The sequence below is a fragment of the Moschus berezovskii genome, chromosome 9, assembly GCF_049115385.1.
Source record: "Moschus berezovskii isolate FMDL1 chromosome 9, NW_MosBer_1.0, whole genome shotgun sequence".
NCBI classification, from domain to species: domain Eukaryota; kingdom Metazoa; phylum Chordata; class Mammalia; order Artiodactyla; family Moschidae; genus Moschus; species Moschus berezovskii.
Window position 1 is genome coordinate 101,947,831 of NC_142468.1, and position 121,896 is coordinate 102,069,726.

Sequence of the window (121,896 nt, forward strand, 5' to 3'; positions counted from 1 at the left end):
AAAAGTTACATGACTATATTCTAATCCACTTGAATTAATTTATGACCAAAGACCATTTGATTATTACATGATCCATTAAACTCAGGGGTCACAAATTCATGAACTCATGGTAAAAACAACAAATAAATGTGAAGAGAAAAGCTATCCCCACAAACTATATTTACAAAATTTTACAATAAATTTCCCTTTTGTGCCTTTTTGTTTGATAATAAATGCAGTAATGTGAAAGTGTAATGTGCTTGCATTAGTCAATTAAACTATATTTTTCAGAAATATCTACCTTTTCTTTTTCTGTAGGAATCAAATACTACTTTCTATATGCCCATACCTTCAAAACTGTCACAGATTAAATCATCACTTTTTCTGGATTACCTTCATTTTAAAGACTTTCTGAAAACACGTACACAAACTTGATGAAAACGATGAATAGCTCAATGATATCTGAGTTTGTTTTGTTAGGACTCACCAACACTTGGGAATTTGAGCTTTTCTTTTTTTTCATATTTGTATTGGCCTATGCAGCAATTATGGCAGGAAACCTTCTCATTGTGGTCACCATAACTTTGGACTCTCATCTGCACTCCACACCAATGTACTTCCTCCTTGGAAACCTCTCCTTTCTTGATATGTCTCCTTCTACAATCACAACCTCCAAGATGGCTGCAGATTTTGTCAGGGAAAATAAAACTATTTCTCTATGAGGCTGTATGGCTCAGATGTTCTTCCTTCACTTTTTAGGGGGTACTGAGATGACACTTCTCATAGTTATGGCGGTTGATCGGTACTTTGCAATATGTAAACCTCTTCACTACACAGCCATCATGAACCACCGGGTACTCAGAGGCTCTGTGCTGCTGTCATGGGCTGTTGGCTTTGTGCATACAATGAGCCAGATGGTTTTTACCATCACCTTGCCCTTCTGTGGTCCCAATATAGTAGACAATACTTTCTGTGACCTCCCACTGGTTATAAAGCTCGCCTGCACCGAGACCTATGTTCTGGAGTTGCTAGTAATTGCTGACAGTGGACTGTTGTCTTTCATCTCCTTCGTACTCTTGCTCATTTCCTACACTGTCATTCTGGTAACCATTCCACATCGACCCTCTGGTGGTCTCTCCAAAGCTCTGTCCACACTATCTGCTCACATTACAGTGGTCACTCTGTTCTTTGGGCCGTGTATCTTCATTTATGCTTGGCCATTTAGTAGTTTTTCAGTGGATAAATTTCTTTCTGTGTTTTATTCAGTTATCACACCTTTACTGAACCCCATTATTTACACTCTGAGAAATCAGGAGATGAAAGCAGCCATGAATAGACTGAGGACCCAGCATGTGAGCTCCAGAAAGACCTTCTAGGCAACAACCATGATGACAAAGATTTATGGACCATAATCCATATATAGTACCTCTTGGAATAAGTTGGTATTAATTTGTCTTTTGTGGTTTTTTCAATATTCATAATGTATTTTAAACCTACCAAATGCTCCATCATCATAGCTCTATAATTTGTTTTATTGAAAGAATAATTTTTAATTGAATTCAATTCAGCTGAGATTAAATTTCTTAAATAAAGAAATAAGGAGGAAAAAAAAAAACTGGCTCACTAACTATAGTGGGAAACCCAGAAATGTTCAAGACTGAACTTCATTAAATAAAGAGAAATCGAATATGAACTGGTCCACTTTTAAATTCAAAATGAGGGATCTTTCAGCTAAATTCTCCAGTTGCCCAAATGTGCATACAAAAGTATTAACTCAACTCACAAGCACATACGCACATGAACTTACAATTTTGCGTATAATACGTGTAAGAATTATTGCTTTTTTGACAAGGAAAATTTTCTATAAGTAGATAGATCAAAATAATAGCTGTCATCTGCTGGCAAGAAGCACATATTTAATTCTTAAGGAAAACAGAAATTCTACCCTAACATAAAAGTTACATACAGTTCATTTTACCTTATTCCATCATTCATGTTAGTATTCACAGGTGTTCTCATGTATCTATCAAGAGTCAAGTGAGAGCATTAGTACTGTTTCAATCCACATGGAAAAGGAAAAATAAAGAAACTCTCTATATTCAGTTATTTACTTCACAATAAAACAGAAAGTATTCAAGCCACTTGCATTGCATGAAGTGTGCCAATTTACAAGTTTGATAAACAGCTCGTGGGTATTAGAACACAAACACATTCTATGATCTCTTTGGCATCAAATTCAAATGCTCTGCTTTCCCCAGACATTCAGTGATCCTATTGTGGGCATCTGTCCAATACTTTTCTTCATTGCCTCGAAACAACTTGTTGTTGTTCAGTCATTTAAGTAGTATCTGACTCTCTGCAAGCCAAGGGACGGCAGCACCCCAAACTCCTTTCCTCCACTATCTCCCAGAGTTTGCTCACATTCATGCCCATTGAGCTGGTGATGCTATCTAACCATCTCATTCTCTGGTGCCCTCTTTTCCTTTAGTCTTCAGTCTTTTCCAACATCAAAGTCTTTTCCAATGAGTCAGCTCTTCACATCAGGTGGCCAAAGCTTCAGCCTCAGCATCAGGATTGATTTCTTTTAGGACTGATTGGTTTGATCTCCTTTCTGTCCATACTAATTATAGGCTAAAGTGTGCTTTTAAAATGCTTCTCTACCCATATGTGCTTGATATATTTCACACTAAACTTTTATTTTAAAAAATGCTTTGAGGAAGGTTGGAAAGGTTCTTGGAGATCACTGGACATATCTGTATCTTTCCTATAATCTATTTCAATTGTAGAGTTTAATCTAGACACTGATATGGCATGTGGTTTTGTCAAATTTTTAACATTTTACCTTATTTATTTCAGATTCCTCTTTAGTATAAAAGTGGATTATTAGAAATAATAAAAACCTCCAAGCAATCCTCTATAGTCAGTTATTTTATCATAGCAAAGATAATAACTATCATCAACTCCATGAGTATCACTCCCCTGTATATTTTTTAAACATATTTTCATTTTGGATACATAGAGAAAAAGTACATTTTGCACAGTTTTAACTTGATACAGATGGTACCTATATATTATTGCCGTTATTCTAAAATTTATTTTTTCACTCACTGTTTTGTTGTAGAGATTCATCTACTTAAATATATCCTGCTCTAGTTCATTCTTTTTAAAAATGTGGTTAAAATATAACATCTTAATTTTCAATTGTACAATAATGTTAAATATATGCACCTTGTGAAATAGATCTCTAGAAAATTTTCATCTTTCAAAACTGAAACTCCATAGCCATTATGTGTGCTCTTATCACCTCACCTCACCCTGGCAACCACCAGTCTCCATTCTATTTCTAAGGATTTGAGTACTTGAGTCAATCAAGAAGTATTTTTATCTTCTTGAAATGGACTTATTTCACTTAGCATACTGTTCTCAAAGTTCACCCATGCTGTAGCATATGATAGGATTTCCTTCTTTTTAATGCTAAATACCATTCCACTGTATGTACATGCCACATTTTCTTTATCCAATCATTCATCACTGGACATTTAGTTTGCTTCCACCCCTTGCCTATTGTAAATATTGCTGCAATGAACATAGGTGTGCAAATGATACTGCTTTCAATTTTTTATAAATGTGTATATACATATATACACTTAGAATTCAAATGTGTGTTTTGAGTGGGAACTCTATTTTTATTCTGTTTTTAATTTTTGAAGAAACTCCATAATTTTTTCCTGAATGGTTGTAACATTTTATATTCCCACTAACAATGTATGGATGTGAGAGTTGGACTGTGAAGAAAGCTGATCACCAAAGAATTGATACTTTTGAACTGTGGTGCTGGAGAAGACTCTTGAGAGCCCCTTGGACTGCAACCAGTCCATTCTAAAGGAAATCAGCCCTGGGTGTTCATTGGAAGGACTGATGCTAAAGCTGAAACTCCAGTACTTTGGCCACCTCATGCGAAGAGTTGACTCACTGGAAAAGATTCTGATGCTGGGAGGGATTGGGGGCAGGAGGAGAAGGGGACACAGAGGATGAGATGGCTGGATGGCATCACTGACTCGATGGATATGAGGTTGAGTGAACTCCAGGAGTTGGTGATGGACAGGGAGGCCTGGCGTGCTGCAATTCATGGGGTCACAAACAGTTGGATACAACTGAGCGACTGAACTGAAGTGAACAATGCAAAGGCTTTCCATTTCTCTGAATGTCCACATCCTCATCAGCACTTGTTATTTATTGGTTTTTGTCTTGATAGAAGCCATCCTAACAGTTGTGAGGTAATATCTCAGTGTGGTTTTGATTTACATTTTCCTGATGATTAATGATGAACATCTTTTTCACATGCTTACTGACTATTGTATATTTTCTTTGAATAAATGTCTATTCAAGTCCTTTGACTATTTTTCAATGGGTTATTTGGTTTCAAATTGTTAAGTTGTACAAGATCTTGATATATTCTATATATTAACTCTTTATATATATTATTTGCAAATATTTTCTTCCATTTTGTAGTTTGCCTTTTCACTCTCTTGATTGGAGAAGTTTTTAACTTTGATATAACTTTGTGTGATTTTTGCTTTTGCTATGTTTTGCTGTCCTATCCAACAAAATTCAAATTTTAATGCCAAATTCAACATCTTTAAAATCTCCTATATTTTCTTCTTCAAGTTCAGTAGTTTCAGGTATTATATTTAGGTATTTAATTCATTTGGATTTAATTTTGGTATATGGTGAAAGGTTAAAAATCCAACATCATTTTTACATGTGTATATCTAGCTTTCTCACCGCCCTTGTTGAATTTAGTTTATTCATTTTAATGGCTACAGTCTTCTTCTTGTGGGTATTCTAAAATGTATTTCCCTTTCCCCTTGGAAAAAGTTTAGAATTATCTAATTATTTACTATTATAAATAGTGTCTCAACTGAATATATATATATATACAGGTATACATGCTCATATATATATATATATATATATATATGCTTCTTTGTGCACATGTGGTAATTTTTGTAGGATATTTACCTAGAACTGGAAGTGTTGAATTGTAAGGTATAAACCTTCTAACTTTACTAGAAATTACAAAATTTCTTCCTAAGATGTAGATGTTTATACTCTACCAAGGGTCCTGATTTCTCCATGATTTATCAATATCAAATTTTGCAAATTGCTGTGTTTTCTTTCCATTTAGGTGGATAAAAAAAAAAAAATAAAATGTTAAATTTTAATTTTAAAACACTTATTGCATTTTCTTGGCTAATAGTGAATTTGGGCAATAATTTGAATATTTACTGTACATGCTCTTTCATCTTTTTAGTTCATACTTCACCTAAATCTTTGGAGATGCTATCTATTTATACAAAAAATAAACATAAACTGAAAATGCCTTCACTCCTATAGATGATATGAAAAGTTTGTGATGTTTATACATACACAAAATTTAATTGTTACCTTTATCAATTTATTTTCTTTATTTAAAGCTTTTGTCTCCTCTATAGTACATGTTTCATAATTAATCTCCAAAAATATTTTATTGTCTTTACACTTTTTTATAATTTTAAACATTTATTTTTCACAGTTATTTAAGCCAACAAGAAATTAAATTTTGTATTGCTGTATTAAAGGAATATAATTTATTTTATATGAATATAAGTGATCATCTAAATATGATTTATTGAATCGATTTTCCTTACTGATTTTAATGTCATCTTCGCTATATATCAAACATTCATCTATGCTTGGCTCTGTTCCTGGACTCTATCATTCTGTCCATTAGTCATTTAATTTCTCAGATACAACAAAACAAATTCTTAAATATGGTTGGTACTTAGCACAATTATCTATACTCTCCAGGTATGCTACTTTAAGAATATCTAAGTTCTTCTTGTCACTTAACTCTTACAGATGATTTTAGGATAAGTTGTCAAATTAGACAATAACAATCTTAGGATATCAATTGAAGCTGGATAGAATTTATAGATTAATTTGGAAAGAATAGATAATTTTATGATTTTGATTATTTTAATCCATAAACCTAGTTACATTTTATTCTTTTCTTTACCTAGTTACTAGCTTTACCTAGTTACATTTTATTCTTTTCTTTTTAGTGATTTTGATTTGTTTGATTTGTTATCAGGTATTATATTTTCAAGCTATTAAATAGAAATATCTTTTGCTCTATATTTTAGTAGGTCATTACTCATGTAGAAAAACAGCAAATTTTCATATATTCATTGTATATTCATTAAATTTGTTGAAATTTTCTACCATTCATTTGTATTTTGTGCATAGATTCCTCTTAAAGTCCCAAGCCTCTAGTGGACCCCATTTTGTCAGAGCTCTTCACTGTGACCATCATCTTGAGTGGTCCTGCACAGCATGGCTCATTGCTTCACTAAGTTATGCAAGTCCCTTCACCATGACAAGGCTATGATCCATGAAGGGGTACATAGAAAACAAATAGCAAGCTTTTCCTGATCTTTTCCAGACCAAGTTATTGTTTTCTGGATTCTTTCATATTGAATGGGTTGGAACCACCAGTACAGTGCTGAAGAGAAGCATTTTTTCCTCCTAAATATACAACGCTTGTTTCTAAAATACCATCATGGATGATACTTTTTTGAAATTAAGATATATCTCTTATATTAATAGATTTGTAATATTTTAATAATAAATGAATATTTAATTCATAAAACTTCTCTGCACAGTTTGAGATAATTATCCTCACTCATTTAATCTATTATAATAATGGACTTAATTAACATTTTCAATGCTTTTTCTATCTTATTTTTCTCTTTTTCTAAGTGAAGTATAGTTGATATAGAATATTATGTTAATTTAAGGTGTACAAAATAGTGATTTTTTACATTTATGCAGATTAAATATTGACCACCACAATAAGTCTAGCAAACATGTCAGCATGCAAAGTTGTTACAATATTTTTGGATATATTTCCCAAGTTTTAATCAAATTCTCCTGACTTCTCTATTTTATAATTGAAAGTTTGTACCACTTAATCTTCTTCACTTATTTTTCCACATCCCACACCAAACTCTTGTCTGGATATGTGTGTGTTAGTCGCTCAGTCGTATCTGATTCTTTGTGACCTATCGACAGTAGCCCACCAGGCTGCTACATCCATGGAATTCTCCAGGCAAGAATACTGGAGTGGGTTGCCATTCCCTTCTCCAGGGCATCATCTCAGCCCAGGGATCAACTCAGGTCTCCTGCATCACAGGCAAATTCTTGACCATCTTAGCAACCAGGAAAGCCTGAGTCTGGATAAAGTAGTCGTTAATTCTTAATGTTGCTGAAGCTGCAATACTTTGGCCATCTGATATAAAGAATTGTCTCATTGGAAAAGACCCTGATCCTGGGAAAGATTGAAAGCAAAAGGAGTAGGGATGGAAAAGGATGAGATGCTTAGATAGCATCACCAACTCAATGGACATGAATTTGAGCAAACTCTGGGAGATAGTGGAGGACAGAGGTACCTGGCACACTATAGTCCATGGGGTTGCAAAGAGTTGGACATGACATAATGACTGAAAAACAACAAGTATCTTATACCAGATGAACTTAATAGATATATATATATCCCGAAAGTTCCACCCCAATACAACAGAATATAGTTTTTTCAAGTGCACATGAAACATTCTTCAGAATAAGTCACATGTTAGGCAAAAAAGCAATCTCAGTAAATTTAAGAAGATTGAAATCATATCAAGCATATTTTCTGAACACCATATCATGTAACTTGAAATCAATTACAAGAAAAAACAGGAAGAAACACAAACATGTGGTAGCTAAATAGATGCTTGTTGCTGTTGTTCAGTCGCTGTCATGTCCAACTCTTTGCAACCCCATGAACTGCAGCGTGCTAGGCTTCCTTGTCCTTCACAATCTCCTGGAGTTTGCTCAAACTCATGTCCATTGAGTCAGTGATGCCACCCAACCATCTCATACTCTGCTGCCCCTTTCTCCTTCTGCCCTCAATCTTTCCCAGAATTAGAGTCTTTTCCAATGAATTGGATCTTCTTATCAGGTGGCTGAGTATCAGAATTTCAGCCTCAGCATCAATCCTTCCAACGGATATTCAGAGTTGATTTCCTTTAGGATCGACTGGTTTGATCCCCTTGCTATCTAAAGGACTTGCAAAAGTCTTCTAGAAGAACCACAATTCAAAAGCATCAATTCTTTGGTACTCAGCCTTCTTTATGATCCAAAAATCATATTCATACATGACTACTGGATAGGTTTGAATATATGAATATTTGTTGGCAAAGTAAAGTCTCTGCAGAGGTGGCAAGAATACACAGAAGAACTGTACAAAAAAGATCCTCATGACCCAGATAATGACAATGGTGTGATCACTCACCAAGAGCAAGACATCCTGGAATGTGAAGTCAAGTTGGCCTTAGGAAGCATCACTATGAACAAAGCTAGTGGAGGTGATGGAATTCCAGTTGAGCTATTTCATTTTTTTTTTAACTGATTAACATAAGGTATGTTTAATATCTTATTTTCCATCACATTTCACAATCAAAGCCTCCCCAGGTTAAACAGGCTCTATATTTTCTTTTTGACATTTTCCAATGAGTCTACTTGGGAGAAGGCAATGGCAACCCACTCCAGTACTCTTGCCTGGAAAATCCCATGGGTGGAAGAGCCTGGTAGGCTGTAGTCCATGGGGTCGCGAAGAGTCGGACACGACTGAGCGACTTCACTTTCACTTTTCACTTTCATGCATTGGAGAAGGAAATGGCAGCCCACTCCAGTGTTCTTGCCTGGAGAATCCCAGAGACGGCGGAACCTGGTGGGCTACCATCTATGGGGTCGCACAGAGTCGGACACGACTGAAGTGACTTAGCAGCAGCAGCAGCAATGAGTCTACTTTCATTTTCTGATTGCAACATAATACAGTTTCATAAAGCTGCTGATACTGTAAACAAAGGTGCACAAAGCAATAAATGCATCCAGAGCGTTTATAATTTAAATGACAAAGAAAATAAAATGAATACCTGAATTTATTAGACATTATTCTAAAGATTAGGAAAGTTTCTGTCCTCTTTTAACCAAAACCAACCTAAGACCCATGTCGATTATTCACAACTTGTAAATATAAGTGTAATTTTCTCACATTCCCACTTAGTCCATGGATTGTGGAAGTGTCAACTAAAAACCTCAGATTTCATTAAATTTTTGGAGTCTCACATTTTCATGTCTTCCTTAGCATCTAAAACATTAATGACTAAAGAAATCCAGCCACTCATAGAACATTGTAGGTGCTATAGGTAGATTTGGCAACTGTGATAAAGTGTACATTGAATGACCATATCCTTGTTTCCCTGGTGGGTAAAACACTCTTCTCAAAGGGAAAGGGAACATAAGAAATATTTTGAAGTGATTCTTTAATTTTTTTTAAACAATTTTAGGAATCTTTACTTAAAAACCACCTTATCTTAAAATGGAGTAACTTTGGTTTTATGAACAGCAAGCAAAGTACAGAAGCAAAAATGCATTACAGGAGCATTAAGTTCTACCTTAGGTCACAGCGTCTAATCTGAAAGCTTTGGCTATTAAAAAAAAATTTTTTTTTAACAACTAAAAGTCAAAATAGAGTAGCTATGGTTCAGACATCCTGGGAAATAACTATTTCCCAGATATCCTGAAAAATGATATTATGGGTGTGATTTCAGTTGAGCTATTTCAAATCCTGAAAGATGATGCTGTGAAAGTGCTGCACTCAATATACCAGAAAATTTGGAAAACTCAGCAGTGGACACAGGACTGGAAAAGGTCAGTTTTCATTCCAATCCCAAAGAAAGGCAATGCCGAAGAATGCTCAAACTACCGCACAATTGCACTCATCTCACACACTAGTAAATTTATGCTCAAAATTCTCCAGGCCAGGCTTCAGCAATACATGAACCATGAACTTCCAAATGTTCAAGCTGGTTTTAAAAAAGGCAGAGGAACCAGAGATCAAATTTCCAACATCTGTTGGATCATCATAAAAGCAAGACAGTTCCGGAAAAACATCTATTTCTGCTTTAATGACTATGCCAGAGCCTTTGACTGTGTGGATCACAATAAACTGTGGAAAATTCTTCAAGAGATGGGAATATCAGACCACCTGACCTGCCTCTTAAGAAACCTGTATGCAGATCAGGAAGAACTGGACATGGAACAACAGACTGGTTCCAAATAGGAAAAGGAGTATGACAATTCTGTATATTGTCACCCTGCTTATTTAACTTACATGCAGAGTACATCATGAGAAATGCTGGGTTAGAGGAAACACAAGCTGGAATCAAGATTGCCAGGAGAAATATCAATAACCTCAGATATGCAGATGATACCACCCTTATGGCAGAAGGAGAAGAGAAACTAAAGAACCTCTTGATGAAAGTGAAAGAGGAGAGTGAAAAAATTGGCTTAAAGCTCAACATTCAGAAAACTAAGATCATGGCATCCGGTCTCATCACTTCATAGGAAATAGGGAAACAGTGGAAACAGTGCCTGACTTTATTTTTCTGGGCTCCAAAATCACTGCAGATGCTGATTGCAGCCATGAAATTAAAAGATGCTTACTCCTTCTAAGGAAAGTTATGACCAACCTAGACAGCATATTAAAAAGCAGAGACATTACTTTGCCAACAGATGTCCGTCTAGTCAAGGCTATGGTTTTTGTAGTGGTCTTGTATGGATGTGAGAGTTGGACTATAAAGAAAGCTGAATGCCAAAGAATTGATGCTTTTGAACTGTGGTGTTGGAGAAGACTCTTGAGAGTCCCTTGGACTGCAAGGAGATCCAAGCAGTCTATCCTAAAGGAGATCAGTCCTGAGTGTTTATTGGAAGGACTGATGTTGAAGCTGAAACTCCAATACTTTGGCCACCTGATGCAAAGAGCTGACTCATTTGAAAAGACCCTGATGCTGGGAGAGATTGAAGGCAGTTGGAGAAGGGGACGACACAGGATGAGATGGTTGGATGGCATCACCAACTCAATGGAGATGAGTTTGAATAAACTCTGGGAGTTGGTGATGGACAGGGAAGCCTGGAGTGCTGTAGTCCACAGGGTTGCGAAGAGTCAGACACAACTGAGGACTGAACTGAACTGATAGTACGTTAATCACGTGTGTTATTTTATAGAGAATTAATGTAATGCCATTTGGATACCATCACATCACTACTAATTCCCAATAATAAAACACAGCTCAATGTAGCTTCTCTAGCTGTACATTCGAATAGATTTATTGACAGCTTTAATTGAGTCCTTTCTGTTAGTATATAGCACTGCTACACTAGAGGAAAAATAGCAGCTATAGCAAGTGGTATTTTTATACTATACCAAGTGTGTTTTTTGGCAGGGTGAAGTCCTGGTGATAAAAGATCAATACATGTTTGGGTAGGTCATTTTTATATATCACTTGGCCATAATAAAAAAAACTAGAATTTTATAATTATAGAAGACCTTGCAATTTTAAGGAAGACATTTCAGTCATTGGTAGCAACTCTGGTTACAGAGACAAAAAGAAGTAGGAAAACAATCCTGTGTATTCACTCAGTGAAAACAAATAACCTGAAAAACACAACAATGGACAAATATTTTGTTTAAAAATGGCAAAAGTTGAGAACTAAACAACTATTACAATGGATAAGTCTTCATACTATGATCAGTCTACCTCAGAATGCATTTCTTATAAATTCTAAATTCTTTAGAGATTGTTTCCTCTTGTTCCACTGAAAAAATAAAGAAATATTCCCACCTTAGAGAGCAAATCAAAAGTTTGTGAATGATAACTGAAACAGAAGCAGTATGACATAAAAGAACTATTTATTTTATCATAAATGCACACACTTCAATGTCTCCACTACTTTTCTCCCAGTCCAAAGATAAATATGCAAAAAGCAGGTAGAGATATATGAAAGATTTTCTTGGTCACTCACAACTATCTGAAAGTAGGAAAGAAGCCATGGCATTTAGAGAACTCACTGTATCCTACGAGGATCAGATCTGTATTTGACAAGTCCACAAAAGATGGTCTTACCCATCTTCAGAGAGGAAGCATAGGGACAGCTTTATACACAGTCCACACACAAGTATACATACATTTGGTAAAGTTCATTAGTGCCTGGAAGAGTATTTTCCCCAAAATGTTCACTTATTATTACTTGCCACACATCCTAAAATTCCACTATTTTTGTCATTCTTTTAGTGATAAAACTATTTCTTTAAAAAAAGTACTTAAGTATACAAAATTACAAACAGTAACATATTTGTTTGGTTTTAGTCATGCAAATCATATCATGAGTTGGTTTATCTCATTTATTCCACGACAACCTGCTGAGACCAAAGCCATATGGAATTAGTGTCCAGTGGGTGTGGAGACTAGGAAAAGATAGAAGAAAAGGTAGAGAAGAACTGGAAAAAAAGACCTAGAAGCTCAATTTGTGTAACTGAAAAGCAGGTCTAACTGTAAGAAACTGCACCTGGAGATTTGGGGTTCTAGTTGGAGTTCCAGAATCTGCAGGAACTGCTATCCATTGTTATTACATTCTGAAAGGAATCAATTATTTTCTCTTGTTCCACACAATGGCTTTGCAAATGTTTATAGCATTCAGTTCATAATATCAATACTTGAAATAACTCAAATTAATAAGCAAATTGTGATCTATCCATATGCTGAGGAATTAAAAAGAATACTATTGAAAACAATATGCCAATAAATTAGATATTTTACATGGAATGAGCAAATACCTAAAAAAGACACAAGAAGAAATAGAGAATTGAAGACATAATGAAAAAAGAACAGAATTAGGAATTATAAAACTTACTAAAATGAAAAATCCAGGCCCTAACGGCTTCATTTGTGCATTCTGCTGCTAAGCCACTTTAGTAGTGTCCGACTCTGTGCGACCCCATAGACGGCAGCCAACCAGGCTCCCCCGTCCCTGGGATTCTCTAGGCAAGAACACCAGAGTAGACTGCCATTTCCTTCTCCAATACAAGAAAGTGAAAAGTGAAAGTGAAGTCGCTCAGTCGTGTCCGACTCTTCGCGACCCCATGGATTGCAGCCTACCAGGCTCCTCCGTCCATGGGATTTTCCAGGCAAGAGTACTGGAGTGGGGTGCCATTGCCTTGGTGCATTCTACCAAATATTTAAATAATAAATAATTTCAATTCTCAACAAACTTTTCCAGAAAAATAGAGGAGTAGGGAATAATTTTACTCTGGTACAAAAGCAACACAAAAATAACACAAAATAAACTACAGACCAATATCTCTAATGAATATTGATGTAACCATATATTACATGTCAAACACACTTTAAATATAAAGATATGGATTAAAAATGAAAGGATGAAGAAGAAAAACAAGGTCAGAGGACTGACATTACTAGACTTTAATATAAAGCTACGGCAATCAAGGCAGTGTGATATTGGCTAAAGAATGGAAATATATGTCATGGTATAAAAGGCCAAGAAATAGACATACGTAGGCAAGTTTGTCAATCAGTTGACAAAGAAACAAGCACAATATAATACACCAAAGATCTCGTTAGTGCAGGAACAACTAGATATCCACATGCAAATATCCCAAGAATCCAAACATAGACCTTACATCTTTCACAAACACTAACTCATTATGGATCATAGATGTTTTGTAAAATGTAAGCTATAAGTATCCTATAAAATAATATAGGATAAATCATGCTTGGTGTAAAATTTTTTATATAATGGCATTAAAACTTTTTTTACACAATGAATGCAATTATTTTAATGATGAACTTAAATCAGTGTTAAAACACTCAGTAATATATTGAACTGTGTGCTGGAGAAGACTCTTGAGAGTCCTTTGGACTGCAAGGAGATCCAACCAGTCCATTCTAAAGGAGATCAATCCTGGGTGTTCATTGGAAGGACTGATGCTAAAACTGAAACTCCAGTACTTTGTCCACCTCATGTGATGAGTTGAATCACTGGAAAAGACTCTGATGCTGGGAGGGTTGGGGGTTGGAGGAGAAGGGGACGACAGAGAATGAGATGGCTGGATGGCATCACCGACTTGGTGGACATGAGTTTGAGTGAACTCCGGGAGTTGGTGATGGACAGGGAGGCCTGGTGTGCTGTGATTCATGGGGTTGCAAAGAGTCAGAGACGACAGAGTGACTGAACTGAACTAAACTGAACTGAATATTGCATATTTTATTTTTCTAAGGATTTCATTGGTGGCTCAGACGGTAAAGCGTCTACCTACAATGCAGGACACCCGGGTTCAATCCCTGGGTCAGGAAGATCCCTGGAGAAGGAAATGACAACTCACTCCAGTACTCTTGCCTCGAAAATTCCATGGACGGAAGATCCTGGTAGGCTACAGTTCATGGGGATGCAAAGAGCTGGACACGACTGAGCTACTTCACTTATTTTTCTAAATTTATTGATGTATAGTTGACTTACAATATTATTAATATATTAATTTCAAGTGTATATTACATTTTAAATGGCCCAGTAAATTTAGTGTTTTTCAGGTTACTTCTATTTATTTTTTATGTATTTATTTACTTATTATATAAATTTCAGGTGTATAGGACTATAATTTGACATCTGTAAACCCTACAAAGTAATCAACACCTAGTCGAAGTATACTTACCATTCATCATCAGTCAGCTGACACTCTTAACCCCTTTCACCTACTGTTCAACCCCTTTCCCCTTTGGAAGTCACTGGTCTGGTCTCTGTACCTATGAGTTTGTGTTTGCTTTGTTGTCCCAGATCTCACATTACTGAAATCATGCAGTATTTGTCATCTTCATCTGATTCATTTCATTTGGCATAAAACCTTCAAGGTCCATCCATGTTGTCACAAATGACAGAACTCACTCTCTTTTAGAGCCGGGTAATACTCCATTGTGTACATACACCACGTGTCCTTCATCCATTCATCCACTGATGGACACTCGTTTCTGTGTCTTGGATATTGTAAATAAGGGGACAGGGAATATAGGGGTGCATATACCATTGTTGTTTCATATGTTAGCTCTATTCTTAATTTTTAGAGGAGTCTAATTTACAGTCCTACCAATAATGTACAAGGACTCCATTTTTGTCACACCCACTCCAACTTTTGTTATTTCTTTCTTTTCAAAAATAGTCATTCTAACATGTGTGAAGCAATATCTCATTATGGTTTTGATTTGCATTTCCTCAAGAATTAGTGGTATTGAACATTTTTTCATGTATTTGCTGTCTTCTTTGGAAAAATGTCTATTCAGACCCTCTACTCATTTTTAAATCAGTTTGCTTGTTAAGTTGTATGACTTTATATATTTTATAACCACCTGTCAGATATGTGATTTAGAAACATCCTCTCCCACTTCTTCAGTTCAGTTCAGTTCAGTTCATTTCAGTCGCTCAGTCGTGTCCGACTCTTTGCGACCCCATGAAGCACAGCACGCCAGGCCTCCCTGTCCATCACCAACTCCTGGAGTTCACCCAAACTCATGTCCATCAAGTCAGGGATGTCATCCATCCATCTCATTCTCTGTCGTCCCCGTCTCCTCCTGCCCCCAACTCCTCCCACCATCAGAGTCTTTTCCAGTGAGTCAACTCGTTGCATGAGGTGGCCAAAGTATTGGAGTTTCTTAGATTCTCTTTTAAATTTGTTTATAGTTTTCCTTGCTGTGCAGAAGCATTCTAGCTATTGTAGTTTCATTTGTTTGTTTTTGCTTTTGCAGCTCTTGCATCAGAAGTCACATGCACAAAACATCAATAAAACTGATGTCAGTGTTCTTATGGCCTATGCTTTCTTCTAGGAATGTTATGGTTTCAGGTCTTACACTCATGTCTTTAATCCATTTTGTGTTAATTTTTGTGACTGGTGAAAAATAATGATCTAGTTTTATTTTATCACATGTGCCTGTCCAATTTTCCCAACACCATGTATTGAAGTCTATTTTTCCTCAGTGTAAGACCATTCCTCTTGCAAAAAATTGTTTATATTCATGTGGGTTTATTTCTGGACTCACCTCTGTTTTATTAATCTTGTGTGTACGTTTTTATGCCAGTACCAAAATATTTTGATTACTATAGCTTGATAGTTAAAATCAGACAGTATGATACCTCCAGCTTTATTCTTCTTTCTCAGGGTTGTTTTGGCTATTGAGGATTGTTTTTGATTTATACAAATTTTATCGTTATTTGTTGTAGTTCTGTGAAATATACCTTTAGAATTTTGATAGGGATTGCACTGAATCTGTAGATTCCTTGGGTAGCAAGAACATTTTAACAATATTAATTCTTCCAATCCATGAACACAAAACATCTTTTTAATTTGTATCTTCTAATTGTTTTCATCAGTGTCTTATAGTTTTCACTACATAGAAATTTAACCTCTGTGATTATATTTATTCTTAGGTTTTTAAATTCTTTTTGATGAATTTTTAATGGGTTTGCTTTCTTAATTTACCTTCCTGACAGTTTGATATTAGTGTGTACAACTGCAACAGACTTCTGAAAATTAATTTTGTACTCTGATTTTACTAAATTAATTTATTAGTTTTTACAGTTTTTTGGTCAAGTCTTTAGAGCTCTTTATATATAATACCATGTGATCTTCAAATAGTGACATTTTTACATCTTCTCTTTGGATTTTGGTTGGTTGGTTTAGTCACTAAGTCGTGTCTGACTCTTGTGACCCCACGGACTGTAGCCTGCCAGGCTCCTCCGTCCATGGGATTCTCCAGGTAAGAATACTGGAGTGGGTTGCTTTCTTTCTCCAGAGGATCTTCCCTACCCAGGAATTGAACTTGGGTCTCCCGCATTGCAGGCAGATTCTTTATCAGTGAGCCACAAGGGAAGCCCAAAAAGACTGGAGTGGGTAGCCTATCCCTTCTCCAGCAGATATTCCCAACCCAGGAATCAACCCGGGGTCTCCTGCATTGCAGGCAGATTCTTTACCAACTGAGTTATCAGGGAAGCCCTCTTCAGATTTTCATGACTTTCTTTTATTGCCTAACTGCTACGGCTAGAACTTCCAATATTATATAAACAAAAGTGGTGAGACTGGTCATCCTTGTTCTGTTCCTGATCTTAGAGGAAAATATTTCAAATTATGTTCAGAGTTTTTATGGTTAATGGATGGTGGATTTTGTCAAATGCATTTCTGCTTCAGTTCAGATAATCATCTGATTTTTATCCCTCTTTTTGTTTTTGTGATAAATCACATTGATAGATTTGTGAATACTGAAACATCTTTACATTTCTGGAATAAATAATACTAGATTGTGATATATGATTAAATTAATTAATTATTGGATTCAGTTGCTAAAATTTTGTTCAGGAATTTTGCATCTATGTACATCAATGTTATTGGCCTATAATTTGTGTGTGTGTGATGTCCTTGTCTGGTTTTGGTATCAAAGTAATGCTGGTTTCATTAACGTGCTTGGAGAATTTTCCCTCTCCAAGTTTTTAGATAGTTTGAAAAAGGTAGGTATCAAATCTTCTTTGAATATTTTCTAAATAGATAAGTAATCTTGCCATTCACATGAGGATTTTCTATTGGTGGTCATATATCACACACTAGTCAGGATACGGTTTCTTAAAACTGGAATTAAATTTTAATTGCATCTGATTATTTAGATCTAGTTAGAGATTAAGACTGCAGAACACATCTTAGTACTTGCAGGTTAAATAAAAAGCAATTTTAAAACTTCACTATTCTTGGCTGCTTTATGTGTGATTTTTCTTGACTCCCAGTTCCGATTTCCAGAATATGCAAAAGTTACTGCTCTTAACAAAATTGTCCCTAAGAGATGTAAATTATTAATAATAACAATAATGTAAATTATTTTCATGATTCTTGTTTTGTCCAGAACAGGTAATAGGAAAAATTCACCCAAGGGATTCCTTCCAGTGGTGAATATATGTCAGGCTGAGGGAAATTTCTCCCACAGATACTGTTTCCACTCCACAGTGGATGTTATCTCAAGCATATATCAGAAGAGAAGAGTAAAAAGTAATCTGGTCTTAGAGAAATCTGGTCTTAGTAAGTTATCTCACATTCTTTAGAACTTTCTTCTTTAAAATAATTTAAAAAATATTTCTGTGTATCTGTTTCATGCATGTCCATTATGCTTAGAGTTAAGTATGACTTGTTTAGCTTCTGACCTTTAAAGAGATAATCAGTTATCCTACTGGAATTTCCATGGTCTCTTTAATAACAGTGTACATACCATCATAATGCCATGCCTCAGAGGTGCTCTCAAGTCTGCTTCGAGAGATCACAGTTATTTGAATATTATAACAACTACTTGATTATGAGCAACTTCCAGCTATCCTGGCTAAGTGGTCCTTCCCATTTAAAAGATAAGAGTTTTATATCAGAGAGAGTACTACATACTAAGGTAATTTTCAGTATAAAGATAGAAGAAAAAATAATGCTATATCCAGTGAGAAGTGATGCAATACTAAGTTACTGTAGGGTTAATAGGATTCAACAGGATTAAAACTCATAACCTTAGGAAGAAAAGAGGGCAGCTTTAGGTAGAGAAAGGAACTTGGACAATTTCCCTGTGTACTTTCCCTAGTGTATACCTCAGACTATTGGTTAAATTCTCTGTGTCCAAGTTTCTCTTTGTAAAACTAAAACTGTTGATAATCACAGTTTTAGAATTGCTATTATAAAAAATATAATAGGAGGACCTTGTGTCTAGATGGGGATGAAACATGCTTGGCTTTATTTTAATACTCTAAAAAAGTAACTCAATTTGTCTCCTTCCCCTATTTTTTTCATTTTCACTAATCCCAAAGTTTTAGCTACCTCTTCCTGTGAAAACTGACCCTAAGTTACAGGATTCAAAGGTACTCTAAAAAAAAATGTACTATTCTCTTGAAGGCTTTCTTAAAATATGAATCACTTCCTAGACAGAAAGTGAAAAGTGAAGTGAAGTCGCTCAGTCGTGTCCGACTCTTTGCGACCCCGTGGACGGTAGCCCACCAGGCTCATCCATCGATGAGATTCTCCAGGCAAGAATACTGGAGTGGGTTGCCATTTCCTTCTCCAGGGAATCTTCCCGACCCAGGAATCAAACCCAGGTCTCCCGCATTGCAGGCAGACGCTTTAACCTATAGAAGCAGATGTCAAAAGTGAAAAACTTCTTAAGCTCATGGAAAGCAAGAAGCAATTCTTGCTTCTTGATATTTCCTTTGCATCCATATCTTATAATGTTGCTTAATGTAATTTAAAGAAAATGTAATCAGTTATTATTTTAAATAAAATTTACTTTATATATTTTGGTTACAAAAGGTGGTTGGCAGTTAACTAAGATTGTTTTTTGAAATCTTTGGAAACTGCAGAGTTTTAAGTTACATTTTAATCAATAAGGAGGGGAAATAACTAGTATTTATTAAACATATGCTGAATACCAGATAACTTTAAGTAATTTCTGTATGTTTTCTGATTTGAAGACAAGTCTATTAGATTGGGGGGCTTCCCTGGTGGCTCAGAGGGTAAAGCGTCTGCCTGAAATGCAGGAGACCTGAGTTTGATACCTGGGTCAGGAAGATCCCCTGGAAAAGGAAATGGCAACCCACTCCAGTACTCTTGCCTGGAAAATCCCATGGACAGAAAAGCCTGGTAGACTACAGTCCATGGGATCGCAAGAGTCAGACACAACTGAGCAACTTCACTTTCTTTCTATTAGATTGAGTGTTCTCTTTTCACAGATGGGGAAATGGAAATAGAAATAAATTTATCTCAAGATCAGAAGGTTAGCAAGTGATTAAGCTGGAGTTTAGACAAGATCTGACTAATCTAAAAGGCCATGGTTATTTTACTAATTATCTCAAATGTTAGATTGATATTAATTGATATAATCAGTCTACTAATAATATGAAATAGTAACAATTTCAAAACTGATTTTAAAAACACTGTCATTTCTTTTTGGTAAATGGTTCCTCAGCAATGTACATATTAATCTTTTAAGAAATTCCTCTCTCAAACCCAGTTGAAATTCTTCTTTTGCTACTAGCTATCTTTCACATCCCTTATCCCAAGAGGTATTAAAATATATATATAGAAAACTAATCCTGGTCTGTTATCTTGACAGGTTTATCTTGACAAAAATTAAGTTTCCAAGTAAAGGTCAAATCGTTTAATTTCTCAGCAGACATGGGTCTATTGTGTGTAATATAGGATATTTTCTTTAGAAATTAAACATATCTCTATCATGGAGGATATATTTATCTTTAAGCTGTGAGACTATTATTACATGTTCCCCCTTTCACAGCAAAAGTGTGAATCATCTGTTTTTTGAAGAAATTATTTTTTCTTTCCATCCTTTATACTTCTGAGTTCACATTATAAAGGAAGGGGAAACCAGTGCTCATGATGAGGTAATAGTTTTCATTGTTCACCTGCTCTCCTTAGCACCACCTTGAGATTTCAAAGGATAAAAGAAAATGCAGCTCCCAAAAAAGTAAAACAAAACCAAGGGAAAGAAATAGAGCAGGAAGAGAGACACACACCCTTGTGGCTCAGCTGGTAAAGAATCCGTCTACAGTGTGGGAGACCTGGGTTTGATCCCCGGGTTGGGAAGATCCCCTGGAGAAGGGAAAGGATACCCACTCCAGTATTCTGGCCTGGAGAATTCCATGGACTGTATAGTCTTTGGGGTAGCAAAGGGTCAGACAAGACTGAGCAACTTTCACTTTCACTTGAGATACACAGTTATATTTCCACCATTCAGCTTGAGAGGAATTCTTAATGTACTTAAGGACTAATATAAGCTATATCTTTATTCTATTTAGAGGTCAGTAATTGATGATCTCCGAAGTTTTAACTTCATGTTCATTCAGTACTAACAAAGACATACTTTGCTTACACATGTCTGTAGCTTATTGTAATCTTACAAAATATTTTTATACATTTACAGTAATATTTCAAAACCTAGGGGTTTCTTATCATCTACTGATATAATTGAAAGTAAATATTTTCTATTCATAAGCTCAAGTTATAGGGAACGTTCATTCAGATGTCATCAAAACAGAACCTGAGTCTGAGTTAACCTCCTTTTCTCACATAATTCTCCAGACATTTTTTCTAATAGATTTAGTTAACTAAATGAATTCTATTGACTTGTGATCTTAAACAATGATAAATTATGGGCTTGGTTTTACATGTGAATTATCATGCCTGGTATTTATTATACGATTTTTCTCCTAAAGATTGTTCCAATATATAATACAGAGAAATAAGGTAAAAATTTAATTGAATGATGTCATAGAAGACACTCATAAGAGGCTTAAAGAAATCGGTATGCATAATAGAGAGAAACTGTAATTTTGTGCTCTGGCAGCAGACTACTCAAATCATAGTTATTACAGCGTAACAGTTGCTGGTCCTGCACTCAGATTCTTTTCACTGGGGAAGCAGACTGAAACTAGTTTCTAGGTGACACTACAATCTTTTCTCAGCCTTTCATTTTGCTATCCACCTTTCTCCCTTCTTCTTTGTGGGAATATCTTCTTAATTAATCATTTATAAGAAGTCTATCTTGGAAAGCAAATTTTAGGCCCTTACTTCTCTTTTGGTCATAATACCATGAGTATTTTCCCAATATTTGTCTTCCCAATTAGATATTCACTTTCAGATATAGATGATAATTTTCTATGAATTTAAACTTCATTGAGATAGAATTTCAACCAATTTCTAAAGATTAAGTATTCTTTCCCATCCCACTAACTGAAAAATCTTTTTCTCCTGGTTATTTTAGAGGACGTGCTGAATTAAATGGATGCAGGAAATCTGTCTGTAGTGTCAGAATTTGTGCTTCTGGGACTTTGTCACTCATGGACTATGCAGGTCTTACTCTTACTGATATTTTTTATGCTTTACCTGATCATTGTATTTGGAAACATTGCCATCATAATCTTAATCATCACTGACCCCCATCTGCATTCTCCCATGTACTTCTTATTGGCCAACCTTTCCTTTGTTGATATGTGGCTTTGCTCAGTGACCACTCCTAAGATGATTGCAGACTTTGTCAGAGAGAACAAGACTATTTCCTTTGGAGGCTGCATGTGTCAGGTCCTCTTTGTGCATTTTTTCGGAGGGGGTGAGATGGTGCTATTGGTAGTAGTGGCCTATGACCGCTATGTGGCTATCTGCAAGCCACTTCACTATTCAACCATAATGAACCTTCAGTAGTGCATTGGGCTTGTGGCGACTTCCTGGACCACTGACTTTGTGCAAGCCATGAGTCAAATGGCAGTGATTGTGCAATTGCCTTTCTGTGGCCCTAGGGAAATCGACAGTTTCTTCTGTGACATACCACTGGTAATCAAGCTTGCCTGCACAGACTCTTATAACTTGGGAATATTAATGAACGCTGACAGTGGGGTTCCAGCCATGACCTGCTTTATAGTTTTGTTGATATCCTACACATATATTCTTCTTACTGTTCACCAAAGCTCTAAAGCTGGTGCATCCAGGGCACTCTCTACCTGCACTGCCCACATCACAGTGGTGTTGCTCTTCTTTGGGCGCTGCATCTTCATCTGTGTGTGGCCACTCATTATCACCTGGGTGGACAAATTTCTTGCTGTGTTTTACTCTGCTATTACACCTCTCCCAAATCCAGCCATTTATACCCTGAGAAATAAAGAGATAAAAACTGCTCTGAAGAGATTCAGAAGCTACTACATACATCCCAAGGGAAATATTTAATGCCCAGAAACCTCACTGGAAGCACCTCAAATTGACAATATACTGACCTTACAAAAGAGGTTGAAAATTCTAGGCATTCAATTTATGCCTGTCTCTAAGTACAGGAATAGGGTTAATAAAGTTCATGGAATTTTAACATTTACTAATCAACCACTAGAACACCACAAAATGTTTCTCTAACATTCAACACAAATTGTTCTTTGTGAGTGAATTGTCTAATCAGCTTTCTTATGCCTTTAACTGTATTAAGTGAGAAGCTAAAATTCATTCAACCAAGCTATACATCCATTCTGATGGATAGCATCTTAATAAACTTCTTTCGAATTTTCTCCTAACTCCATTTGGAAGGTGTTTCTGTAACACTGACTCTTTTCCTCAGACTTTTCACTTGACATCTTGTCAGCTGAATTACAGTTTAGCTTCACTCTCTACCCAAATACAAATGGAAAGCAGTAGGAGAAAAATAAAGAGAGAAAACAGTGGTACAGTACTAGGGAATGACAGTGGACACTAGAATAATAGCAGAAGCTATTCTGTGTTTGGTTTCCATTAACTCAATAAAAGAAAAAAAAACCCAAATAATCTTTCCTTTGATTATCTTAGTCTCAAGGATTAACATTTATACTTTGAAATATATTAACCATTGACAGAATGTGATCCACTGGAGAAGGGAATGGCAAACCACCTCAGTATACTTGCCTTGAGAACCCCATGAACAATATCAAAAGGCAAAATGATAGGGTACTGAATGAGGAATTCCCCAGGTCGGTAGATGCCCAGTATGCTACTGGAGATCAGTGGAGAAGTAACTCCAGAAAGAATGAAGGGATGGAGCCAAAGCAAAACAAATACCCAGTTGTGGATGTGACCGGTGATAGAAGCAAGGTCCGATGTTGTAAAGAGCAATATTGCATAGGAACCTGGAATGTTAGGTCCATGAATCAAGGCAAATTGGAAGTGGTCAAACAGGAGATGACAAGAGTGAATGTTGACATTCTAGGAATCAGTGAATTAAAATGGACTGGAATGGGTGAATTTAACTCAGATGACCATTATATCTACTACTGTGGGCAGGAATCCCTCAGAAGAAATGGAGTAGCCATCATGGTCAACAGAAGAGTCCGAAATGCAGTACTTGGATGCAATCTTAAAAACGACAGAATGATTTCTGTTCGTTTCCAAGGCAAACCATTCAATATTACAGTAATTCAAGTCTATGCCCCACCAGTAATGCTGAAGAAGCCGAAGTTGAATGGTTCTATGAAGACCTACAAGACCTTTTAGAACTAACACCCAAAAAAGATGTCCTTTTCATTATAGGGGACTGGAATGCAAAAGTAGGAAGTCAAGAAACACCTGGAGTAAAAGGCAAATTTGGCCTTCGAGCACAGAATGAAGCAGGGCAAAGGCTAATAGAGTTTTGTCAAGAGAATGCACTGGTCATAGCAAACACCCTCTTCCAACAACACAAGAGAAGACTCTACACATGGACATCACCAGATGGTCAACACCGAAATCAGATGGATTATATTCTTTGCAGCCAAAGATGGAGAAGCTGTATAGAGTTAGCAAAAACAAGACCAGGAGCTGACTGTGGCTCAGATCATGAACTGCTTATTGCCAAATTCAGACTTAAATTGAAGAAAGTAGGGAAAACCACTAGACCATTCAGATATGACCTAAATCAAATCCCTTATAATTATACAGTGGAAGTGAGAAATAGACTTAAGAGTCTAGATCTGATAGTTAGAGTGCCTGATGAACTCTGGACAGAAGTTCGTGATATTGTACAGGAGACAGGGACCAAGACCACCCCATGGAAAAGAAATGCAAAAAAGCAAAATGGCTGTCTGAGGAGGCCTTACAAATAGCTGTGAAAAGAAGAGACGGGAAAAGCAAAGGAGAAAAGGAAGGATATAAGCATCTGAATGCAGAGTTCCAAACTATAACAAGGAGAGATAAGAAAGCCTTCCTCAGTGATCAATGCAAAGAAATAGAGGAAAACAACAGAATAGGAAAAACAAGAGATCTTTTCAAGAAAATTAGAGATATCAAAGGAAAATTTCATGCAAAGATGGGCTCGATAAAGGACAGAAATGGTATGGACCTAAGAGAAGCAGAAGATATTAAGAAGAGGTGGCAAGAATACACAGAAGAACTGTACAAAAAAGAGCTTCATGACGAAGATAATCACGATGGCGAGCTCACCTGGAGCTAGACAATTTGGAATGTGAAGTCAAGTGGGCCTTAGAGAGCATCACTATGAACAAAGCTACTGGAGGTGATGGAATTCCAATTGAGCTATTTTAAATCCTGAAAAATGATGCTGTGAAAGTGCTGCACTCAATATATCAGCAAATTTGGAAAAATCAGCAGTGGCCACAGGACTGGAAAAGGTCAGTCTTCATTCCAATCCCAAAGAAAGGCAATGCCAAAGAGTGCTCAAACTACCGCACAATTGCACTCATCTCACACGCTAGTAAAGTCATGCTCAAAATTCTCCAAGCCAGGCTTCAGCAGTATGTGAACCGTGAAATTCCAGATGTTCAAGCAGGTTTTAGAAAAGGTAGAGGCACCAGAGATCAAATTGCCAACATCCACTGGATCATGGAGAAAGCAAGAGAGTTCCAGAAAAACATCTATTTCTGCTTCATTGACTATGCCAAAGCCTTTGACTGTGTGGATCACAATAAACTGTGGAACATTCTGAAAGAGATGGGAATACCAAACCACCTGACCTGCCTGTGGGGAAACCTGTATGCAGGTCAGGAAGCAACAGTTAGAACTGGACATGGAACAACAGACTGGTTCCAAATAGGAAAAGGAGTATGTCAAAGCTGTATATTGTCACCCTGTTTATTTAACTTATATGCAGAGTACATCATGAGGAACGCTGGGCTGGAAGAAGCACAAGCTGGAATCAAGATTGCTGGGAGAAATATCAATAACCTCAGATATGCAGATGACACTACCCTTATGGCAGAAAGTGAAGAGGAACTCAAAAGCCTCTTGATGAAAGTGAAAGAGGAGAGTGAAAAGGTTGGCTTGAAGCTCAACATTCAGAAAACAAAGATCATGGCATCTGGTCCCATCACTTCATGGGAAATAGATGGGGAAACAGTGGAAACAGTGTCAGACTTTACTTTTTTGGGCTCCAAAATCACTGCAGATGCTGACCGCAGCCATGAAATTAAAAGATGCTTACTCCTTGGAAGGAAAGTTATGACCAACCTAGATAGCATATTAAAAAGCAGAGACATTACTTTGCCAACCAAGGTCCGTCTAGTCAAGGCTATGGTTTTTCCCATGGTCATGTATGGATGTGAGAGTTGGACTGTGAAGAAAGCTGATCACCGAAGAACTGATGCTTTTGAATTGTGGTGCTGGAGAAGACTCTTGAGAGTCCCTTGTACTGCAAGGAGATCCAACCAGTCCATTGTAAAGGAGATCAATCCTGGGTGTTCATTGGAAGGACTGATGCTAAAGCTGAAACTCCAATACTTTGGCCACCTCATGCGACGAGTTGACTCACTGGAAAAGAGTCTGATGCTAGGAAGGATTGGGGGTGGGAGGAGACGGGGACCACATTGAATGAGATGGCTGGATGGCATCACCAACTCGAATGACCTGAGTTTGAGTGAACTCCGGGAGTTGGTGATGGACAGGGAGGCCTGTCGTGCTGTGATTCATGGGGTCGCAAAGAGTCGGACACGACTGAGCGACTGAACTGAACTGAACTGAACTGAACCATTGGTTTAGAAGTCCTGAAATTGTAAATTCCTTAATGGTAGGGGCTATGCCTTACCTGGTTAATTCTTGAAACTGCAGTACTTAATGCTTGTAATCAATATTTTTAAAACATATTTTAATTTATATATAAAAGGCCATTTTTTAATTCAAATATCAATACCATTTATTAATCATGGCGTATTTAAGTACAGTCTTTTTTCATGAATTAAAAATTCCTAAAAATTTTAAATAATAAATAAAATTTACTTTCCTTTAGAGGTATAAATTAAGTAAATTGAAATTCAGTTGTAAGAATCAATAATAAAAGTCCTATAATAAAAATATGTTACATATAGAAATTTCATTTCTCTTAATATGGACAGAAACATAGAAAAATGGCAGAATAAAAGTGATGCACTTACATAACAATGAAGTATCAGAAAATGAAAGCAAAAAAAAAATCCATTTAAAATATTGTCAAAAGTAAAATAAAAAAAAAAAATAAATACCTAGGAATAATTTTAACCAACGAGGTGAAAAATCTGTATGCTGAGAACTATAAAACACTGATAAAGGAAACTGAAAATTATTCAAAGGAATATAAGATATCTCATGCTCATAGACTGGAAGAATTAATTCTGTTAAAATGGCTTTACTACCCAAAACAACCTACAAATTTACTGTGATACTTTTCAAAACATTCATAGCAATCTTCACTGAACTAGAATAAACAATCGTAAAAATATTTTGGAACTACAAAAGAACCAGAGTTGCCAAGCAATCCTGAAGAAAAAGAACAAAGCTGGAGACATAGCCCTTCTAGGATTCAGACTATACTATAAAGCTACAGTATCAAAACAGCATGGTATTGGCACAAAATAGACCTATAGGTCAATGGAACAAAATAGAGAACCTAGAAATAAATGTAAAGCAATCCCACTCCCGGCCATATATCCATAAAACATGAAAGCTCTAATTTGAAAATATACATACACCCCAATGTTCATAGGAATTATTTACAATAGCCAAGACATGGAAACAAATCAACTGTTCATCAACAGAAGATTGATTTAAGAAGATGTGATACACACGCACACCCACACACACACTTACTGGAATATTACTCAGATACAAAAAAGAATGAAATATTTTCATTTTTAACAAGGTAGTTGAATATAGAGAAAATCATACTAAGTGAAATCAGTCATACAGAGAAAGAAAAATATTATATGCTATTACTTCTGTGTAGAAACGTGTAGAATATAAAAATAATATAAATGAATCTATACACAAAACAGAAACAGACTCTCAAATAAAACATACTTAGGTTTACCAAAGGAGAAAGAATGGGAGGAGGGATAAATGAGGAGAATGGAATTGGCAGATACAAAGTACTATACATAAAATAGATAAGCAACAGGGATTTATGTATATCACATGGAATTATATTCAATATCTTGTAATAACCTATAATAGCTGAATACATATATTGAGTGTATATATATATATATATATATACACACACATATACAGCTGAATCACTTTGCTGTATACCTAAAACTAATATTGTATAATATTATAAATCAACTATGCTTCAACTAAAGTGAAAAAATTAAAACAATTTTAGCAAAAAAATAGTACTTATCATCCTTGAATGCTTGCTCTATACCACTGCTATGTTTATTATATAAATTTACTATTATTCCCAAACTATGGATAAGAAAATGAGACTCAGAAATATGAAATACAGTCCTCAAGATAGTACAATTTACTTTTTTCTTCACTTAAGGTTTCAAAGGTCAATCTGATTTCAAAAATTACTCATTTATTATATGACACTACACAGTACAATAGAAAACTATTCCTGAGAGTAAAAGAATAAATTATGCCAAGAATAAAGTATTAGAGTGTCTCTCTCAATATAACTGTATAAAAATATTGGGAGTAATGTGATTTGCAAGCTAATTTTATCATGGAGTGAAAGTTGGGAATGAAAGAAACATCACCAAAACACGCCTGCACAGAGGTGGAGCCAAAGGACCAAGAAACCACATGGCAGTCCCTATTTCGGGTGGTCGCCTCAGTTCTTTCTCATGGGTATGCCCATTCATTTGCTGCATTGTCACCTCTGTATTTTTAAAGCATCTTTTACCCTGCCTAGAATAATGGGTATCTTTTTACTTCTCTCAGTCCTTAAAAAATAAACCTCTTAAGTACAATTTGTATGAATTTTCTAATATTCTGAGGATAGAAGGGCATAAGGATGAAAAATGCAACATATTGTCTTGTAATATAATTTGCCACAACAAATGCAAGTATCACATGCTCTCAACTCAAACATTACAGTCACTTTCATACTATCTGACATTATTTTTCACACACTTATCAGAATTCTCCTTAATTCTCACTGGTTTCTTTTATATTCATCCTAACAGATATTAATCAGTGGGATGCATAGTTTTATACATTCTCTAGCCAAACTTAAATGGACAGTAGTCAGTATTAACTTCCAAGTTAGTGAAGATACTATTTACTCTGGTGGAAGCGTTCAAAGCGGTAGGTGGGAAGCAAAAATTTTGTGAGTGGGTTATGAAGCATCACAGTGTAAGGATTAACTATCACTTCCACATTTTGATTCCAGAATCAGAGAATGAACATATTATCTCCCAAAAGACTCAGCAGGAAGTCTTCAGTATGCCATTCTAGTCGGACACGACTGAGCGACTGAACTGAGCTGAACTGAACTGAAGTACATGTTATGATCTATAACCACTGTTGCTAATTGCTTTGCTATAAAATAAACTTGATCAAATGCAGTGTTTATCAATACATGATTTCTGACCATGGTTATTTTGTACAAAATCCCATTTAGAAAGTACCGGAGGTGGCTGGAAAAATAGGTTAGCATTTATAGAATTTATTAGTCTACTACTAAAGTTTCCTCTATAATGGACACCCTTTGGTAAGAATACATGAGACACAGATTTTTTATAATCTGTGCCTCTTCTGAGAGATCAATTACCACCAATTCTCCCCCAGGAATTCTTTGCCACCAGTCTTCCAATTCTATTTACTTTAAACTCTGACCATCTAACCGGACCATTAATAACTTTTCATGAATCAGTATATATGCATGCTTCTAGACAAACAAAATGGACAACCAAATACACTGCTTGCATTTCTTCCAAATGGGGGAATTTATTAGTGTTTTTCAGTATCATAGTCAGAATACTGACAATGTGCGTGCTAAGTTGCTTCAGTTGTGTTCATCTCTTCGCAGTCCCATGGACTGTAACCCACCAGGCTCCTCTGTCCATGGGATTCTCCAGGCAAGAATACTGGAATGGGTTACCATGCCCTCCTCCAGGGGCTCTTCCAAACCCAGGGGTCGAACTCGCATCTCTTATGTCTCCTGAATTGGCAGGTGGGTTCTTTGCCACTAACACCACCTGGGATGCCCAAATACTAACCACAACTAAGTTATATTCAAACGCAATCTTTCACTAAATTGGGACTGTAAAGCTGTAGCCTTTTACTCCTAGTTGCGACCAACATATCATGCAAAACCATCTGTATGTTCAGGCCCAAATTTTAAATTTTCATTCTACTCATAAGGAATTCTGTGTTAACTATAGGTGTACATTTGGGGCAAAGGAAGGCAAGTGGACAGTAGTAGTTGTTGAATGAATTGAGTCATAAATTAATGCAACTTCTCTATGCCTGTGGACCTGCCTAAACCTAATCTCTTACGTATGCTTTCCACTTGAAAGTAAAATGCTCTTTTGCATCTCAATTTAAAGACTTGAATAGTAAGATAGCATCCTCTTCATGATGGTGTTGAGGAAGATTATCACAAAGACCTAATCACCATTTGGACTGAGAAGCTGGACCCGGTCAACTGGAGGCTTTTTATCCCCTCCTCTGTCCTTCCAATATATGTATTCCACTTGTTTGGCTCAGATGGTAAAGTATCTGCCTGCAATGTAGGAGAACTCGTTTCAATCCCTGGGTCAGGAAAATCACTGGAGAAGGGAATGGCTTCCCACTCTAGTACTCTTGACTGGAGAATTTCATGGACAGAGGAGCCTGGTAGGCTATAGTCCATAGGATCACAAAGAGTCAGGCACGACTGAGCAACTAACACTTCAAGTTCCTAGGGAAATATAGTCCAGACCCAAAAGGTTCCCTGTAAATCAAGAAACAATCAAGGTATATGAAGCAATTCAAGCAACTTGGAATGAAATACTAACTTCCCTTTGGAAAGGCTGGCACCTGTAGTGGTTCAGCAAATACTTGCTGAATTGAAAACAGAAATGTAGAGTCAGAGGAAAGAGGGAGTAAGAGATTTGTTGTAATGTTGCAGAGGTGCTCTGCCTTACCCGTATAAGAAAAACAGCTGATAATTTCAGCAGGCTAGTCACTTATATTATACTGGCCCATATAATCTGACCTCTCAAAAAAAGGAGCTCAGAAAACAATATTTTCTCTATGATTGAACCTTTTAAGAAATGTTTGCCTCTTTGATCTCTGTGGTTAGTGCTCCTTAGAACTGCTCCAGGACTAGCAACACTTTTTTGGTGACCCCTTGTAACTGGAAAAGATTAAGTTTGAATTTATGCTGTATCTGCTTCTGTAACTTTAACCCTCATCTTTCCACTTTTGTAAGCATGAATAATGGACTGCCTTGAGGAGATAACCTGAGCTCCTTGCCTGTGAAGGACCACAAGGAAATGAAACCAACACATTCCCCTGCCTGAGGCCTGGCATTCTGGGGAACATTTGCAAGGATTGAAGAGTATTTACTTTGTCTCCTCATCTCCCTACCCCATCTCTGATCCATAAAAGAACCAGGCAACCAGGCCCTGACAAGATGATTATTTTGAGGCTCTAGCACCATCTTCTCAGTCAGCCAGCTAGCTCCTGATAAAGTCTCTTGCTGATCCCAACACCTCGTCTCTCAGTCATTGACTTACCCTGTGAAGAGCAGAGCAAGTTTGGACCCTTGATGATTCAATGAACTGAATCCCCCGGCCATTTATTATGAGCTCTCTACTTTGAATTCTCATGACATTAAGAGAAGAGAAAATTATTAGAACTTTGGTTTAAAAAGTATATGGAAAACAAAGGAATCTATGTCTAATAAAATATGACAGCAAAATATCTTCAAGGAAAACCAGTATCTCCTAACATTTTAATGCCTATTGATAAATATCATTTAGACCAGTGAAAAAGGAATACCTATTAACAAACACATTAGTAAAAATTATTTAGAATTCCGTTGGAAGCATATCCATGTAGTATCCTTGAAAACACTAAACCTGCTTTTTACCTCATTAATACAATTACCATGCCCATTTTAGAGATACTAATATTAAATGATATGGAAATTTAACATGTTGGCAAAAGTTAATATGCTGAAGTCAGATCCAATATTCAAACACAATAATTTTCTGATGTCAACGTCCATGGATTTAATTCCTATGCTATATGTTCTCTCTTTTAGATCATTGCAGAACATATAAATAAGAGTTCATAAGTCTACTTAGCTTTATGCTTAGCTGAGTATTTTTGCCTATATTATCTCATTTATTATTTCTAATAAAATGGTGAGATGGAAACCCAATATTCTTCCATATCAGATGAAGAAATAAGATTGTGACAGATCAGTTAATAGAAGAAAAGGTAACAGAATTTGTGTGCTTTGGTATTCAGCCCTATGATTTTTTTTCTATACATTAACTAAATTCAGACATACTGAATATCTCTAACTCTCTAATGCTATTCAGAAAATCCATGTGCACATACAGAAGACCAAACGTCACCATTCTTATCTTATTTAACACCATTATTTTGCTGTTTAGTTGCAAAATCATGCTTGACTCTTTGCAACCCCATGGACTAGTAGCCCCCCAGGCTCCTCTGTCCGTGGGATTTCTCAGGCAAGAATTCCCGAGTGGGCTGCCGTTTCCTTCTCCAGGTCTTCCTGACGCAGGGACTGACCCTGGTCTCCTGCACTGGCGGCAGTTTCTTCACCTCTGAGCCACAGGGAGCTCCACTTTAATACATTGTCCCCAGTTTTTGATTTCTGTTAGTTAAACTGCTATGATCTCATTTTATAAAAATTTAGACTAATTTCTACATAACATCTAGCCTGGAGAGAAATGAGCAGAAACCTAGTGTGTGAACTGCAGCATTCTCTTTTACATAAGAATTATACATTTACCTTAAAAAGGGAAAGGTACACATAAGCCAAGTATGATTTTGAAAAAAATAAGATAAAGTCGATAACTGAAGTCTTTATTCATAATGGAAAATTATATTTTCTCATTTATCTTTTTAGTATTAAATTTTATGCTATTTTATCATAGAGGTAAAATTCAATTCACGTGATGTAAATCATTTGAAGAGTACAATCCAACGGCATTTAGTACATTCACAGTACTGTTCAATCATCATTTCTTCCCAATCACTGTCCACTAATAAGCCCCTGGCATTTATTAGTCTGCTTCCTGTCTCAATGAATTAACCTATTCTGCATATCGTATACAAAAAGAATTAAAACAATTATGTTACCTTTAGTGTCTGGCTTCTTTCATTTAGCATAATGTTTTCAAGTTTAACCATATTGAAATGTATATTAGTGACTTGTTCCTTTTTGTGGCTGAATGGTATTCCTTTGTATGGATTACCACATTTGTTTATCCATTCATCAGCTGATGAACATTTGGATTGTTTCCACCCTTGGTCACTGTGAATAGTTCTACTCTAAACATTTGTGTACAGTTGTTATTTCAATACCTGTTTTTATTTCTTTGGGATTAAATACTAGGAGCAAAATTGATGGGTTGTAGCCTGGATGGCATCACCGACTCGATGGACATGAGTTTGAGTGAACTCCGGGAGTTGGTGATGGACAGGGAGACCTGGCATGCTGTGATTCATGCGGTTGCAAAGAGTCGGACACGACTGAGTGACTGAACTGAACTGAACTGAGGATAATTGTATGTTTAATTTTTTAAGGAACTGCAACGTAAGACGGATACCATTGTATTGACATTTACTTGACATTTTTCACATGATTACACCAGAATCACGGGCTCAATGGAGGAACATCACAGGTAAAGTCCTATTTTCATCACCTCCTATCAAGGGTCTATACCATCAACACGATTTATACTGCTAACGTTGCCCTTAATCATCTGACTGAAATGTTTGTCAGTTGCTTCATTATGACGTTTCTTTCCCTACTATCCACAATGCACTTTTTGGGGAAAAAAAAGTCTTCATACTTGGCAATACTTAAGAAATAGGGAGCTAAGTTCCCCTTGTATCAGTTCAGTTCAGTTCAGTTCAGTCGCTCAGTCGTGTCCGACTCTCCGTGACCCCATGAATCACAGCACGCCAGGCCTCCCTATCCATCACCAAATCCAGCATAATTTTTCTGTTATTCTTCTACATGGGTGATTTCTCCTCTACCTCATGTACTAATTTATTCAATCATTTATATCTGTATGAAACCATGGATTTTATTGTATACTTTGGATTATAATATAATACTGCTAATTATAATATCTATATTCTATATTTATATATATAATTACTATTATAATCTAATACTGGGAGATTTTTTATTTGCCTTCTAAGTCCCTTTGATATATATCCACATCAAAGTTTGTGATTTTATGTATGTTTGAGCACTTTCTTATATTCTAAGATTAAAGGATGCTCCAAGATTATTTTTCACCATTCTTCCTCATTTTTCCCTATTCCTACAATAGCCATTTCTCCAAAGATCCTTGGCTCCTTTTACTGGGTAGTGGCTTTAGAAGCAAATTTGCATTCATTATTACTACAGTGTCATTCCTTTTAGGTCCTCACAAAAGATGCAGCAAATGTCTAAGTCCATATATCCCAAACTACAGCATCATAAAAAGTAATTTCACCATACTAAAATCTCCTATGGGCTTCCCTGGTGGCTCAGAGGTTAAAGCGTCTGCCTCCAATGTTGGAGACCCGGGTTCGATCCCTGGGTCGGGAAGATCCCCTGGAGAAGGAAATGGTAACCCACTCCAGTATTCTTGCCTGGAGAATCCCATGGACGGAGAAGCCTGGTAGGCTACAGTCCACGGGGTCGCAAAGAGTTGGACACGGCTGAGCGACTGAACGGAACGGAAAATCTCCTATGCTTCAGCTATTCAACATCCCCCTGAATCCCTGAGAATCACCCATACTTTCACTGTCTCCATAGTTTTGCATTTTCTAGCATGTCATATATGGGGAATCATATAGTATGTAGACTTTTCAGATTGGCTTATTTCATGTAGCAAGATATTAAGGATTTTCTATATCTATTCATGACTTGATAGATTACATCCATTTATTGTTGTATAGTATTCCATTATAAGGATGTATCACAGATTGTCCACTCACATATTGAAGGAAGTATTGGTTATCTCTAGTTTTTGATAATTAGGAATAAGCTGCCACAAACATTCAAATTCAGGTTTTGTATGGACAGAATTTTTAACTCAATTTTGTAAATACCTAGGAGGACTACTACTTTATCATATGGCAATAGGATCTTAAGCTTTTTAAGGCACTACAAAGCTGTCTTCCAAATGTATGTCCTTATTTAGAATTATATTAATCAGGCTAGAGATTTCAATATATTATTATCTGGTTGGCTGCCCCATTTAACTTCTTTGCTTAAAAGCTTCATTTCCTAGAAGCTGTCGGAGTATAACAATAATAGTCTTGTTACCTTGATTTATAGATACTGAATAGAATCTTGTCACCATCCTCCTCTACTGTTGTGTCACCTAAAAACTTGGTGAAGCTGAAACATGGGGTTCATTTCTTCCCTAGAATACATAGATGGATTTACCAGGTAGATAAGACAGTGACTATGAAGTTTATATAAATGCTTGGAATCTGTCCAGAGTCCCCATCACTCGGGAAGAGTGAAATGTTTATTTATCAAAAGTTCTCTAACAATGAGAAGGAAAGGAAATGAACAAAAGTCATCCTGCAGATATGCTGCATTATTGCCACACTTTCTTTATGAGTTTATGTGGATCTGAGATGAAGTATTTTGACTCTGCCTCCTCCATATTCAAGGATATTTTAGTATAGTTGTCATATTTATGTGTTTGTGCTACCCTATGTTCAAGAATATTGGACTTGAAGTAGTTTCCTGATTTACCTTGGGTTTCCATTCTTTAAATATAGTCAACTGTACTTTAATGCACAGATGTTCTAGGCTCTATGTCAAGACAGAGGATCTTTCTATGCCTGATCATCCATCAAGTTGACCAGTGGTGGGTTGACATCACTGACACTATCCACATAGTTAATGTCAAGCCCAATAATCCCATCTTTGTACCTTATTGTCTTTTCACATCTGCTTTCCAAACCACAAGAATCTATTCCTAAAGTGTGAAGAAAACACTAAAAATGTGTTGCTACATAAATTTCTCTCTTAATTTCTCTAACAGCAAAAATTTACATTCACTGACAGATATTTAAGCATAAATTGATTTTAAATAAATTGGAATTTAAAACACCGTTACCTGTACTATATATTCCACAAAACAAATAAGACTCCTCCATAACATATATGCTAACATATGCATATGTAATTGCATGGAATAACCACCAAACATGGATAACTTTTTTTCTGGTGAAAAAAGTAACAGAGGTGGGTGGAGACAGACTATCACATTTCCTTCTTAAGCTTCGAAAATGTTGGTATCTTGTCAATAATACTGAATTTATATAATGGTCCCTAAAGGAAAAATAAATGTAGGCTTCCTTTATTGCCTTTTATCTTATAGAATATTGATAATATTTCCCTTTACTCAAAGTTGGAAGAATCTGCTTGCCAATGAAGGAAATGCAGAAAAGACATTGTTCGATTCCTGGGTCAGGATGATGCTCTGGAGTAGGAAAGGGCAACCCCCTCCAGTATTTTGCCTGGAAAACTTCAAGGACAGAGGAACCTGGTGGGCTACAGACCATGAGGCCACAAAGAGTCAGACATGCCTGAACAACTGCACATACACACTACTCAATGCTAAACCAAGATCATTGCTCAAATAATCAGAAATTTTTGATACTTTATAATGTTTCTAATCTTCATTGAAACCCAACAAAACCAGCAGTTAAGGCTGTTTCACCATGGACATAGGTGGTGAACAGCAGTGACTAGGTCATCTCCCTCTGCGGTTATCCCCTGTCCACCCACCCAAGTCATCTGGAACTAGACATGACAACTTCGTTTTGGAATCATGTTTTTCTTTTTTAAAACAGTAAGCAAAGAGATGTTTTAAAACTGTGCTTAACTTCCACCATCAGAACTTTTATCATTGTCCCCACAGGTCTCTTTCTGACCTGCACAAAAGGAACACTTTCCAGGTGAACTCTCAGTTCAGAGAGACTCAGAATAAAGTGGTCCCGAAGGAACATAGCTTGAGAGTCTCCTATCCCAGAGGCCACTTTCTACACTAAATATATGTCTTACAGTCCCCCATGAATGCTGATCACAACAGAAAGCAGATTTTGTTTTAACGAAGTAATGATTTTATTTCAGATTCTAGTTAAGAATATAAACAATGCTTTATTCTTGGGGAAAAAAGTGATCAAATATGGTGTCTCTCTGGTAAGAATATAGTCTATATGCTCTGTAAATATCTTAATTTCTCCCTTAGTTCCCTTCCTCTATCACATTTAAGAGAATGCTTCAGTATCATATTTCCATACGTACTAATTAGGATGGTTTGGAATTGCTGCATACCTTCCAATCATAGCATGGATTTCTTCTCCCAGTTACATGCTGGGACTTCTGGACTCCCTTCAGCATCAAAAGGAGTACAGCCTTCAGTTCAGTTCAATTCAGTTCAGTTGCCTTGCTGCAGCTGCTAAGTCGCTTTCATCGTGACCGACTCTGTGCGACCCCATAGACAGCAGGGCACCAGGCTCCCCCGTCCCTGGGATTCTCCAGGCAAGAACAGTGGAGTGGGTTGCCATTTCCTTCTCCAATGCATGAAAGTGAAAAGTGAAAGTGAGATCGCCCAGTCGTGTCTGACTCTTAGCGACCCTATGGACTGCAGCCCACCAGGCTCCTCCATCCATGGGATTTTCCAGGCAAGAGTACTGGAGTGGGGTGCCATTGCCTTCTCCGTTGCCTTTCAGCTCCCTAAATGTCCTTTTTGAGGATGTATTCATGTCCTCATAGAGCCACAATCATTGGTGTCTACCGTTTCCCTGAATTAAGGGAAACTGTGTTCTAGACACAGATATGTAACTGTAATTAACTGAAATTTCCGAATATTGAGAAAAGTGATTGCTATTAATTTAGTTCAGGAAGGAAAATGACCAACAAAGAGAAATCTCTTAAAGCTTGTAACAGTCAATAGTTACCATGTAAATAGAATCATGCTCTTGAAACTGAACAGAAAGAAACACAGAATGACAGCACACATGAAGGACTGCATCAGAGAGCACTGGGATTGACTCCAGTCACGCCACTTCTCAGCTCTGAGACCCTGACAGGTTACACTGATGGTCACACTCAGAATAAGATGTCTTTCATGGGCTTATTGTGAAGATAACTTTAAATAATGTGGGTGAAAATTTCTAGCACAGGGGAGCTAGTCAGAGAGAGAGACAGGGAGATACAAAGAAACAGAGAGACGTAATTTCTGTGTGACCCTAAAAATAGCAGCTTAAAAAAATGAGAATTGTCTCCTTTTCTTTTTTATTTTTAATTATCCTTTTTATTTTTTTTGTGAATCCTGCTCTAACTCATTTGATTTTACAACTGTACTCTTAAAATCTTTAGATTTACTTCTCCCATGTAGTATTCACTTGAAAATTAAATATAGTAGCTCAGCTTGTAAAGAATCCACCTGCAATGTGGGAGACCTGGGTTCAATCCCTGGGTTGGGAAGATCCCCTGGTGAAGGGAAAGGCTACCCACTCTGGTATTCTGGCCTGGAGAATTCCATGGACTGGAATGGCCCATGGGGTCACAAAGAGTCATACATGACTGAGAAACTTTCACTTTCATTTTTCATAATCAATTTAGCAGTGATATTTTATCTTTTGTAATTCAACTAAAATAATATTAACAACATTTACGGCAATTAGGTGAGACAGTAGGCATAACCTTTTACTTCTTTTTCTTCTAATGACTGCAATCCACTTTTCTTTCACTGAAGTGCTCAAAAGTTATTGCAGTTCACAGTAAGAAAGTATTCAATAAATTCCTGTTTACCCTATCATAAAAAATTAAAAATCCCTTCTACATATAGTGTTTTCTAATTCTGTTCTTATTTTCATCCCTAGTATGTGATAACTGTGTGGATTTAAACAACAAAAATATAATCAACAACAACTTCAATTACAGAAAACAGGGAGAGTAAACCAAGACTAAAGGAAAGCAAACCCAGAAGCAATGAGTGCCAAGAGCAGTAATGCAACTTCATACAGTTTGGGAAACACGTATCTTCTTATCTCAATTACAGGCCATATGGCTTTGAATTTCATGAACAGAATACATTTGTTCCAGATGCTTGTGATTTACTCCTTATGCCTGTAACATGTATTCTTCCACACTATCCTTGATTAGCTTATCTGCTCTTATACATAGTTAACTATGTTTCTTGGTAAAAATATTTTGTCATTTTATCAAAACTAGTATTAATATCTCTTTTTTACTGGATCCATTCATTTAAATTACTATTAATCTTCAATAATGTGTTAAATATTGTTTGAGTTTTTCAAATTTATGTATAATAAATATCTTTTATCAGACAGCTTCAAAGATATTAATAAAATGTCACTTTTTGTATTATTTTTTAGATTCCACATATGGTCTTTCTCTGGCATTTCACTTACTTTATAAGTCCATCCATGTTGCTGTAGATGGCAGAATTTAAGTCATTTAATGTAAGTCAACTATACTTCAATTAATAAATACAAATGCCATTTTTCTGAAACCACTATTTAACTCAGGTCTGCTGTATTGAATAGATCATAATTCTTGATTCACAGTATATTCTGCTAATTTTTCCATGTCCATTTTGAGTTTGTTTGCTTGTTTACATAATAGTAAAACTATACTTATAAGACATTGCCCAGTCCAAGATCTAAACAGATGATAATAATGGACAGCCGCTTAAGTGTTCATCCTCACGCAGAATCTTGGCTTCCCACAATTGAGGCTACATTTTGGGACATAGTTTTATTACTTATACAAGTTCCTGAAAAATATACTATTATTTTTGTAGTGCTCTTCATCTTATAAAATTTATGCCGAGAGGATCTATTTGAGGCTTTTTATTTCTTTATTACTATCTTTTACTAACACACATTCATGTCATTTTATATAGTTGTACTTTGTTAAGATTCTATCACTATGTTTATAGGCATTGCTGTACATTTTCCTTGTATACAGATACAAGAGTTTACATTGAGCATACAAATGGGAGTGAAATTGCTGCACCATAGAATATATGTATATTGATCATTAAAAGAGAAGGCCAATTGCTTTTTACAGTGATTATGTAAGTACACGCTTCCATTAGTAGCGCATAAAAAACACACTTGATGCACAGACCATTTATAAAATCTATTTTTACATTTTTTCTTCAGATAAATTTAGAAGACACTGAACTGAATGGAAGAAGTAAACCAGTCTGTGGTGTCTGAATTTATTTTTCTTGGGCTGTGTGACTCATGGGACCTCCAGGCCTTCCTCCTAGTGGTATTTTCTTCACTTTACTTGATCACCATTTTAGGTAATGTCTTCACTGTGCTCCTAGTTATTGCTGACCTTCACCTCCACTGCCCTATGTACTTTCTGTTAGCAAATCTGTCATTCTCTGACTTATGCTTTTCCTCAGTAGCCACCCCTAAACTGATCACAGACTTTCTGAAAGAAAATAAGCCCATCTCCTTCAGAGGTTGCATGTGTCAGATGTTTTTCGGACATTTTTTTGGAGGGGGTGAGATGGTGCTCCTAGTGATGATGGCCTATGACCGCTGTGTGGCCATCTGCAAGCCACTCCGTTACTCCAGCATCATGAATACAAAAATGTGCATTCGACGAGTGATGACATCATGGATCATTGGCTTTGTGCATTCAATAAGCCAACTAGCTATAATTACACAACTGCCCTTCTGTGGACCCAGAAAATTGGATAGCTTTTTCTGTGATATTCCATTGGTGATCAAGTTAGTCTGCATGGACACTTATATTCTAGAAGTGTTGACAAATGCTAACAGTGGGGTACTTGCAACTGTTTGCTTCATTCTGTTGCTGATCTCTTACTCGTATATTCTCCTTACTGTCTGCCACCAATCAAAGGGTGGGGCCTCCAAGGCGCTCTCCACCTGCACTGTCCACATCACAGTGGTCGTGTTATTTTTTGGGCCTTGCATCTTCGCCTTGCATCTTCATCTATCTATGTCCACTCAGCATCACTTGGGTGGACAAGTTCCTTGCTGTATTTTATGCGATCATCACACAACTACTAAATCCAGTCATTTATACTTTAAGAAACAAAGAGATTAGAAATGCCATTAAGCAGCTATGATGACTTAGATTTCTTTTGGTATTTCATCATTTCAAATTATCAGAATGTCTACTGTGAGTGCACTAAATTGGCCACACCTACCCTGTTACTTCGGAGAAGGCAATGGCAAGCCACTCCAGTACTATTGCCTAGAAAATCCCATGGATGGAGGAGCCTGGTAGGCTGCAGTCCATGGGGTCGCTAAGGGTCGGACATGACTGAGCGACTTCACTTTCACTTTTCACTTTCACACATTGGAGAAGGAAATGGCAACCCACTCCAGTGTTCTTGCCTGGAGAATCCCAGGGACGGGGGAGCCTGGTGGGCTTCCGTCTATGGGGTCACACAGAGTCGGATACGACTGAAGTGACTTAGCAGCAGCAACCCTGTTACTTAAGACTGGGAAGAGTTCCCCGATTCACATATTGAAATCATGTGTATCTCTTGATGAAAACTGTGTGTCAATTCTTTAGGATTCTAGAATTGCTAAAATGAGTTCCTGTTTGGGAAATTTGGCCAGTCTTTTGAAGTATGATTTTGATTGTTCTCAAGAATGACTTGAAATTAGTAAGAATGTTAATACTTTATATCACTACTGTTACTATTATTTCAACACTGACCACCATATCAGGGAATTTTCTATTATCCTATGCATTTCTTTTAGCAGAACATTTCACATAGACCTTCTCTAAAGTTTTCTTTAATAAGCTACTGCATCATATTGCTCTCTTTACTTTTACAAAACAATAGTCACCAATTAGTTAACATTCTAATTACCTTCCATAGACATATCTATAAAAGTAATCATTAAGCATTCCTAATCATATTCAAAAAGTTGAATCATAATCATAATCTGTATAGAGCTTTGTTTCTTCAACATCATGTTTTATTTGTGAAACACTGTAATTGTCTTTAAATGATGTATATGAGATACAAAGATGGCTATTTTAACAACCTTTAGAGATTTTGCTTTTTTCCTTCCAATTCATAAATAGATTAGGCAGTTCATCATATAGGTAGGTAAAAAAATTTAGTTTTGTAATAAACTATCCATTTAATTCATTTCAGTGTTCAAATAGTCTGTAAAAACAGGATTATATACAAATTTTGCAAGTTACTCATTACTACATATAACAAAACAAAACTTTTCTTCAGAAATCTTCCTCAAAAAATCATACAAGTTTGCATCCATTTATCTGAACCCATGGATCTAGTTATATCTCAAATTTATATCTCAAATTAGTGACATGTATGCTAGTCACTCAGTCGTGTCCAACTCTGTGACTCCATGGACTGCAGCCTGCCAGGCTCCTCTCTCCATGGAATTCTCCAGGAAAGAATACTGGAGTGGGTTGCTATTCCTTTCTTCAGGGCATCTTCCTGACCCAGGGATTAAATCCAGGTTTCTCACATTCCAGACAGATTCTTTATCATCTGAGTCTCCAGGGAAGCAAAAGATGACATGGTTCTGTGTATTTTGTAACATTCCCAATAGAAAATCTCAGGAATAAACCCTTATATAAAAGAATTGCTATTTTCATATGCGTATGTATTTTGACTTTTTGTTCTTTTAATCTCTCTTTACTCAGTTTGGATAGTATCTATTGACTTGTCTTTGAAGCCACATAGCCTTTCTTCTGCTGTGTCCAGTCTGTTTTTAAATCAAGCCCCCTTAAATTCATAATTGCACATATTTAATTTTATTTCAAAACATCCCTTGGTTCTTTCTTAGATTGTTTCTCTGCGAAAATGTTTTCAGGTTTTCAACTTCTTAATGTCGCTTTAGATTACACGAGTTATACTCTTTGCTAATGTCAACAATTGAGCCATCCATAGTCTACTTCTATTATTTTCCTCTTAATTATCAGTTGCATATCCCTGCTACTTATATATCATATTTTTTTCTATTTTGAATACTGTGTATAAAAGAATATTTAGCTCTGGCATGATATGTGTGTGTGTTAGTCACCCAATCATGTCTGACCCTTTGTGATCCCATGGACTGAAGCCCACCAGGTTCCTCTGTCCACAAAATTCTCCACAAAAGGATACTGGAGTGGGTTGCCATTTCCTTCTTCACAGGATCTTCTTGATCCAGGGATCGAACCCAGGTTTCCTGCATTGCAGGTGGAATCTTTTCCATCTGAGTCCCTATTCCTCCGCAAATTATCTACTCTCCCTTCTGTGAGGCATAAAAGAACAAGGTGTGATCACTTCAGTCCAATCAAGGACTAAAGCCTGTTTGAATCTGGATTGTACATTTTATAAGACTTAGTACACCTCAGGTTTGTTCCTGTTCCTTGGATAGATCCCTTCCAAGTTTGAATGATGATTCTACTAGATCTTTTTCTCCTCAGTCTGAAAGAATTCAGGTGATTCAGTTTTGCCCTTCAGAACTTTTATGCTTAGAACTTTAGTCTTCTTCCTTCTCTTGCTATTTTCAAAAAGTATGGAAAATTACCCAAAGAGAAATCTGGCTTTACATTGTTCTTTTTAATTAAGGTACCTAACAAGAATCCATTCAAAACACAAATAAAAGCAATGAAATAATTGTGAACAGGAAAAATATAAAATGTAGAACTGATTGATAATCTTAAATGAATCGTGGATCACAGTACTCAAACATAGGGTCCTTCCATAGGTTTGCAGGAAATTTGGTTCAGTCTTCTAGTTATCAAACTATAAATTAAATTAGTTTTGTTATTTATACAGGTTATACACAATAACATATAACTGAGACCCATGTTTTGACACAAAAGAGTTATATAAGATGAGTTATTAGAGAAAAATAGTCAGCAAATGATTTGGACAGAATGGCTGTTAGCTAATGATAATACCAGCCAGGCTATGGTCAGACCAACATGTTCCAATGTTGGAGGAATATTCATTGATGGATTAAGTCATAATTTCAGAAAATTGTAAAATAACAACATATTCATAAATTTCCCTGTCCAAAGCCAACTGTAGATGACTTGAGTCCGAAATTGAGACAAGCTAGGGTGAGATTAGTAGCCAGAGGCCAAGCTCATGAAATATATTATGAGGCTCTCCCAAATGCTTTTCTTCTGCCATCTGTCAATCTCTCTTTATTATGCTCCCTTATCCATCTCCTGTCCACTCCACTGCTATTACCCTGTTTTGTTTCTGCAGGTTGTAAATTCTCCCTCACACATTGTTTTGTCTTTCAGAAAAAATATGATTTTTTCACATCCTAGCTTTAAATCAAAGGAGAGTTAGATATTTCACAACTCCCTCAAACTTTTGACAATATTAGTTATAAGTTAATTCAATTAATTGAAATAAATTGATTAATTGAATCCAAGAAATGTGATGTATAAGGCCATACACTCGGGAGATTCGAAGTGTATAACTGACACTTTTTCAAAAATTTCTACCAAGCAATTCCTGGGATTAATCTGGCTATCAAACAACTTGCTACCTAAAGAGTTCAATGTAACCTCATAATAAATAGTCTAGGCTGAATACTATAAAATGGTGACTTTAGAAAAAAAATCTCCAAATTTTATATATTTATTTAAGCATTTTTATTACATGAAGTTGTTTGAGGAAATTGGGCTTCCATGAGTTACTTAGGAGATCTTCCTCCAAATCAGAAGCTGACTACACAGTCACCTCATAGCCATCTTCATGTCCTTGTTTCTCAGTGTATAAATGGCAGGATTCAGGATGGGTGTAACCAAGAAGTCTAAAATGGCAAGAAACTTATCCACTGGGACCGTGGGAAAAGGCCACATGTAAACAAAGATGCATGGTCCAAAGAACAAAACCACCACAGTGATGTGTGCTGACAGAGTAGAGAGGGCCTTGCGCAAACCACCTGAAGAGCGTTTCCATACAGTGACCAGAATGAAAACATAGGAGATGATCAACAAGAAGAAATTACCCATGGATATGAACCCACTGTTGGCAGTGACCATGAATTCCATTTTGTAGGAATCTATGCAAGCAAGCTTGATAAACCAAGGAAGGTCACAGTAAAAGCTGTCGATTTCACTAGGACGACAGAAAGGCAAATGGATCACAAAAGCTAACTGGACCACTGAGTGAATGAGGCCAATAGCCCAAGCACCACACGGAAGCAAAAGACGCACCCGTGGGCTCATGATGGTCAGGTAGTGCAGGGGCTGACATATGGCCACATATCGGTCTAAGGCCGTGGCAGTGAGCAGCACCATCTCAGATCCACCCAGGGTGTGAAGAACAAATATCTGGGTGACACACCCCTGGAAGGATATGGTTTTGTGCCCAAAGTTCAGGTCAGAAATCATCTTAGGAACTGTTATGGCAGAAAAACACAAATCAATAAATGAGAGGTTGGCTAAAAGGAAGTACATGGGGGAATGTAGATGAGGGTCAAAGGTCACTGTTAGCACAACAAGAAAGTTCCCTAGAACAATTATTACATAAAACACTGTAGAGAAGGCAAGGAGGAAATGCTGCACTGGTCTAGAGGTAGAAAGTCCCAGGAAAACAAATTCAGACACAGAAGTGTCATTTGCTTTACACATTGGCTTGGTCTGGTGATACCTAAAGACTAGAAACAAAACATAACCAAAACATTTAAGAAACATTTTTATTTAAAGAAACAGATTCAAACTTTTATCAAATATGGTTTTAAATCAGAAATCTTCACTAACAGCCATTAATATATTCTGAAAATATAATGCATTAATTTATTTCTTCAACTAACTCAGCTAATGAGTGTAACTGATATTCCTAATGAGTATCCACTATATTCCAAGTTCAATGTCAGGTTCTGAGGTGAAACAGTAATTCTGACTTTGAGAGTAAATGGACTAGATCTAGATGGGTAGCTACAGGTAGATACATAGATTTAATGAATTTAAATACAGATACATCTCTGACAACTGATTTCTGGGAAAAGAACAGAGGGCTGTGAGAACAATATGACACATCACCATCATACTTACTCAGGCTCTGCTAAATATGAGTTATTTTCGAAGAGTAAATACAGTAGTCCAGACTTTGGAATGCCATGTGTAAAGACCCTGAGACACGAAGGCCAGTGAGGAAGGAAGGTGATTGATTGAGCTCAGGAGGAGAGACAGGCCAGACAGGATGGAATCTTGTATCCATGATATGAACTTTGTTTTTTATCCTAAGAGTAGTAGAAAATCTGGGGGATATTCAGTTGCAGCTGATAATTTTTTGCTTTCAAACAGTTACAAAAGCTTCAATGTAAAGAATGGAAGGAGAAGGTAAACTTAGAGTGACTTCAAGAGAATATTGAATAATCATTTTCATCTGTAGACAAGTTGAATTATTCAACCAATAGTGTTGGCACAACAGATAAAGCTTGGAAACATGTAGATTATTGCCTCATCATAAACTCAAAAAGTTTCAAAAGGATATTTAAACATCAAAAAAGGGTAACAAACCAAGAGAAATAAAAATAATATTTAAGCAAACATTTAAGGTGGAAAATTCATCTAAGAATATCTCTTATTAAGAAATGAGGGAGGAAAAATAGTTGGCACTATCCAAAATATTCAGTCTTGTTATACTTAGGTATAGGTGGATATACAAAATTTTGTATAAATATCTACATATAGATATCTTATATGGATATATAAACACTATAAAATAAAAAACACACTCTGAAAAATAAGTTATAAAATATCAGACAGATGACTAACATTTCTATTATGGAATCAGTTCCTCCAGAAAGATAAAGAAAGGAAATGTGATATACAAATTTTAAAATGAGAAAAACATATAAGACAACCAACTCACAATAAGTCCCAATAGTTGATTGTCATATGAAAGTAAATTCTCACTAGTAATCAAAGAAATGTAGAGAAGATTGCTCTGGGTGCTATTCTGTACTAACAAATTTCAGAGGTTCAAAAAATTGATGACATCATGGAGGAAGCTGTGAGGAGAAAGTCATACTCATACACTGATAAAAAGAATGAAAACTGATGCAGTTTCTTTAGAAGGCACATTAGAAATAGATACCTAAACTTCAAAATTTTCCTTATATATGACTAAGAATCTCAATCAAGAAAAAATAACACATACACATTACTATATATAAAATAGATAAACAGCAAGGAACTATTCTATAGCAAAGGCAACTATGTTTAATATCTTGTAACTGCTTATTTAACTTATATGCAGAGTACATCATGAGGAATGCTGGGTTGGAAGAAGCACAAGCTGGAATCAAGATTGCTGGGAGAAATATCAATAACCTCAGATATGCAGATGACACCACCCTTATGGCAGAAAGTGAAGAGGAACTAAAAAGCCTCTTGATGAAAGGGAAAGAGGAGAGTGAAAAAGTTGGCTTAGAGCTCAACATTCAGAAAAGTAAAATCATGGCATCTGGTCCCATCACTTCATGGCAAATACATGGGGAGACAGTGGAAACAGTGTCAGATTTTATTTTTGGGGGCTCCAAAATCACTGCAGATGCTGACTGCAGCCATGAAATTAAAAGACGCTTACTCCTTGGAAGGAAAGTTATGACCAATCTAGATAGCATATTAAAAAGCAGAGATATTACTTTGCCAACCAAGGTCCGTCTAGTCAAGGCTATGGTTTTTCCCGTGGTCATGTATGGATGTGAGAGTTGGACTGTGAAGAAAGCTGAACGCCGAAAAATTGATGCTTTTGAGTTGTGGTGTTAGAGAAGACTCTTGAGAGTCCCTTGGACTGCAAGGAGATCCAACCAGTCCATTCTAAAGGAGATCAATCCTGGGTTTTCATTGGAAGGACTGATGCTAAAGCTGAAACTCCAATACTCTGGCCATCTCATGTGAAGAGTTGACGTACTAGAAAAGACTCTGATGCTGGGAGGGATTGGGGGCAGGAAGAGAAGGGGACAACAGAGAATGAGATGGCTGGATGTCATCACCAACTCGATGGACATGAGTTTGGGTGAACTCTGGGAGTTGGTGATGGACAGGGAGGTGATTCATGAGGTTGCAAAGAGTCAGACACAACTGAGCAACTGAACTGAACTGAATAATTTTTAAAGCAAAAAAATCTGGAAAAGAGAATATATAAATATATATATAGATATGTGCTTCCCTTGTGGCTCAACTGGTAAAGAATCCTCCTGCAACGCAGGAGACCCTGGTTTGATCACTGGGTTGGGAGGATCCCCTGGAGAAGGGAAAGGCTACCCACTCCAGTATTCTGTCCTGGAGAATTCCATGGACTATATAGTCCATGGGATCGCGAAGAGTCGGACACGACGGAGTGACTTTCACTTACTTACTTATATATAGATATATACAAACATATATGAATGAATCACGTTGCTGTATACCTAAAACTAACACAACATTGTAAATTAACTATACCTCAATAAAACAAGAAAATTTGCCTAGTGTATTGAAACTAGATAAGCTAAAACAAACTACAAGGGGCACTGATGATAAAAAAAATTACAGAAAGAAAAATAATGTAATTAGCAGCAGAGAATATTCATAGTTAAATGAATATGAATTAAATATTCATAGTTCTTCCATCTGAAGAAAAGCATTATTACTCATATACAGAACAAAGTTCAATCAATGAACATATGAATAACAGACATTTTAATAAATGAGATATTTACAAGAAGGATATATAGGAAACCCACTTTCCTACAAAGTCTAGGGAAAAATAGAAAAATGTTTATCTTTAGTTCTTATCAGTAAGTTGTTCATCTCCAGGCTTATATGCATTTATTAGTTTGAGTCATAAGAAACTGTTCCATCAGTTAGTTCATATTTGGTCAAATATCAATTTTATAGAATTCAATCTAATATATAAGCTATTTATTCATACATGATCTTCTAAACAACTTTAAGCAAACCAAATCACTGATGCTTGTTCCACATCTGAATTGAATACCAGAAGTCCCCCACTTGCACTGCTAAACTTTCCTCCAGGCCCCACACCACTAACAACCATGCTGTCTCTTGTCACTCCTCCCTGGCACTCCACACCACGCCTGGGCTCTCCCGTGGGCATAATCCTCATGGCCTCAGAGAGAAAGTAGCATAAGCCGGTTGGAGCCCCTTGAAACTATTATAGCCGAGAATAGACATGCAGGCAGCCGGGCCAGTCGGGAAGGACACTGTGAGGGTAATGGATGTGAAGCGGGCCTTGTAGCCAGAAGAGAACACTGCAGGGGTGGTGCCAGAAGGCCCTGATACAGGGGCAGTGAGTGGAGGATTTTATAGCCAGTAACAGAAAAAGAATTGGCCAGAACAAGAGAGAACGAATGGAACAGTCAGCAGAGTTAACTGCGACGGGTGTGGCGTTTCAAAGGAGCTGTCATCAGGCTTCTGTCTAAGGCTTTGATCATGAAACGTGTAGATTTTAAAACATACATTGTCTGGTATACAAAGCAATGCACATTTACCTTGTTTCCAAATGTAAAAAATAAATTGTTTCAAAGACCAAAAGAAAGTTCAGTTTAAAAAAATACTGATAAATAATTGTATTAGTATTAGAAAAACTAGGTGATTATTTTTTTCCTGTTTTTCTCTTTTCTAAACATTAAAAATCCATTAATAATACACTCTTCATCTGTTATAGTTCAGTAAGAAAGGCAAAATATTGGCATTAGTCAAACAAAAGATTATATTTGATGCAGAGGTCAATATAGTAACTGGGCAAGGAGAGTAAGCTTGAAAAAGTGGAGATGTGCACAGGCACTGCAGCAGGAACAATGACAGCACGTACAAGTGACCCAGGAACATACTGACAGACGCCTAGCCTCAGTAGCAGAGTGATTAGGAGGCTCACAGTCATCTGTTCACCAACTGACAGGGAACAAAGAAAGAGAAAAAGAGACAGATGAAAATGAATTTCCAATATTATGAAGCTATAAAAATTAAATGAATAGTTCTATATATTTACAGATCTGGAAAGATTTTCAATTTAGGGGACACAAGAAAGTACATGAAAATAACACTATGCCTTCCATTTTGGAAAAAGTATTGAGGTTCTCAAAGCATTAAAATTACATCTTTTCATGTAACAATTTCACTTCTTATATATGCAAAGGAAATGGAATCAGTATCTTGAAGAGATATTGACACTCCCATGTTCATTGCAGCATTACTCACATTAGCCAAATTATGGAAACAGACATAATTTCTGGTGATGAATGAACAGTTAAAGCAAATGTGATATACACACACAACACAACACACACACATATACCAAAATATAATTCATTCTAAAAAAAAAAAAATCCGGCCATTTGCAACAAGGTGATTAAAAGCAGAGAAAAGTGTAATAAGCCAGTCATAGAAAGCAAGACACTGCATTGTATCACATATGAGACATCTAAAAGAGTCCAATTCATGGAAGCAAAGAGTAAAATTGTGGTTTTCGGGGCCTAAGGGGAGGGTGAAATGGGGAGATGTTGGTCAAAAGAGGCAAAATTTCACATATCAAGGTGAATAAGTGCTGGAGACCTAATGCACAAGCAAGTTGTGTTTATACTTGAAATTTGCTGAAAGGTAAATCTGAAGTGTCTTCACACACAAAACAGTGGGAACTGTGCCAAGCTGTGGATACATTCATTAGCTTGATTGTGGTAGTTATTTGACAATTACTGGTAATCATTTGTCATATATAATATAGACATATAACAAAAATTATTTGATATACACAATGTATAATAGACCTATATCAAAACATCAAGTTGTACACCTTAAATACACAAAATATTTGTGACAATTATACCTCAATTTTTCTGAAAAAATAAAAATCTGTTATAGCCACTTGCATGAAAGTTTTTTGTTACTGCATAATAACATTGTAACCTATCTGAAAAAGCCTATATTAATCATCATTTGTTGGGGCTTGTGCAGTCCTAGAAAAAGAGCTTTCCAACCTTGGCAATTCAGGAACTAATCTAGTTAAATTTGATGTTACATCAAAATTGAGGTCCTGTTCTTATGAGTAATAATATTATCATCACCTATGTGCAAAGTCTAAAGTAATAAAGATATCTGTGTATGTATATTCATAGCTGGCATTGATTCCTGCAAAAATTGTTACATGATGACCAGTACTATGTCTTAAATTGGTATAATGTTGATGTCAGTTTATTATATTTATTCAAGTACCTAGAAACCATCCAAATACTAAAGTGAGAACCTCTAACAGCAAAAAATTATTTTTATGAAAATACGTTTGTGCTTGGAAAAAAGTTCTAAGACTGCATATTAAATATTACCAATAGTGAATCCTAAAAAATAGGACTACATATGGCTTTTATTTCCTCTGGCCTATATTTCTGTATTATTTAAATGGTCTAAAACAACCTGATATTGGCTTTTGACTTAAAAATGAAATGTATTGATAAAACACAGAGTAAGAGGCTCAGATGAACATGCAACCCTTCAAATTCAGACTGTAGTGAAGGCAGTACCATTTTGTCAAATATTTAAAAATTAGTTTTACAAGTGAGTAAACAACTGCTTACTCATAAAAAAAATCACAATAGCTCCTTAACAAAATATGTTCTCTATAAGAAATCAATGACCACGTTAAAACCTTCTATTTGTGACAGTCTACTGCTAGTTTCTTTTTTTCTTTTTAAACATGTTTCAGTGCTATTTTCTCAAATCATCCCACCCTCGCCTTCTCCCACAGAGTCCAACAGTCTGTTCTTCACATCTGTGTCTCTTTTACTGTCTCGCATATAGGGTCATCGTTACCATCTTTCTAAATATATGCGTCAATATACTGTATTGCTATTTTTCTGACTTACTTCGCTCTGTATAATAGGCTCCAGTTTCATCCACCTCATTAGAACTGTTTCAAATGCATTCTTTTTAATAGCTGAGTCAGAAACTGCTAGTTTCTTTAAAGCATATCTATCGTTTAGCTGACTGGTGCTAATCAGGAAGAAGAAGAAAGGAAAAGGAAAGAAAAGAGAGGAGACAGAAAAGACGAGGACGAGCAGAGGAGAGAGACAGAGAGAACAGAAGCAAGCAGGATGCCGTGACAGCTGAGAGGGGAGCAGGAGTTGCAACAGCGTTCTAGGGACGGTTCCTGAGTCTTGTTTTGCCTGCTCACGGCTACAAACCCTCAGTAACGTCTGTCTTCACAAAGTCTCAACAAGGCACATAATGGGACTGTCGACAGTTCATTGTCCCAGCCCCTTATCTCACCTCTCTGCCTCACAAACCTGAACGACAAGGACACGTGTTCTTTCATTAATATCAAGGTTACCCGTATTTTTGTTCTGTACTATAGCTTTCCTTTTTCACGCAGCTGATTACTTTTTGTTCTAGAAATTCTGCCAATTGTTACTCAACAATGTCCCCCTCTCTCCTCCAGTCTTCCTGAGATATTCCTCCATTTTGCTATCACATCTTACTACTGAGAGTCTCATATTCTTTTTCATGTTATAATTTACAATTGGCTAGTCGTGCTGTGGGCTTCCCGGGTAGCTCAGCTGGTAAAGAATCTGCCTGCAAGGCAGGGGACCTCTGCTCGATTCCTGGGCTGGGAAGTTCCCCTGGAGAAGGTATAGGCTACTCCCTCCAGTGTTCTTGCCTGGAGAATCCCCACGAACAGAGGAGCCTGGTGGGCTTCAGTCCATGGGGTCGCAAAGAGTCAGGAACAACTGAGTGACTAACCACAGTTGCTCTGTCTCCACTGCTAGGAGTATGAGCTTCTTAAGAGCAGGAACTATGTCTTAAACAGAAATCCTGACCAGATGAAGTTTTGTGGATTTAGGAGAGAAGGCAAGGGTTTGGATGGCTGTGGGTGTGCACATACATATGCCTCGAAAATTGACAATAATAGTTTCTTATTAAACACAATGATTTTTTTATATTATTCCCAAAGAAAACTCATGCTAGTAGAATTTTTTAAAAAGCAATTGTCATTCTAGAAATTTCCATGAGCAACATGTTAAAGATGATTCACATCAAAATCAATTCCCAAGGTCCTTTCTAGTACTTAGTGAAATATAATCCATGTCCAAAAATTTCCCTGTAAATTAAAATACAATTTAGGTGTATGAAGAGCTGCACACAACCTGAAATGACAACTTGAATTTACCTTTGGAAAGATTGGCACTTGTGTATTCAACAAGGTTCAGCAAATGCGTATTGAATTGAAAAACAGATAAGAAAGAGCTGGAGGCCAGGTACATGGGGAGAAGTTTTGTAATGTTGTAGTAGAGTTGCTGTATTCTGCTCATATAGGGGAAAGAGCTGGTGATTTTAACAGGTTATTCACTTAAATTATACTCTCTCCACTTACCTGACCTCCCCAAAAAACAAATCCCAAGAAACAATATTTTCACTATAATAGAATCTCTTAAAAACTGGTTCCCCCTTTGATCTCTGTGGTTAGTTCTCCTTACAGTTACTCCAGCTTTAACAACAGCATTGGATGACCCTTTGATGACTCAGTGACCTGAATTCCCAGGCTGTTAATTATGAGATCTCTACCTTGAATTCCCATAGCATTAAGAGAAGAAAAAATATTAGAAGTCTGATTGAAAAAGTAAATGGGAAACAAAGGAAGCTATGGTTAATAAATGATGACAACAGCATCTTCAAGGAAACTCAGCATCTCCTAACATTTGAATATCTATTAATAAATTAAATATCACTTAGACCAATACCAGTGAAAAAGGAATGCCTATTAAGACACTCATTAGTAAAAATTATTTACTATTCTATTGTAAGCATATTCCTGGACTATTCCTAGAAACCCTATACCTGCTTTTACCTCATTTATATAATTACCAAACACATTTTAGCACCTCCCTAGTGGCTCAGAGAGTAAAGCGTCTGCCTGCAATGCAGGAAACCCGGGTTCGATTCCTGGGTCGCAAGATCCCCTGGAGAAGGAAATATTAACCCACTCCAGTCCCCTTGCCTGGAAAATCCCATGCACGGAGAAGCCTGGTAGGCTACAGTCCATGGGGTTGCAAAGAGTCAGACACGACTGAGCAACTTCACTTCACTTCCACTTCACTTCCAAACACATTTTAGCCATAATAATATCTAGGAAAATAGAAATTAAATATGTTGGCAAAGGTCAATATGCTAAAGTCAAAACTAATATTCAAACGAAATAATATTCTGAATCAGGAATTTAATCCCTATACCGATGCTGCCTCTTTTTTGGATCAATGCTATAACATATTAAAAAAAATGAGCTCATATGTCTATTAAGCTTTTTGTTTTTCTGAATATTATACCTATACTATCTCATTTATTATTTAAATGGTGAGATGGAAATACAATATTCTTCCCCATCAGATGAAGAAATAAAGTTGTAATTTACCAGTTAATAGTAGAAAAGGGACAGAATGTGTGTCTTAGCATTCAGCCCTGTGTATTCTTTATTCATGAACTAAATCTAGACATACTGAATGTATCTAACTCTATAACGCTGCTCAGAAAAGTAATGTGTACACACAGAAGACCAAATATCACAATTCTTATATCATTTAACATTATTATAAGAGCTCCATTTCAACAGATTGTTTCAAAAAATTGATTTTTGTTAAACTGCTATTATTCTCATTTTACAAAAAATTAGACTAATTTCTACATAACATCTAGCCTAGAGAGAAATAAGCAAAAACTTTATGTTGGAACAATAGCATTCTCTTTTATATAAGTACATATTTCCCTATCATGATTTTTTAAAAATGAGCTTAAAAAAAGGTGGAAACTAAAATCCTAATTCATAATGGAAAATAATATTTACTCATTTATCTCTTTAGCGTTGCATTTTATATATGGAGAAGAAAATGGCAACCCACTCCAGTATTCTTGCCTGGAAAATCTCATGGACAGAGGAGCCTGACAGGCTATAGTTCTGGGGTCGCAAAGAGTCGGACATGACTGAGCAATTTCACTTCACTTCACTTTTATCTTATCAAGGTAAAATTAACATAAGGTAAAATCAATCATTTGAAAGCTACAAACTGATGGCATTTAGGCTTTCATTATATTGTGGAATCATCACTTCTGCCTAGTAATGTTCACATACAAGATTTTGTTTTAATACTTGTTTTTAATTCTTTGGGATTATAAAATAGGAGCATAATTGATGAGTTTTATGGTAATTCTGTTTAACTTTGTGAGGAGCTGCAAAGTAGGAAGGGTATCACCCCACTGAAATGTATTTGGCATTTTCTCATGATTACACCAGAGTTATGGGTTCAGTGCAAGCATACCACAGGTGATCTGCCATTTTGACACCTCCCATCAAATGTCTATATCATCACCATGATTTATATCTGTTGATGTTGACCTTGGTCACCTGACTGAAATGTTTCTCAGGTTGCCTCATTGTAGATTTACTTTCCTTACTCTCCACACTGCATTTTGAGGAAAGTCAGTACACTCAGCCCATACTTAAGGAATGAGTAGCTATGTTCCCCTCGATTAGGATAGTGTGCTTCATAATTTATCTCTAATTCTCCTGCATGGGTGGTTACTCTTCTACCCCATGTACTAATTTATTCAATCATTTACATTAGTATGAAATCATGGGTATTTATAATTTGGATTATAATCTGAAACTGCTCTTGGGAGTTTTATTTTCATTAGGCTCTTAAGCTTCTTTGATGTATACCTGCATCAAGTATTGTGAGTTTATGTATGTTTCCGTTCCCTTCCGTTCAGCCGCTCAGTCGTGTCCGACTCTTTGCAGCCCCGTGGACTGTAGCCTACCAGGCTTCTCCGTCCATGGGATTCTCCAGGCAAGAATACTGGAGTGGGTTACCATTTCCTTCTCCAGGGGATCTTCCCGACCCAGGGATCGAACCTGGGTCTCCCGCATTGGAGGCAGACGCTTTAACCTCTGAGCCACCAGGGAAGCCCTTATGTATGTTTGATCATCCCCTTATTTTCTGGGACCAAAAGATGCTCCTGGCTTATCTGGCATCTTTATTTCCTATTCCTACAATAGCCATTTCTCTAAAGATCCCTGGTTCCTTTAACTGGATAACAGTATTAGAAACAAACACAAGCTCGTTGTTGTTAGGCTGTCATTCCATTCAGGCACCCACAGAAGACACAGCAAATGTCTTAGAAAATATATTCAAAGTTACAGTATCATAAAAAATAATTTCACTGTACTAAAATCTCCTGGGTGTAACTTATTCATTCATTTCCCTTATGCCATGAACCCCTGACAACCACCTAACCACCACCTAACCACCTAACACTGTATCCATAGTTTTGCATTTCATACAGGTGGAATCACACAGCACATAGACTTTTCAGATTGGCTTCCTTTATGTAGCAATAGACACTTAAGGATCCTGTATATCTTTTCATGACATAATAGATTATTTCTGTTTATTACCAAATAATATTCCATTGTACAAGTGTACCACACTTTACTTAACCATTAACAGATTGAAGGATGTCTTGGATGGCTCTAGTTTTTGGTAATTATGGATAAAGCTGCAACAATTGTTCAAATGCAGATTTTGTATAAACAGAATTTTTAACTCAGTTTGGTAAATGCCCAGCAGTACTATTACTTTATCATATGGCAATACTATCATTAGCTTTGTAAAGCTCTACCAAACTGTCTTCCAAATGTTTGTCTTTATTTAAAGTTGTTTTAATCAGGCTAGAGGTTTCTTTAGATTACTCTTTCATTGGTTGCCCCGTTTGGTTTCTTTAAAAGCCCCATGTCCTAGAAGTCACAGGAGTATAAGAATAACAATATTAACACCTTCATTAATTGAATAGAATGTCCACCTCCTCCACTTGTTGTGTCTCCTAACTCGGTGGAGCTGAAACACAAGATTCATTTACTCCCTAAAACATATAAATAGATACACTAGATAGAGAGGAAGTAACCGTGAAGTTTAGATAAACCCTGGGAACCTGTCCAGAGTCTCCAATCACTGAGAAATAGTGAAATGTCTGTTTAGCAAAAAAATCTCTAACAATGAGAAGGGAAGAAAATGAATAGAAAGTCATCCTGTAGATATGCTGCATTTTAGCCACCCATTCTTGATGAGCTGATGTGGAGCTGAGATGAAGGTATTTGACTCTGAGCTCTCTCAACTCCATGCTGCTGCTGCTAAGTAGCTTCAACCGTGTCTGACTCTCTGAGACCCCATAGGTGGCAGGCCACCAGGCTCCCCTGTCCCTGGGATTCTCCAGGCAATAATACTGGAATGGGCTGCCATTTCCTTCTCCACCCAACCCCATATTCAAGGTTATTTTAATGTAGTTATCATAAGTAAATGTTTGTATTCCCCTATGTTAAAGATATTCATACAACAGAACCTAAATAAATGGCTTGAAGGGTTATTATCTCTGGTTTCCATTCCTAAACATAGTCAGCTAAAGTTTAATGTACAGATGTTTCGAAACTGTGTCAAGACAGAGGACCCTCCTTTGCCTGATCATCAACCAAGTTGACCAGTGGTGGATTGACATCACTGACACTATGTACATGGTTAATGTCAAATGTAATAATCTCACTCTTCTACATCACTGTTTTCATGTCTGCTTTCCAAACCCTAACCATTCATTCTCAAAGTGTGAAAAGAACACTAAAAATGTGTAGTTACATAAATTTTCTCTTAATTTCTCTAAAAACAACCATATACATTGAACAAAATATATTTAAGCATATTATTTTAGAGTAACTGGAATTTAAAATATCCGTCAATACTGTATATCTTTCAAAGAAAAAGATTCCTCCATATTATATATTTAAAAGTGCACATGTTGGTATGTAACTGCATAGAAAACAAACTGAAACCATAACCACCAATATGTGAACAAGTTTATTCTTCTGATAAAAAGTGACAGCAATGGGCAGATAGAGACACACTATCATGTTTCCTTCTCAGACTACTAAAGTGCTGGATTCTTGTCCATAAGACTAAATCATATAATATTTTATAAATGAAAATAAGAGGTAAGCTTCCCTTATTGTTTTGTTATTTTGAATAATACTGTTAATATTGCCCTTTTGTTGAGAGCGCTTAGTTGTGTCGAACTCTTTGTGACCCCATGGACCATAGCTTGCCAGGTTCCTCTGTCCAAAAGATTATGCCTGCAAGAATACTAGAGTTAGTTGTCATTTCCTATACTAGGGCTCTTCCCCATCCACTATCATACCCATCTCTCTTGTGTCTCCTGCATTGGCAGGAGATTCTTTGGGAGCCACTTGGGAAGCCCCAATATTGCCTTGTGCCCGTTTTTCAATCATGATCATTGCTCACATAATCAGAGAAACTTTTAACACTTTAAAATCTCTCTCTATTCTTCCTTAAAACCCCAGTTCACGACTGACTGCTGTACAGCGGGCATGCTTGGTGTTCAGCACTGAGGGAGCCACTGAGCACGCACTGCCGAGTCCCTCTCCCTCTGCTCATCAGCCCATGTCCACTCACCCAAGTCATCTGGGACTAGGGACGGCAACTTAGTTCTGGGATAATGCTTTTCTTTGTTAAAAAGTTAATCAAAGAGATGTTTTAAAACTGTGCTTAACTCCACCATTAGAACTTGTATTGTTGTCCTCACCAGTTCTCACCCTGACAAAAGGCACACTTTCCAGATGATGTTCTTAATTCAGAGAGACCAGAATCAAGTGGTCTCAAAGGAACATAGCATGAGTAGCTTGAAAAATTTCCTACTCCAGAGGCCTCTCTCTATACTAAATAAATGCCTCACACTCCCCAATGAATGCTGGTCACAGCAGAAGGTAGATTCTTTGTTTTGATGCAATATGATTCCGTTTCAGATTCTATTTAGAATATGGACAATGTTTTATTCTTGGGAAGAAATGTGGTCAAATATGGTGTCTCTCTGGTAAGGAGATACACTCTGCACCTTAAATTGCTTAACTTCACCCTTAGTTCCCTTCCTTATCATATTGAAGACAATGTTTTAATGCCATATTTCCATGCACACTAATTAGAAAGGTTAGGAATTGTTGCATAACGTTCAAAAACATCAAAGATTTCTTCCAAGGTATTCGTGGGCCTTCTGGACTCTCTACATAATCAAAATGAGTACACAATCTCACAGCTATGTAGATGCCCTCTTTGAGGTAGTATTCAGGTCCTCATAGATCCACAGTCATCAGGGCCTGCAGTTTTCTTGACTTCAGGAACACTATGTTCTAGGCATAGATCTGTAACTGTAATTAACAGAAATTTCCAAATATTGAGAAAAGTGATAGTTACTAATTTAACTCAGGAACGAACCTGATAGAGATTATGGAGAGAAATCTTTCAAAGCCTATAATAGTCAATAGTCACCCTGGAAATGGAATTATGCTCTTGGAACTGAACAGGAGACACAGAATGACCGCACAGATGAAGGACTGGCATCAGAGAGAATCAGGATTGCGCTCCAGTCAAGCTATGTCCCAGCTCTGAGACGCTAACAGGTTACACTGGGAGCCAAACTCAGAATAGTAACAAATATTTCACTTATTTTATTTTATTTGGTTATTGTGAAGATTATTTTAGACAATATGGGTGAAAATTCTAGCATATGGGAGGTATTCAGAGAGAGAGAGACAAAGAGAAAGTTTTAGCTTTCCCATGACGTGAAATTAGCAACTCAAAGAAGAAAATAAAATGTCCCATTTATTTTTATTTTTAATTGTCCTAACATTTGATTTTTTGTGTGTGAGTTCTGCTCTAATTCATCTGATTTTCAACTATGCTCTTAGAATCTTTAGGCTTACTTTTCCTACTTAGGGTAGAGTTGAAAATTACATACCTATTTCACATAATTATTTTAACAGTATTATTAATACAGTTTTTACATAATTATCTTAGCAGTAATACTTTGCCCTTTGCAATTTAACTAAAATAATATTTACAACTTATTACGTTACGATTAGGTGAAAAAGTAGGCATAAGCTTTTATTCTTTGATAAATCATACACCACCTACAATCTATTTCTTTTTCACTGAAGTGCTCAAAAGTGATCACAGATCATAGTAAGAAAATATTCAATAAATTCCTGTTTACCACACTGGAAAAAATTAAAAGCCCCTCCTACATCTATTATTTTCTAATTTTCTTTTTATTTTCATCCTTGGTACCTGATAAATCAATGGATTTAAGCCAAACTTGTATCATCAATAGCTTCAGTTACAGACAACAGGAAGATTATATTCAGGTAAAACTTCAGGGCCACAGCATTGAATTAATCATAATTCTTTATTCATAGTATATCCACAAATTCCTCAATGTCTATTTTGAATTTGTTTGCTTGTTTATTTACAAACAAAACTATAGCTATAAAAACATGACTAATATAAGACCTAAATAGCTCATAATATCATACAGTTGATAATGTGTGCATACTCATCCTGATCCTTACTTCCCCACAGCTGGAGTTACTTACATCATTTAAAATACATAGCTTATACATAGAAGTCCCTACAAAATACACCATTTTTTATTGCTGTTCACTTTATAAAAATTATGATAACCTCTTTTTTCTTCATTACTATGTCTCAAAAAGCTACATTTCTGTCATTTAATATAGTTGTATTTTATATGTTGTTTCTGAATAATATTCCACTGTCCTGTTTATATGTATAATTATAAATATCTCCATATATACAGTTGTAAGAATTTATCTCAAGCATGCAAATGAGACTGAAATTGCTGGACCACAGGATGTTTGAGTGTTGAGCTTTACAAGAAAAGGACAGTTTTTTTCCAAATTGACAATGTAAGTAAATGCTTCCATCAGCAATAAATAAGAAAACTGCTTGATTCAGAAAATATATGTTTTTTCTTCAGATAAAATTAGAATAAACTGAACTAAATGGAAGAAGCAACAGCCTGTATTTCATGGGGTCACAAAGAGTCAGACACGACTGAGCGACTGAACTGAACTGAACTGAACCAGTCCATAGTGTCCAGATTTATTTTTCTTGGGCTGTGTGACTTATGGGACCTCCAGGCCTTCCTCCTAGTGATATTTTACTCACTTTACTTAATCACCATATTAGGCAATATCGTCAATGTGCTGCTAATTATTGCTGACCTTCGTCTCTACTCCCCTATGTACTTAATATTAGTCAATCTTTCATTCATTGACTTTTGCCTTTCATCAGTAACCGCTCCTAAACTGACCTCAGACTTTCTCAAAGCAAACAAGACCATCTCCCTTAGAGCATGCATGTGTCAGATTTTTTTTTTTTTGGACATTTTTTTTGAGGGGGTGAAATGGTGCTGCTTGTGTCCAAGGCCTATGACTTTTATGTGGCCATCTGCAAGCCACTCCATTACTCTAGCATCCTGAACACACAAATGTGCATTCAGCTAGTGATGACATCATGGATCACTGGCTTTGTGCATTCAATAAGCCAACTAACTATAACTATATAACTGCCTTTCTGTGGATCCAGAGAATTGGATAGTATTTTCTGTGATATTCCATTGGTGATCAAGCCAGCTTTCTTGGACACTTATGTTTTAGAAATGTTGATTCATGCTTACAGTGGGGTACTGGCCACCATCTGCTTCATTCTACTGCTGATCTCTTACTTTTATATTCTGCTCACTGTCTGCCATCAATCCAGGGGCAGGGCATCCAAGGCTCTCTCCACTTGCACTGCCCATGTCATGATGGTCATGTTATTCTTTGGCCTTGTATCTTCATCTCTCTTTTCCCACTCAGCACCACTTGAGTGGGCAAGTTCCTTGCTGTATTTTATGCTATCATCACACCACTACTAAATCCAGTCATTTATACTTTAAGAAACAAAGAGATTAGAAATGCCATTAAGTGGCTATGATGACAGACTGTGGATTTCTGTTGGTATTTCATCATCTCAAATTATCAGAATGTCTTCTGTGAGCACCCTAAATTAGCCACACCTATCCTGTTACTGAAGACTGTGAAGAGTTCCCCAATTCACATATAGAAATCATGTATATCTCTTGAAGAAAGTTTTGTATCAATTCTTTAGTGTTCTAGAATTGCAAAAATGAGTTCCTATTTGAGAAATGTGGCCAGTCTTTATAAACATGATTTTGATTGGTCTCAAGAATGACTTGAAATTAGTAAGAATTTTAATGTTAATTATTTTGATTCTTACTATTACTACAACACTGACCACACTATCAGGAAATTTTCTATTATTCAATGAATTTCTTAACAGAGCATTTTACATAGGCCTTCTCTAAAGTTTTCTTTAATAAGTTAGTGCATTATATTGCTATATTTATCTTTATAAAATGATAAATTAGTCTATCAATTAGATAACATTCTATTATCTTCTATAAACATATATATATAAGTAATTATTAAATATTTCAAATCATATTCAGAAAGGAAATTGAATCATAATCCTCATCTGGAGAGTTTTTTCTCTTTCATCATGTTTTAGACATTTGTGAAACAGTGTAATATCTTTAAAAGATATGGAATTTAGAAAGATGGTAACAATAACCCTGTGTGAGAGACAGCAAAAGAGACACAGATGTATAAACAGTCTTTTGGACTCTGTGGGAGACGGCGAGGGTGGGATGATATGGGAGAATGGCATTGAAACATGTAAATTATCATATGTGAAACAAATCGCCAGTCCAGGTTCGATGCATGATACAGGATGCTTGGGGCTGGTGCACTGGGATTACCCAGAGGGATGGGATGGAGAGGGAGGTGGGAGGGGGATTCAAAATGGGGAATGCATGTACACCCGGGGCAGATTCATGTCACTGTATGGCAAAACCAATACAATATGTAAAGTAACTAGCCTCCAATTAAAATTAATAAAAAAATAAATAAATAATAAATAAAATCAGATTTAAACCTGAAAAAAAATACAAGTGAAGTGAAATTCACTTAGTCGTGTCCAACTCTTTATAACCCAATGGACTATACAGTCCGTGGAATTCTCCAGGTCAGAATACTGGAGTGGGTTAGCCTTTCCCTTCTCCAGGGGATCTTCCCAAACCAGGGATTGATCCCGGGTCTTCCACATTGCAGGTGGATTCTTTGCCAGCTGAGCTATCAGGGAAGCCCATTAAATACAAAGATGGCTATATCAACAACCTTCGGAGATTTTGCTTTTTTCCTTCCTAGTCATAAATGGGTTAGGCAGTTCATCATTCAGTTCAGTTCAGTGTCTCAGTCGTGTCTGACTCTTTGCGACCCCATGAATCACAGCATGCCAGGCCTCCCTGTCCATCACCAACTCCTGGAGTTCACCCAAACTCATGTCCATCGAGTCAGTGATTAGGTAGGTCAAAAAATGTAGCTTTGGAATAAACTATCCACTTAATTCACTGAAGTGTTCAAATAGCCTGTAAGAACTAGATTATGTTCAGAACTTATAGATAATTTATTACTACATTAAGGAAAACTTTTCTTCAGAAATCTTCCTTAAAATCTTATACAAGTTTACATCCATTTATATGAAATCGATGGATCTAGAAATACTACAAATTTCCTATTCCTTTCTAAAGATGACATGATCCTTTGTATTTTGCAAATTTTAATAAAGAATCTCTCTTAAATTCATAATATTGCACATTTCCTTTTCATTTCTAAAATCACTTGGTTCTTTCTGAGATATTCTGTTCCTCTGTGTAATTTTTTTCAGGTTTTCGGTTTCTTAATGTCTTTTAACTATATCTTTTAACTTATTTATGCTCTCTTCTAATTTCACAAATTGTGTCTTATGTGGTCTGCTTCTCTTAACTCATTACCCACTAATTATCAATCACATATCCCTGCTTCTTGCATATTCCACAATTAAATTTTTCTATGTTACACATTGTATATAAAAGATCATGTAGTGGTGATATAATAAATTCCTTCAGAAATGATCTACTCCTTCCTCTCTGAGGCATAAAATGTTAAGGTGTGATCACTTCAGTCCGATCAAGTACTACCCTATTGATTCTGCAGTATAATTTTTATAAGACTTGGTACATTTAAGGTTTGCTCCTGTTCCTTGGATATATCCCTTCCACATTTGGATTATGATTCTAATAGATCTTTTGCTCCTCAATCTGATAGAGTTCAGGTGGTTCAGTATTGCCTTTCAGAACTGTTGAGCTTAGAACTTTAGTCTTCTCCATTCTCCTGCTACTTTCAAAAGTAAGACAAATTCCTCAATCAGAGTTCTGGCTTTATATTGTACTTTCTAATTGAATGTACCTAAAAAGAATCCACTAAAAATATAAATCAAAACAACAAAATAATGTGAACAGGAAAAATATGAAATACAAACTGATTGCATAACCCTGAAAGAATTGTGGATCGCAAATACTCAGGACACAGGGTCCTTTCATAGCTTCACAGTGAACCTGGCTCAGTCTTCTAGCTGTCAAAGCAAGCCAAAAATTAAATAGGCTTTGTAATTTACACAGATCATACACACTAACACATATTTAAGACCCAAGTATTGAGACACGGTAGAGTTATACGAGTTACTAGAGAAAACAGTCAGCAAAAAATTTGGATAGAATAGTTGTTGGATAATAATAATACCATCCAGGCTATAGTCAGATCAACACATTTTGATATTTGAGGAATATTCATTGATGGATTAAGTCACAGTTTCAAAAATTGTGAAATACCAACATATACATAAATTTCCCTGTCCTAAGTCAACTGCAGATGACTTGAGTCCATTTGAAATGAAACAAGCAAGGGAAGCATATTTTCAAACTCATAAAACATACTGTTTATGAGGTTCTCCTTCTTGTTTTCCTTCCCAGTATCTGTCAGTCTCTATTACAGCATCTGATCCATTTTCTCTCTACTCCACTTCTCACTTGCTGTTTTTCACCCAGGTCATAAATACTCAAAGACACATATTTCTGTCTTTCAGAAAGAAAAATAAATTTAATTTATGATAAATAATTATGAATTTAATTATTTAATTATTCATATCCAGCATTTAAATTTTAGAGTTAGATATTTCACAACTTTCTGAAAATTTGCATAAGTAAGTTCTACATTACTTAATTGAATTAATAAAATTCAGTTGATTAATTGAATATAGGCAGTCTGATGCATAAGGCCATACTTTCAGTAGACACTAGTCTCTAATCATTGTTTTTTCAAAAATATCCAAATACTTATCGAGGCTTTAATTTGGCTGACAAACAAGTCTTTATCTAGAGAGTTAACTTGATAATTCAATGTAACAACATAATCAATGGTCTAAATTATAAAATGGTAACTTCAGAAAAAACAGCCCCAAATTTGTATATAACCACTTGTATTTCATGAAGTTGCTTGAAATAACTTGTGCTCCCATGAGTTACTTAAGAGATCTTCCAACTCAAGAACTGACTACAGAGTCTCCTCATCGCCATCTTCATGTCCTTGTTCCTCAATGTGTAAATGGCAGGATTCAGGACGGGTGTAACCGAGAAGTCTAAAACGGCAAGAAACTTATCCACTGTCACTGTGGGAAATGGCCACATGTAAACAAAGATGCATGGTCCAAAGAACAAAACCACCACAGTGATGTGTGCTGACAGAGTAGAGAAGGCCTTATACAAGCCGACTGAAGAGCGTTTCCATACAGTGACCAGAATGAAAACGTAGGACATAATCAGTAAGAAGAAAGTGCCCATGGATATGAACCCACTGTTGGCAGTGACCATGAATTCCATTTTGTAGGAATCGATGCAGGCAAGTCTGATAAACCAAGGAAGGTCACAGTAAAAGCTGTCGATTTCACTAGGACCACAGAAAGGCAAATGGATCACAAAAGCTAACTGGACCACTGAGTGAATGAGGCCAATAGCCCAAGCACCACACACAAGCAAAAGGCACACCCGTGGGCTCATGATGGTCAGGTAGTGCAGGGGCTGACATATGGCCACATATCGGTCTAAGGCCGTGGCAGTGAGCAGCACCATCTCAGATCCACCCAGGGTATGAAGAACAAATATCTGGGTGACACACCCCTGGAAGGATATGGTTTTGTGCCCAGAGTACAGGTCAGAGATCCTCTTAGGCACTGTTAAGGTAGAAAGACACAAATCAATAGATGAGAGGTTGGCTAAAAGGAAGTACATGGGGGAATGTAGGTGAGGGTGAAAGGTCACTGCAAACACAACAAGGAGATTCCCTAGAACAACTGTTACATACAACACTGTAGAGAAGGCGAGGAGGAAATGCTGCACTGGTCTAGAGGCAGAAAGTCCCAGGAACACAAACTCAGACACAGAAGTGTCATTTCTTTCATACACTGGCTTTTTCTGATGGTACCTAAAATCCAGAAACAAAATAACCAAAGAATTTATCAAATGTTACTATTTAAAGGAACAGATTTAAGCGTTTATCAAATTCGGTTTTATGAAGAAAAAAATTTTCACTAACAGCCATTAATATGTTATGAAAATATCATGCATTAATTTATTTCTTCAAGTAACACAACTAATGAGTGTAACTCATATCCTATGAGTATCAACTATATTCTAAGTCCAAAGTCAAGGTCTGAGGTGAAACAGAAATTCTGACTTTTGAAGTTTTACAGGTTTGATCTAGAGTAGATACAGGTAGATCAACATTAAATAACTTTAAATACAGTTTCGTCTCTGACAACTAATTTGAAGGAAATATCAGACGGCTATGATAATGTGACACATCACCATCATGATTATTTAGGCTCTGCAAAATATGAGTTATCATTGAAATTGAGTAGGCCAGACTTTGGAAATGCCGTGTGCAAAGGCCCTGAGACACAAGGCCCGGGGGACAAGAATATGCATGACTAAGGTCAGGCTAGAGAAATAGGCCAAACAGGATGAAATCTTCAATCCACAATAAGAATTCTGCTTTTTACCCTAAGAGCAGTAGAAAATCTGGGGGGATATTCAGCTCTAGCTGATCATATTTCTGTTTTCAGAGAGTTAAAAAAACCTCTATGTAAAGAATGGAAGGAAGGGGCCAGAATAAATGGGTAACCTCAATAGACTATTGAAGAATCATAACCATATCACACCAGTTTGGACAGTGTGAATTATTCAGTCAATGGTGTTGGCACAACAGATAAACTTGTAAATACATAGATTATGGCCTCTCATCATAAACTCAAGAAAGTTTCAAAATGATATTTAAACATCAAAAAGGGTAACAAACCAAAAGAAAGAAAAATAATATTTAAACAAACATTTAACATCTAAAAGTCATTCTAAGAATATCTCATTAACAAATGAGGGAGGAAAAATAGTTGGCACTATCCATAATATTCAGTTCTTACTATACTTAGATACAGGTATATGTACAAAGTTTGCATACACAGCTACATAGATATCTTATATGGATGTATAAGCACTATAAAATAAAAATTAAAAACACACTGAAAAACAAGTTATAAAATATCAGACAGATGACTAATATTTCTATTATGAAATTAGTTCCTCCAGATAGATAAAGATAGAAAGCATGGTATACCAAATTTACAATGAGAAAAACGTCTAAGACTACTGACACAAAAGAAGTCCTAATAGCTGACAGTCACATGAAAAGTAAAACTCTCACTAGTACTTAAAGAAATGTAAATAAGATTGCGTTGGGTGCTATTCTGTATTAACAAATTTCAAAGGTTTAAAAAATTGATGAAATCATGGATGAGGCTACGAGGAAAAAGTCACATTCATACACTGATAAAGAGAAAAGAAATTCAATTTGTTTAGAAGGTACTTTAGAATTAGATTCCTAAACTTCAAAATTTTCACTGTTTATGACTAAGTCAAGTAAAAACATATACACACTACTATTTACAAAATAAATAAATAGCAAAAACTATTCTATAGCAGAGAAAATATATTTAATATCTTGCAATAATTTCTAAAGGAAAAGAATTTGCAAAAGAATATATATGTATATATAGAGAGATATATACATATATATATGAATGAATCACTTTGCTATATACCTAAAACATACAAAATGATTAATCAACTATACTTCAATAAAGGAAGAAAATTTTCTTAGTGTATTGAAACTAGATAAACTAACAGTTAAGCTACAAGAGGCATCAATGATAAAATATTATTAAAAAATTTATAAATAACATAAATGTCTGCAATGAAGCATATTCATAGTTAAATATGAATTAAATATTCATAGTTCTTTCATCTTGGAAGAGTATTATTACTCATATATAGGAATAAAATACATTGCAATGAAATATATGAATAACAGACATTTAAAAACTGAGAAGTTCACAAGAAAGATATAAAGGAAATCCATTTTTAAAACTTGTATGTCTAAGGAGAAAATAGAAAATGCATATCTTTAATTCTTATCACTAAATTGTTCCTGTCCAGGCTTATATGCATTTAGTTTGAGCCATAAGAGATTATTCTTTCAGTCAGTTCATATTTGATCAAATGCCAGTTTTATAGAGTTCAACCTAATATACATTCTATTTTTTTAGACATAATATTAAACTACTGTATCTTGGTGCCTCAGAGGTTAAAGCATCTGCCTCTAATGCGGGAGACCCGGGTTCAATCCCTGGGTCGGGAAGATCCCACTCCAGTATTCTTGCCTGGAGAATCCCATGGACGGAGAAGCCTGGTAGGCTACAGTCCACGGGGTCGCATAGAGTTGGACACGACTGAGCGACGGAACGGAACGGAACTGTATCTTGAAACAAACCAAATTACTGATGCTTGTTCCACATCTGAATTGAATACCAGGAGTCCCCCACTTGCACTGCCACCACTAAGCTTTCCTCCAGGCCCCACACCACTAACAACCATGCTGTCTCTTGTCACTCCTCCCTTGGCATTCCACACCACGCCTGGGCTCTCCTGTGGGCATAATCTTCACTGCCTAAGAGAGAAAGCAGCATAAGCCGGTTGGAGCCCCTTGAAACTGTTACAGCCGAGAACAGACATGTAGGCAGCCAGGCCAGTCAGGAAGGAAATAGTGAGGGTAATGGATGGGAAGTGGGTCTTGCAGCCAAAAGGAAACACTGCAGGGGTGGTGCCAGGAGGCCCTGATACAGGGGCAGTGAATGGAGGTTTTTATAGCCAATAACTGGGAACAAATTAGAACTGGACAGAACAAGGGAGAATGAATAGGACAATCATCAGAGTTTTAACTGGGAACAAATTAGAACTGGACAGAACAAGGGAGAATGAATAGGACAATCATCAGAGTTAAGTGCAGTGGGTGTGACATTTCAAAGGAGCTATAATCAAACCTGTATCTAAAGGCTTTGATCATGCAATATGTAGATTTTAAAATATACATTGTCTGGTATACAAAACAATGTATATTCACTTTGCTTCCATATGTAAAAAATATTTAAAACTGTTTCAAAGACCAATAAAAGGTCAGTTTTTTAAAAAGTAGTAATTAAAAATTTTTAGTGGTAGTAAGAAAATTAGGTGATTATTTTTTCCTGTTTTTCTCTTTAATTATCAATGAATGGATAAAGCAAATGTGATACACACACACAACACACAAACACTAGCATAACATTCAACTTAAAAAACAAAAATTTCCTGCCATCTCCAAAAGGCACAAGAGTAACTTGTTATTAAACATGGAGAAAGTGAAATAAGCCAGTCACAGAAAGAAAAGCACTGCATGCTATCATACATGAGAAATCATTGCAATTCAGAAACTTAGTTAAATTTGATGGTACATGAAAATTCAGGATCTGTTCTCATGAGTAATCATAAGGTTATCATCATCTAGATGTGAAGGCAAAGTATTAGAGTAAGATATTTGTGTGTGTATTTCCATAGCCTGCAAAAACTGTTACATGATGATCAGTTCAGTTCAGTTGCTCAGTCGTGTCCGACTCTCCACAACCCCATGAATCACAGCACGCCAGGCCTCCCTGTCCATCACCAACTCCCGGAGTTCACTTTTAAATTGGTAAAATACTGATGGCAGTCTTTTATACGTATTTAAATAACTGGAAACAACTAAAACAACCACCCAAATACTGGATTAAATCAAGAGCCTCTAGTAGCAAAAGCAGGATTCTTTTTATGAAACTATGTTTGTACATGAAAAAAAGTTCCAAAACTACACATCAAATATTACAAACAGTGAATCCTCAAAATAGGATACATGTGGCTTTCATCTCCTAAGGCCTACATTTCTGTATTATTTAAATGGTCTAAAACAACCTGGTATTGGCTTTTGACTTAAAAATGAAATTTATTGTGAAAATACAGAATAAGAGTCCCAGATGTATAACCCAGCAAATTCAGATTGTAGTGATGGTAGTTTAATCATGCATTTAAAAACTGAAATAAAGTTTTACAAGTGTGTCAACAGCTGTTTACTCATAGAACATCACAATAGCACCTTAACAAAAAGTGTTGTCCATAAGAAATCAATGGCCGAGAAAAAAATCTTCTATTTGTGGCAGTCTACTGCTGCTGCTACTGCTGCTAAGTCGCGTCAGTCGTGTCCGACTCTGTGCGACCCCATAGACGGCGGCCCAACAGGTTCCTCTGTCCCTGGGATTCTCCCAGCAAGAACACTGCAGTGGGTTGCCGTTTCCTTCTCCAATGCATGAAAGTGAAAAGTGAAAGTGAAGTCACTCAGTTGTGTCCGACTCAGCAACCCCATGGACTGCAGCCTACCAGGCTCCTCCATCCATGGGATTTTCCAGGCAAGAGTACTGGAGTGGGGTGCCATTGCCTTCCCTGAGTCTACTGCTAGGGGCTATAAAATATATCTATCATTTAGCTGACTGATACTAGTAAGGAAAGAGATGAAAAGAGAGGAGACAGACCACACAGGGACAGTAGTAAAAAGAAAAAGGAGAAAACAGAAACAAGCAAGAAGGAATAGCAATTAAACAATTAAAAAGGAAGCAGTCAGAACAGCATACCTTAGGAGTGGTTCCTGAGTCTTTTTTGCCTGCTCACCAATTAAAAACTCTCAGTAACTTCTCTCTTCACAATGTCTCAGCAAGACACATAATGCAACAGACTACAACCCATTTTCCCAGCCTCTAATCTCACAACTCCACCTTATAAATCTCTTGAACTACTAGGACAATTGTTCTTTCATTGAGATGAGGGTTACTCATACTTTTGTTCTGCTCTATAGTTTTCCCTGCATTTTCCCCTTGGCCAATTACTTCTTGTTCTAAAATTTCTGTCAGTTATTACTCAGAGGGGTGATACACCCCGTCTCTCCTCCACTCTGTATGAGATATTCCTCCACCCTGCTATCACATCTTACTTGTGAGGTTCTCATGATAACTTTTTCATGACAATATAATTCACAATTGACTAGTTTTTCTGTCTCCTCTGCAAAAAGTATGAGCTTCTTGAGAGCAGGGACTATGTTTTAGTCAGAAATTCTGACCATACGAAATTGTGTGAATTTGGGAGAGAAGACAAGGGGTTGGAAGGCTGTGAGCATGCATGTGCAAATAAACACCTCAAAACTGATAATAGTTTCTTGGCAAACACACTGGGTTTTTATATTATTCTCATTGAAAACTGACGCCAGTGGAATTAAAAAGCAAAATTCATTCCAGAAATTGCCATGAAAAAAATGACAGGTCAAAGATGATTCACATCAAAACCAATTCCCAAGGTCCTTCCTAGTTCTAAGTGAAATATAATCCATGTCCAAAAATTTCCCTGTGAATTAAGACACAGTGCAGGCATATGAAGAGCTTCATGCCTCGAGAAAACTCAGACTTCCCCTTGGAAAGACTGGCACTTGTATAGGTTCAACTAGTTTCAACAAATGCATGTTGAATTGAAAAATAGAAATAGAGATAAGAAAAAGTGGAAGGCAAGGTGCAGGGGGCAGGGGGGTAGAATTTTTGAAATGTTGTAGCAGAGTTGCTATACTTTGCCCATTGACGGAAAACAGCTGGTAATTTTAACAGGCTCTTCATTTAAATTATACTGTTCCCACTTACCTGACCTCACCACGCCCCCCAAAAAAGGTCCCAGAAAACAATATTTTCACTATAAATGAACCTCTTAAGAAGTGCTTCCCTCTTTGATCTCTGTGGTTAGTACTCCTTACAACTACTCCAGCTCTAACAACACTTTTGGGTGGCCCTTTGATGACTCAGTGACCTGAGTCCCCAGGCCGTTTATTATGAGATCTCTACCGTGAATTCCCATGCCATTAAGAAAAGAAAAAATATTAGAAGCTTGATTTAAAAAGTAAATGCAAATAAAAGGAAGCTATGATTCATAAACTGTGACAGCAAAATATATTCAAGGAAACTAGCATCTCCTAATATTTTAATACCTACTGATCAATATCATTTAGACCAACACTAGTGAAAAAGAAATGCCTATTAACACACTCATTAGTAAAAATTATTTCAAATTCTAATGGAAACATATTCATACAATATTCCTAGAAACCCTATCCCTGCTTTTACCTCATTGATATAATTACCAATCCCATTTTGGCCATGATAATATCTTAAAAATAGAAATAAATATGTTGGCAAAGTTCAGAATACTAAAGTCAAAATGAAAATTCAAGTGAAATAATATTTTGATTTCAAAGTCTATAAATTCATTCCCTAGCTATGCTGCCTCTTTTTTAGATCAATGCCACGATGTATTAAAAAGAAGTTCACAAGTCTATTAAGCTTTTCACTTGTCTGAGTATAATAACTATATGATCTCATTTCTTATGTCTAACCAAACAGTGAGATGGAAATCCCATATTCTTCCTCACCTGATGAGAAATAAGACTGTGACTTTTCAGTTAAGGGGAAATAATTTGTGTGCCTTGGCATTTAGCACTGTGATTTTTTTATTCATTAATTAACTCTGGACATACTGAATACCTCTAACTCTATAATTCTGCTCAGAAAAGAAATGTGTACACACAGAAGATCAAATATCACCATTCTTAAAAAATTTCACATTATTATAAGAGCTACATTTCAACATATTGTACTAAAATTCTTTTTGTTAAACTGCTATTATTCTCATTTTACAAAAATTTAGACTAATTTCTACATAACATTCAGCCTAGAAAGAAATGAGCAAAAACTTAGTGTTAGAATTGTAGCATTCTCTTTTACATCAAAAATACACATTATCCAAGTACAGTTTTTTAAAAAAAATAAGCTAAAAAAAGTTAATAACTAAAACCATAATTCATAGTGGAAAATAATATTTACTAATTTATCTTTTTAGTGTTACATTTTATGTTATCAAGATAAATTAATATAATGTAAAATCAACCATTTGAGAGCTGCAAACCAATGGCATTTAGGCATATTGTGGGATCATCACTTTGACCTAGTTCCAAACTATTTTCATTCATGTTGAAATGTGTATCTGATACACATTTGTGGCTGAATGATATTCCTTTGTATGGATTACCACATTTATCAATCCATTCATCAGCGGATGAACAGTTGGATGAACACCTTTGCCCATTTTGAATAGTTCTAGATATTCATGTACAAGTTTTTAAATCTTTGGGGTTGAAGATTAGGAGCAGAATTGGTGAGTTCTATGATAATTCTGGCCACCTCATGCGACACGTTGACTCACTGGAAAAGACTCTGATGCTGGGAAAGGTTGGGGGCGGGAGGAGAAGGGGACAACGGAGAATGAGATGGCTGGACGGCATCACCGACTCTGTGGACATGAGTTTGAGTGAACTCCGGGAATTGGTGACGGACAGGGAGGCCTGGCGTGCTGTGATTCATGGGGTCGCGGAGAGTCGGACACGACTGAGCGACTGGACTGAACTGAATGATAATTCTGTTTAACTTTGTGAGGAACTGCAAAGTAGGAAGGGTATCACCCCACTGAAATGTATTTGGCATTTTCTCATGATTACACCAGAGTTATGGGTTCACGGGAAGCACACCACATGTGATCTGCCATTTTTGACACCTCCCATCAAGTGTCTCTACCATCACCATGGTTTATGTCTGTTGATGTTGACCCTGATCATCTGACTGAAATGTCAGGTTCCCTCACTGTAGATTTACTTTCCATACTATCCACACTGTATTTTGAGAAAAGTCACTACACTCAGCCCACACTTAAGGAATGAGTAGCTATGCTCCCATTGATTAGGGTAGCGTGCTACACAATTTATCTCTAATTCTCCTGCATGAGTGATAACTTTGCTACCCCATCCACTAATTTATTCAATCATTTATATTAGTATGAAACCATGGATATTTATTTTATAATCTGGATTATAATCAAATACTGCTATTGGGAGCATTTTCATTTGGCTCTTAAGCCTCTTTGATGTATATCCACATCAAGTTTTGTGAGTTTATGTATGTTTGAGCATTCCCTTATTCTCTGGGACTAAAAGATGCTCCCAGATTATCTTGTATCTTAATTTCCTATTCCAACAATAGCCCTGTCTCCAAAGATCCCTGATTCCATTTACGGATAATGGAATTAGAAATAAACACGTGCTCATTGTTTCTAGAGTGTCATTGCATTTAGGCCCTCACAGAAGACATGGCAAATGCCTAAGAAAATATATTCGAAGTAACAGTTATCATAAAGAATTTCATTACACTAAAATCTCCTGTGCTTCACATATTCATTCATTCCCATGAATTCATGATCCCCTGACAAGCACCTAACTTTTCACTGTCTCCATAGTTTCGCATCTTCCAGAATATCATAAAAGTGGAATCATATTGTTTGTACACTTTGAAGACTGGCTTCCTTCATGTAGCAACAGACACTTAAGAATCCTCTATATCTTTTCATGACTAGATAAATTATTTCTTTTTATTATGGAATAATATTCCATTGTACAAGTGTCCCACACTTTATTTAACCATTAACAGATTGAGGGACATCTTGGATGTCTCTAGTTTTTGGTAATTATGAATAAAGCTGTCACAAACATTCAATACAGGTTTTGCATGAACAAAATTTTTAACTAAGTTTGGTAAATACCTAGGAGTACTATTACTTTATCAAATGGCAATACTATTATTAGTTTGGTAAGGCTCTAGCAAACTGTTTTCCAAAAGTTTGTTCTTATTTACAGTTTCATTAATCAGGCTACAGATTTCTACACATTATTCTTTGGTTAGCTGTTCCATTTTCTGAAGGGTCCCATTTCCTCGAAGTCAGAGGGGCATAAGAATAACAATATTTTAACACCTTCATTAATTGAATAGAATGTCCACCTCCTCCACTTGTTGTGTCTCCTAACTTGGTGGAGTTGATACACAGCATTCATTTACTACCTAAAACACCTACATAGATTTACCAGATAAAAAGGAGTAATTATGAAGTTTAGATAAACCCTGGGAACCCGTCCAGAGTCCCCAGTCACTGAAAAATAGTGAACTGTCTGGTTAGCAAAAGCTGTCTAACAATGAGAAGGGAAGAAAGTGAATAGAAAGTCATCTCGCAGATATGTTGCATTGTAGCCACCCATTTCTGAAGAGCTGATGTGGAGCTAAGAGGAAGGTATTTGACTCTGCCCTCTCCCAACCCCATATTCAAGGTTATTTAGTGTAGTTATCATAATTAAATGTTTGTATTACCCTATGTTTGAGATATTCAAACAACAGAACCTAAATAAATGGTTTAAAGGGTTATCTCTGGTTTCCATTCCTAAACATAGTCAGCTAAAGTGTAATGAACAGATGATTCTAAACTGTGTGTCAAGACAGAAGACCCTCCTATGCCTGATCATCAGCCGAGTTGACCAGTGGTGGATTGACATCACTGACACTATCTACATAGTTAATGTCAAGTGTAATAATCCCACTCTTCTACTTCATTCTTTTCATGTCTGCTTTCCAAACCCTGCCATTCATTCCCAAAGTGCGAGAAGAACACTAAAAATGTGCTGTTGCTTAAATTTTCTCTAATTTCTCTTTATTTCTCTAAAACAACCATTTACATTGAATGATATTTATTTAAGCATAATATTAGTTTAAATTAATTGAATTTAAAATATCCTTCCATACTCTATATCTCAAAGGAAAAAACTCCACCATATATGTGAATATATATATATATATATATAGAGAGAGAGAGAGACGTGCACATGTAAACTTGTAACTGCATAAAAAGGAAACTGAAACCATAACCACCAATATGTGAATAACTGTATTCTTTTGATGAAAAAAATGTAACAGCCCATGGGCAGATAGACACATGTTATCATATTTCCTTCTCAGATCACTAAAGTGTTGGATTCTTGTCCTTAAGACTAAATCACATAATATTGTATAAATGAAAATAAAAGGTAAGCTTCCCTTACAATATTTAGAAAAATATTGATAATATCGCTTTTGTGTATGTGTACACTCACTTGTGTCCGACTCTGTGTGACCCCAGGGTTTCTCTCTGGTAAGAAGATACACTCTACACTTTGTAAACTTCTTAACTTCTCCCTTGGTTCTCTTTCTCTGCATATTTAAGACAATCTTTTAATGCCATATTTCCATGCACACTAATTAGAATGGCTTGGAATTTTTGCATAGCTTTCAGAAATATCAAGGGTTTCTTCTCCAAGGTACATTTGGAAACTTCCGGACTCCCTATATCATCAAAATGAGTAACTGCTACAGGATCTTACAGCTATAGAGGTGTCTTCTCTGAGCTAATATTCAGGTAGACACAGATCCGCAATCATCAGGGTCTACAGCTTTCTTTGAGTTAAGGGAAACTGTGTTCTGGATACAAATATGTAACTGTAATTAATAGAAATTTCCAAATATTGAGAAAAGTGATGGTTATTAATTTAACCCTGGAAGGAATCTGATAGAGATTATGGAGAGAAATCTCTCAAAGCCTAAAATAATTAATAGTTACCCTGGAAATGGAATTATACTCTTGGACCTGAACAGAGAGAAAGAATGACGACACAGATGAAGGCCTGGCGTCGGAAAACACTGGGCTTACACTTGAGTCATGCTACTTCTCACTCTGAAACCCCAACAGATTGCACTGACAGCCAAACTCGGAACAGTAAGAGTATTTAACTTATTTCATTTGGTGATTGTGAAGATCCTTTTAGACACTGTAGGTGTCTAAATTTAGGTGAAAATTTAGACACTGTGGGTGAAAATTTCTATCATGTGAGAGGTATTCAGAGAGTGACAGGGAGATACAAAGAAACAGGGAGGCTTAGTTTTCCCATGACCCTAAAATTAGCAGCACAAAGAATAAAATGAAATTCTTTTTTCAGTTCTTATTTTTAATTTTCCTAACTTTTGATTATTTTGAGAGTTCTGCTCTAACTCACTTGATTTTACAAGTATACTTTTAGAATATTTAGGGTTACTTCTTTTACTTAGAGTTAAAAATTACATACTTATTTTATATAATTATTTTAATAGTATTAATATAGTTTTATATAGTAGCAACATTTTGCCCTTTCTAATTTAACTAAAATAACATTGACAGCCTACTAAGCTAGTATTAGGTGAAAAAGCAGGCATACTTTTTTATTCTTTGACATAACATATACCACCTACAATCTATTTCTTTTTCACTGAAGTGCTCAAAAGTGATCATAGTTCATAGTAAGAAAATATTCAATGAATTCCTGTTTACCACACTGGAAAAAATTAAAGCCCCTCCTACATCTATAGCTTTCTAATTCTATTTTTATTTTCATCCTTGTACCTGATAACACTGTGGATTTAACAAAAATAGTATCATCAATAGCTTCAGTTACAGACAACAGGGAGGGTAAACCCAGACTAAACCTTAGGTCCACAGCATTGAATTGATCATAATTCTTGATTCGTAGTATATTCAACATCTTTTTTAATGGTCATTTTGAATTTTTATGCTTGTTTATTCAATAATGACACCTATAAAAACATGACTAATATATGACCTAAATAGTTAATAATATCATACAGCTGATAATGTGTGCATATTCTTCCTGATCCTTAGCCTCCTACAGTTGGAGTTATTTATATCATTTTTAATAGTTATATATAGAAGTTCCTACAAAATACAACATTTTTATATTGCTGTTTACTTTACAAAAATTATGCTAACCTCTGTTTTCTTCATTATGGTGTCTCTAAAAGGTGTGCTGTGATTCATGGGGTCACAGAGAGTCGGACAAGACTGAGAGACTGAACTGAACTGAACTGAAAAGCAATATATCTGTCATTTTATATATATATATATATATATATATATATATATATATATATATATATCTCCAGGCAAGAACTCTGGAGTGGGTTGCCATTTCCTTCTCCAATGCATGAAAGTGAAAAGTGAAAATGAAATCGTTCAGTCGTGTCCGACTCTTAGTGACCCCATGGACTGTAGCCCACCAGGCTCCTCCATCCATGGGATTTTCCAGGCAAGGGTACTGGAGTGGGGTGCCATTGCCTTCTCCACTTGAGTGATGCCTAAAAAAATTACAAGAGACCTGCTGCTGCTGCTGCTGCTAAGTCACTTCAGTCGTGTCCGACTCTGTGTGACCCCATAGACGGAAGCCCACCAGGCTCCCCGTCCCTGGGATTCTCCAGGCAAGAACACTGGAGTGGGTTGCCATTTCCTTCTCCAATGTGTGAAAGTGAAAAGTGAAAGTGAAGTCGCTCAGTCGTGTCCGACCCTTAGCGACCCCATGGACTACAGCCTACCAGGCTCCTCCATCCATGGGATTTTCTAGGCAATAGTACTGGAGTGGCTTGACAAGAGACCTAGTATATCATAAATATTTGCTATTATTTTTAAAATATCCCTATTTATGTGTTTAATTTCACATTTTTACACATACTATAAAAAATAAACTATCTTGCTTTTTATATTCAGATCCTACCTAGATAAAGAAAATGGTGTTTTCAATATAAAAGTTTAGTTCATTTAGTTAGTATTTTTGGATGATAAAAACAACTAAAGGAATCTACAGTCAAATGGGGTTTTATCTGCAATTTTATCTGGTAGAATTAACTTTGTTCTCTGAAAAGAAAGTGAGGACATATTCAAATATCTGGACAGGCATGCACTTTTCAGTACATGCATTTAAAATTTGTACATTTAAAAATTGTACAAAATTTATAAATCTTTATGTATTTCAAACAACAGAGTAATCTTGTAATTGATTAATATTAAGAAAACACTAAGAGGCCTAAGGGCGACAGAGGATGAGATGGTTGGATGGCCTCACCAATGCAATGGACATGAACTTGGGCAAACTTTGGGAGATGGTGAGGGACAAGAAAGCCTGGCATCCATGGGGTTGTGAAGAGTCTGACATGATTTGGTGACTGAACAGCTGAACAACAGCAACAACAACTTGGCGACTGAACAACAAGAGACCTAAAAATAATAGTTTCAACATTCAGTTATCTTATTAAATTCAGATCTCCTGCCTTGTGTATTAGAAGTCACCAGTCTTAACTTTGCTAGGAAGAGGAGATAAAGAAATTTCAAAGGCATAAAAGAACAGAGAAATTGAAAGGAGGATCATGTATGACACTTTTGAATCAAGATTTGGAATACTCCCATTGGTGGTTTTTAAGGAAGCATAAAAAGGAAGCTTGAGCATTCAAGTCTAAAGCTGTCCAGTTTTCCAATCAATGTTGAATCCAAAAGATATTTTTTACCATTTCACTGAATAAGGTGCTTGATAGAAGATTCCCAGACTGTTATTTACTAAGCATAAATAAATCACTTTCTCTGTAATAGGTCAGAAATAAATCCAAGTTCATAGATTTAAACCAGAATCATGAGATCTGTGCTTCCTGTTTTTCTTTCCGAAAAAATGAACTATGTCTGCTTAATGTGAACAACAGTTTGGAACACTCTAGGTTTGACAGCTTCACATCTCACTTCATCTTTTCTGCCACAGTGTCCTATAAGATTTATTAGCAGTGACATTATTTTTCCTGCAGCTTTTGGTGAAAATGTAGATAAGCAGTGGGATGGTCAAAAAGTGGGAAGTTTAATAGAAAAGTCTAGAGTTGTCAATTTTTATTTTTGTCATTGATGGAATAAACTGACTCAATTAAATTCTTTATAACTCCACCCTCCAAAGTCTCCAGAATTACTTGCTGGGAATAGTTAGGGTATTAGAATGGAATATCACAAGTTTATGCCATACACACACTGTTTCTTATGCTTTGGGGATTCATAAATCATTACATGAGGACAAACTTAGGGGCCAGTTTTTTCATAGTCTTCTTTCCAATACAAGAAACCGACCGGCCAGCCAACCAGTCAACTCACCAGTCCACCCACTTCAAGAACAGTAGCTTGATTAAACAGTTTCTTTCCGTATGCTCTTCACTTGGTATTCTGTCTTCTCCGGCAGTCTGAAGGACGAGTATACTACCTGGAAAGAGATTGCTTTCAGAAAGATATTCTCTAATAATCATCAAAATCATACAATAGGAAAAAATGGCACACATGATCTATGCTAACTGTTCATTTCACAAATAGGCTTCATAAAGGGTCCATGGCTTTTTATCCAATGAACAAAAATGTTCTGTGTTCACATATGGAATGTTTACACTATACTTATACAGAGGAATAATGACTAACCAGATTTATAAAGTAAAAGGCACTCTGCAGTATATCACATCAGTGATTGTAACATGAATAGTTAGTCCTTTTTTTTTCTTACATACATACACTGTTGGATTTCCTGGCTCAGTTTGAAGAGATATATGGGTATGGTAGAGTTGAACATAAAAGCATGTCCTCATCATTGACTCTGATGAGGAAAACTCCCTCTCTGGGCTGTTGGCTCCCAAGCATGGCATGCCCTTCGTCTTGGCTGCCTTTTGCTGCAGCAAAAACAGAAGATGAGAAGTCCAACTCATGAATTCTATAAGGAAATGGGTTCAGAAGAGGTACAAGACAATTCTAAGTGTGTTTTTTAGCTCTGCCTTCTTTTGTGTGACCGTAAAAACAGTGACACCTCAAGATATATGAATTAATGTAAAGACACTCATCCTTGCAACTAAGAGGGCTGGGAAAAAGGGAAATGAGAGAGCTGAAGATGAGGAAGGAATCTCAACCATATGTAAATTTTGTCCTTATTAATCAAGTAGTTGTACCCAGTCAGAACCTTTGCGGGGAAAAAAGTTGTTAGCAAAGTGACATCTGGAAATAACTGGCAAAACAGTTAGGAGAAGCCCTCCATTTAAGCCCTCCCTGATTTTAGCTATGTTTGGCTCTGCCACTGATCCTGTGGTCTCTGCTGTAAGGAGGGAGAGCAAGGTAATGATTGAGCAACCCAGATTGGTGAGTTCACTCCCACATGGTTTCTAAAGCCATTGGAATCCTCCTGCATGTTAGCACCAAATACTTCTTGCTCTTTTCACCATATTCTCAAAGTTACTTCGGCTTCTGCCTAACTCTCAATTCCTGCTTCAGGCAATTCTTCACAGCATTGCTCTGCCATATATGATCTATTCACAGACTGAAGAGAAGCCTTGCAGTGTGATATGAAAAATTGTGAATTTCTCTCATGCATTGTGTCACTAATCGCAATCATCAAGATTATTCTTAAAGCTCTAACTTTATGTGATCTGGAAAGTGATCAGTGTTATAACTAATTCACTAATAAACATTCTCAGATGGAAAACTTTTATTAAGTGTCTGGGTCTGTATTTTGTGTGTATATTTTCCTAAATAAGCATCATGACTCAGTCATGTCACTTCTGGTCACGTTGGCGCAACTAATAACTGACCCTCACTAACAGAGGGGATTCAGAAAACAAATGAATATGACCAAACTACTGATAATGGCATTGTGAGTATTTGTTATTTTCTGAAACTGTCTCTAAACCAGAATAGGGGACTTTCTAGGAATTCTGACACCTCAGGCAAAAACCTCAAAAATCCTTAAGTGATACACCAGATACATTGCTCACGTTAAAAAGGAAAAAAAAATTGTAAATAAAGTTTTAACTTAGACCAAAGTTTTAAAGAAATATTTTAATTCAGTAAGTAAAAGATGAGACCAGATGGAAGTCTTTATGTAGGTATCTGGACTTCAAACTTTTCTTGAACTACAAACAATGATGAATACTGAAGAAAGGATAGCACACTGACATTTTTTGTCTTGGTTATCAGATTGTGTTAAGATGTCAACACTTATGGTAGCAACACTGATCCAAAATAAATATTAAATGCATAAAGTTTTCAGTTATGTTACCTTTTATTCTCTCTTCCAATTTCTATCATTTGTGTCTGTAATTCCAAAAATCTGAGAAACTGAAATTCTGTGTCCAATATTAAGAATCTTTTATATTTTATTCTATAGATAAAAATACATGATTATCATACTTACTTTCATTTGTAAGTATTGTCACTAACCTGCAAGCTGCTTATTGCATAAGATCCTGTCATCGCTATATCTGAGAAAATACTGAAAGAAGAATGAGAAAGTCTGAAATTCAAAGTCAGATCATATATAGCATTCTCAAAGTTTGACCGTCTTCAGCAGCGTATTTACATTATTAATACAGTAATAGAATCTGAGGGACTTACAGATCTCTGAAAGGAAATATTCCTGAAGATTAGAGAGTAAGGTCATCTCTGTGGCTGTCATTTTTTCCTCTCCACCTCTTAGGAAGCCATGAATGTGTCAGGAGTCAGCACAGTGACTGAATTCATACTCCTGAGCTTTCCCTGCTCTAGAGAGGCTCAAGTCCTCCTCTTTGTGCTCTTCTCTGCGTCCTACATCCTGACACTGATGGGGAATGGGGCCATTGTCTTTGCAGTGAAGCTGGATCACAGACTCCACACTCCCATGTACGCTCTGTTGGCCAACTTCTCGTTCCTGGAGATGTGTTACATCAACACCACTGTTCCCAATGTGTTAAGGAACTTCCTGTCTGAGACCAAAACCATCTCTTTCACTGCCTGCTTCCTCCAGTTCTACTTCTTCTTCTCCATGGGCACCACCAAGACCTTCTTACTGCCCCTCATGGCTTTTGATCGATACTTGGCCATCTGCCGACCTCTCCACTATCCTACCATCATGAGCAGCCGTCTCTGCATGAACTTGGCGGGCCTCTGCTGGGTAACAGCCTTCCTCTGCTATCCAGTCCATATCTATTTCATCACCCAACTCCCCTTTTGTGGCCCCAATACCATTGACCATTTTGTCTGTGACCCTGGTCCCCTTCTGGCCCTGTCCTGCATCCCTGCCCCTGGAATTGAACTTTCCTGTTCTATATTGAGCTCTCTTATAATCTTTATCACCTTCTTTTTCATTCTTGGTTTTTATACCCTGGTTCTCATACCCTGGTTCTCAGAGCAGTGTTGTGTGTCCCTTCAGCCACTGGCAAACGTAAAGCCTTCTCCACTTGTGGTTCCCACTTGGTAGTAGTGTCATTGTTTTATGGAACCCTCATGGTCATGTACATCAGCCCAACTTCTGGAAATCCAGCTGGGATACAGAAGATTGTAACCTTGTTCTACTCCTCCTTGACTCCACTTGTAAATCCACCGATCTATAGTCTCCGGAACAAGGACACGAAGGCTGCATTGAGAAAAATTGAGAAGTGCACTAAAATTAGTAAAAGTGAGTTAGAGACCATGAGTGGATCAAGATCAGAATGATTATTTTTACTCACTTCTATTCTCCATTTAAAAATAGGTCTTTATTCATTTGTACCTAGAGATGCAGACTCAAAATGATCTATTGCTGCCTATTCAATAATAAAATTAGTACACTAAACTAAATCAGACCTTGTTGCTAAGTCAGAGTTAGTGGATGGTAATTTGAATTAAATGTCTTGGATATGTGGACAGTAGACTCTTCTAACCTGGTCTCCAGGAAGCACTTGCACTTTTATTGGTGATGACTTACCTGGTTCCTGACCTCCCTGGTTCCTGACCTCATGCATTTTTGACCTCTATTAAGTGCATCCATTCTTACACTTGAGTTTTCTGACCTAAAGATGTCTGTTCTCTCTGCTCTACTCCTGCAGAAGAGTAGAGCATTCACACCTTTTTACCCAGAAAAGTGCAAATTAGAAAAATCGAGCCAAAATTTTTACTTAATTGACATCCAAAAGATTAATAATGGTGAGAGTTGGACTGTGAAGAAAGCTGGTCGCCGAAGAATGGATGCTTTTGAACTGTGGTGCTGGAGAAGACTCTTGAGAGTCCCTTGGACTGCAAGGAGATCTAACCAGTCCATTCTAAAGGAGACCAATCCTGGGTGTTCATTGGAAGGACTGATGCTAAAGCTGAAACTGCAATACTTTGGCCACCTCATGCGACGAGTTGACTCATTGGAAAAGACTCTGATGCTGGGAGGGATTGGCAGCGGGAGGAGAAGGGGATGACAGAGAATGAGATGGCTGGATGGCATCACCGACTCGATGGACATGAGTCTGAGTGAACTCCGGGAGTTGGTGATGGACAGGGAGGCCTGGCTTGCTGTGATTCATGGGGTCGCGAAGAGTCGGACACGACTGAGTGACTGAACTGAACTGAAAGCACTATCTCCCAAATCTCTTTCATTACTACTTTGGGAGCATTTTTTTTTAATATATAGATTTGGAAGCCTTTTGCCACATTTCTTAAATCAGAATCTTTAAAGTGGACCCTGGAAATCCTTATTTTAATGTTACTCAATAAATTCTGGTACACCTAAATTATCACCAGTTCACAGACTAATCTTATAGAGTCACTATTTAAAATAAATACATGACAGGGAAATAAAAATCTTATGTTGGTTGGGAAAAGTGTAAAAAGTTATGGTGCATACTACAGACGACTCAAACACTCATGCAGTAGCAGTACAAGTTTCTTTTCCTGCCTCTATTTTTAAACCCTCAATTTAAAAATAAGAAGTAGAGTACATTTTCTTACCTTTTCTAACTGTGCAAGATAATTAATATACCTGGAAGTAGGCTTACATTTAAAAAAGATTAGCATATAGTGACTATATAAATTGGGTTAGTTTCACATGAAGGAAGGTGTTGAGTGCACCACCCAGAAAAGGTAAAAGCAGACAGAGAGCAAAAGACAGTGATATTCAAGATGCTGAAACAAGACAAATGACGAGGAAATTGATGACAGGTCCAGGTAATTTGACCTGACCATTTGGTCAAAAATAATGACTTGAGTGGCTGAGAAGGCGGTGCGGCGGCCCGCGGCCGGAGAGGAGCGCAGGTATTGCCGCCGCCGCAGCTTGCGGAGCGAGCTGGAGATGTGAGACATGCGGATTTGGGATGTGAATTCACTTGAACAGCCACTTCGGGGTTATGAAAGTGATTCCTGCTGAAACTGGATTGGAGTAATTTTCATGATCTTTGTATATTTATATATATATTTTAAAATTTTGCCTTTGACTTAAAGTGCCATGAGAAAATTTGCATACTACAAGATGGTCCTAGCAACCTTCTGGATTTGGGTACTCTTGGATATGTTCCTGCTGCTTTACTTCAGTGAATGCAACAAATGTGATGAGAAAAAAAAGAGGGAGAACTTCCTGCTGGGGTTGTTTTAGAGCCAGTACAAAAGCCTCATGAAGATCCTGGAGAAATGGGGAAATCAGTCGTCATTCCTAAAGAGGATCAAGGAAAGATGAAAGAGATGTTTAAAATCAGTCAGTTCAATTTAAGGGCAAGTGAGATGATTGCACTCAACAGATCTTTACCAGATGTTAGGTTGCTGCTGCTGCTGCTGCTAAGTTGCTTCAGTCGTGTTTGACTTTGTGTGACCCCCATAGACAGCAGCCCACCAGTCTCCCCCGTCCCTGGGATTCTCCAGGCAAGAACACTGGAGTGGGTTGCCATTTCCTTCTCCAATGCATGAAAGTGAAAAGTGAAAGTGAAAGTGAAGTCGCTCAGTCGTGTCCGACTCTTCCTGACCCCATGGACTGCAGCCCACCAGGCTCCCCTGTCCATGGGATTTTCCAGGCAAGAGTACTGGAGTGGGGTGCCATTGCCCTCTCCAGATGTTAGGTTAGAAGGATGTAAAACAATGGTGTATCCAGATAGCCTTCCTACAACCAGTGTGGTGATTGTTTTCCGCAAATGAGGCTTAGAGAACACTTCTGCAAACTGTTCATAGGATCATTAATCACTTACCAAGACACATGCTAGAAGATATTGTTCTAGTAGATGATGCCAGTGAAAGAGACTTTTTGAAAAGACCTCCAGAGAGTTATGTGAAAAAAAAAATTAAAAGTACCTGTTCACGTCATTCAAATGGAGCAACGTTCTGGATTGATCAGAGCTAGGTTAAGAGGCGCTGCTGTGTCTTAAGGCAAAGTGATCACCTTTTTAGATGTGCACTGCAGGGTGGCTGGAGCCTCTCTTAGCCAGGATCAAACATGACAGGAAGACAGTGGTCTGTCCTATCATAGATGTGATCAGTGATGGTGCTTTTGAGTACATGGCAGGTTCTGACATGACCTATGGTGGATTCAACTGGAAGCTCCACTTTCTCTGGTATCCCGTCCCCCAAAGAGAAATGGACAGAGGGAAAGGTGATCAGACTTCCTGTGAGAACATGTACAATGGCAGGAGGCCTTTTCTCTATAGACAGAGGTTAGTTTCAGGAAATTGGAACATATGGTGCTGGAATGGATATTTGGGGAGGAGAAAACCTAGAAATTTCCTTTAGGATTTGGCAGTGTGGAAGAACTTTGGCGACTGTTACTTGCTCACATGTTGGACATGTGTTTCGGAAAGCTACACCCTACATGTTTCCAGGAGCCAGAGTATCAATAAAAATAACAGATGACTTGCAGACGTGTGGATGGATGCATTCAAGAATTTCTTCTATATAATTTCCCCGGGTGTTACAAAGGTAGATTATGGACCTATATCATCAAGACTTGGTCTAAGGTACAAACTCGAATGCAGACCATTCTCTTTGTACCTAGAGAATATTTATCCTGATTCTCAGATTTCCCATCACTATTTCTCTTTGGGAGAGATACAGAATGTGGAAACAAATCAGAGCCTAGATAACATGGCTGAAGAGATTGAAAAAGCTGGGACTTAACTGTCATGGTCTGGGAGGTAATCAGCTTTTCTCTTACACTGCCAACAAAGAAATTAGAACAGATGACCTTTGCTTGGATGTCTCCAAACTTAATGACCCAGTCACAATGCTCAAATGCCACCATCTAAAAGGCAACCAGCTTTGGGAGTATGACCCAGTGAAACTGACCCTGTGGCATGTGAACAGTAACCAGTGCTTGGCCACAAACGGGGACAGCCCTGTGCCCAGCATCAGAGACTGCAATGGAAGCCGGTTCCAGCAGTGGCGTCTTCGGAATGTCACCCTTCCAGAAATATTCTGAGACCAAATGTGCAAAAAAAAGGAAAACATAAGGATTGACTGGGATACCTCAGCATACATTTCTGCCACATTCTTAAGTAGCAAAAAAAGGAGAAGTGCTTTCTTTCTGCAGGATGTAAGGTTTCAGTTCAGTTTAGTCGCTCAGTCGTGTCCGACTCTTTGTGACCCCATGAATCACAGCACCCAGGCCTCCCTGTCCATCACCAACTCCCGGAGTTCACTCAAACTCATGTCCACAGAGTCGGTGATGCCATTCAGCCATCTCATTCTCTGTTGTCCCCGTCTCCTCCCGCCCCCAATCCTTCCCAGCATCAGAGTCTTTTCCAGTGAGTCAACTCTTCGCATGAGGTGGCCACAGTATTGGAGTTTCAGCTTTAGCATCAGTCCTTCCAATGAACACCCAGGACTGATCTCCTTTAGAATGGACTGGTTGGACCTCCTTGCAGTCCACGGGACTCTCAAGAGTCTTCTCCAGCACCACAGTTCAAAAGCATCCATTCTTCAACGATCAGCTTTCTTCCACAGGAGGCTAATTAGAAAGCAAAAAATGCTTTCTCTGTTTGGATGGATGAGTAGTGGAGTGAGCAGCTACATATATAATCAAAAAGAAAAATGAGCCTCCTTAGGAAGGGCTAAGAATGACATTTTAGGTGAAAAATGGATCCTCACATGGGATGGTGAGGAAAAAAGAGAACATTTACTCTGCAGCCTATGTGGTGACTTACCACAGCTGGGTTAAGTTCACAACTGATTGACTGATTGACTAAATCCAATAATACTTAACTCAGTAGTCCTGTTGTATCACCATCAGTTCAGTTCAGTTGCTCAGTCGTGTCCAGCTTTTTGCGACCCCATGGACTGCAGCACGTCAGGCCTCCCTGTCCATCATCAACTTCCAGAGTTTACTCTAACTCATGCCCATTGAGTCGGTGATGCCATCCAACCACTGCATCCTCTATCATCCCTTTCTCCTCCCGCCTTCAATCTTTCCCAGCATCAGGGTCTTTGCAAATGAGTCATTTCTTTGCATCAGGTGGCCAAATATTTGAGTTTCAGCTTCAACATCAGTCTTTCCAATGAACACTCAGGACTGATTTCCTTTAGGATGGACTGCTTTCATCCTAAGGGATGCAGTCCCTTGCAGTCCGAGGGACTCTCAAGAGTCTTCTCCAACACCACAGAAGCATCAATTCTTCGGCGTTCAGCTTTCTTTATAGTCCAACTCTCACATCCATACATGACTACTGGAAAAACAATAGTTTTGACTAGACAGACCTTTGTGGGCAAAGTAATGTCTCTGCTTTTTAATATGCGTTCTAGGTTGGTCAGAACGGTCCTTCTTTAAGGAAAATAAACAGTGTAACCTTGATTTGTGTTCAAACAGCATGACATACTGTGTGTTCTTGGGCAAGTTAACACCTATTTTTCAGAGTTCCTGTGAAAATGCTGTTGAGTATATTTAATATATGCTAAGTACAGTTCCTAGAATATAATTGGACCTAAAAAAATTCATAGCTGTTTTTGTTAATAACAGTACTATCAACAAACATGATTACATAGTATAAACTTTTTAGCATAATTATTTAAAAGCCTTAGTGATTAAAAAGTTACTCAGCTCCAACATATCACACAGTAAAGCTATGGGCAACTCTCTTTGGTTGCTCAGATTGATTTTAGTGACGTCCACACAGTTTGGTATGATATAAAGGAAGAAGATATTGAAACATTGTGATTCAAGAAACAGAAAATAAATAAAGGGAGTGTTACATTACTTGTGATGTGCATGAGAGTAAGTGGGAATGTTATCTTTAGTTGGGGGCACTGTAGAAAATGAGTTACTGTGTGCTAAGTCGCTTCAGTCATGTCCAACTCTTTGCAACCCCATGAAATGTCACCTGCCAGGCTTCTCTGTCCATGGGGTTCTCCAGGCAAGAATCCTGGAGTGGGTTGCCATGTCCTCCTCTACGGGATCTTCCTGACCCAAGAATTTAACCCAAATCTCTTATGTCTCCTGCATTTGCAGGCAGGTTCTCTACCACTGCGCCACCTGGGAAGCCCATGAGTTCCTTAGTACAACTCTCAATAGTCTTCTCAGACCAAATTAAAGTTTACTAAATTTCTGAATAATGAAACATTCTTTTATGAATCACTAAGCAAAAAAGTTTCAGGGGAAAAAAACTTTCAGGGATTGTTAAACCGAGGGAGATGAATAGCTGGACACTAGAGTCAACATTTCATATAACAAGCTTATGTTACTAGTGACTGAAACTTCATATCCAGAAACATAAAGCCACAAAAGTTTGCAAAAGTATATTAATATTCAAATGTAATTCCACTGTAGCTAGGATCAATTTGTAGGTGACTTAGAAAAAATACAATGATGCCGAGACAGGAAGAAAAGTTACTTACCCTTCATGATAAGACTAATTATGGACAAAGCTGGGAATAAATACTGAGTCTGTATCTTCTCACTGATGTTTTTTCCTTTACATAGAATCAAAATCCAGGGGCCTGATCCTGAGCATCCTACAATATACAAAGTTAAATGCTGAAACTCCCTTTCCTCCCTTCCTGAATTACTCAAAAGAAACAGTTATAGCAACAGGGCACTTCTGCTGGACAATGTGATAGCCAGTGAAAAGAATTACAGCCTTATAATCAGTCCTGGAGATGTGGGCCTTATTTGACATACTGATATTTTCATCAAGAGCTACATAAGAGACCTAAGTTGACCCAAGGCAGCCAGATCTTTCACTTGCCTCACCCAGAAGAGACGGTTCAACAGAGCTTTGTATTTTGGTTACTTTTGCTGTAGAGTAATTGAAAGAAATGGGGTACAAACCTCCTGAGGAGATTTCGATAACGGAGGGTGCAGGCGAATGAAGGGAGGGGGTGATGCTGAGACGCCCCAGCGTGCAATTCCAGTTTCATCTCAGAGACTCCTGTGACGTCTCCAGAGTCCTCTTGCGCTGGTTTGTGACTCCCTCAAGACTCTGTGAAACATCCTTTTCTTATCCGAGGTTTTCATCTAGTTTAGGTTAATTTGGCTCCCAGAGTGAAGACAGGGATAACGTCTTTAAGGCAATGCTGTTGTCTGTGCAGATTTACAGAGAATTTCCTTTTGTTTTCAGGAAACATTTGTTTCTCTATGAAATATAAAGAATATTCACAATGTAGATTGTTTATATTCTATGAGAGTGTATTTTCTTCACATACTTTACAATTATAAATTTTTGTTTCCAGTCCTCAATTACCGACAGACTATTACTTTCCCATTTGTTCTGTCTGTTCTTTGTTCCTTTATTTCTCCCTTTTTGTTTCCTTTGGATTATTTAAGTACTTTTATTATTATATTCTCCTACTTTTTTATGATTTTAAACTATTTTTACTGTGGTAACATGTATATATAACATAAAAATTATCGTCTTAACCACTTTAAGTGTATAGTTCTGGACATTAATTACATTCATATCGTTATGCATCCATCACCAGCATTTATCCCCACAACTTTCTCATTGTCCCAAACTGAAATTCCAATACGCATTATATAATAACTTCCCATTCCACTTTCTCCTAGCCCCTGGCAACTATTAGAATTTTTATCTTTGAATTTTATTACTCTAGGAAACATATAAGTGGACTCACACAAAATCTGTCCTCTGTGATTGGCTTATTTCACCTATCATATTGTCTTCAAGGTTTATTCATGTTTTAGAACATGTTAGAATTCCCTTCCGAAGGTTGCATTATTTGTGTATATAAAATTTTATTTATCTATTCATATCTGAAGAATACGTTGGTTGCTTTCACCATTTCACTATTGTGAATATTGCTGCTGTGACTATGAGCGCAAAATATCTGCTCGTTTCCTTGCATTCAGTTCTTTTGTATATATACCCAGAGTGGAATTGCTGAATCATCGGTAATCCATGGTTTTTAGGAACTGCTGTACTATTTTCCACAGAGGCTTAACCAATTTATATCCCCACCAGCAATGTACAAGTACTCCAATTTCTCCAGATTCTTGACAGTTTTTGCTGTTTGCTTTTATAATAACCCAGAGATCAAATTGCCAACATCCACTGGATAAAAAGCAAGAGAATTCCAGAAAAACATCTACTTCTGCTTCACTGATTATGTTAAAGGCTTTGTGTGGATCACAACAAACTGTGGGAAATTCTTAAAGAGATGGGAATACCAGACCGCCTTACCTGCCTTCTGTGAAACCTGTATGCAGGTCAAGAAGCAACAGTTAGAACCAGCCATGGAACAATGGACTGGTTCCAAATTGGGAAAGGAGTACATCAAAGCTGTATATTGTCACCTTGCTTATTTAACTTATATGCAGTACATTATGGAAAATGCCAGGCTGGATGAAGTACAAGCTGGAATGAAGATAGCAAGGAGAACCATCAATAACCTCGGATATGCAGATGACACCACTCTTCTGGAAGAAAGCGAAGAACTCAAAAGTCTCTTGATGAAAGTGAAAGAGGAGACTGAAAAAGTTGGATTAAAACTCAACATTCAAAAAATGAAGATCGTGGCATCTGGTCCCATCGCTTCATGGCAAATAGATGGGGAAACAATGGAAACAATGAGAGACTTTATTTTCTTGAGCTCTGAAATCAATGTGGATGGTGACTGCAGCCATGAAATTAAGACACTTGCTCCTGGGAAGAAAAGCGATAGCAAACCCAGACAGCATATTAAAAACCAGAGACAGTACTGTGCCGACAAAGGTCCATATAGTCAAGGCTATGATTTTTCCAGTAGTTATGTATGGATGTGAGAGTTGGACCATAAAGAAGGCTGAACACCAATGAACTGATGCTTTCAAACTGTGGTGTTGAAGAAGACTCTTGAGAGTCCCTTGGACTGCAAGGAGATCCATCCAGTCAATCCTAAAGGAGATCAATCCTGAATATTCATTGGAAGGACTGATGCTGAAGCTGAAGCTACAATACTTTGGCTACCTGATGTGAAATGTGGACTCATTGGAAAAGATCCTGATGCTGGGAAGACTGAAGGCAGGAGGAGAAGGGGATGACAGAGGATGAGATGGTTGGATGGCATCGCTGACTCTGGACATCAGTTTGAACAAACTCTGCAAGATGAACGACAGAGAGCCCTGGCGTGCTGCAGCACACGGGGTCACAAAGAGTGGACATGACCGATCGACTGAACAACAACAAAGAATACTCCTCTGTAGAGTGAAGATGGCCATCATGTCCTGACACATAATGGTGTCACGCCTGGATCTTGCTTCAGACATGTAAGCTACCCCAGCCATGAATCATTGACGTCTCTGTTGCTAAAAAACTATTCCTCTAGAAAGATATCCTATGTTTAAAGACAACTGTACATATGTCTCCTCCCTCTTGAATCTCCCTCCCTCAGCTCACTTTTTTTTTTTACTCAACGATGTATCTTGAAGTAATTATGTAACATTACTTATAGAGCTACTTCATATTTTATGAAATTGAACATACAGTATTCCACTGTATGACTAAACTATAGCTTATTTAATTAGCTTTCCATTAATGGGAACTGACATTTTTCTCAACATTTTGCTATCACAACAATGATACAATAAACATTTTTAAACTTTCATAATTTCCTATATGTGTGAAAAAAGCCATAAGCTAAGCACCTTAGAAGCTGCATTGCTGGGTTCCAGGGCATAGGCCTTCTAAATTTTGACTGTCTTAAATACAGTGTAAAACTTTTACTCCCACCTATGTGAGAGAACACATTTCACATTCTCAACCATATAGTGTGTTATCAAACTTCTTGATCTTTGTCACTCCCCAGGTTAAACATGAGATACTGTCTCATGATATTCTCTCTTTATCTTTTTATGAATGAATTAGTGATATTTCTATATGTTTAAGAATCTTCTCTGTTATTTGTTTGTATCTTTTTGCTTATTTTCCTATTACGATGTTCTGTTCTCTTACTGTTTATAGAGCTTTATATATACTAAGGAAAAAATGTATAAGTGGCAAATCATTGAGATTATTGAAGGGGAAATAATTGTGAAGTTCTAAATTTGAAGGATTGGGGGCGGGAGAAGGGGACGACAGAGAATGAGATGGCTGGATGGCATCACCGACTCGATGGACATGAGTTTGAGTGAACTCCGGGAGTTGGTGATGGACAGGGAGGCCTGGCATGCTGTGATTCATGGGGATGCAAAGAGTCGGACACGACTGAGTGACCGAACTGAACTGAACTGAAAGTTAAAAATATAGGATTGTTTACTGAAAAGAAAAGGCAGATGAAAAAGGTGGTGGATAGGACATTTTTATTTTTTTACCATTAAAATATTATCCTTAGAAAATCACTCCTGATACCCAGTTCTCATTTCCTTCATCTGCAGAATCAGGCAGCTGAATTGATAAATATATACAACAATAGGATAACTTTTCTTTCAGGATCTAGGAGGTACTTCAAGGTGAGCTAGTCCAAGTTACTAACAAAAATCCTGAGTAAACAATTTTACTGATCTATAATTACTTTTCAGTATAGGGAACTGGAATGCAAAAGTAGGATAAAGAAATACCTGGAGTAACAGGCAAATTTGGCCTTGGAGTACAGAATGAAGCAAGGCAAAGTTTAATAAAGTCTTGCCAGGACAACACACTGGTCATAGCAAACACCCTTTCCAACAACACAAGAGAAGACTCTACACATGGACATCACCAGATGGTCAATACCAAAATCAGGCTGATTATATTCTTTGCACCCAAAGATGGAGAAGCTCTATACAGTCAGCAAAAACAAGACTGGGAGCTGACTGTGGCTCAGATCATGAACTCCTTAATGCCAAATTCAGACTGAAATTGAAGAATGTAGGGAAAACCACTAGACCATTCTGGTATGATCTAAATCAAATCCCTTATGATTATACAGTGGAAGTGACAAATAGATTCAAGGGATTAGATCTTATAGACAGAGCACCTGATGAGCTATTGGACGGAGGTTCGTGACATTGTACAGGAAACAGTGATCAAGACCATCCCTAAGAAAAAGAAATGCACAAAGGCAAAATGGTTGTCTGAGGAGGCCTTACAAATAGCCGTGAAAAGAAGAGAAGCAAAAGGCAGAGGAGAGGAGGAAAGATACACCCATCTGAACGCAGAGTTCCAAAGAATAGCAAGGAGAGATAAGAAAACCTTCCTCAGTGATCAGTGCAAAGAAATAGAGGAAAACAACAGAATGGGAAAGACTAGAGATCTCTTCAGCAAAATCAGAGATACAAGCGAACATTTCATGCAAAGATGGGCACAATAAAGGACAGAAACAGTATGGACCTAACAGAAGCAGAAGATATTAAGAAGAGGTGGTAAGAATACACAGAAGAACTATACAAAAAAGTTCTTCATGACCCAGATAACCACGATGGTGTGATCACTCACCTAGAGCCAGATATCCTGGAATGCGAAGTCAAGTGGGCCTCAGGAAACATCACTACGAACAAAGCTGGTGGAGATGATAGAATTCCAGTGGAGCTATTTCAACTCCTAAAAGATGATGCTGTGAAAGTGCTGCACTCAATACGCCAGCAAATTTGGAAAACTCAGCAGTGGCCACAGGACTGGAAAAGGTCAGTCTTCATTCCAATCCCAAAGAAAGGCAATGCCAAAAAATGCTCAAACTACCACACAATTGCACTCATGTCACTTGCTAGCAGAGTAATGCTCAAAATTCTCCAAGCCAGGCTTCAACAGTACGTGAACCGTGAACTTCCAGATGTTCAAGCTAGATTTAGAAAAGGGAGAGGAATCAGAGATCAAATTGCCAACATCCGCTGGATCATGGAAAAAGCAAGAGTGTTCCAGAAAAACATCTACTTCTGCTTTATTGACTATGCCAAAGCCTTTGACTATGTGGATCACAACAAACTGTGGAAAATTCTTCAAGAGATGGGAATATCAGACAACCTTATCTGCCTCCTGAGAAATCTGTATTCACGTCAGGAAGCAACAGTTAGAACTGGACATGGAACAACAGACTGGTTCCAAATAGGAAAAGGAGTATGTCAAGGCTGTATATTGTCACCCTGTTTATTTAACTTATATGCAGGGTATATCATGAGAAACGCTGGGTTGGAGGAAGCACAAGCTGGAATCAAGTTTGCCGGGAGAAATATCAATAACCTCAGATATGCAGATAACACCACCCTATGGCAAAAAGCGAAGAACTAAAGAGCCTCTTGCTGAAAGTGAAAGAGGAGAGTCAAAAATTGGCTTAAAACTCAACATTCAAAAAATGACGATCATGGCATGTGGTCCCATCACTTCATGGCAAACATGGGGAAACAGTGCAAACAGTGACAGACTTTATTTTTCTGGGCTCCAAAATCACTGCAGATGGTGACTGCAGCCTTGCAACTAAAAGACGCTTACTCCTTGGAAGGAAAGTTATGACCAACCTAGATAGCATATTAAAAAGCAGAGACATTACTTTGCCAGCAAAGGTCTGTCTAGTCAAAACTATGGTTTTTCCAGTAGTCATGTATGGATGTGAGAGTTGGACTGTGAAGAAAGCTGATCGCCGAAGAATTGATGCTTTTTAACTGTGGTGTTGCAGAAGACTCTTGAGAGTCCCTTGGACTGCAAGGAGATCCAATCAGTCCATCCTAAAGGAAATAAGCCCTGAATAGTCATTGGAAGGACTGATGCTAAAGCTGAAACTCCAATCGTTTGGCTACTAGATGCAAAGAACTGACTCATTTCAAAAGACCCTGATTCCAGGAAAGATGAAGGCAAGAGGAGAAGGAGACGAGAGAGAATGAGATGGTTGGATGGCATCACCGACTCAATGGACATGAGTTTGAGTAAACTCCAAGAGTTGGTGATGGACAGGGAGGACTGGCGTGCTGCGGTCCATGGCATCGCAAAGTGTCAGACACGACTGAGCGACTGAACTGAACTGAACAATTCCTGATCACCTCTCCCTTAAAAGAATTAGGCCTAAATTTGTCTCTGGGTTACTGGTTTTCCTTATTTTATTGAAATCAACCCCTTCTCCCTGCCCACCTTGTTTGCCGGGTAGAATACTCAGGAATGTGGAGGTGCTTGCAGTGAAAAGAAAATCAGGCCTTTGCATGTTTATACCAGTCCCTGTATTCACTTGTCTCTGATTTGTGGGTTTTTGCTTGATTATGCTACAAGATCATCTCCTGAAAGTGAGGGGAGAAGTGAGAAAGTATGGAACTTAGATGTAATAGAAAATAACTTTCGGTTATAGTCATGACTAATCAGCTTGGATTAAACTTACCCTTCGACTAAAAGTAACTCCCAAATCTGGAGAAATCACATAAATCAAGCCTTTGAAGGCACTAGAGAGCAGTCAACACAGACATGACTTCAGGGGCTACAATTCCAGGGAAGGGAAGAATAAGCAGTTACCTTGAGTGTTTCTCCCCTAGGATGACAGTCACTGGGTTGGGGAGTCTGGGGACATGGAGGGATCTGAGAAAGAACAGCAGGGAGGAAGAATAAAGTCTCACCAGAAAGCAGTCGTTTCACTGAACTAAGGATATAAGGGATTTGGTGTCTGTGGCCGCCAGAGAAACTGGTGTTTGAGAAAAATACTGGAGACAGGAGGACCACAGAGAAGTGAGGGTCAAAACGTGACGTAGTTTCCTTTCCAGGCATTTTTCCATTTCTCAGTCACTCATGTGCAAGATGAGATTTCAAGAAGTCTAGCAGAAAGAAGAAACTGGGAGTTTAAAGAGCTGAGCAGAGGTCTTAGGAGTCGTGGGTTTCAGAATATAGAGAAAGTCAGGGCTCTCTGAGGTGGAGGCGTCCTGGAAACAGTTCAGGTGCGTAACTGACATCTCAGAATGGTCATGTTCCTGACTAAGGATCACATCCCAGAAATAAGAGCAAAGCTGTTTTAGACTATTTTTATTACACCTTAAAATAAATACTCCTTAAATGAGATCAAAGTGATCAGCTTTACTCTATCTTCTGGTAAAAGAAAACTTTCTTTACTACATTATTTAAAAAATTTTAAAATATAATGTTCAGCATTTGGTAAAAAATGAAGTATATAAGAAACAGGACAAAAAAAAAAAGAAACAGGACAAATGAGCAAGAACCAGGAGAACAAATAAGCAACAGATACATGTTCACTGGTGACTGAAATTTTAGTCAATCTTAGGATGAACAATTATCTGAAAAACACAAAACACATTTTTTTTTTTAAATCTGAAAATGAGGTAAACACAATTTAGGTCTCTAATTGCTCAAGAACTCTTTGATTAATATTTTTAGAGTCTAAGAAATTTCTGCAGGGCTTTTTTCATATCTTTGTTTCTAAGACTATATATTACAGGGTTAAGAAGTGGGGTCACAACAGAATAAAACAGAGTCACAATCTTCTGCATTCCAGCTTCATGCTCAGAGGTTGGACTCCCATACATTACGAGGACTGAGCCATAAAACAGTGAAACCACAGCCAGATGAGACCCACAGGTGGAGAAAGCCTTTTTTCGCCCAGCTGCTGAAGGTACTTTCAATACAGCTCTCAGGACCAGAGCATAAGACCCCATGATGAAGAGAAAAGGAATGATTAGGGGCAAAGGACTTAAGGTGGAGAAGACAAGCTCTATCACAGGAGCTTTTTTGCAGGTGAGTGCTAGAAGAGGACCTGGGTCACACAGGAAGTGGTCAATGATCCCAGATCCACAGAAGGACATTTGGGAGATGATGATGATGGGAATCAAGAACCAGAGGAAACCAAATACCCAGCAGCTGATTATGAGATTGGCACAGAGACGTCCAGTCATGAGAGTGGGGTAGTGTAGAGGCCAGCAGATGGCAAGGTATCGATCAAATGCCATAATAGCCAAGAAAAAACATTCTGTAGAACCCAAGGAGAAGAAAAAGTAGAACTGGAGAAAGCACCCAGAGAAGGAGATGAGCTTGTTGTGAGAGAGGAAGTTGGCCAACATGTTGGGGACAGTGGAGGTGACATACCAGATCTCCAGGAAGGAGAAGTTGGCCAGCAGGATGTACATGGGGGTGTGGAGTCTCTGATCCCAGCACACAGCACAGATGATCGAACCGTTGCCCATGAGGGTCAGGAGGTAGACAGCAGAGCAGAGCACAAAGAGGAGAATCTGCCCCTCCTTGGGGCAAGGGAAGCCCAGGAGGATGAAGCCGGTGATGGTGCTGGAGGTGTTGGGGGTGTTGGATATTTTCATGAGTCTGCGAGCTGTGAAAGAACCAGCAAATACCAAATGAGTTTGTATAGAGATATGAGGACCCAGATTTATATTTAAATCATCTTGGAAGAGTAAATAGAGATTTATATAGTAATAGCTATTTTTTTTCCTTGTAAACTGGGTTAATTATTCTCATTCACATTTTCATCATGGATTTAAGAAAATATTTGATCAGAATTGGTAAACTCTTGAAGGAAAGTGTGGTAGAGGTATTTGAACATTAGACTTTGTTCTTAATGGAGAATCTGACTGTCTATCTACCTACCTACATACCATCCTACTGCCTATCTAGTTTCTCAGAAAAATAGGGACAGAAAAGAATAATTCTGCTGCATATAAAGGTCCTTTATGGTTTCAAAAAAATGATTTAAGTCCAGTACTAATTCAGAGGAAGGTAGCTTTTTAATGATCGACTAAAAACAATTGCTACTTATAATACTTAGGTATTTTTAACCAGGGTTGTTCTGCTGGGGTTCCTGAAATTTCATTTAGGGGTAAGCATCTGTTTAATTTAATAAATGACCTTTCAGATTGAATATTTAAGAATTGTTTTTATTTATTTATTTGTGATAAAACATTTCAGTGTAGTATTTCTTCCCTTTCCTTTACCCTCACATCTAATTCATCAGCAATTTCTGTTAGTCTCTCTCTAAAATAAGTCTCATGTCCATTCACCTCTCTCTAATTCAAGCCATCATCTTCTTTTCTTCTCTGGACCACTGTGATACTGTCCTAACTGGGTTTCTTGTTTCTCATCCCTGTCTCTCTACAATTTGTGATCCATACCATGGCCAGCTGCTGCTGCTGCTGCTGCTGCTGCTGCTAAGTTGCGTCAGTCGTGTCTGACTCTGTGTGACCCCATAGACGGCAGCCCACCAGGCTCCCCCATCCCTGGGATTCTCCAGGCAAGAACACTGGAGTGGGTTGCCATTTCCTTCTCCAATGCATGAAAGTGAAAAGTGAAAGTGAAGTTGCTCAGTCGTGTCCGACTCTTAGTGACCCCATGGACTGTAGCCTACCAGGCTCCTCCGTCCATGGGATTTTCCAGGCAAGAGTACTGGAGTAGGGTGCCATTGCCTTCTCCAACCATGGCCAGAGTGACTCTTTAAAAAAAAGAAAATCAGATCACACAAATTTCAAATAGCTTCCCAATGCACTTAGGATCAAACAAATTTTCAAACTAGGGTCTTTGAACTGACTCTTTTTCATATCTCCAAACTCTCCTCATGATTCTGTTAGTCAAATATACTTTTTCTGTGTCTCTCATGCACACGCATACACACAGAAACACACACTCTGTGTGTAAGGGAGATATACACACCCTCTACTAACATACACACTGCAAATATAAAACAGGGTTCAACAAACAGTGGGGTAGCAGGATGTATTCCACACCCTGTGCTCTACTGACCCTACTGCAAGCTGCCTGCATTTGGACTATAATACCTGTGCTAGGCTGCATAACAGTAGAGGGGACTCACTTTGAAATACTCTGCACCAGGGGTCAACAAATATCTTCTTAGCTATTTTAGTCTTGTAGCCACATAGTCTTTATGATAACTGTTCATTTCTGCTGTTGTATGAAAGTAGCCATAGACACAAAACCTAAATGAATGCACATGGCTGTATTCTCATAAAACTTTATTTATGTCCACAGAAATTTGAATTCCATGTAACTCTGATATATTACAAAACATTAGTCTTCTATGGATTTTTTAATTTAAATTAAAAAGTAAAAATTTTAGCTCACTGGCTATACAAAAGCAGGCCGTGTTTGACCTATTGCCATAATTTGCTGAGCTCTGGTCAATACATTTATAGAGACAGGAAAGCAAAGACATTCATTTTACTGTAGAACAATGGAAACTCTTTGGTCCATCGTGTGACCTTATTAGAAATGGAGGAGACCTCTAGAGGGCAGCTGGAATCAGCCTGTTCTGCGCTCACAGATTTTTTTGGGACCAGTTTAATTACAAAACTTCAGTTTCCAAAGTCATCAGGATTGCCTTTCTCTTTTTGTTGCTTTACACACACACACACACACACACACACACACACACACACATGCACTGCTTCTTTCCTCCTCACAATACTTCAGTAATATAACATTAGCCTTCTTTCAGTTTCTAGAAGCAGTTAAATACTGTCCTGACTAAGTGTCTTTGTTCTTGTTGGCCTTCATGGTCACTCTTAATTCTGACTGCTCAGCACACTATGAGGAAGAGGGTATGTACTTTGTAAACATTTTTTTAAAGAAAGGACTGTCTACATTGTGAACAATGTAGAGAATATAGACAGATAATACAGAAACATTTACCAATTACTTCATTTGAGCTTCAAATAACTTGTGAGATGAAATCTTAGGAAATGAATTAGACAGGAAAAGGCTCTAGGATCTATAAAATGATCTAGGTAATGAGAGTGCTGGCCCAGTCTTGAGATGAATCCATTCAAAGAAGTAATGGAAGCAAATGCTCTGTGTGGAAGAATATGTCTCACCACAAGTGGCTTACTCTCTGTTTCTGGAGATAATTATGGTCCCCCAGTTGTGGATGTCAACGTAGGAGAGAAGGAAGATGGGATGGAAATTCTAGGTTCAGTCTCATAGCAAAGTAGCTGGTTGGCTCTAGTGGAGTCTTCTATTGTCTATAAGCTATGTTTTCTTAATTTTTAAAATTTTTATTCTCTATTTTTAATTGAAGTAGAGTTGATTTACAGTATTGTGCTAATTTCTGCTGTACAGCAAAGTCAATCAGTTATACACATACATACGTTCTCTTTAATCTTCTTTTCCATTATGGTTTATCGAGGAGATTGGATATAGTTCCCTATACTACACAATAGGACTTTACTGTTTTTCTGTTGCTTGAAAAATTTGTTCCGTATTGTTGACCCATTCTAAATGTAATAGTTTGTATCTACTAACCCCAAACATCCTGTCCATCCCTCTCTCTCCCTCTTCCCCCTTGGCAACTACAACTCTGTTCTTTTAGCTTTCTTTTCTTTATATGAGAAAGGAATAGTACCATATGATTTTTAATTACTTTTCATTATAGCATGCTTACTCCTATTCCAAGTATACTGCAAGTACACATGATATCAAGACTGTGAGATCTATGAGATCTAGAAGTGATATTGTAGTTAACATCTGTCTCTTGCATGAGAAAATCAGCTGGATAGATTTTCACTTCTACAAGAAGGGAAAAGATCCAGGTCAGTTCCTGCTCAGGGCAGTTTAACTTTGAGAGTCTGACAATATGCCCTAGAAAATAAGAACGAAGTGAAAAATGATACTGTGTGTGCCATCATCATTTCATGCTCAACTTAACTAAATTGACTATGGATTAAAAAAAAAAAGGTATTTCTAACAAGATTGTATTGTTTGTTGCTGCTGCTGCTGCTGCTAAGTCACTTCAGTCATGTCCGACTCTGCGTGACCCCATAGATGGCAGCCCAGCAGGCTCCCCCGTCCCTGGGATTCTCCAGGCAAGAACACTAGAGTGGGTTGCCATTTCCTTCTCCAATGTGTGAAAGTGAAAAGTGAAAGTGAAGTCGCTCAGTCCTGTCCGACCCTTAGCGACCCCACGGACTGCAGCCTACCAGGCTCCTCCATCCATGGGATTTTCTAGGCAAGAGTACTGGAGTGGCTTGCCATTGCCTTCTCCAGTATTGTTACTTACCCTTAATTAATTTCCTCCTCTGTACAGAGTAGCTGTGGTTTCACCTGGCACAAAGGGGATGTTGGAGCTGTCCAGAGAGGTGGGAAGTGTCCCCTGAATTAGTTGCAGAAAGTCCTGTGGCAGAAAGAGTGGGAATATGCAAATAGTGGTGTCAAAGCTGTGTGATGTGTACAGGATGTTTGGACTGAGTCATTAACAAAGCCAAACAAGGTAAACTACACACTCACCTGCATTATATCTTGGAAAGGTTGGGTTAAACTCAATCTTGAATAGTCAGGTCATCAGCTATACTATATAAAGTGAAGGAAAGACATTTCTCTGATATTTTACTTTTTCCTCGGGGCTAGTTTAAGTAGGCACAATGGGGTGGAAGCATTATTGGCCTGCTCTCACAATAATACCTCCATCTACTTCATTTAGTTTGGTCAGGAGATAGCACACCTGTCCCATGCAATGCAGGAGACCTGAGTTTAATTCCTGGATCAGGAAGATACCCTGGAGAAGGGAATGTCAGCCCACTCCAGTATTCTTGTCTGGAGAATCTCATGGACAGAGGAGCCTGGCAGGCTTCAGTCCATAAGGATGCAGTTAGACACAACTGAGTGTGCACGTGCACACACACACACACACAAGATATAACATGAAAGACCTGAATGAACTTTTTGGCCAATCGAATATCATATGTAGCTAAAGCAGAGTAAAGGAACTCTATTTAGAGGGTAGTTTTACTAACTTTTTAATATTTACTTTCTCCTCTAAACAAATGGACAGAGGGCAATCCAGACCTGAAGTTTCTCTGCATGTGTGGTCTTTCTGGAGAGGAAGGTTGGTCTTCTCTACAGAAACCACCAAGGAGTGAAGGAGTTTCACAGAAAGTGAAACATCCTTCTGTGTTTGCTGAAGGATGGAGAGATTCTAAGCAGAGGCTCCGGGGAGTGAGGATCCATGAGGATCAATTTACCACTTCCAGAAGAACGTCTGTGTTAGGAGAAATGTTCTTTACTAGTTATTCCCTTCCTCTGGGACCTGCCTTCTCTGGAGACTCTGATCCTTCTATTTTACCTTTGACTCCCAGTAGGGTTGAAAATATTACTTTTTAAAGCGCCCGAATTCTCAGGGATGGCAAGAGATTTCATCAATGTATAAGACAACTCAGATTGCCTATCAGGTATTAAAAGAAAGTCTATAAAAATAACACAGTGGGGTGGCTATGATGTAAGAAACTGTTCCTGGGCCTCTAGTGAATGCTATCAATTATGAGTTTTGGAAACAGAGCTGCCTTTGATTCTCTAGAAAGAAGAGCTAGATGGGCTGAAGGTATGATATGACCTCAGCCATAGAGGGCTGTGCAGCTAGTTGCCCCAAGAATCCGTCCCCTTCCAGGGCCTCTCTGGTTGTTTTATAAATCTTTCCTTTCTCATTTGTGCTTGAGCCCTGTGAGTGTCAAGCAGATGTTTTGAGGGTCCACTTGTCAGGTCTGAGAGAGGCCAGAGCATAACATTCCTTAGCTCTACTCAGGGGTCACATCAGGGAGTTGGATCTAAGCTTCCTCATCTTGATGGAGGTACAGATGTCTTAGCACAATCCACTTCTTGTCCCTTTCTCTCCAATTCGTGAAGGATTTTCATGTCAAAGACTTACCAGGTCATTTCACTTCCTTGTTTGAACAGCTTTGTTGTTTCCCTCTGTCCACAACATGAGATTCAAAATTGCCAAATAAAAGCTTTTGCACTGGAGCCTTAACCTATTGCTATTGTTACCACTGTTGTTGTTAAATTTTTATATTTTTACCTTTTCTCCACTATTTCCTGTAGAAGTACTTGTGTCAACAGTCACATCAAATTGCTTAGACATACAGTGGAAGACCGTATATTTTTCTTGGGTGAATAATCTTACCCTCTGAAAAGCAGGCAAGAACCGTCTGCGTTGATGACTACTAGTGTGAGAGTTAAGCCCTGTGAAGTGAGGGTCCCAGGAGATTATTTGTTCATGAAGAAGTAGAGAGCTAACTTACTAAAAGTTCTCTTTGCCTTATTTTTTTAAACCTTTCCTGTCATTTCCCCCCCTCAGCTCAGACAGTTTCTCACAAAATCATTTTTAAAATTTTTATTTTATATTGAAACATACTTGGTTAATGATGTGTTTGTTCATGTATACAGCAAAGTGATTCAGTTATATATGTATCTGTTCTTTTAAAAATTCTTTTCCCATATAGGTTATTATAGAATATTGAGAGTTTCCTGTGCTATACAGTAGGTCCTTGTTAATTATCTATTTTAAATATAGCAGTGTGTACATGTGAATCCCAAACTCCCAGTCTATCCCTGCCTCCCACCCTTCTGCCCTGATAATCTTAAATTCATTCTCTAGGTCTGTGAATCTGTTTCTGTTTTGTAAATAAGTTCATTTGCATCATTTAAAAATTTTTCACATATAAGCAATATCATGTGATATTTGTCTTTCTCTGTAAGGCTTACTTCACTTACTACGATAATATTCAGATTTACCCATGTTGCTTCAGATGGCATCACTGCTGCTTCTGCTAAGTCACAGTCATGTCCGATTCTGTGTGACCCCAGAAATGGCAGCCCACCAGGGTCCCCCGTCCCTGGGATTCTCCAGGCAAGAACACTGGAGTGGGTTGCCATTTCCTTCTCCAATGTGTGAAAGTGAAAAGTGAAAGTGAAGTCACTCAGTCGTGTCCGACCCTTAGCGACCCCACGGACTGCAGCCTACCAGGCTCCTCCATCCATGGGATTTTCTAGGCAAGAGTACTGGAGTGGCACTGTAATGAACATTGGTGTACATGTATCTTTTTGAGCCATATTTTTCTCTGGATATATGCCCAGGAGTAGAATTACTGGATAATATGGTAGCTCTATTTTTAGTTTTTAAGGAAACTCCATATTGTTCTCCATAATGGCTGTATCACTTTACATTCCACCAACAGTGTAGGAGGGTTCCCTTTTCTCTGCACCCCCTTCAGCATATGTTGTTTTTGGATTTTTGGTGGTGATGGCCTACTGACTGATATGAGGTAACATCTCATTATAGTTTTGATTTAAATTTCTCTAATAACTAGCAATGTTGAACATATTTTCATGTGCTTCTTGGCCTTTTGTGTGTCTTTTTTGTAGAGATATCTATCCATTTATGTTCTCTGCCCATTTTTTTATTGTTTTTCTTTTCCATGATATTGAGCTGCATGAGCTGCTTTTAAATTTTGATGACTAATCCTTTGTTGTTGGCATCAGTTGCAAATATTTTCTCCTATTCTGTGAGTTTTTGTTTTTGTTTTAGTTTATGGTTTCTGTTGCTGTGCAAACGCTTTTGAGTTTGATTGGGTCCCATTAGTTTATTTTTGTTTTCATTCTCGTTACTCGGGGAGATGGTATGAAAATGATATTCTGCATTTTATGTCAGAGTGTTCTGCCTATGTTTTCCTGTAAGAGTTTTATAGCATTTGGTCTTACATTTAGATCTCTAATCCATTTGAATTTATTTTTCTGTATGTTGTTAAAGAATGTTCTAATTTCATTTTTTTTTACATGTAGCTGTCCAGTTTCCCCAGCACCATTTATTGACGAGAATGTCTTTCCTCCACTATATAGTCATTTGTCCTTTGTCATAAATTAATGACCATAGGTGTGCAGATTTATTTCTGGGCTTTCTATCCTGTCCCATTGATCTATATTTCTATTTTTGTACCAGTACCATACTGTCTTGGTTACTGTAGCTTTGTACTCCAGTCTGAAGTCAAGAAGTCTGATTCCTCCAGCTGTTATTCTTTCTCAAGATTGCTTTGGCTACTCATAGACTTTTGTTGTTTCCATATAAATTTCAAGAATTTTCTCCCTGTATTAAATGTGAAAAAACAGAATGGTTGTATCAGTACAACATGGTTATTTACCCTTGTGATTACATGCCTGACTGGGAGCTGTGACGTGCTGCTGATGCCTGGCATCAAGACAGAGTATCTTACCGTGTATCACTAGCCTGGGAAAAGATCATAATTAAAAATTCAAAATATGGTTTCTACTAAATGAATATTGCATTCATGCAGTTGTAAAGTTGAAAAATCAAGGTCAAACTATCATTAAGTCATGGGCAGTCAATACTTAATCTTGCAGCATTTGACAATAAAGCATAAAATTGGGGGAAAAAACAAAAAAGAAAGAAAGACCTCCATGTTACTATTCAAACATTGCCATTTAAAGTATTTTTATACTTTTTTGTATTGTTTTATGAAGACTGGATTTAACTTTTCTGCACATGTGTTGTATTTACAATATTATACTATACTAATTCACTAAGTTCTTATCAGTCATTTCCCATAAACACGTCCTAATTGTGGCTCAGCAGGAAAGAATCAGCCTGCCAATGCAGGAAAATTCCCTGTAGAAGGAAATGGCAACCCACTCCAGTATTCTTACCTGGGAAATCCCATGGACAAGGAGCCTGGAGGGCTACAGTCCATGGGGTTGCAAAGAGTTGGACACAACTTAGCGACTAAACAACTATACTTATTCACTAAGTTCTTATCAGCCTTTTCCCGTTAGTTCAGTTCAGTTGTTCAGTCATGTCCAACTCTTTGTGACCGCATGAACCACAGCATGCCAGGCCTCCCTCTCCATCACCAACTCCCAGAGTCCACCCAAACCCACGTCCATAGAGTCGATGAATCCATCCAACCATCTCATCCTCTGTCTTCCCCTTCTCCTCTTGCCCTCAATCTTTCCCAGCAACAGGGACTTTTCCAATGAGTCAGCACTTTGCATCAGGTGACCAAAGTATTGGAGTTTCAGCTTCAACATCACTCCTTTCAATGAACACCCAGGACTGATCTCCTTTAGGATGGACTGGTTGGATCTCCTTGCAGTCCAAGGGACTCTCAAGAGTCTCTCCAACACCACAGTTCAAAAGCATCAATTCTTTGGCGATCAGCTTTCTTCACAGTCCAACTCTCACATCCATACATGACCACGGGAAAAACCATAGCCTTGACTAGATGGACCTTTGTTGGCAAAGTAATGTCTCTGATTTTTAATATGCTGTCTAGATTGGTCATAACTTTCCTTCCAAGGAGCAAGTGTCTTTTAATTTCATGGCTGCAGTCACCATCTGCAGTGATTTTGGAGCCCAAAAAAATAAACTCAGCCACTGTTTCCACTGTTTCCCCATCTATCTGCCATGAAGTGATGGGACCGGATGCCATGATCTTAGTTTTCGGAATATTGAGCTTCAAGCCAACTTTTTCACTCTCCTCTTTCACTTTCATCGAGAGGCTCTTCAGTTCTTCTTCACTTTCTGCCATGAGGGTGGTGTCATCTGCATATCTGAGGTTATTGATATTTCTCCCAGCAATCTTGATTCCAGCATGTGCTTCTTCCAGCCCAGTGTTCCTCATGATGTACTCTGCATATAAGTTAAATAAGCAGGGTGACAATATGCAGCCTTGACGTAGTCCTTTTCCTATTTGGAACCAGTCTGTTGTTCCATGTCCAGTTCTAACTGTTGCTTCCTGACCTGCATACAGGTTTCTCAAGAGGCAGGTCAGGTGGTCTGGGATTCCCATCTCTTTCAGAATGTTCCACAGTTTATTGTTATCCACACAGTCAAAGGCTTTAGCAGTCAATAAAGCAGAAATAGATGTTTTTCTGGACCTCTCTTGCTTTTTCAATGATCCAGTGGATGTTGGCAATTTGATCTCTGGTGCCTCTGCCTTTTCTAAAACCTGCTTAAACATCTGGAAGTTCACAGTTCATGTATTGCTGAAGCCTGGCTTGGAGAATTTTAAGCATTACCTTACTGGTGTGTGAGATGAGTGTAATTGTGCGGTAGTTTGAGCATTCTTTGGCACTGCCTTTCTTTGGGATTGGAATGAAAACTGACCTTTTCCAGTCCTGTGGCCACTGCTGAGTTTTCCAAATTTGCTGGCATATTGAGTGCAGCACTTTCACAGCATCATCTTTCAGGATTCGTAATACCTCACCTGGAATTCCATCACCTCCACTAGTGATGCTTCCTAAGGACCACTTGACTTCACATTCCAGGATGTCTGGCTCTAGGTGAGTGATCACACCATCGTGATTATCTGGGTCATGAAGATCTTTTTTCTACAGTTCTTCTGTGTATTATGGCCACCTCTTCTTAATATCTTCTGCTTCTGTTAGTTCCCTACCATTTCTGTCCTTTATTGAGCCCATCTTTGCATGAAATGTTCCCTTGGTATCTCTAATTTTCTTGAAGAGATCTCTAGTCTTTCCCATTCTGTTGTTTTCCTCTATTTCTTTGCATTGATCTCTGAGGAAGGCTTTCTTATCTCTCCTTGCTATTCTTTGGAACTCTGTATTTAAATGGGTATATCTTTCCTTTTCTCCTTTGCTTTTCACTTCCCATAAACTCTTTTTCCCTTTTCCCATCAACTTTTCCTAATAGCTGGATATTATTCAGCTTTAGAGGCTTTTTCCTTTTTCCCTTTTCCCATAAACTCTTCCTAATAGCTGGATATTATTCAGCTTTAGAGGCACAAGGGGAATTCCCTCCCCCCTTTCACTCAATAGCATATATATGTATATATATATAAAACTCTGTTACAACAAATTAATAATGATGAAGAATGTGACTTTTGGATTAGAGAGACTTGTCTGAATCCCTGCTTTCTGAGTTGTTATTAGACTGCATTGCTGGCAAATTGTTATCTGTTCTCTCTAGGCCTTAGTCTTCTATTCTGTGAAACACGTGAAATAGTAATGGCTCATATAATGTCATAATGAAGACTAAAAAAGATAGTGTATATAAAATGCTTAACTTGGAAGCTTACATATGATAACCTAACATCAGGAGACACCATAGCATAACAGTTTACAGTATGGTTTCTGGAGTCATAGTTCTTTAATTCAACCTGATTCCAACACTCTTAACTGTTTGGGCAACTTACTCAATCAAGGCTTCCGTTCCATTCTGTCGCTCAGTCGTGTCTGACTGTTTGCGACCCCGTGGACTGTAGCCTACCAGGCTTCTCCGTCCATGGGATTCTCCAGGCAAGAATACTGGAGTGGGTTACTGTTTCCTTCTCCAGGGGATCTTCCTGACCCAGGGATCGAACCCGGGTCTCCCACATTGGAGGCAGACGCTTTAACCTCTGAACCACCAGGAAAGCCCCAGTCAAGGCTTAGTTACCTCATTTATGAAAAGATACTGACGGTGTACTTGAGGCTGTACAACTCTTGAATGGCTAAAGTGGAAGTTCATATCAGGCACATTGCAAGTTAGCTGGATTTAGTAGAAATGCAGACAATAATTTACTTGATTATCACGATACCTCTATAAAGACTCTAATCTTCAATTTCCTCAGTGAAAACCCTCTCAGTAAGAATATGAAACTTGTTCTCAGTCATGTCTTTTATGGAATGAGTATTAACCAAAACTAACTCATGAATAGTTCTTCCTATAGAAACGTGCTGTGGAAGACTGGTTTTATTAATTATATATCTCTAGTCTACTATTGCCTGGAAAATCCCATGGATGGAGCAGCCTGGTGGGCTGCAGTCCGTGGGGTCGCTGGGGGTCGGACACGACTGAGCGACTTCACTTTCACTTTTCACTTTCCACTTTCACACATTGGAGAAGGAAATGGCAACCCACTCCAGTGTTCTTGCCTGGAGAATCCCAGGGACGGGGGAGCCTGGTGGGCTTCTGTCTATGGGGTCACACAGAGTCGGACACGACTGAAGTGACTTAGCAGCAGCAGCAGTCTACTATAGAAAATGAACATATGTGGTATATTTAATGCTGTTGTTTAGTCACGAAGTCTTGTCTGATTACTTTGTGAGCCCATGGACTGTAGCTCACCAGACTCTTCTCTCCTTGGGATTTCCCAGGTAAGAATATTGGAGTGGGTTGCCGTTTCCTTCCCTAGGGGATCTTTCTGACCCAGGTATCAAACTTGGAGATAATTGCATATTATAAGGCTAAATGTCGGAGAAGGCAACGGCAAGCCACTCCAGTACTCTTGCCTGGAGAGTCCCAGGGACTGGGGAGCCTGGTGGGCGGCCGTCTATGGGGTCGCACAGAGTCGGACACGACTGAAGCGACTTAGCAGCAGCAGCAGCAGCAAGGCTAAATGTAAAAGCACTTTGTACAGAAACCTATATAATAATGATTTGATATTTGAAAGATAACGAAAAAATCCTTATATATATATAATTAAATATTTTTATATAATTAGGATCTTGGAGAATAGTATGAAGCATACATACTAGATTGTTATTACTGTTGATCTAGTAGAGACGGGATGTGTGAAAATTAGATTGTGGGTGGAGTGATGGTAGTAGGGAGTGGTACGGAAAAAAATAAAGGAGTCTGTCATAAAAACAGCATGTACAATATCCGACTTGTATAAAATCAACTTATATGAGCGTATGTATGTGTATAAAATAATACATGAAAGATTGTTCACTTAAACATTAATGGTGTTTACCTGAGGGTGATGGGTTTAGATAACTTTTAATTTTAAATACTTTTATACTTTTTCTCTTGTTTGATAATTGTAATAATAAACATTTATTATATATTGAGAAAATATCCAGCTACTTTTTTTCTGGTTCTGGCTATGAGAGTCAAGTCATTTTCTTTTTTTCCCCTTCCCATCCCATTTTTAAAAGTTGATGTACTGTTGACTTATAATATTAGTTTCAGGTGTACAACATCATGCTTGAGTATTTTGAATATACTCCATATAAAGTTGTTATAAAATATTGGCTATACTCCTTGTGTTGTACTTGTATTCTTGTAGATTATTTATTTTATACATAGTAGTTGGTACCTATTAATACCTTCCCCCTTCCCTATCCTCACTGGTAACCACTAGTTTGTTCTCCAAATGCATGAATGTGTTTCTGCTTTTTTTACATTTATTCAAAATATTCATTTGTTTTAGTTTTTGGATTCCAGATATATATGATAATACTCAGTATTTGTCTTTCTCTGAGTTATTACTCATAATATCCTCCAGGTCCATCTTTATTGTTATAAATGACAAAATTTCATTCTATTTTTAGCTGAATAGTATTCCATTGTATACAAACACACACACACCTTATCTTCTTTATTCATTCATCTGTACATCATAAACACTTAGGCTACCATATCATGACTCATGTAAATATTGCTGCTAAGAACATTGGGGTGAATTTATCTTTTTGAATTAGTGTTTTCATTTTCTTCAGATAAACACCCAGGAGTAGAATTGCAAGATCATATGGTAGTTCTACTTTTAGCTTTTGAGACCCCCTCCATACGGTTTTCTATAGTGATTGCACCAGTTTATATTTCTACCAACAGTGTACAAGTGTTCCCATGTCCTGGCCAACACTGATTATTTATTATCTTTTTGATGATAGCCATTCTGACCAGTGTGAGGTGATATCTCACTGTGGTTTTGATTTGCATTTCTCTGAGGATTATGTAAGCTGAACTTCTTTTCATGTCCTACTGGCCAACTCTATGACTTAATTAGAAAAATATTTATTCATGTCTTGCCCATTTTTAACCAAGTTTTCTACTTTTTATTGCTCAGAGGATTTATTTCTTTATTTGGATATTAACCCCTTATCTGTTACATGGTTTGAAGTATTTTCTTCCATTCACTAGGGCGTTTTCTCATTTTGTTAATTGTTTTTTTTTTGTTTTGCAGAAGATATGAATTTTATGTTGTCCCATTTGTTGATCTTTTCTTTGTTGCTTGTGCTTTTGGTACAAGTATTATTATCACCATTGTCTTGTATTAACCTATAATGGAGTGCAATCTGTGTTGCTGTTGTTCAGTCGCTCAGTCATGTCTGACTCCTGGAGACCCCATGGACTGCAGCACACCAGGCTGCCCTGTCCTTCACCATCTCTCGGAGCTTGCTCAAACTCATGGCCATTGTGTCAGTGACACCATCCAACCATCTCGTCCTCTGTCATCCCTTTCTCCTCTTGCCTTCAATCTTTCCAAGAATCAGGGTCTTTTCTAATAAGTCAGCTCTTTGCATCAGGTGGCTAAAGTATTGGAGTTTCAGCCTCAGCATCAGTCCTTGCAATGAATAGTCAGGATCGATTTCCTTTAGGACTGATTGGTTTGATCTCCTTGCTGTCCAAGGGACTCTCAAGAGTCTTCTCCAACAGCACAGTTCAAAAACATCAATTCTTTGGTGCTCAGCCTTTTTAATAGTCCAACTCTCACATTCATACATGACTGCTGGAAAAACCATAGCTTTGACTATCTGGACTTTTGTTGGTAAAGTAATATCTCTGCTTTGTAATATGCTGCCTAGGTTTGTCAGAGCTTTGCTTCCAAAGAACAAAGCATCTTTTGATTTCATGGCTGCAGTCACCATCTGTATTGATTTTGGCGCCCCCCAAAATAAACTCTTTCCCTATTTCCATTGTTTCTCCATCTATTTGCCATGAAGTGATGGGACCAGATGCCATTGTCTTAGTTTTCTGAATGTTGACTTTTAAGCCATCTTTTTCACTCTCTTCTTTTACTTTCATCAAGAGGCTCCTCAGCTCCTCTTCGCTTTCTGCCATAAGGGTGGTGTCATCTGCATATCTGAGGTTATTAATATTTCTCCTGGCAATCTTGATTCCAGCTTTTGCTCCATCCAGCCCAGCATTTCACATGATGTACTCTGCACATAAGTTAAATAAGCAGGGTGACAATATACATCTTGCTGTACTCCTTTCCCAATTTGGAACAAGTCTGTTCCATATCCAGTTCTAACTGTTGCTTCTGGACCTACATACGGGTTTTGCAGGAGGCAGGTCAGGTGGTCTGGTATTCCCATCTGTTTAAGAATTTTCCAGAGTTTGTTGTGATCCACACAGTCAAAGGCTTTGGATAGTCAATGAAGCAGAAGTAGGTGTTCTTCTGGAATTCGCTTGCTTTTTCTGTGATCTAATGTATGTTGTCAATTTGATCTCTAGTTTCTCTGCCTTTTCTAAGCCCAGCTTGAACATCTGAAAGTTCTCGATTCATGGACTGTTGAAGCCTGACTTGGAGAATTTTGAGCATTACTCTGCTAGCATGTGAAATAAGTGCAGTTGTGCAGTAGTTTGAATGAGTGAAATGTGCAGTAGTTTTAGAGTGTAATCTATAAAAATACTGAATTACTATGCTGTACACCTGAAACTGATATAAGATTGCAAATCAACTATATACCAATGAAAAAGTGGCCTAAATCTGTTCTCTGTGGTTCTGCTTTTTCATGTCTTACTATAAGTAAACTCCCCTTCCCTACCCCACCCCCTACAGGAATCTGGAGCTTCTTGCATTGAAAAAAAGCAGATCTACTTCCTAGATTTGCACTTATACCAGTCTCTGTACTCACTGTTCTTTGCTTTGTGGGTTTTTGCATATTTATGGTATAAGATCATCTTCTGAAAGTGAGAATAGTAGTGAGAATGTCTGGAATTTAGATATAAAGGACAAGAATCTCTGACTATGGTCATGACTAAACAGCTTGCATTAAACTAACCATTCTACAAAAAATAACTATAAAACCTTGACAAAATACATAAAAGGAATATTCTAAGGCACTAGAAAGCAGTTAACACAGAAAAGACTTCAGGGGATAAAATTTCAAGAAGGGAGGAACATGGAAATGAGTTTCACATTCACATTGGGGCTTTTCCCCTGAGGAATAGCAATCAGTAGGGCAGGAATATGTAGATAGGAAGGCATTTGGGAAAGATTGGGGTGAAGGAAGAATACTGTCTCAGCAAAAAGCAGTAGATTCTCCTCAGACTGAACTGAGGAGATAAAGGTTTTGTGCTTATGGCCAGTAAGGCACTTGGAGTTTGAGAAACAAATTCTAGAAAAGGAGGACCACAGAGAAGGAGGATCAAAGGGTAATATAATCTCCTTTCAAGGCATTTTTGATGTCTCAGCCAGCCATTCACATACAAGATAAGATTTCAAAAAAATCTAGCAGAAAGCAGAAATTGAGAGTCTAAAGTGCTGAGCAGATGTTTTAGGAGTCATGATTTTCAGAGTACAAAAATAGGAATTCAGGGGTCCTAAGGTGGAGGTATCCTAAAAACAGTCCAGGTTTGCAGCTGAGATCTCAGAAAGGTCATATTCCCGAGTAAGAGTCACATCCCAGAAATAAGAGCAAAAGTGGTTAAGGTTGTTTTTACAACATGAATCCTTAAATGGGATCAAACTGATCTGTTTTTACTCTATCTGCTACTTGAGGGAAATTTAACCTTTGTTGCATTACTATATCCATTGTCTTTATGATGTTAAAAATATAATGTACAGCATTCAATTAAAAATATGAAAGTATATGAAGAAAGAGGACAAACAGTCAAGAACCAAGAGAAGAAAAAATCAACAGATAACGTGCTCACAAGATACTGAAATATTTTCTGAATAATGTTGTTTTTAACCTGAAAATAAATAGAATATTTAGAAATGTTTGCAAATTAGTAAATAAAATTTGGGCTCTACTTGCTAAAGAGTCTTTTTGGTTAATAGTTTTTATAGTCTCAGAAATTTCTTCAGGGCCTTTTTCATATCTTTGTTGCTAAGACTATATATTATTGGATTAAGAAGTGGGGTGACAACAGAATAAAACAGAGTCACAGTCATCTGCATTCTAGCACCATGATCAGATGCTGGGCTCCCATACATAAACACTACTGAACCATAGAACAGTGAAACCACAGTCAGATGAGACAGCAGGTTGAGAAAGCCTTTCTTTGTCCAGCTGCTGAAGGAAATTTCAATATAGCTTTTATGACCAAAGCATAGTACCCCATAATGAAGAGAAAGAGAATGATGAGGGGAATAGGACTTAGAGTGGAGAAGACAAGGTCCATCACAGGAGCTTTTATGCAGGTGAGTGCTAGAAGAGGACCTGGGTCACACAGGAAATGGTCAATGATCCTGGATCCACAGAAGGACATTTGGGAGATGATGATGATGGGAATCAAAAACCAGAGAAAACCAAGTACCCAGCAGCTGATCACAAAATTGGTGCAGAGACGTCCAGTCATGAGGGTGGGGTAGTGTAGAGGTCGGCAGATGGCAAGGTATCCATCAAATGCCATAATAGCCAAGAAAAAGCTTTCTGTAGAACCCAAGGAGAAGAAAAAGTAGAACTGGAGAAGGCAACCAGAGAAGGAGATGAGCTTGTTGTCAGAGAGGAAGTTGGCCAACACGTTGGGGACAGTGGAGGTGACATACCAGATCTCCAGGAAGGAGAAGATGGCGAGCTGGATGTACATGGGGGTGTGGAGTCTCTGATCCCAGCACACAGCACAGATGATCAAACCGTTGCCCATGAGGGTCAGGAGGTAGACAGCAGAGAAGAGCACAAAGAGGAGAATCTTCCCCTCCCTGGGGCAAGGGAAGCCCAGGAGGATGAAGCCAGTGATGGTGCTGGAGGTGTTGGGAGTGCTGGATATTTTCATGAGTCTGCGAGCTGTGAAAGAACCAGCAAATACCAAATGAGTTTGCATAGAGACATGAGGACTCAGATTTATACTTAAATCTTCCTGGGAAAGATATAAGGACTTGCATGCCTGAATGCTAAGTCACTTTAGTCATGTCCAACTCTTTGCGACCCGAGGGACAGTAGCCCACCAGGCGCCTCTGTCCATGGGATTCTCTAGGCAAGAATACTAGGACGGGTTTCCATGCCCTCCTCCAGGGGATATTCCTGACCCAGGAATCGAACTCACATCTTTTATGTCTCCTGCACTGACAGGCAGGTTCCTTAACACTAGTGCCACTTGGGAAGGCCATAAGGACTTATATATCAATGATTTTTTCTTGAGAGATGAAATATTGACCTGGGTTTCCTCTTTATTCTCATTCATATTTTCATCCTGGATCCAGAAAAGTTCTGGATCCAGAATAGATAAGCCCTTCTAGGAAAGGGTTGTAGCAGTTTTTGAAGATTATATAGACTTAATAGAGAATATACATATATTATCTTTAGGGCTTCCCAGGTGGCGCTAGTGGTAAAGAACCCATCTGCCAATGCCAGAGACATAAGAGGCAAAGTGTTCGACCCTAGGGTCAGGAAGATCCCCTGGTGGAGGGCATGGCAATCCACTCCAGTTATTCTTGCCTGGAGAATCCCCAGGGATAGAGGAGCCTGATGAGCTACAGTCCAAAGGGTCACAAAGAGTCAGACACGACTGAAGTGACTTAGCATTTTTGCATACAAATATATATTTAATAGAGTCTATCTATCTACCAACCAACCTACTGGTCTATTGTCACAAAAATGGAATGGATTTCTTCTACTTTTCAAAGAGGTGACATCATTGCAGTTGTGTCAGAAGTTGAATCAAACTATGTTGCACATTTATACATTATCTTACAGGTTTCTGATTGATTTCAAGATCAATGTGCAAGATTATTTAACAAAAGTATTCTCATTTAGAACAACAGAAAAAGACATGTTGCAGGTATGCAATCTTTTAAAGCTACTCTGCCTTGAGATGCTCCAAGTAGTTACTGGAGGATAAGCAAAATTTTAGTTCTGAATCCTTACAAATCCACTGCTACTAGAATATTTAGAATTCCATGTTATCAGTAATATTCATAACTTATATCGTTGGGATAGAAATATATCAATAACTGTAGCTTGGAAAATTTCATATCTCTGTTCCAGGTAAGTACAGACCTATGTTGCCATGTAACATAAATTAATGGAACTTTTGGAATTACTTCCTTTATGTGACTTTTGAAGCAGCCTTTATTTCAAACTAAATGATTTAACTTATTAATTTCATATTGTTTTACACTAATTATCTGTAATCATCAGATTGCAATCATCAGATCAACTACAGGAAATCAACCTTGATTTCTATTGCGTTAGAAAGGCAATCCTAGTCATTCACGGTGGACCAGCGTGTAAGAATTATTAACAGAGCATGTGAAAAAGGTCTGTACTTACCTGGAACAGAGAGATGAAATTTTCCAAGCTATAGTTATTGATATATTTCTATCCCAATGATATGAGCTATGAATATTACAGATAACATGGAATTCTAAATATTCTAATAGCGGTGGATTTGTAAGGATTCAGAACTAAAATTTTGCTTATCCTCCAGTAACTACTTGGAGCATCTCAAGGCAGAGTAGCTTTTAAAGTTTGCATATCTGCAACATGTCTTTTTCTGTTGTTCTAAATGAGAATACTTTTGTTAAATAATCTTGCACATTGATCTTGAAATCAATCAGAACCTTATGAGATAACGTATACATGTGCAATATAAAGAAAAGCTATGTTCCCTACCCCTTGTTCTATTGTAAATCCATATTTTGGTTTTGAAGTTTGACACAGGGACTCAGGAAGTCTAATAATTTCCTACCAGAAATATTCAATTTCTGAGAAACCTCCAGGATCAGAAGCAAAAGGTGGTGGCAGCAAGGTGTCATCCCTTCTCATGTAAAGGTATGGTTGCTTACATTAGTGTTGGAGGAGGAAGAGAACTGTGTTGGTTGGAGGCAGGGCAACAAGGCTGTGGGAGAGATTATAATACAATACATATTCTTTAAAAACCCTTTCTGGGTCATTTTAAACAGGATTCCCTGATTCATACCGCATGAGGGATGCTTGGGGCCAATAGAATTCTTGCAGATATGCCAGGTTGTCTTTTAGAGTATATAACTGGACTGGAATAGGATTTAAAGGACTCTATTTGGTGAAGGGAAGAGTGTGTAGGTTCTGGTACTTATACCATGCAATTCCATTTACTGTCTTTCCTCTTCTGCTTTTAAAGTCAGTTTCCTAGGGGCCCAGTAAATTTCTGAGACCACACATTCATTTTTTTATAAAGGAGAGTTGAAGGAAGATGGCAGAAGAGTATAACATCTGAGTGACTTTTAAGTCACTCTGTACCGGTTTCACTCATGATCAATGACAGTAATCATTTACCCTACTTTTGCTTCTCACCCTGGCTTTTGTAGTGTAGTTACAAAGTTGTATCAGTCGCATGAGCCCATTGATTAGTAAAGAATAAAATTAGCGATGCAAAGGATTAATTCTGCTATGTGAAAAGGTCCTTAATGAGTTCTAAGTATTTTAGAATCTAAAGATAAATCTAAGATTTGCCAGCCAGGATTAGCCCTAACTTTGCCAGAATCCTTTGCTCTACGTTAACACTGCAGGCTGATGCTCATTATGAAATGTCCTAACAAAGTCTGTGTCTGTGCAAAAAAAAGCGTAAGTCTATAATTCTTGTACTGATTCAGAGGAAAGTATTATGATCAATGAAAAACAATTATTAAGTATTTTTGACCAGGTTTGCTTTGCTGGTGTTCCTGAAATTTCATTTTAGGAGTAAGCATCCACTCAACAATCACATAATTTGACCTATTCAATTGAATGTTGCATAACCTTTTTGGTGAAATTTGTGTCAGTGTAGTTTTTCTCCATTATTTAACCCTCACATTGAGTCCACCAGAAATTGTTGTTACTTTTTCCCATGTCTAACACTCTCGTGTTTAAGCTCTCATCTTTTCTTCCCTGGATCACTGTGACGCTGTCCTCACTGGCTTCCTGTTTCCACCCTTGCCTCTAGATAATGTGTTATCCCTGTCACGGCCAGAGCACTCTTTAAAAAAGAAAATCAAGTCAGTCCCTTTTCTTGTGCACATACTTCAGTTAGCTTCCCAATGCACTGAAAATAAAATCTTCACACCACACTATTAGATGACCCCTTGTAACATCTTCCCTGGTGGCTCAGAGGTTAAAGCATCTGCCTCCAATGCGGGAGACCCGGGTTCGATCCCTGGGTCGGGAAGTTCCCCTGGGGAAGGAAACGGTAACCCACTCCAGTATTCTTGCCTGGAGAATCCCATGGACGGAGAAGCCTGGTAGGCTACAGTCCATGGGGTCGCAAAGAGTCGGACACGACTGAGCGACGGAACGGAAGGGAACCGAACATCTCCAACCTCATCTCATGGCTGTATTAATCAATCATATACATTCTATATCTCTCAAACACATACATACACACACACATTAGAAACACGTATTCTGTTTTGCAAAGGACTCTGAAGTTTGAATTTAATATAACTCTGATGTGTTATATTAACACAGTTTCTGAGTAACAGAAAGTTAGTCTTCTATTCATTTTTTAATTTAAATTCAAAATGTAAGAATTCTTAGCTCACTGTCTATACAAGAATGGGCAGCAGGCCAGATCTGGACCATTGGCCATAATTTGCTGACTCCTGTTCCATGCATTTTTAAGGATAGGAAAGCAATGATAATCACTTTACTGTGAAACAATAGAATTCTTGGTCCAGCAAGGATCTTATTAGATAGGAAGGGAGGAGACCACTAGAGGCAGCTAGAATCAGCCTAGTCTTCTCAGGTAGCACCTTTAGGCCAGCTTCAGCTTATTAGAAAGATGAGCTTCTAAAGCCATTTGCCTTCTTTCAGTTTCTAGAAATAGCCAAGTACTTTTCTGACCCAGGGTCTTTGTTCTTATTGTCCTCCATGGTCATTCTTAATTCCTAGTTCTCAGCATAGTATGAGGAAGATAGTATATATTTATAATTTTTTTGGAAAGAAATGATTGTCCTCACTGTTACCAACATAGAGAATATAGATAGATAATATAGAGATATCTACCAATTACTTTCTTTGAGCTTCATAGAGCCTGTGAGATGAAGTTTTAGGAAATAAATTATATAAGAAAGCGCTCCAAATGATCTGAGACTAGGAGAGTATTGGCCCAGACATGAGAGGAATCCATTTAAAGGAAGTAACGGGAGCTAAGTTTCTGTGTGGAACAATGTGTCCCATCCCAGGTGGCTTACTCTGTATTGCTAGAGATAATAATGGACCCCGGCTGTAGATGTTAAAATAGGAGATAGGGAGGGTAGGATGGAAATTCCAGGTTTAGCATCATGACAGAGTTGCTTAGTGGCTTTAGTGGAGTCTTCTACTGTCTATAAACTTTGGTTTCTTTATGTGAAAAGGGAGTAAGGTTATATAATTTTTAATAACCTTTCATTATAACATGCTTACTCCTATTCCAAGTATACTACACGCACACATGATATGAAGGTTTTATAGATCTAGAGGTGATATTTTATTTACATGTATCTCTCAGATGAGAAAATCCGTTAGTCTGTCACGTTTACATGAGGCAAAAATATCCAGGTGATTCCCTTTAGGGCAATTCTCCTACTTTGAGAGTCTGACAAAGCTGCTCTAGAAAATAAGAAAAGTGTGAAAAATGATTCTCTGTGTGTCATCACCATTTCATGCTCAACCTAACTATAAATTGTCAGTGGGTGAAAGATATTTTGAATAAAACATATCATTTGTTACTCACCTTTTATTACTTCACTCCTTTGTACAGAAGAGCTGTGGTGTTCACTTGACACAAGGGGAAGCTGGAGCTGTTCAGAGAGGCAGGACAGTTCCCCTGAATTAGCTGCAGAAAGTTCTGTGGCAGAGGGAGTAGAAATATGCATACGGAGGTGTCAAAGTTGTGTTATGTATGCAGGATGTTTGGACTGAGTTTATTAACAAAGCCAAGCAAGATAAACTACTCCCTCACCTCCATGCTGTCTTGGAAAGGTTGGGTTAAACCCAATCTAGATTAGTCAGATTTTCAGATGTAATATATAAGATGAAGGAAAGATATTTCTCTGAAATTTTGCTTTCCCCCCAGGGCTAGTCCACAGAGGCACAACGGGGTAGAAGCATCATGCCCTGCTCTCACAATAGCACATCCATCTGCTTCATTTGGTTTGGTCAGGAGATGTCACAGCTGTCTCATTTCTGCAATGCTTTTGAAAACAAGAAAAGCTCTCATTTCTGAGAAGTGGCAGGCAGTTAAAGCATAACAGAAGAGCAAAGGATTTGGAGTAAGTAGTTGAGGGTATGATATACAACATATAAACTATTTCTAGTTCTTCCAACTGTAAAATGGGTACAGTAGTACTTTCAGCAAAGTACTTTCACCAAAGTACTGAGGATTCTGAATGATAAAACATGTTGAACCTTGTCTAGGGCCTGACACACTGTAATGCATAGGAATTTTTAGCTGTATAATATACAGCTGAAGCAAAGTAAAATGAAGCTTTACTTAGAGGATAGTAGTTTTCTCACTCTTTTATACTTATTTCTCCTCTAAGCATTATATCATCTCCTTTCTTGAACAAGAGGACTATCCAGACCTGAAGTTTCTCTGAGTGTTCTGGTCTTCCTGGAGAGGAGAGTTGGTCTTCTCTACAGAAACCATCAAGGGGTGATGGAGTAGAAACTGGGTGAATATCTTCCTGTGCTTGCTGAAGGATTTAAAAATTATAAGCAGAGACTCCAGAGAGTGAGAATCCATGAGGATCTATTTACCACTTCCAGAAGGATCTCTGTGTTAGGAGACTGTTCTTACTAGTTATTCCCTTCCTCTGGGACCTGTCATCTCAGGAGACTGTGGTCCTTCTACCTTTGTCTCCCAATAGAGTAGAAAACATTACTTTTTCCAGCCCCAAACTTCTCAGTGATGGCATGAGATTTCATCAATCTTTTGCCAATATGAGCCAACTCAGAGTGCTGTTCAAGGGAAAGTCTATTAAAAAAACAGTGTGATGGCTGTTATATAGAAGATGTTCCTGGGCCTCTAGTTCAGTGCAGTTCAGTTGCTCAGTCGTGTCCAACTCTCCCCGACCCCATGAATCACAGCACGCCAGGCCTCTCTGTCCATCACCAACTCCCGGAGTTCACTCAAACTCATGTCCACA

At 37.6% G+C, this 121,896-nt stretch overlaps 2 protein-coding genes, 1 long non-coding RNA gene and 7 pseudogenes across 7 annotated transcripts; 5 read left to right on the forward strand and 5 right to left on the reverse strand.

The window, feature by feature from the left end:
- The first annotated feature begins 413 nt into the window (after positions 1-413).
- LOC129542096 (olfactory receptor 4L1-like) lies at positions 414-1,355 on the forward strand (annotated as a pseudogene).
- A 20,411-nt stretch (positions 1,356-21,766) lies between these two features.
- LOC129563000 (olfactory receptor 4F4-like) lies at positions 21,767-22,711 on the forward strand (annotated as a pseudogene).
- Positions 22,712-40,118: 17,407 nt separating this feature from the next.
- On the forward strand, positions 40,119-41,037 carry LOC148776745 (olfactory receptor 4K3-like; annotated as a pseudogene).
- A 3,569-nt stretch (positions 41,038-44,606) lies between these two features.
- On the reverse strand, positions 44,607-45,545 carry LOC148776746 (olfactory receptor 4F6-like; annotated as a pseudogene).
- A 12,250-nt stretch (positions 45,546-57,795) lies between these two features.
- On the reverse strand, positions 57,796-64,809 carry LOC148776747 (uncharacterized). Its single transcript, XR_016038306.1, has 2 exons — positions 64,698-64,809; positions 57,796-59,163 (listed from the first exon to the last, which is right to left on the reverse strand). It is a non-coding gene; the product is annotated as an uncharacterized LOC148776747 (long non-coding RNA).
- Positions 59,509-61,798, forward strand: LOC129563392 (olfactory receptor 4K14-like; annotated as a pseudogene).
- Positions 64,810-65,285: 476 nt separating the features above from the next.
- Positions 65,286-83,278, reverse strand: LOC148776748 (olfactory receptor 4F6-like; the record flags this gene model as incomplete). The annotated part of the gene is made up of 4 exons (XM_088840226.1): positions 65,286-66,240; positions 80,157-80,262; positions 82,254-82,305; positions 83,186-83,278. Coding segments are annotated over 4 exons (1,206 nt in total), but the record flags the coding sequence as incomplete, so codon positions are not given.
- Positions 83,279-85,257: 1,979 nt separating this feature from the next.
- LOC148776749 (polypeptide N-acetylgalactosaminyltransferase 1-like) lies at positions 85,258-87,322 on the forward strand (annotated as a pseudogene).
- Positions 87,323-97,491: 10,169 nt separating this feature from the next.
- LOC129562807 (olfactory receptor 11G2-like) lies at positions 97,492-120,577 on the reverse strand. 5 transcript variants are annotated; one of them, XM_088840063.1, is made up of 4 exons: positions 115,363-115,500; positions 105,843-105,983; positions 102,129-102,242; positions 97,492-98,438 (listed from the first exon to the last, which is right to left on the reverse strand). In XM_088840063.1, exon 4 carries the CDS (start codon positions 98,425-98,427, stop codon positions 97,492-97,494), a length of 936 nt encoding a protein of 311 aa, XP_088696189.1. In that variant the 5' UTR covers positions 98,428-98,438; positions 102,129-102,242; positions 105,843-105,983; positions 115,363-115,500. The 5 variants fall into 5 exon arrangements, with proteins under 5 accessions (XP_088696189.1, XP_088696188.1, XP_088696190.1 ...); XM_088840062.1 differs by lacking the exons at positions 105,843-105,983; positions 115,363-115,500 and adding an exon at positions 120,483-120,577; XM_088840064.1 differs by lacking the exon at positions 105,843-105,983 and having other exon boundaries at positions 115,363-115,493.
- LOC148776750 (olfactory receptor 11G2-like) lies at positions 114,655-120,596 on the reverse strand (annotated as a pseudogene).
- Between the last annotated feature and the right edge of the window lie 1,300 nt (positions 120,597-121,896).

Coding starts and splice junctions, on each gene's coding strand:
- LOC129562807 (XM_088840062.1), bottom strand. CDS start 98,427: ATGAAAATATCCAACACCCCCAACACCTCCAGCACCATCACCGGCTTC.